The sequence below is a fragment of the Salmo trutta genome, chromosome 10 (genome assembly GCF_901001165.1).
Source record: "Salmo trutta chromosome 10, fSalTru1.1, whole genome shotgun sequence".
NCBI classification, from domain to species: domain Eukaryota; kingdom Metazoa; phylum Chordata; class Actinopteri; order Salmoniformes; family Salmonidae; genus Salmo; species Salmo trutta.
The window spans coordinates 13,414,082-13,543,037 of NC_042966.1; the positions used below are offsets into that span (position 1 = coordinate 13,414,082).

The window sequence follows — 128,956 nt, forward strand, 5'->3', positions numbered from 1 at the left end:
GCTGAATTCTGGCAAAGAGTATGTTATTTTATTAACAGATTCTCCAATCTCCCTATTTTTGTTTGCTTGGAAATGTTGAAGAAACTGTATAACCTAGCATTTATAGTGGCTAATAAATGCATTGCCATTAATTTGAAGGATGGTTATCCTCCCACAATGTATGGAAGAAATGTCAAGTTATGTACAGTGTCATTAAATTTGTTTTAATATTAAGGGTATACCAGGCAACTTTCATAAGGTCTGGATGCCTTATATGGAATAATGTACAACAAAAGGAGTCTGTATTGAAAACATGCCCACGTCAGGGGAGATACCTATTTAGACAATCCATAGCTGCTGGGCTGCTCAGTCCTGGCTCTGTGGTCTCCTGTACTGTTGTACAATTAAATCAAATCAAATTGTATTTGTCACATGTGCTGAATACAACAGTGAAATGCTTAGTTACAAGCCGTTAACCAACAATGCAGTTTAAGAAATAGAGTTAAGAAAATATTTACTAAATAAACTAAAGTAAAAAAACGAAATAAAAAATAAAATAACAATACCGAGGCTTTATACAGGGGGTACTGAGACCGAGTCAATGCTTGGGGGTACAGGTTAGTCGATGTAATTTCTATATATAGGTTGTGGTAATGTGACTATGCATAGATAATAAACAGCGAGTAGCAGCAGAGTAAAAACAATGTAAATAGTCCGGGTGGCAATTTCATTAGTTGTTCAGCAGTCTTATTGTCACAGGGGTCGTGCAATGGAGACCAAGACGCAGCGTGGATAGTGCCCATTTTCAAACTCTTTAATGAACACACTTGACAAAATAACAAACGACCAACACAGTCCCGTCAGGTACACTAGACTAGAATGGAAAACAACTACCCACAAACCCCAAAGGAAAACAGGCTGCCTAAGTATGGCTTCCAATCAGAGACAACGAAAGACACCTGCCTCTGATTGGAAACCATACCCGGCCAAAACCTGGAAAACAAAACATAGAAACAGAATACTAGAAAACCCCTACCTATAAACAGAAAACCCCAAACCACCCAACACAACCACCTGTCACGCCCTGACCGCTCTACTATGGCAAATGACCTCTTACAAGGGTCAGGACGTGAAACTTATGGCTTGGGGGTAGAAGCTGTTAAGGAGCCTTTTGGACCTAGAATTGGCACACCTGTACCTCTTGCCGTGCGGTAGCAGAGAGAACAGTCTATGACTTGGGTGACTGGAGTCTTTGACCATTTTTTGGGGCTTCCTGACACTGCCTTGTATATAGGTCCTGGACGACAGGAATCTTTGGGCCGTACACACTACCCTCTGTAGCGCCTTATGGTCAGATGCCGAGCAATTGCCATACCAGGCGGTGATGCAACCGGTCAGGATGCTCTTGATGGTGCAGCTGTAGAACTTTTTGAGGATCTGGGGACCCATGCCAAATCTTTTCAGTCTCCTGAGGGGGAAAAGGTGTTGTCGTGCCCTCTTCACGACTGTCTTAGTATGTTTGGACCATGATAGTTTGTTGGTGATGTGGACACCAAGGAATCTGAAACTCTTGACCCGCTCCACTACATCCCCGTCGATGTGAATGGGGGTGTGTTCGGCCCTCCTTTTCCTGTTGTCCATGATCATCTCTTGTTCACATTGGGGGAGAGATTGTTGTCCTGGCACCACACTGCCTGGTCTCTGACCTCCTCCCTACAGGCTCTCATCGTTGTCGGTGATCAGGCCTACCACTGTTGTGTCGTCAGCAAACTTGATGGTATTTGGTATTTTATTAGAATCCCCATTAGCTGTTGCAAAAGCAACAGCTACTCTTCCTGGGGTCCACACAAAACATGAAACATAACGCAGAATGACATAATACAAAACATTAGACTAGAACAGCTCAAAGACAGAACTACATACATTTTTAAAAAGGCACACGTAGCCTACATATCAATGCATATACACAGGTTTGCTGTTTATTTGAGCAACATGAGATGGAAGGAAGTTCCATGCAATGGTGTTGGAGTCGTGCTTGGCCACGCAGTCGTGGGTGAACAGGGAGTACAGGAGGGGACTAAGGACGCACCCCTGAGGGGCCCCCATGTTGAGGATCAGCGTGGAAGATGTGTTACCTACCCTTACCACCTGGGGGTGACTCGTCAGGAAGTCCAGGATCCAGTTGCAGAGGGAGGTGTTTAGTCCCAGGGTCCTTAGCTTAGTGATGCGCTTTGTGGGTACTATGCTGTTGAACGCTGAGCTGTAGTCAATGAACAGAATTCTCACATAGGTGTTCCTTTTGTCCAAGTGGGAAAGGGCAGTGTGGAGTGCGATTGAGATTGTGTCATCTGTGGATCTGTTGGGGCAGTATGAGAACTGAAGTGGGTCTAGGGTTTCCGGGATGATGGTGTTGATGTGAGCCATGACAAGCCTTTCAAGGCACTTTATGTCTACCGACATGAGTGCTACCGGGTGGTAGTCATTTAGGTAGGTTACCTTTGCTTCCTTGGGCACAGGGGCTATGGTGGTCTACTTGAAACATGTAAGCATTACAGACTCGGTCAGGGAGAGTTTGAAAATGTCAGTGAAGGCACTTGCCAGTTGGTCCACACATGCTCGGAGTGCACGTCCTGGAAATCCGTCTGGCCCCGCAGCTTTGTGAATGTTGACCTCTTTAAAGGTCTTGCTCACATAGGCTACAGAGAGCGTGATCACACAATCGTCCGGAACAGATGGTGCTCTCATGCATGCTTCAGTGTTGCTTACCTTGAAGCAAGCATAAAAGGCATTTAGCCCATCTGAGAAGGCTCGCGTCACTGGGCAGCTCACAGCTGGGTTTCCCTTTGTAGTTCAAAATAGTTTGCAAGCCCTGCCACATCCAACAAGTGTCAGAGCCGGTGTAGTAGGATTCAATCTTAGTCCTGTATTGATGCTTTGCCTGTTTGATGGTTCATCTGAGGGCATAGAAGGATTTCTTATCAGCGTCCAGATTAGTGCTCCGCTCCTTGAAAGCGGCAGCCCTAGCCTTTAGCTCGGTGCGGATGTTGCCTGTAATCCATGGCTTCTGGTTGGGATATGTTCGTACGGTCAATGTTGGGACGACGTCATCGATGCACTTATTGATGAAGCCGGTGAGAATGACACAAACATTAATTTTCACAAAGCCTGCTGCCTCAGTTTTTATGATGGCAATTTGCATATACTCCAGAATGTTATGAAGAGTGATCAGATGAATTGCAATTAATTGCAAAGTCCATCTTTGCCATGCAAATGAACTGAATCCCCAAAAAACATTTCCACTGCATTTCAGTCCTGCCACAAAAGGACCAGCTGACATCATGTCAGTGATTCTCTTGTTAACACAGGTGTGAGTGTTGACGAGGACAAGGCTGGAGATAACTCTGTCATTCTGATTGAGTTCGAATAACAGACTGGAAGCTTCAAAAGGAGGATGGTGCTTGGAATCATTGTTCTTCCTCTGTCAATCATGGTTACCTGCAAGGAAACACGTGCCATCATCATTGCTTTGCACAAAAAGGGCTTCACAGGCAACGATATTGCTGCCAGTAAGATTGCACCTAAATCAACCATTTATCGGATCATCAAGAAATTCAAGGAGAGCGGTTCGATTGTTGTGTAGAAGGCTTCAGGGCGCCCAAGCAAGTCCAGCAAGCACCAGGACCGTCTCCTAAAGTTGATTCAGCTGCGGGATCGGGGCACCACCAGTACAGAGCTTGCTCAGGAATGGCAGCAGGTAGGTGTGAGTGCATCTGCACGCACAGTGAGGCGAAGACTTTTGGAAGATGGCCTGGTGTCAAGAAGGGCAGCAAAGAAACTACTTATCTCCAGGAAAAACATCAGGGACAGACTGATATTCTGCAAAAGGTACAGGGATTGGACTGCTGAGGACTGGGGTAAAGTCATTTTCTCTGATGAATCCCCTTTCTGATTGTTTGGGGCATCCGGAAAAAAGCTTGTCCAGAGAAGACAAGGTGAGTGCTACCATCAGTCCTGCGTCATGCCAACAGTAAAGCATCCTGAAACCATTCATGTGTGGGATTGCTTCTCAGCCAAGGGAGTGGGCTCACTCACAATTTTGCCTAAGAACACAGCCATGAATAAAGAATGGTACCAACACATCCTCCGAGAGCATCTTCTCCTAACCATCCAGGAACAGTTTGGTGACGAACAATGCCTTTTCCAGCATGATGGAGCACCTTGCCATAAGGCAAAAGTGATAACTAAGTGGCTCGGGATACAAAACATCGATATTTTGGGTCCATGGCCAGGAAACTCCCCAGACAAACAAAACCCCACAAATTCTGACAAACTCCAAGCATTGATTATGCAAGAATGGGCTGCCATCAGTCAGGATGTGGCCCAGAAGTTAATTGACAGCATGCTAGGGAGGATTGCAGAGGCCTTGAAAAAGATGGGTCAACACTGCAAATATTGACTCTTTGCATCAACTTCATGTAATCAATAAAAGCCTTTGACACTTATGAAATGCTTGTAATTATACTTCAGTATTCCATAGTAACATCTGACAAAAAATATTTAAAGACACTGAAGCAGCAAACTTTGTGAAAATTAATATTTGTGTCATTCTCAAAACTTTTGGCCACAACTGTATACTCCTCAATGTCACTTGATGAATCCCGGAATATATTCCAGTCTATGCTAGCTAATCAGTCCTGTAGCGTAGCATCCGCGTCATCTGATCACTTCCATATTGAGGGAGTCACTGATATTTCCTGCTTTAGTTTTTGCTTCAAAGTAGGAATCAGGAGGATAGAATTATGGTCAGATTTGCCAAATGGAGGGCGAGGGAAAGCTTTATATATGTGTGGTGTAAAGGTGGTCTAGAGTTTTTTTCCCTTTGGTTGCACATGTGACATGTTGGTAGAAATGAGGTCAAACAGATTTAAGTTTGCTTGCATTAAAGTCCCCGGGCACTAGGAGCGCCGCTTCTGGATGAGCATTTTCTTGTTTGCTTATGGCCTTATACAGCTCATTGAGTGCGATCTTAGTGCCAGCATCGTTTTGTGTTGGTAAATTTACGGCTACAAAAAATAGATGAAAATGTAATACAATTGCAAATCATTAATTACCTACATTTATTTAAATAGTGCATTGTGTATACTGTCTTGAGCAAGTTTTACATTTACACAATACCTGCATGAGGTCTATTTTGATGTGAATTAGCATTTTTGATTCTGAGAGTAAATAGATCCGAATATATTGATAAAAGCCACCTTGCCTGAGTGAGATTTGCATAGTTATCAAAACATCACACTGGGGTAAGCCGACAAGAAACACAGCACTTATTTTAAGTGTTTCTAAAATTCCCCATGGGAAAAATGAATGTTGGAAAAACGATGGGAACCATTTCTTCGTTTGTCCAGAAGGTTTTATGGGTATTACGATACCTCCACTGTGGAGCTCTATAGTGGTAGAGTTATTTTCCTTCACCACACACCAGAATGATGCACAACAGGCAATCTAACCAATATACAGACTCCCAATGCTAGCTTGCCTACTTAAACTGCGTACTACATACTATTTACAACGTACTGTTTAGTAAAAACGACTGCAGTAAGCAACAAATATCAGCATACTAGGCTCATCCTATTGAGAATGCATAATCTAATGCACAATTCCGTTGTTTCCCGCCAATCGTTCATTTTGGTACAGTGTGTCCCTTCAGCTGCTGTCATACACGTGGGTCTGGAAAGATAATTATCTTCCTCAATAGTGCGCTGCAAAATCCTATTAGTTGAAAATCCGAAATTAGTATGAAATCCTGGAATTGAAAGCATACAACATTTTCACATACTATAAAATGTAATTTTATTTCGCGTACCCAAAATGTCGACTATTTAAAACGCAAAGATAAGTATTTGGACAAAGCCACTTTCAAACTAATTGCCTCGTGAAACACTGTAGCCACAGACATTCCAATGTAGTGACAGTGCATTGAATTTGCATATTTTAACGACCCAGCGGCTATTGTCCTACCTCCACCGCAGCAAATGGGCTACGTACTACCAACACAACAGCAGCAGGCCCTAATCAATGCTGCTAAGGGGTGGCATTTTCATCTCACTCGGCAACTTTCACGGGTTCGTGACTCGTCGTGGGGGATAAAAGTCAGAACTTTTTTAATTGAATCGCCTTTGAGGACTGTTAACCGTGAGTTTCTACTACATTTGGCTACATTTTTGTTTAGTTATGCACATTTTCTGGGAGATGTAGCTAAAGTCTTGGCTAAATGTAGAGAAAGCAAGTTGGAGCGCACATGCATACACGTGCCAAGGCATGCTTCAAATGACTAGTGATTCCTTACTGCCTTTAACTTGATCGATTTTCATAATGTTTATGGGTACAGACTTATCAAGATGCTCTGCTCTTGTATGTCATCTTGGTGGTTATTTTAAGTTCATTCATTGAAATTAATTTGATAAATGAACCTCAGTCTGCACAGATGAGTTATGTAGGTCTAATTGTCTTATTTCATTACTAGCTCAGAAATGAATCATTTGCTCAGGACAGGGTGTCACAGCCAGTGCTATCCATGTTTGAATTGACCTAGTCATCCAATCAAAGTTTATTGGTCCATACACAGTTTAGCAGATGTTATAGCAGGTGCATGAAACTGCCTATGTTACTTACTCCTAACAATTCAGTAAAATGTCTGTATACAGTACCAGTCAAAAGTTTGGACACCTACTCATTCAATTTTTTTTTTTACTATTTTCTACATTGTATAATAATAGTGAAGACATCAAAACTATGAAATAACATGGCATCATGTAGTAACCCAAAAAGTGTTAAACAAATCCCCAAAATATTTGAGATTCTACAAAGTAGCCACCCTTTGCCTTGATGACAACTGTGCACACTCCTGGCATTCTCTCAACCAGCTTCACCTGGAATGCTTTCTGAACAGTCTTGAAGGAGTTCCCACATATGCTGATCACTTGTTGGCTGCTTTTCCTTCACTCTGCGGTCCAACTCATCCCCAACAATCTCAAATGGGTTGAGGTCGGGTGATTGTAGAGGCCAGGTCATCTGATGCAGCACTTCATCACTCTCCTTGGTCAAATAGCCCTTATACAGCCTGGAGGTGTGGTTTGGGTCATTGTCCTGTTGAAAAACAAATGATATTCCCACTAAGCGCAAACCAGATGGAATGGCGTATCGCTGCAGAATTCTGTGGTAGCCATGCTGGTTAAGTGTGCCTTGAATTCTAAATAAATCACTGACAGTGTCACCAGCAAAGCACCATCACGCCACCTCCTCCATGCTTCATGGTGGGAACCACACATGCAGAGATCATCTGTTCACTTACTCTGCATCACACGGTGGTTGGAACCAAAAATCTCTAATTTGGACTGATCCATTAGCGATTTTGGCATGTAAATTGTGGTGGCGCAAACCCTCAAATTTGGGGATGCGTGCCAGCAAAGCCACTAAACGATACGTTAATTGCACTATAATGGTGACAAATGGTGCCCACAAACTTTTAGGGCCTATGTAAAGCTGTCCCAACAACAGCATTTTACCAATGCTACACCTGGCTATCAGCTGAGCCTTGTCTGGCAGTTAATTGAGCCTCATTTACTGCCTTTTTTTTTGCTGATATGGCTGACTTGCTTAAGCAAATGTGGTTTCTAATGACAATAAAGATGTACAAACTATGGCATAAGGCGACGACAAGCAGATAAGAGGCAATCTGTCATTTCTATTAAGAGCTAGGACGGACGTAGTCAATATAACTATTTGTTTAGTACTTAATGTACAGCGACAGAATTCAGAACATGGGTCGTTCTTCCAGTATTCTCCCTGTACACCAAGTCAGAACCCTAGGGTAAATGAAGGGACCATATAAGCAGACAATTAAAGCTCTCAATATTCAATGATTACATTTCTCTAAAACAGGTTATGGGCTGCATGTGCACCATCAAGTCAGAACAGTAGGTGAAATTAAGAGGGGGGGAAAAGGGACCAAATTTATTAGGGTGAGGCACATGGGCTACTAACAGCTTACTTCACAACATACACTTAGTATTACTTTCTTAGCTACAGTGTTACATAACTCCCTGGCATATTACATAATTTATGCAGCAGCATACAATACATTTTTGGACTCGCCTTGTCCTGTGCTCACTTGAACAGGAAGGTGGCGCGGCAGTCCTTCGTGGGCAAATTTTGTCATCAAAGTCTAGTATTCTCTGGATTTATGGTGCTTTCAAAACAACTTGGAACTCGGGGGGCGGGGGGGGGGGGGAACAAGTTTGAATCATGACGTCATTGATCGTCAGGTCGTGGCTTTAGAAAGAGGCCGGGTTTACAATTCCGAGTTGGATGACCGTTCATAACCTATTTTCCCAGTCAGAGCTCGTTTATTCCCAACTTCCCAGGTAACTTGACTTCAGTGAGTTCAAGACTTCATAGTTCCGAGTTAAGTTGTTTTGAGCGCAGCACAAATCATGCTTCATTGACAGCATGGCCAACGTTGAATGTTTATCATTTTAAACTTGGAGAAGAGCCCTTAATCCCAGATTTGGGACCAGACAGCCACTCCACTGAATAGCAGGCTAGTGATTGCTTTGCAATGCTTGCAGTTAGCCACCTCCTGTCACTGATTCCTTCCAAACCACTCATTGTTGAAGTTGGGATTTCCAACTTGTTGTGTAATGTTTATGTCCAGTGGCAGATGAGCACTGATACTTTTTATCTATAATTACTCATTATTTCTCTTCTTATGACAAGGTTTAAATGATTTGCCAGTAGATTGTCGATTTGATTCATGATGACTGCTAGCTAAGATTTTTGAAAGTATGATGTTGACATGATCAGTCCAATCAAAGTTACTGTACATATAACGTGATGCCATTTTATCTGTGGCCAATGACCTTGAGCTTTCATGGATGGGCATTTTTTTATGCAATTCTATGGCAGCATCCAAGGGGCTAGAATTTTCTAGCTCTACCATTAGACTTGGCGGTGATGAATTGTCCCCATGGGTGACAGAACACTGAGCCAAACACGGCGCAACTCTTTGTATTTTCTGCTGGCTTGCCCCACCACAACAGAAATCACTGAGCTAGGCTGAAACACCTGCATTTTGGAGCTGCCTTACTCAAGAAAACAAAAAAGACCATGTTTGTATGCGACTTTATTAACTCAAATATATATTTTTTACATTGTTTACAAATTGATATGTGGCGCGTATTAATGCCAAAATAATATGCAAAACAGGCAAGCCCCACCTGCTCTGAATGACAGGTTGCCACTGGACTCGTCAGACCAAAGGACAGATTTCCACCGGTCTAGTGTCCATTGCTCGTGTTTCTTGGCCCAAGCAAGTCTTTATCTTATTGGTGTCCTTTAGTAGTGGTTTGTTTGCAGCAATTCAACCATGAAGGCCTGATTCACGCAGTCTCCTCTGAACAGTTGATGTTGAGATATGCTGTTACTTGAACTCTGAAGCATTTATTTAGGCTGCAATCTGAGGTGCAGTTTACTCTAATGAATTTATCCTCTGCAGCAGAGGTGACTCTGGTTCTTCCTTTCCTGTGGTGGTCCTCATGAGAGCCAGTTTCATCATAGCACTTGATGGTTTTTGTGACTGCACTTGAAGAAACTCAAAGCTCTTGAAATTTTCCGCATTGACTGACCTTCATGTCTTAAAGTAATGGACTGTCATTTTTCTCTGCTTATTTGAGCTGTTCTTTCCATAATATGGACTTAGCCCTATTTGGTAAAAGACCATCTTCTGTATACACCCTTAACTTGTCAAAACACAACTGATTGGCTCAAACGCATTAAGAAGGAAAGAAATTCCACAAATTAAGAAGGAACATCTGTTAATTGAAACGCATTCCAGGTGACAACCTCATGAAGCTGGTTTAGAGAATGCCAAGAGTGTGTAAAGCCGTCATCAAGGCAAAGGGTGGCTACTTTGAAGAGTCTCAAGTATAAAATGCATTTAGATTTCTTTAACACTTTTTTTGGTTACTACATGATTCCATATGTTATTTCATAGTTTTGATGTCTTTACTGTTACTCTACAATGTACAATATAGAAAAAATAAAGAAAAACCCTTGAATGAGTAGGTGTGTCCAAACCTTTGGCTGGTACTGTATATTTTTAAGAAATGTCGGAACAAATCTAACAACCCAAATATCACTAACAGTACAGTATGCAATCTATACATATGTAAACGGTATGTTGCCTGTAAAAAATAAAAATAAATCAGGCAATGTTTTCAGGAATAAAATTCATATAGTCCCATTTTTCATATAGTCCCATTTTTGCCACATGCTTTGGCTTGGATAAACCTTTCATACCTCCCGTGCACATGTCGGCAAGTTAAGGAGTGGGAATAGGCGTGGGCCGATACGGGTGCACATCTGTTTTAATATACACCATCACAAAGAAATCCATTATAAATGTGTTTTAGGCAGGTCCTAAAACATGACTACTAATGTATTTTCTACAGAAAATATGAGCATATTTTGAGTTGAATTATGTTACTGGTTTGTGTAGCCAATGTACTACGTGGCTGTGCCATGCACATGAAATCCATAGTTATTTTGTTCATTTAACAGACAACACACTTACCCTGATCACAGTCAACACACACAGCTTAAAGTTTATAATAGGCTAAGAATATAATGGAATATAGAAGAACATTTTTCCCACACAACTTCAAACGTCACGGGAACGTGTGGAACCGCTGTCATGGGCTCCCGAGTGGCGCAGTGGTCTAAGGCACTGCATCTCAGTGCATCTCATCTCAGTCACTACAGACCCTGGTTCGATTCCAGGCTGTATCACAACTGGCTGTGATTGGGAGGCCCATAGGGTGGCGCACAATTGGCCCAGCGTCGTCCAGGTTAGGGTTTGGCTGGGGTACGCTGTCGTTGTAATGAAGAATTTGTTCTTAACTGATTTACCTAGTTAAATAAAATAGAGGCCAAGCCCATGCTTTTTTTTTTTTTTTTTTAGGGTTCAGGGTTAGCCTAACCCTTTCCTACCCTTACTCCTCTGTTAGGGAGAAGGCGTAGGGTCTTACTTTCAACGTATCTTTATTTTGAAAAAGATATAAAATAGCAATCTGTATTTTCAAAAGCATGTCTCATTTAGCACTAATAAATGTAGAGATCATGACCGAAATTGACTATTTATAGGCTATAGAAAATACAGTATTGAGTAGGTTCGTATCTGCTGTCTGTGCAGTTTCTTCTCGGTGACCTGACCTGATTTCCCCCCCCCCCCCCCCCCCCCCCATTTCTATTGCACCAAGCTGTGATTTGCCGTTCAAGAGCTCTGTTTGTATAGTCATAATTGCAGCTAAGCTGATAACAAAGGAACTTTGATCAGTTGACGTGTGGACTGAAGCGGTTGAGTCCCAAACTCTGCAAGGGATAAGAGGAATTTAAGCTATTAGTGCTTCGCCATTGCAAAATTCTGTATGGGGGCCCAATGCTCATTTCCATTGAGGGTGTTAACGGAGTGGTTCACTATTTTACAACTTGATGTTAGATAGTTCCTCACCCTGAAAGTAGTATATGGGCCAAGTCGAAACTGAACCATGGATTACAGTTTTCTTTAAACAGCCACCACAAACTTCAGCGAACCTTGGCCACTGCAAGCTACCAATTAATGGAAGTGATGGGGGCATGTGAGCATGATTTAGAAATGACAATGTCCAAATCAACTCCATATTTGGTTTGATGTTTTTTGAAGGTGATTTGGCCATAAAAAAAACATGTTGCTTGCTTTCCTTTGCTTTCAAGATTCATGTTTTTCCTCATCTGACATGTTAGTTTAGTGTGATTCATGGATCATAGGGGTTTCCAGTGGATATTTAATTATTTTCTCATTTCTGAATTACCTTATTCCCTGTCATAATTACAGTACCAGTCAAAAGTTTGGACACACCTACTCATTCAAGGGTTTTTATTTTTATTATTTTCTACATTGTAGAATAATAGTGAAGACATCAACATTAAATAACACATATGGAATCATGTAGTAACCAAAAAAGTGTTAAACAAATCAAAATGTATTTTAGATTCTTCAAAGTAGCTACCCTTTGCCTTGATGACAGCTTTGCACACTTGTGGCATTTTCTCAACCAGCTTCATGAGGTAGTCATCTGGAATACATTTCAATTAACAGGTGTGCCTTGTTAAAAGTTAATTTGTGGAATTTCTTTCCTTAACTGATTAGCTCAAACGCATTGTGTTGTGACAAGGTAGGGCTGGTATACAGAAGATACCCTAGAGAGGTTAACCAAATAGGGCTATGTGGGACGAAATCGTCCCAACTACGTAACAGCCAGTGGAATCCTGTGGCGTGTTATTCAAATACCTTAGAAATGCTATTACTTCAATTTTTCAAACATATGACTATTTTACACAATTTTAAAGACAAGACTCTCGTTAATCTAACCACACTGTCCGATTTCAAAAAGGCTTTACAACGAAAGCAAAACATTAGATTATGTCAGCAGAGTACCCAGCCAGAAATAATCAGACACCCATTTTTCAAGCTAGCATATAATGTCACAAAAACCAAAACCACAGCTAAATGCAGCACTAACCTTTGATCTTCATCAGATGACACCCCTAGGACATTATGTTATACAATACATGCATGTTTTGTTCAATCAAGTTCATATTTATATCAAAACCCAGCTTTTTACATTAGCATGTGACGTTCAGAACTAGCATACCCCCCGCAAACTTCCGGTGAATTTACTAAATTACTCACGATAAACGTTCACAAAAAACATAACAATTATTTTAAGAATTATAGATACAGAACTCCTTTATGCAAACGCTATGTCAGATTTTAAAATAGCTTTTCGGCGAAAGCACATTTTGCAATATTCTGAGTAGATAGCCCGGCCATCACAGGCTAGCTAATTTGACACCCACCAAGTTTGGGGCTCACTAAACTCAGAATTACTATTAGAGAAATTGGATTACCTTTGCTGTTCTTTGTCAGAATGCACTCCCAGGACTTCTACTTCAACAACAAATGTTGTTTTGGTTCCAAATAATCCATAGTTATATCCAAATACCTCCGTTTTGTTCGTGTGTTCAGGTCACTATCCGAGTGCATTTCGTGACAATTTCTTTTCAAAATATTCCATTACCGTACTTAGCATGTGAAACGCTGTTTAAAATCAATTTTTATGCTATTTTTCTCGTAAAATAGCGATAATATTCCAACCGGGCAACATTGAATGAAAACAAAGGCTGAAAGAAAAAAATGGAAGACTCGAACGCGCATCTCAGTCTCACTGTCCCCAGGCTGACCACTTACAAACTCTGCTGCTGTACTTTGCCCAGAGACAGCAGACACCCCATTCCACTTTCTGGTGGCTTTAGAGAGCCAATGGTAGCCTTAAAGTGTCACGTTACAGCACAGATGCTGTATTTTTGATAGAGATGCAACAGAAGGACATCAAATTGTCAGACAGGGCACTTCCTGTATGGAATCTTCTCAGGTTTTGGCCTGCCATATGAGTTCTGTTATACTCAGACACCATTCAAACAGTTTTAGAAACTTTGGAGTGTTTTCTATCCAAATCTCATTTCTGGGCAAGAGTAGTAACCCGTTTAAATCGGGTACGTTTTTTATCGGGCCGTGAAAATACTGCCCCCTAGCCCCAACAGGTTTAAAGGGGCAATCTACAGTTGCTACATCCATTTTTAGCCTTATAAATTAATGAAATACAGTGGTTCTTGAAGAATTATAACCTTTACATGCTTCATGAGCTTAGTTTAGCTGTGAAACCCTATCAGAACCCAAAATATATTCTTCTCAATGATCAGTGAATTTAGGCTTAAACTTGTTTTACTCCAATGTTTTGTAACATAATACAAATAAACTCTGCATAGCCTCAAAAGACTTTATTGTATAGGTTTGCCCCTTGTTTAATAAAGAGATTTAAACTAACACAGGCTCTGATCACTTGGTACTTGTTTTCTGTCATGATTACAGCTGATGACTGCTTTTCATTAAAGGGCACAGTCAGGCAGTCAACTGAATTCCATTGTATTGAGAATTGCTGCAACTTCCAAACTAATGAATTAATGGATTCCTCCATTGGCCAAGTTATTTTAATTTCTTGCAGAATTTGACATTTAGCCGTAAAAAGAGACTGCTTGCTCTTCAGACACCTTGCTTTACTGTGTGTCTGTTGTGTGGGAAGTTGGCGGGTTACTAGGCCTTGACTACTAGATAAATTGACCCAGGATCAATGGACCCAATTCTCCTCCAACTTCTGAACTGGTCCTCCCTTGCGCAGGCCTTACTTTCCAATTACCCTCGCCTTTTTTACAGCAGGATTTTCTGCTGCCATCCGCAGTAGTGGACGTGGACATCAGCTGTTTGTTCACCTGCACCTGCCCACAATGGCTGATAACCCACCCACAACTGCCCGACTATACAGCGAGCTCAAAGTATTGGGAGAGTGACCATTTTTTTGCCTCTGTACTCCAGCACTTTGGATTTGAAATGATACAAGGACTGAAGTTAAGGTGCAGCTTTAATTTGAGTGTATTTTCATCCATATCGGGTGAACTGTTTAGAATTATTTTTACCTAGTCCTCCAATATTAGTGACAAATTCACTTGTATTAAAGTTGTCAAGTGTAGTATTTGGTCCCATATTCCAAGCACACACTGATTCCATCAAGCTTGTGACTCTACGAACTTGGATGCATTTTACTGTTTGTTTTGTTTCAGATTATTTTGTGCCTAATAGAAATGGTAAATAATGTATTATGTCATTTTGGCGATTGGCATTTAGACAATTTGGCGCACAAAAAGTTAGGCCCTAAAGTTTAGGCTTACGCACTAATTGCAGATAGCCTAAAAATAATTAAAGGAAAATGTAGCCTGTAGATTGCCAAGAATAATGCATTTCTGCATTTAAAAAAAAAATGTATTGTCTTTATTCAATCTGACCACCACCCACCCGTCTTCATCCATACAATATTTCATGACCCTAAACCAGCCCGCCCGTGGATGTAAATGGGGGGACTGGTTATGAGTCAACCTGTGCTTCAGTAGTGGACATTGCCCCCCCCCCCTGTCCATTGGTGTTAATGTGAAACACACATGACAAAACAAAACCCAAATAGTGTATGCAGACACAACAGAACTAGGTTGTGATAACTGACATTCTAACAGCATGATGACAGCCCGTACAAAGTTCAAGCATCAAAGAAACTTGGCTTATGTTACAGTATGTGATTGTGTCTGTTCTGGTGCTAATCTGTGTTTCCCTTTTGTCTTTGCTTTTCTCAGATCCAGAAAGCAGGAATGGCTGTTGGACTCGGGAGGAGCGATCCAAAGTGTCAGTGACTGCCTTGTGTCACACCCCACTCTGAAGAAGGGATATGTAAACTCTCAACACTGGACAGTTCTCTCAGGAAATTCCTCATTTTGCCAAGGGTCACCTGTTCTCCGGGCTGGTTTGTACAGCTGGAAAAGCTTATATTTTCACTTCTGTCCGGAGGAGTATGACTGGCTGTGTATGTTCCTGATAAAGACCATCCCTATCCTCCACCTTTAAATAGTCTGTGATCTGAAGCTCTGTGCCAGAAAGGGACAGCTGGGACAATGAGCATCACTATGGCATCTGAGGACATAGAAGCTGCTGTGGGTCGTGGGACAGTGCTGGAGTCTGCCTTGTCACCCGAGACCAGAAATAACCATGTCACTTCAGACTGCAGCATGTCGTGGAGTCAAAGCAAAGCACGCCCACATTCTCACCAGCCAGAAGTTAGCAACCCCCTCCCTCTGTATCTGAAGTTATCTTATGACTGCGGGCAGGGGATGTTTTTGGATGCAGGATGCAAATGCTGGGTTTCCTCTAACCCTGAACATGCTAGTGCCGTAGACCAGCTCAGCGCCACGTCTCTGGGGGAGCGGGGGATGGGAGGGTTGGGTTATAGGGCCTGGGAGGCTGGTTGCAGAAGGACCTGGCACCCCATCGTATCAGTTAGAGGGCACGGCGCGGAGACTCTGGCCGTCAGCCTGCGGGTTTGCAGGGGGCTGCTCGGCTACCCCGGGGTCAGACTCGCTGAGGTAAGCACGTTTCTTCTTCACCCCCAGGCTACAGGTTTCATGTAAGAACCCTCTGTTATCAGAGCTTTGTGCAGCTGCAGCGGTTTTCTGCTATGAAAGTGTTGGTTTAGCTCCCACTCACACAAAATCTACTCCCTCAAATAGTGTTACAATCTTGATACATTCTGCAAATATTTTTGTAGTGTAGTATTTTGCTCTATATTAGGCATCAGCAATTCAATCCCTCCCAACTAAAACAAATCATTTGTACACAGAAAAAAACTGTTTTTTTTTGTAGTTTTTTTTCTCTGTTTGATTGAAATAAATTTTGGAGGACCAAAAAAGCGGTATCAGCTTTTTTTGGTCCTCCAATAAATCGGTATCGGCATTTAAAAATCAGAAATGACCATGTCACGGAGCTTCAGATCACACACACACACACACACACACACACACACACACACACACACAGTTGAAGTCGGAAGTTAACATACACTTAGGTTGGAGTCATTAAAACTTGTTTTTCAACCACCCCACAAATTCATTGTTAACAAACTATAGTTTTGGCAAGTCGGTTAGGACATCTACTTTGTGCATGAGACATTTTTTTCCCAACAACTTTACAGGCAGATTATTTCACTTATAATTCACTGTATCACAATTCCAGTGGGTCAGAAGTTCACATACACTTAATTGACTGTGCCTTTAAACAGCTTGGAAAAATCCAGAAAATTATGTCATGGCTTTAGGAGCTTCTGATAGGCTAATTGACATTTCAGTCAATTGGAGGTGTACCTGTGGAGGTATTTCAAGGCCTACCTTCAAACTCAGTGCCTCTCTGCTTGACATTATGGGAGAATCTAAAGAAATCCACCAAGACCTCAGAAAAATAATTATAGACCTCCACATGTCTGGTTCATCCTTGGGAGAAATTTCCAAATGCCTGAAGGTACCACGTTAATCTGCACAAACAATAGTACGCAAGTATGAACACCATGGGACCACGCAGCTGTCATACCGCTCAGGAAGGAGACGTGTTCTCAGGAAGGAACATTATGTGGATATATTGAAGCAACATCACAAGACATCAGTCAGGAAGTTAAAGCTTGGTCGCAAAGGGATCTTCCAAATGGACAATGACCCCAAGCATACTTCCAAAGTTGTGGCAAAATGGCTTAAGGACAACAAAGTCAAGGTATTGGAGTGGCCATCAAATTTATTTATATAGCCCTTCTTACATCAGCTGATATCTCAAAGTGCTGTACAGAAACCCAGCCTAGAACCCCAAACAGCAAGCAATGCAGGTGTAGAAGCACGGTGGCTAGGAAAAACTCCCTAGAAAGGCCAGAACCTAGGAAGAAACCTAGAGAGGAACCAGGCTATGAGGGGTGGCCAGTCCTCTTCTGGCTGTGCCATCACAAAGCCCTGACCTCAATCGTATAGAAAATTTGTTGGCAGAACTGAAAAAGCGTGAGTTGCGTACTATTGTTTGTGCAGGTTAACATGGTACCTTCAGGTATTTGGGAGGAGAGCTACAAACCTAACTCAGTTACACCAGCTTTGTCAGGAAGAATGGGCCAAAATTCACCCAACTTATTGTGGGAAGCTTGTGGAAGGCTACCTGAAACGTTTGACCCAAGTTAAAAAATGTAAAGGCAATTTGAGTGTATGTAAACTTCTGACCCACTGGGAATGTGATGAAAGAAAGAAATAAAAGCTGAAATAAATCTCTCTATTATTCTGACATTTCACATTCTTAAAATAAAGTGGTGATCCTAACTGACCTAAAACAGGGCATTTTTACTAGGATTAAATGTCAGGAATTGTGAAAAACTGAGTTTAAATGTATTTGGCTAAGGTGTATGTAAACTTCCGACTTCAACTGTGTGTATTAGATATTTAAGTAATAATAACATTTACAACAATACTCAGTGAACACTTTTATTTGAACTTAATATAATACATACATTAAATCTATTTAGTCTCAAATAATGAAACATGCTCAATTTGGTTTAAATAATGCAAAAGCACAGTGTTGGAGAAGAAACTAACAGTGCAATATGTGCCATGTAAAAATGCTAACGTTTACGTTCTTTGCTCTGAACATGAACATATGAAAGCTGGTGGTTCAATATTCCCAGTTAAGAAGTTTTAGGTTGTAGTTATTATAGGAATTATGACGTGTCGACTATTTCTCTCTATACCATTTGTATTTCATATACCTTTTGACTATTGGATGTTCTAATAGACACTTTAGTATTGCCAGCCAAATCTCAGTTGATAGGCTTGAAGTCCATAAACAGTGCTGTGCTTCAAGCATTGCTAAGAGCTGCTGGCAAACACAGTAAAGTGCAGTTTGAATGAATGCGTACGAGCCTGCTGCTGCCTACCACTGCTCAGTCAGACTGCTCTATCAAATCATAGACTTAATTATAATATAATAAACACAGAAATACGAGCTGTTGGTCATTAATATGGTTAAATCCAGAAACTATCATTTTGAAAACAAAACGCTTATTCTTTCAGTGACATATGGAAACGTTCTGTATTTTATTGAACGGGCGGCAACCCTAAGTCTAAATATTGCTGTTACATGGCACAACCTTCAATGTTATGTCATAATTATGTGAAATTCTGGCAAATCAGTTCAACGTGCCAGGCAGCCCGAACTGTTGCATATACCCTGACTCTGCGTGCAATGAACTCAAGAGAAGTGACACAATTTCCCTAGTTAATATTGCCTGCTAACATGAATTTCTTTTAACTGCTAGCTAGCAACTTACCTTGGCTCCTTGCTGCACTCGCGTAACAGGTGGTCAGCCTGCCACGCAATTTCCTCATGGAATGCAATGTAATCGGCGTCCAAAAATGCCGATTACTGATTATGAAAACTTGAAATCGGCCCTAATTAATCGGCCATGCCGACATCTAGCAAGAACAGCTCAAATAAACAAAGAGAAACGACAGTCCATCATTACTTTAAGACATGAAGGTCAGTCAATCTGGAAAATGTAAATAATTTTGAAAGTTTCTCGAAGTGCAATCATAAAAACCATCAAGCGCTATGATGAAACTGGCTCTCATGAGGACTGCCACAGAGGATAAGTTCATTAGAGATAACTGCCCCTCAGATTTCAGGCCAAATAAATGCTTCACAGAGTTCAAGTAACAGACATCTCAACAACTGTTCAGAGGAGACTGTGTGAATCAGACCTTCAGGGTCAAACTGCTGCAAAGGAACCACTAATAAAGGACACCAATAAGAAGAGACTTGCTTGGGCCAAGAAACACGAGCAATGGACATTAGACTGGTGGAAATCTGTCCTTTGGTTTGATGAGTTGGCCAAATTAGAGATTTTTGGTTCCAACCAAAAAGTAAGAGTAAGTGAACGGATGAGCTCCGCATGTGTCATTCCCACTGTGAAGCATGGAGGAGGTGTAATGGTGTGTGGGTGCTTTGCTGGTGACGGTCAGTGATTTATTTAGAATTCAAGGCACACTTAACCAGCACGGCTACCACAGCATTCTGCAGCGATACGCCATCCCATCTGGTTTACGCTTAGTGGGACTATCATTTGTTTTTCAACAGGACAATGATCCAACACACCTGCAGACTGTGTCAGGGCTATTTGACCAAGAAGGAGAGTGATGGAGTGCTACCTCCTGATGACCTGGCTCTCCACAATCACCCATCCTCAACCCATTTGGGATGAGTTGGACTGCAGAGTAAAGGAAAAGCAGCCAACAAGTGTGCGGCATAAGTGGGAACTCCTTCAAGACTGTAGAAAAGCATTCCAGGTGAAGCTGGTTGAGAGAATGCCAAGAGTGTGCAAAGCTGTCATCAATGCAAAATGTGGCTACTTTTGAAGAATCTCAAATATAAATATATTTTGATTTGTTCAACACTTTTTTTGGTTACTACATGATTCCATGTGTGTTATTTCATAGTTTTGATGTCTACACTATTATTATGTAGAAAATAGTAAAAATAAAAACCCTTGAATGAGTAGGTGTGGTCAAACTTCTGACTGGTATTGTATGCCAAACAAACCATTGACTTCAAAGTTTAACAAACCATGCAACTCAGTGCACAATGACTAATTTGAACAATTACACAATAAAAACAAAATTACTGGATAAAATGTGCAGATGCAAAGTTAACAGAATAAACTGAAGGAGATTTTATTGTAATTCTGTTACCGAACTCTGTACCTGCGCAGTTCTTCCAGTTAATGCGGTTTTGTAAAATTTTCTGTGGAATTTGTTAAAAGTAGTCCTTGTGCATGGAGTTCTATGGTTTGTTAAACTGTCAAATTAATGGTTTTTTTGTTGTAAAAATGTTTTAACCTCTCTAGGGCCGGCGGGACGAAATCTTCCCAACTACGTAACAGCCAGTGGAATCCTGTGGCGCGTTATTCAAATACCTTAGAAATGCTATTACTTCAATTTTTCAAACATATGACTATTTTACACAATTTTAAAGACAAGACTCTCGTTAATCTAACCACACTGTCCGATTTCAAAAAGGCTTTACAACGAAAGCAAAACATTAGATTATGTCAGCAGAGTACCCAGCCAGAAATAATCAGACACCCATTTTTCAAGCTAGCATATAATGTCACATAAACCCAGAAGACAGCTAAATGCAGCACTAACCTTTGATCTTCATCAGATGACAACCCTAGGACATTATGTCATACAATACATGCATGTTTTGTTCAATCAAGTTCATATTTATATCAAAAAACAGCTTTTTACATTAGCATGTGACGTTAAGAACTAGCATACCCCCCGCAAACTTCCGTCGAATTTACTAAATTACTCACGATAAACGTTCACAAAAAGCATAACAATTATTTTAAGAATTATAGATACAGAACTCCTCTATGCACTTGATATGTCCGATTTTAAAATAGCTTTTTGGTGAAAGCACATTTTGCAATATTCTAAGTAGATAGCCCGGCATCACAGGGCTAGCTATTTAGACACCCAGCAACTTTAGCCTTCACCAAACTCCGATTTACTATTAGAAAAGTTTGATTACCTTTGGTGTTCTTCGTCAGAATGCACTCCCAGTTCTTCTACTTCAATAACAAATGTTGGTTTGGTCCCAAATAATCCATAGTTATGTTCAAACAGCGGCGTTTTGTTCGTGCGTTCAAGACACTATCCGAATGGTAAATAAGGGTCACGCTCACGGCGTATTTCGTGACAAAAAAATTCTAAATATTCCATTACCGTACTTCGAAGCATGTCAACCGCTGTTTTAAAATCAATTTTTATGCCATTTTTCTCGTAAAAAAGCAATAATATTCCGACCGGGAATCTGCAATTAGGTAAACAGACGAAAGAAAATGAAGCACGGGGTCGACTCGGGCAGGCGCCTAAGCCAATTGTCCTCTGATCGGCCACTTGTCAAAGGCGATTATGTGTTTCAGCCTGAGGCTGCCTCGTCATCGTTCAACTTTTTCCCGGGCTCTGAGAGCCTATGGAAGCCGTAGGAAGTGTCACGTTACAGCTAAGATCCCCACTCTTCAATAAACAGAGACAAGAAGAACGACTCCTTGTCAGACAGGCCACTTCCTGCATGAAACCTTCTCAGGTTTTTGCCTGCCATATGAGTTCTGTTATACTCACAGACACCATTCAAACAGTTTTAGAAACTTTAGGGTGTTTTCTATCCAATGCCAATAATTATATGCATATTGTAGTTACTGGGCAGGAGTAGTAACCAGATTAAATCGGGTACGTTTTTTTATCCGGCCGTGTAAATACTGCCCCACTAGCCATAACAGGTTAAGTGAAAAATCGAAGTCTCTGCACAATTCTGTTACTGTGGAATTGCCCAAAGGAAAAGAGGGCGAGAGAGAGACGGCTTTTCTCTGTTTTAGTGCCATATTGCTGGGTTAGTAGGTTAACTTCTATGGGCTAGCACCTGCGGGACACAGCCAGTGAAATATCAGGGCGGCAAATTCAAAAACAACAAAAAGTCATAATTCAACTTTCTCAAACATATGACTATTTTACACCATTTTAAAGATACACGTCTCCTTGATGTAACCACATTGTCTGATTTTCAAAAAGGCTTTACAGCGAAAGCAAAACATTACATTATGTTAGGAGAGTACATAGACAAGAAATAATCACACAGCCATTTTCCAAGCAAGGACATGTGTGAATAAAACTTAAAACACAGCAAAATGAAGCACTAACCTTTGACGGTCTTTATCAGATGACACTCCTAGGACATTATGTTACACAATACATGTATGTTTTGTTCGATAAAGTTCATATTTATATCCAAAAACAGCATTTTACATTGGCGCGTGACGTTCAGAAAATATTTTGCCTCCAATACTGCCGCTGAATCAGCACAACAATTTACAAAAATACTCATCATAAACGTTGATAAAATATTAAACTGTTATTCAAAGAATTATAGATGAACATCTCCTTTATGCAACCGCTGTGACAGATTTCAAAAAAGCTTCACGGGGAAAGCACACTTTGCAATAATCTGAGTACTGCGCTCAGAAAAATACACCAGGCAATACAGATACCCGCCATTTTGGAGTCATCTAAAATCATAAATAGCATTAGAATTATTCACTTACCTTTGATCTTCATCAGAAGGCACTTCCAGGTATCCCAGGTCCACAATAAATGTTGTTCGATAAAGTCCATAATTTATTTCCAAATAACTCCTTGTTGTTTGCGCGTTCAGTAAGCTACTCCAAATGTAGGAAGCGCGCCGAAAATTTCACGACAAATTTATATTTACGTTCGTTGAAACATGTCAAACGTTGTAAAGCATCAATCTTTAGGGCCTTTTTTAACGTAAAACTTCAGTAATATTCCAACCGGATGATTCTAATGTCTTGAAAACGTTATGGAACACAGCTACCTCCTCATGTGAATGCGCGTAATTGTCGCCTGTCATTCTCTCGGTCATCAGACTCCAGGAGGACTTGTTCGCTCTCTGTTGACTGCAAAAGCCTGAAACACATTCTAAAGACTGTTGACATCTAGTGGAAGCTTTAGGAAGTGCAAATTGAACCCTAAGTCACTGTATACTGAATAGGCCCAGTCTTGAAAAACTACAATCCACTGCCTGGTTGGATTTTTTCTCAGGTTTTTGCCTGCCATATTAGTTCTGTTATACTCACAGACACCATTCAAACAGTTTTAGAAACTTCAGTGTTTTCTATCCAAATCTACTAATAATATGCATATTCTAGTTTCTGAGCCAGAGTAGTAACCTGTTTAAATTGGGTACGTTTTTCATCTGGCCATGAAAATACTGCCCCCCCCCCAGCCCAGACAGGTTAACAAAAGATAGTTGAGTTGGGCAGCAAGCTAGTTGGTAGCTCATATCTTTGTAACAAGTTTGAATGTTAATTTGCATGCTGTGGCAATTGACAAGTGATCAACCTCCCATGCCAGCTGTATTAGTTACTTACAAGTTTCCATGATTCTATTCAAACGAGACCTTCTCAACAATTTTATTTGTTTCTCTGTTGTGATCAGAGAGAAACTGAATTATGTGAAATTTAACAGCCCAGCAGCACCTTAACCTGTAGTGCAGTGTTTGTTTGAAGAGACCAGACCACTGCCCTAAGCTGGCCTGAAATTTGTGATTTTTTTAAATAATTAAATATATATATTTTTTGTAATTTTTACCCCTTTTTCTCCCTAATTTCGTGATATCCAATTGGTAGTTAGTCTTGTCCCATCGCTGCAGCTTCCCTATGGACTCGAGAGGTCGAGAGCAATGCGTCCTATGAAACACGACCCTGTCAAGCCGCGTTGCTTCTTGACACAATGCTCACTTAAACCGGAAGCCAGCCGCACCAATGTGTCGGAGGAAACAACGTCCAACTGGCGACCAAGTCAGCTTGCAGGCGCCCGGCCAGCCAAACCCTCTCCTTATCCGTACGACGCTGGGCCAATTCTGCTCCGCCTCATAGGTCTCCTGGTCACAGCCGGCTGTGACGCAGCCTGGGATCAACCTCGGGGCTGTAGTGACGCCTCAAGCACTGCGATACAATGCCTTAGACCACTGCGCCACTCGGGAGGCCGACCATGAATGTGTTTACCTGCAAAACACACTCCCAGCTCACATACACCCAGGATCAAAAATCTTCAGGGCGATTCAGAAACACTCCTCGGCCCCTGGGCTGGTGTGGTTACACATGGTCTGCCGTTGTATGGCCGGTTGTACGTACTGCCATGTTCTGTAAAACGACATTGGCGGCGGCTTATTGAGAAATTAGCATTAATTTCTCTAGCAACAGCTTTGGTGGACATTCCTGCAGTCAACATGCCAATTGCACACTCCCTCAACTTGAGACATCTGTGGCATTGCGTTCTGTGACACAACTGTACAGTGTCCTTTTATTGTCCCCAGAACAAAGTGCACCTGTGTAATGATCATGCTGTTAAATCAGCTTTTTGATATGTCACACCTGTCAGATGGATGGATTATCTTGGCAATGGAGAAATGTTCACTAACCCGGATGTAAACGCAGGTGTGCACAAAATTTGAGAAGCTTTTTGTGCATATGGAACATTTCTGGCACCTTTTTTATTTCAGCTCATGAAACATGGGAACAACACTTTATATGTTGCATTTATATTTTTGTTCAGTATAGATGGCACACAGCTGTTCAATTTATAGTATTTGAATAAAATGATAGGCTTTGCAGTTTTACCTTGTATTGAGTGGGATTTCTGACAGGATCTGACTAATATAGTGATGACGTTATTGAAATCTGAACCTTAACTTGATGCGTTAACTACACGCACAATTCTCATTATTTGGGGTCTTTTTCAGTCTTGGCTCGGCTGAACTCCCCCTCAACTACAGGAACCCAGTCTGCAGTTTGATTCACAAAAACAACAGTCCTGACTGTCCTGACATGGCCGTACCACTTCCTGTCTGTTGGGTGTCATGAGAGCAGAATGACAGGATTCGCTGATAAGGACACTCATTAGCACACCACTGTCACTTGCGAGAGAGAGACTCTTTGGCCTTATAAGAAAAGTATGAAAAAACTGGGATAGGAGTCGGTCGTATCGGCGCTGATCAGTTATGTAGTTGGCAGCTGCTAGCTAGTAGCTTCCTGTTTCCATGAACCTAATCCTTGAATACAAAATCTTAGGAGGCTCTGCTGTTTGACAAACTCTGATTAGGTCAAGTGTAATAGATACCAGGAAATTTAGAAGCGCATACACACAGCGAAGTCCAATAGGACTCCTCTGTAATTAGCTTTCGTTACAGGGAGTCCTCAGGGTCGGGGACCATCACTAGGCCACAGCGGATTTGTACAGGCAGGTGGTAGAGCCGTTCTCCATTCTCTACCTGCTCCATAGCAGTATGTTGTGCTATTCCAGTGGAATGTGACGAGGCGCCGTGTTTTTGTCCCAGTTGGGTGACGCAGTTTAGGCAGAGATTAGGGGAGTGTAACACTTCAGTTTGTCCGGAGGCTCTTCTACACACAAAAAAAGGGTGAGTAGTGAACACGTCACTATTTGAGGAATCTCCCGTTTCTCTAGGATGGCCTGAGGCTTTGTTTTGAGGAAGGACCTTCAGCTAGTCTATCCGTAAGACAAATATGCACTGTATTTATTTCCTTATCTATTGATTGAGTCAATGATGCCCTGTAGTGTGAATGTTTTTAAAACGATTTTGATGTTACTGTGATCATGCAATCCTCATTCTTCCAGTCACTCTGTTCCTAAATATGCAAGATAAATTATCAGAGGCCCCATGATGTATTGTACTTGTGTGAGTACAGTACTAATGTGGGACCCCCCCCCCCCCCCCCATCTCATCTACTGTGGGAAAATGGCAGAGGTCCAGAAAGAACATCCCTCTTGTCATGTCCTGTGGAGAGCTTTGGTGTGTGTGTGTGTGTGTGTGTGCTTCACATTGAGAGTAAACAAACCTTGTTAGAGGCTGGAGGAATATGGTTTGTTAAACTACTGCCTAAGGGTGTGTATCCTCCACCCTGGTCAGTGTTTCTTTAGTCATTACATACCTCATGAACTGGAGCCTCGCATTCGCTCGTCACTCACATGTTACCACAATGACACATTGTGCATTATTTACCATTAGTTTCTACTGGACAGAACATAATCTGAAACACAGCCAAAACAAATGTATCCAACAAGTTTGTGGAGTCACAATCTTGATGTGCTAGGAAAATGGAACCACATTCTAAACTTTTGACTAAATGTAATACACTAAGTGAATTTGTCTAAATACTTATGGCCCCTTCAAATGGGAGTACTAGATACATAAAGTGCTTTAATTTCCAAACGGTTAAACAGATACAGCTGTCTTGAGAACATATTCACACCCCTTGACATTTTCCACATTTTGTTGTGTTAAAATTGATCAAATTGAGATTTTGGCCCTGGCCTACACACAATACCCCATAATGTCAAAACGGAATTATATTTTTCGGAATGTTTTTGAATTAATTCAAAATGAAAAGCTGAAATGTCTTGTCAGTAAGTACTCAAGCCCTTTTGTTATGGCAAGCCTAAATAAGTTCAGGAGTAAAAATATGCTTAACAAGTCACATAAGTTGCAATAATAGTGTTTAACCTGATGTTTGAATGACTACCTCGTCTCTTTACCCCACACATAGTTACTTGTAAGGTCCCTCAGTCGAGCAGTGAATTTCAAACACATTCAACCACAAACACCAGGCAGGGCACCTATTGGTATATGGGTAAAAAAAAAGCAGACATTGAATGTCCCTTTTGAGCATGGTGAAGTTATTAATTACACTTTAGATGGTGTATCAATACACCCATTCACTACAAAGATGGGCTTCCTTCCGAACTCGGTTACTGTAGAGGAAGGAAACCGCCCAGGGATTTCACCATATGGCCAATAAAACAGTTAGAGTTTAGTGGTTGTGATGGGTTAACACCTGAGGATGGATCAACAACAGCTGACTCCAGAATACTAACCTAATTTACAGAGTGAAAAGAAACCTGTACAAAATTACAAATATTCCAAAACATGCATCCTGTTTACAACTAAGCACTGTAGTAATGCAAAAAAGTGGCAAACCTCATTAACTTTGGCAGCGATTACAGCTGTTAAAGGTGATTCTAACATATATTAACTCAAGGGGTTGAATACTTATCTAATCAAGACATGAGTTATTTTTCATGAATTGTTTACAAATATAATTCTTCTTTCACTTTGACAGAGTACTTTGTGTAGATCGTTGTCAAACCAGGACAAATCAATTGTAAACCCACTTTGTAACACAACAAAATGTGGAGAAAGTCAAAGGGTGTGAATATTCTCTGAAAGCACTGTAACAATCACCCTCTAGTACAATATGTTGGGTTTTTACTGGAGAGATTTTACAAGTCATTTGATTTAGTAAATAGAATTTAGTGCCTAATTGATGGTTGTTTACAAGAGCACAGGCTGTGGAAACAGTTCTCAGTAAGCCAGCAGCATGGCTGCTATTGGGTGCCATCTAGTGACCACAGGCAGTATTTTTGGACGACTTCTCAAGTTTTGCTGGCATTTGAAAACTTAGATTGTGAAAGGACTGGCCCCAAGGCAGATTTCTTGGTCATTATGGAATTGGAATATCCAGTTAGGTATCAGCTATTTCCTGTCCTTCCTTTACTTGGATAAACGTGGTTTTGTGTGTATGAACAGTGAACACTGTTAGGGTGAGGCTGTATACTGTAAGTATTGCCTCAGCCTGATACTCCTTATGCTTTATCAGTTCATTTTAGCAGCAGATTTTAGGCTCCTTTATTCAACATTGTGATCTAGTCTAAGTACTGCCACCACGTGGTGAAAGTAAGTTATGTAATCTGAACCAGAACCTCGGCTCCTCATTCGCTCCATGGTAACTAAAGGAATAACTCCCCTCCTAAAATGATTACGTGAGTAATCAATATCGTCACCATGTCAAGGGAATAGTGTTCAACGTATTGAAGCGTATTGTACCTAATATAATTACAGTAGTGCATTTCATTTGACAAAGTTTTGATCAAAGGCATTGATGTGTAAGCAAGTCCTTTTGTTCACTTGGGTGCTTACAAAGCATGGAATGGATGAGTTTTCCCACTTGAATTAAGTGGATGGACTAAGGGTCTGTGTTTAGGTAAATGTCTTCACCTCCTGCCACACAGCCACTGATGATAGAGGTTGTAAGACAAAAACACAAGTGAAAAACATGAAAATATGTTCATTTGGGGGGCAAATGGAGCAAAGACAAAATGCTGCCGTTGTAAAGCAAATTTCCTGCAATTCTAAACATTTCTGAATATATAATTTGAACAGAAGCTGAAACGTGATGGCTTATGGTGGACATTGTGTGACATTCTGTGTTGCAGTGTGAACAAAGCGTTTCAACAGAAAGAAAGCTGACATTTTTAATGGTATTTTCTAAAGGTTTCTCATGCCAAATGTGGGCATAGCTGGCTAATGACCAGGATCAAGTGGTCCGACGTCCCAGGGTGGCCTGTTCATCAGCTTCCCGCAGTCTCGGGACATAAGTGGGCAGCCATATTGCCCCCACACAGTTATTATCAGAGACTTGCTTTAATCTGACTAATTAGACCTACCAAGTAGGTTACTAAATAAACATAGAATGTTCACACTAATCTGTAAACTTTGTGCCAAATGCCTTGAAGCCCCCCCCCCCCCCCCCCCCCCCCCCCCCCAGATAGCATATGAACGCACCATGGTGAAAATGTTTAGAATTACAGGAAATGAGCTGTAAAACTGCAATGTTTTTTTTTTTTTTTACATGTGTATAATAGCCTGAGATTTAGCTATAAAACTGCAAATCTTTCCCTGTGCTCCATGGCAATACGTGTGTAATTGCAGGAAATTTGCTTTACAATGGCAAAATTTTGTCTTTGCCCCATTTGCAAAATGTGTAAAATTGAAGGATGTTAACTGTCACATAAAATGTGCAGTACGCCACTGCAAGTGCTTATCCCTGTGATTTTCAGGAAGGTGTATCTCCAACATCAGTGTTATCTAACAGCTTGTTCTGTTAAAGGAAAGCTGAGATTGTCATTTTTATGTGTGTTCAGATCAGAGGAACTTGTGGATTCCACTTGTATGTCTCTGCGTGCAGTAAGGGAAAAGGGGATACCTAGTCAGTTGTACTAGTTTGTATCACAACTAAAGTAGGCCAAAGATTTCTTAAAATAAGGCACATTAGTCTGCTTTACAATGGGTGTTGAGCCTAACTGGCATACATGCGCAGCAAGTTTGGGGAAGAGAATTTTCACCATTAAAAATGCACCTTTTTTATAATAAAAGCGTTATATGCATTAATTGATTTTTGTGGTCACTTTTGAGTATGGTGTTTTGTAATGGAACAATCTTGCTTATAGCCTACTATCGTGTGCGCATTGCTGCGCTTATGTGAAGAAATAAACGTAGGCTATCAACATTTTAAGCTAAACGTTCTGATCTGTTGCATCAGCCTCATAGCGTATTTTTATGTTAGTGGTTGTAATAATTTGGAATCTATCGCATCACACAACTGTCCCAGACTATGTTTGGAATATTTATTTCTCGCACATAATAGAATAGGTGATTTAAAAAATAAAATAAAAAACATCCCAAATGGGGGATAGTAGATTGACATAGGCTAGTGCTTTTGCTGTTCGTTTAGGCTGACGAATGGTAAATGTGGACAGTTCTTCCAATATGCTCCTCGGAATTGGATAAGGACGCGCACAGTTGTCCCCGACATGTCTGTCTTCACTTGTAGCCTGTGAGAAAGACCCGATCACATGACAGAACCATGTGAGTGAGCGGTGCTTCGGCACACAGCGGGGAGAAGGGAATTATAATGGCCACTGGCCACAAAATGCATGATTTTATTAGGGGGATTATGGCCACACAAAGGGGATGCAGCCGGGGAATTGTAAGTGAGAGACTGAAGTGTGTACAGCCTGTGCAAAAAAACAAAGCAGAGCTCATGCCTTTAATGTTAACTAGCTAACATTGCCCATGAATGGAAGTTAAGCTAGCGAGCAAGCATTTTAGTCAAGTAGTCTAGGACAACAAAAAACAATTGTGTACTGTATGACAGAGTGATACTGTTTCGTCAACATGAGAGGATGGCATTGGCGTTTTCTCTACAAGTAGGGTGAGTCAACATGTTTTTCTACTTGCACAAACGCGCGCACACGCCATATGCTTTGTGGACTTCGCTGGACAGTGGTTGCTATCTGGTTTTGCGATACATCAAAGGTGTGGTTGAATTTATTATGCCACTGTCTTGGCCTTTAGGCCTATATAGCACGGTCGCAAGGCATGTAAATTAACAGGTTATAGACCCAGCAACTCAGCTATCACAACCCAGGTTGTAATATGGCTTAAAACAAAATTAGACGGGGGGGTGGTGATTGGCTTCCCCAGTGATTTTACCCACGCACTGCTACTGACTGTCAGCAACGGATGTGGCTGAAATGGGTGAATTCATTCATTTGAAGGGGTGTCCACATACTTTTGGGTATATATAGTGTATAATGTGGCAGATATATTCGTGACATTTAAAGGGCAATAACAGGTACATTGCTCATTAGAAGATAGCAGACTAGGCCTCCCGAATGGTGCAGTGGTCTAAGACACTGCATCGTAGTGCTTGAGGCGTCACTACTGACCCGGGTTTGTTCCCAGGCTGTGTCACAACCGGCCGTGACCGGGAGTCCCGTAGGGCGACGCACAATTGGTCCAGCATCGTCTGGGTTAGGGGAGGGTTTTGCCGGTGGGGCTGTACTTGGCTCATCGCACTCTAGCGACTCCTTGTGGCGGGCCGGGTGTCTGCAGGCTGACTCGGTTGTCAATTGAACAGTGTTTCCTCCAACACATTGGTGCAGCTGGCTTCCGGGTTAAGCTGGCGGGTGTTAAGGTCATGTTTCGGAGGACGCATGACTCGACCTTCACCTCTCCCGAGCCCATTGGGGAGTTGCAGCAAGGAGACAAGATTGTCATTGGGGAGAAAAAGGGGGTAAAAAAATGTAAATGTGTATAAAAAAAAATTAAAAAAGATTGCAGATTCTAGTCTGCTAAGTACTAAACCTTACTGTATTGAAAGGTTACTTTCTCTTGTACACTATAGACTTAAAAAATCACAAGTAGCCTACTGGATATCTGGAACACTAAGTATGCGAAATGTAGCATGGGGCCAGCTAGATATGACAAGAGAACGGGTTGATGAGATAGTGTGGTGCTGGGAGCCCCAGTGAGACACCCTCTCTCTCTGCCTGGTAATAATGGGTTCCAGGTTGGCTCTGGAGTCTGGAGGGAACCAGACTCTGCTTTCTCTCTAGGCTGTGGGGTTCAACACGCTCTGTTACTCAATGTGACGCTACAGCAGAACATAGTTAGGGTTTCTCATGCAATTTGTTTGGGGTTTAGAACAATAGCTTGTTATTTTAAAGGCCCAGTGCAGTCAAAAACGTGTCTTGCCCAGTGCAGTCTACACTATGTACTGTAGTTGGACTAATTGTTTCTGTGATGATGATAATGCCCTTTTAGTGTAACAGCTGTTTGAAAAGACCACCTGAAATGTCTGCCTGTTGAGGTGGGATGGCGTTTTGGCCAGCCTGGTTAATTAGTTATTAGACCAATAGGAAAGAGTTCCAAACCTCTCTGCCAATAACGGCTAGTTTTCACTCAGACCACTCCAAAAGTCCTATCAAATTTTTGGAGGAGAAATTGCTCTTTGCCAAGAAGCTATTTTTGATTCTGTTACATTTTAATTGAAAACAATCAATTGTTAGACAGAAATGATTTGATATTGAGAAATGGCTGCCGCTCACACTTAAGCTCACGCACTCTCACAACATGCACACACGCCAATTAAGCCTGAACTTGTACAGTTGTGTTGGTAGGGGCAGTGGTGTAAAGTACTTAAATAATTTTTTACTTAAGTACTACTTAAGTCGTTTTTGGGGGTATCTTTACTATTTATATTTTTGACTACTTTTACTTCACTACATTCCTAAAGAAAATAATGTACCTTTTTTACTCCATTTTCCCTGACACCCAGAAGTAGTTGTTACATTTTGAATGCTTAGCAGGACAGAAAATTGTTAAATTCACACACTTATCAAGAGAACATCCCTGGTCATCCCTACTGCCTCTGTTCTGGCGGATTCACTAAACACAAATGCTTTGTTTGTAAATTATGTCTGTTTGTAAGGGTTGGAGTGTGCCCCTGGCTATCCGTAAAAAAAAGAGCTAAATAATGAATGAACATTTGCTTAATATAAGGATCATTTTTTTTAATCATAGTTTTGATACTTAAGTATATTTTAGCAATTACATTTACTTTTGATACTTAAGTATATTTAAAACCAAATACTTTTAGACTTTTACTCAAGTCGTATTTTACTGGGTGACTTTCACTTTTACTTGAGTCATTTTCTATTACGGTATCTTTACTTTTACTCAAGTATGACAATTGGGTACTTTTTCCATCACTGGGTAGCGGAGGGTCTGCCCCTGGATTCGTTAAAAACAGCTACTTGTGAAATTCAACAGAGGATTATGATCTATCCTGGAGGATAAGAGCAGTGCAGGTTTTTTATGTTCATAGTTTCCAAGAGACGAAGCGATACATTCTTCTGGATCTTTCCCTGAGCCTTTTACATAGCCTAGTTACCTAGTTCTGTTTTAATAAGAACATCACTCCTTTATCTGGAAAGGTATTCTGCCTCTTTTTTGTATTTTACTTAGCTATATTTTTATTTGTTTTCAAGCATAGGTTTACAGTAATTTATCATAGTGAGTGGAGACAGCATTAGCGGCACCATCATTATTATTGTCTACCCATTCCCCAAATACCTTGAGTCAGTGTGTGTGATCTCCGACAGTAGCGGGGTCTGGGTCGCTGCATGTCCAGCCACCAGTGTCAGTACTACATGTCTGTGCGATGTGTAGTCAATCAGTATTTATAGTGTCGGTGAAGTAAATATGGTGGCTATCAGCCTCTAAACAGCATGAATTGCTGTTTTCAGTAGGCCCAAGCCAGCTCTGCTTTCTGAGATAAGAGGACGAGGCCTTGCCATAAAATATTTAGTTAATGCTGGAAATAGTCTAGACATCCAGTGAAGGAAATACAAACATTACCTTGTGAAGACACAGGAAGAGCGGTGGGCAGGAGTTTGGGAGAGGCTCTCTGTCGCCCCGCAAGACAATATATAAAATAGGCTTGTCAGTTATTGACTTTGACTAGAGTGGATGACTGCACGCCGTTCTCTCAGATTGTCCTCGTGTTCTAACCGCTGTAGTAGGAGAATGACGTACTCGTCTGTGCTTAGGTCTCTGGATCGGTTGGTTTACACTGTCTGGATGGACGGCTTATTTATCTTTATGCTGAGATACTGTACCTGACTAGCTGTAGTATAGAGCAGGCTGACGCTGTAATATAGACCAGGTTGTCTCTGACCCTCTCGGTTACAGTATATTCTTGAGGGTGGTCTGGTCTGCAAGGGGTGACATGGGGACCCTGTTACTGGAGCAGATGAGGCGCTGTCTCTAACCCTTTAAAGAGTTAGCTGGTATGAGATCTGGCACTAGAGTCCAATAGTGTCTGTTCCAACTCCTGTGGAGTTAGGCAGATACGTCCCAGCTAACTGCATCATGACTGGCTATCTTATGCAGTAGAAACTTTCTTATTGCTTTTTCTTTGGCATTAACTTTTTGGGCTCGTGGGTGGGTGGGTGGGTGTGGACGTTGTTCAGAAAAATAAGTGGCAGTTATTGGGCTTGTGCTGTCTGTGTCCTGCACGGCTCTATCGTAACTGGTTGATATTACTACATGTGCTGTAAAAGAGTTGTCTGACACGAGGCAGAACAACATCAAGTGGACAACCCACTGCCTATAGTTGCAGTTGGTTTTCTTGCATGTATCTGCTTCTGCAGTGCAGGCCACAAAGTCACAGCAGCTTTGCAACTAGCCAATGTGGTGACTGGCTGCTTTAGCCTAATTGTGTGTAGCCTGGTAGATTTCAGGCTGGTGGCTGCTGGGTCATGGCTTCTGGCCCGCTTTTATCATAAAACAGGAAGTTTATGCCCCTTTTCTTTTAACATTGGGGCTTTCTGTTAGCATTTGAACCCATGTCTGACTTTTTGAAGTCTTTGAAATACTTGAGCGTTGGATTTAGCCTGCCTGGAGTGCCAGGTGTGCACTTTTGGGACTATTCTATTGGTTCCATTGCAAGATCAATCAAGTACAGCTAATATATATTTTATGATTTGAAATCATATTTGAACCCAGGTCTGGTTAAAAAGGACGAGACTAACCAGACATACTTTATATGTAGTAAATAGTCACACTGTAGCCCCTGACCATCAGAATTGTCCTTGTATTCTTGAACGGTTCAGACAACTGTATATTTATGTAAAAGCTGTGATATGTAGTTTTCTGTGGCAATTAAATAGAGGCAGAAATGAGAACCAGCTAATTGACTTGCTAAGTATTAAAGAGTAGGGGTCCCCAATTACATTCAGCCGTGGGCCAATAGTATTTGACAAAAACAGAATAATTTCCAACCTTAATTACGTTAGGATATGATCACATATGCCTCTATTTATGTATGGGAATACTTTGGAACATTTTCTAAATTCAAATCACTTTCAGCTGATTTCTTAGTGATTTTAGACTTGTGTCCAACAATTTTGCTCATACAAATTTGGGGGCCAAATAAAATCACCGGCCCACCTATTGGGGAACCCTTTTATAGAGGGTTTTATCCTGGTTGATGTGGCTTTAACAAGGCAAGGATGGTGTTATTGGAGTAATGATATTGAAACATGATCTACCTGATGATTTTAGGATTTCTGTTTTGAATATTTATTCAGCCCTTGGAAGATACAGTGAGGGGGAAAAAAGTATTTGATCCCCTGCTGATTTTGTACGTTTGCCCACTGACAAAGAAATTATCAGTCTAATTTTAATGGTAGGTCTATTTGAACAGTGAGACAGAATAACAACAAAAAAGTCAAGAAAAACGCATTTCAAAAATGTTAGAAATTGATTTGCATTTTAATGAGGGAAATAAGTATTTGACCCCCTCTGCAAAACATGACTTAGTACTTGGTGGCAAAACCCTTGTTGTCAATCACAGAGGTCAGACGTTTCTTGTAGTTGGCCACCAGGTTTGCACACATCTAAGGAGGGATTTTGTCCCACTCCTCTTTGCAGATCTTCTCCAAGTCATTAAGGTTTCGAGGCTGACGTTTGGCAACTCGAACCTTCAGCTCCCTCCACAGATTTTCTATGGGATTAAGTTCTGGAGACTGGCTAGGCCACTCCAGGACCTTAATGTGCTTCTTCTTGAGCCACTCCTTTGTTGCATTGGCTGTGTGTTTTGGGTCATTGTCATGCTGGAATACCCAACCACGACCAATTTTCAATGCCCTGGCTGAGGGAAGGAGGTTCTCACCCAAGATTTGACGGTACATGGCCCCGTCCATCGTCCCTTTGATGCGGTGAAGTTGTCCTGTCTCCTCAGCAGAAAAAACACCCCCAAAGCATAATGTTTCCACCTCCATGTTTGACGGTGGGGCCATCCCCCTGTTCTTGGGGTCATAGGCAGCATTCCTCCTCCTCCAAACACGGCGAGTTGAGTTGATGCCAAAGAGCTCCATTTTGGTCTCATCTGACCACAACACTTTCACCCAGTTGTCCTCTGAATCATTCAGATGTTCATTGGCAAACTTCAGACGGGCATGTATATGTGCTTTCTTGAGCAGGGGGACCTTGCGGGCGCTGCAGGTTTTCAGTCCTTCACGGCGTAGTGTGTTATCGATTTGTTTTCTTGGTGACTATGGTCCCAGCTGCCTTGAGATCATTGGCAAGATCCTCCTGTGTTGTTCTGGGCTGATTCCTCACCGTTCTCATGATCATTGCAACTCCACGAGGTGAGATCTTGCATGGAGCCCCAGGCCGAAGGAGATTGACAGTTCTTTTGTGTTTCTTTCATTTGCAAATAATCGCACCAACTGTTGTCACCTTCTCACCAAGCTGCTTGGCGATGGTCTTGTAGCCCATTCCAGCCTTGTGTAGGTCTACAATCTTGTCCCTGACATCCTTGGAGAACTCTTTGGTCTTGGCCATGGTGGAGAGTTTGGAATCTGATTGATTGCTTCTGTGAACAGGTGTCTTTTTTACAGGTAACAAGCTGCGGTTAGGAGCACTCCCTTTAAGAGTGTGCTCCTAATCTCAGCTCGTTACCTGTATAAAAGACACTTGGGAGCCAGAAATCTTTCTGATTGAGAGGGGGTCAAATACTTATTTCCCTCATTTAAAATGCAAATCATTTTATAACATTTTTGACATACGTTTTTCTGGATATTTTTTTTTGTTATTCTGTCTCACTGTTCAAATAAACCTACCATTAAAATTATAGTCTGATCACTTCTTTGTCAGTGGGCAAACGTACAAAATCAGCAGGGGATCAAATACTTTTTTCCCTCACTGTACATTTACCGTAACTGGATGAGTAATTTCTTAAATGCATTCAAAACGAACATGCAGTTCACAAAATCAAACGGTCTTGCTGTCTAAGGAGTTTTGAAAGTATTCAGTGCTGCTCTGACTTCAAAGGTCTGTGAACTGACCTAACAGAGCACAATGTTCCATTCCCTTATATCATGCTGTCTCCAGAGTTGAAAACCTCCTAAACTACAGTCTGGCAATAGTGCAGCTCCTGCTCAGGCCCTCCATTCAAACCGTTGGATCCAGTCCAACCTCTTTCATATTGTCACCATCTGAGTGTGCTGTAGATCTTGTGAAGAGCAGGGACGAAGTAGCAGGGTCATTCTGCTCAGAGAAAGGGCTGGTAAATGGTTTTCCTGAAACCGCCTGGCAGAATAATGCTCCAGGGTTACTAATGGCAGCTGGTTTCACAGAACCGTTTTCAGAGTGAGATGAAGTGCTCTTGGGAGACACTGAAATGAATTGGGAAGAGGTGGCCGGCCACTAAGGTCAAGCTGTTGCTTTAGACGTTTTCCTCAGATGCAAAATTGCTTTTGGACAACATTATAAAAACATCCTCTGATCTTTACACATTTTACATAACTCTAGGTCAATTTTAAGATTGCCAGGGTTAGATGTGTTAAAGTTAGTGGGTCACTTAAACACCTTGTTTTATACCAAAGTCTCAATAAATACATCTCTTCTCTCCACAGATCCATCATGTGCTGAGTGTTGATGACAACCTGGTCCACCCATGCAGGAAGCTCCTAGCCTTTGCCAGATGTGTGTGTCTTAGGGTGGAATGGCCTCCCTACCTCTGCCCGGGTCAGCCTAGGTACGGGTACCGGGCCAGCTCCCAGAAGACCTCTGTGTATGCCTGTCTGACCGGGGCCCTGCTGGAGGCCACCGCCGCCATCGGGGCCCGCAGTGCTCTGCCCAGAGTCACCGTGGGCTCCACTGGCCACGCCATGCTCAAAGGTAAAAGGGGGTGGGTTATAAAGGGCTCCCGAGTGGCGCAGTGCTCTAAGGCACGGCATCTCAGTGCTAGAGGTGTCACTACAGACCCTGGTTCGATTCCAGGCTGTATCACAACCGGCCGTGATTGGGAGTCCCATAGGGCGGCGCACAATTTGCCCAGCGTCGTTAGGGTTTGGCCGGGGTAGGCTGTCATTGTAAATAAGAATTGGTTTTAAACTGACTTGCCTAGTTAAATCAAATTGTATTTGTCACGTGCGCCGAATACAGCAGGTGTAGGCCTTACTGTAAAATGCTTACTTACAAGCCCCTAACCAACAATGCAGTTCAAGAAATGGAGTTAAGAAAATATTTACTAAATGAACTAAAGTACAGAGTCCATGTGCGGTGGTACAGGTTAGTTGAAGTAGTTTGTACAGGTAGGTTGGGGTGAAGTGACTTTGCGTAGATATTCATGAGCGAGTAGCAGCAGTGTAAAAACGTGGGGGGGGGGGGGGGGGAATGTGTATATAGTCCAGGGTGCCATTTGATTAATTGTTCAGCAGTCTTATCGCTTGGGGGTAGAAGCTGTTAATAAGCCTTTGGACTTAGACGTGGTGCTCTGGTACCACTTGCCGTGCGGTAGCAGAGAAAACAAGTCTATGACTAGGGTGGCTGGGGTCTTTGAACATTTTTGACATGACACCTTCTAGTAGGGCTGGGCAATATGTTTTTCTATCATTTCATATTGTGCTTTATCGTTAATTTCATTGTGTGTCGCAAATCACACTCTTTACAGCAATATTTTTTGTCAATTGGAGGACGTGTGGAAGGAAATTTGCAACACAAACAAGGAAGAGGGTGAACGTGACACAGAGCACGGAGACACGGAGCTCGTACCTAAAAGAGGGGCAACTTCAGTCGCATGGACGTGGTTTGGGTATGAAAAGTCTGACACGGACCAGAAAACCGTCCACTGCAAATATGCCGCAGGCCGGTCCCGACAATAGGCTCAAACACCACTAACCTCTTTTACCACCTACGCAAGAATCATGTGAAACAGTACAGAGGCTACGGATGAGACCCAGAAAAGTACAGTCGAGTGCTCAAAACAAACCCCCGACTCAGACATTGCAAGAGGCTTTTGCCCGCTGCACAACATATGGCAAAGATTGATGAAGTGGGAAGGAGATAACAGCTGCCGTTACAACTTACATCTGCAAAGACATGGCCCCAATTTACACGGTCGAGAAATGGGGGTTTTGTGAGTTGGTGCAAACACTCGACCCAAGGTACCAAATGCAAATTGATATGTGACCCGTATTAATGCCAAAATAACATGCAAAACAGGCAAGCCCCCCCCCCCCCAAAAAAAAAATATATATATATATATATTTTTTTTGTCCTATATTCATTTTGTTTGCAACTATAGTTGAAGTGTTTTCTATTTACAGTTTTAGATTTTATACATTCATATTTTATGTTGTTACATGCTTAATTGAAAAGTTCCACAGGTTCTAAATAAAATAATCAAATATGAGTAAGTACCTTATTTGTTTGAGTGTAATTCATAATGTAATAACAAATGGACCTTTACATGTGATCATTTTATGTAAACTATTTATTCATTTTGGCCATATTGCCCAGCCCTACTGCCTAGTATATAGGTCCTGGATGGAAGGAAGCTTGGCCCCAGTGATGTATTGGGCCGTACGCACTACCCTCTGTAGCGCCATATGGTCTGATGCCGTGCAGTTGCCATGCCAGACGGTGACGCAACCGGTCAGGATGCTCTCGATGGTGCAGCTATAGAGCTTTTTGAGGATCTGGGGACCCATGCCAAATCTTTTAAGTCTCCTGAGGGGGAATAGGCTTTGTCGTGCCCTCTTCATGACGGTCTTGGTGTGTTTGGACCATGATTGTTTGTTGGTGATGTGGACACCAAGGAACTTTGAAGCTCTCGACCCGCTCCACTACATCCCGCCGATGTTAATGGGGGCCTGTTCAGCCCTCCTTTTCCTGTAGTCCATGATCATCTCCTTTGTCCTGCTCACATTGAGGGAGAGGTTGTTGTCCTGGCACCACACTGCCAGTTCTGACGACCTCCCTATAGGCTGTCTCATCGTTGTCGGTGAGCAGGCCTACCACTTGTCATCAGCAAACTTTAATGATACTGTTGGAGTCGTGCTTGGCCATGCAGTCATGGGTGAATGGGGAGTACAGGAGGGGACTAAGCACACACCCCTGAGGGGCACTGGTGTTGAGGATGTCAGCGAATAAAAGTGACTCAAATGACACACAAAATTATTTAGCTTTCATTTCTATTGGGCAATAAATCATTTGAAACAACCAAAGTTAACTGCAAATGCATCCAACAAGCGTGGCGCGTCACAAGTCGAATACTACATTTTAGACGACTTTATTTATACAAATCTTTAGAAGTGTCAATTATGACCACCTCCCTTTTTTGAGAAAAATAAATCAACTTGTTAAACCAAATATATTTTTCTGAGCAATTGTATTAGTATAATTTCCCATTTTTTTGGAGCATACAATATAGCTCGACATTTGAATGTTGCTCATCTTTATCAAGGGTGTCAATTTCGTACCCCACTGTATATCTGAACCATTTTACAACCACCAATAAATCAATGGAACACTTCTCAGTGATTTCCCTCCACTTTGAAATGAGTCATACTGAGCTTTTAGCCTACATGTTTAGATACTTGACGACTCTTTAGAGGGACACAGCCTTCATATGCAAACTGCTCTCACAGAGAGAAGCATGGGTGAGAGGAGAGGGAGGAGTGTAGGGGCTATGTGTTTCTCTGTGTGTCGGGGGGTGGTAGCTGGTGGTGGAGGTAGGGATGGGGGGGTTGTGGGCTGGCTGCAGGCGTTGCTGGCGCATGGAAGTGAGATATATGTAGCGTGTCACCTCGGGGAGCTGGAGAGGAGCTGCTGCCCCTGGGCTGCTTAAATGTGGACAAGTGCACATCGCCGGTGCTGTGTGAACAACCACCGAGCTGACAGTAACGACAGGGCTGCTCCCGCCGGCTGCAGCTCAGCCATTAAGCACTCCCGCAGGTTGGAACTAAATTGTGAAGACAGACGGGATTCAATGCTTTAATCTTATGGAATTGACTTTACTGTGAGTGGGTGGACTATACTGTACGGTCAGTGTGTGGAGGCTCTCTTCACTTAAGTTACCTATCTGCCTGTCCCTGCACCTTAGCAGCCTGCTCAAGTGTGTGTGAGATTTCTTCAGTTTCTATAGCCTACTCCTGTGGTTTGTCACTTGCCTGTGTGACTAGTCTCCACAGGCTGATTTGTCTCCAGTGCTGTCACTGAGGCTAGTTTATCAGGACTGTTTTAAAGAAAGTCTAATGCAATTCTATGTATTTTTCAATAGGACAGAAAGTAATTTTTGCAGTTTTAAAGCTACAGTGCCTTCAGAAAGTATTCATACTCCTTATTCCACATTTTATGTTACAGCCTGAATTCAAATATGATGAAATAGATTTTTTTCGCACTCATATACACACAATACCCCATAATGACAAAGTGAAAACATGTTTTTTTTTTAAAATGTTTGCCAATTTATTGACACCCCTGAGTCAATACATGTTAGGATTATCTTTGGCAGCGGTTATAGCTGAGAGTCTTTCAGAGTAAGTCTCTTAAGCGCATTGCACACCTGGGGCTTAATGTATCAATATTGCGTAGAAACTATTCTAAAACACTACTTACGAACCGAATTTAGAATGTTCGTATGCATAGAAAACGTGTGATTTAGCAAACAATCCTGTACGCACACTGGTAGAAGATAACCATTGATAAATACCAATTATTCTCAGTGCTCATGCACAACCTTGGCTATTTGCATTTTGAAACGCCCCTAATTGACCATATATGGTCAATTATCCCTTTAAAGCCTTTGGGGAATATATAGCCCTGTACCATGAAATACAAGGTTGCAACCCCAAAAAACACTACGCTTTTAGTTTTCTTTTCGGAGACTGAAAAAGAGGCGCTAGTGTCAGAGATTGAGTACAACCAAAGGGTTTGTCTTCTCAGTTGTGGCTTGACCAGTAAAAATAAAACATGGCTACAAAGAAAAGACCATTAAGACGATTAGTTGCTTTAGTAATGGCAAATATACTTCAAATGAGTAGGCAACACTCGCCAAAAAGCCATCCATCCTCAACAGCTCCCTCCTGTAGGCATATAGGCGATCATTGCTGTTCTGCTGATTGAACGAGTTGTGCGTACCACCTTGTCACCACATTCAGCAGCGTCTTTTGCGCGTCACATAACCGATCACCTGCACATTAAGAGTGGAAGCCTTTTCTGTTCACATAGTTTAACTCGTTTTGCGATGGTGCTTTTATAGATGTGGGTGCCGTCTATTGCTCTGTTCGTATTTCGGGAACGCATTGATGGCAAAGAACCCCCTCTTGACTTCAACCTGTTGTGTGATAATGTATGGAAATTGTATGTTAGTTTTGCTGATTGCATCCAAAGAATTGGCTCATCGAGGGCTGTAAGATGCCAATTGGCAAGCTCCCGCTGAAAAGTGCTGTTGCCAAAATCCTGAGGGTGGATAGCACTGGTATGGCACGTGTAAAAGTAGGTCTTAAATCCTTACAAAGATCCTGTAAGATTGGTTTTGGGAAACGATATCTGTACTTTCTGCAAAAAGTCCCACCTGTCTCCTAAAATATGCTCTCTGCCAAATGCAGCATGTGCCAAATCTTCCTGCAGTGCAAAATCAGTCAAAACTCTAACTAGGCCACTCAGGAACATTCTCTTGGTAAGCAACTCCAATGTATATTTGGCCTTGTGGTTTAGGTTATTGTCCTGCTGAAAGGGGAATTTGTCTCCCAGTGTCTGTTGGAAAGCAGAATGATCCAGATTTTCCTCTAGTATTTTGTCTGTGCTTAGCTCTATTCTGTTTCTTTTTATCCTTAAACTCACTAGTCCTTGCTGATGACAAGCATACCCATAACATGATCCAGCCACCACCATACTTGAAAGTATGACGGGATATACTCAGTAACGTGTTGGATTTGCCCCAAACATTACGTTTTGCATTCAGGATATAGTTAATTTCTTTGCCACATTTTTGGCTGTTTTAACTTTATATCCTTGTACAAAACATGCATTCGGTTTGTAATACACTTCATTTTCACTCTGTCATTTAGGTTAGTATTGTGGAGATACATCCTCAGTTTTATCCTCAGTTTTATCCTATCACAGCCATTAAACTCTAACTGTTTAACTATTGGCCTCATGGTGAAATCCCTGAGTTGTTTCCTTCCTCTCCAGCAACTGAGTTAGGAAGGATGCCTGTCTTTTTTGTGACTGGGTGTATTGATACACCATCCAAAGTGTAATTGATTACTTCACCATGCTCAAAGGGATATTCAGTATCTGCTTTTTAAATTATTTTTTTTATCAATCTTCTAATAGCTGACCTTCTTTTGCAAGGCATTGGAAAAACTCCCTTTGTGGTTGAATCTGTTTGAAATTCACTGCTCGACTGAAGGAACCTTACAGATAATTGGATGTGTGGGGTACAGAAATGAAGTAGTCATTCAAAAAATCCATGTTAAACACTATTATTGCACACAGAGAGAATCCATGCAACTTATTATTTGACTTGTTAAGCACGTTTTTACTGTAGAACGTTTTTACTCCTTTAGGCTTTCCATCAGAAAGGAGTTGAATACTTATTGGTTCAAGACATTTCAGCTTTTCATTTTTTATTAATTTGTAAACATTTCGAAAAAGTCCACTGACATTATGGGGTATTGTGTGTAGGCCAATGGAAGAAAAACAAAATATCTAATCCATTTTAAACTCTATAACATAACAATATTAACATAACGCTATAACATAACAATATTTAGAAAAAATTCAAGGGGTGTCAATACTTTCTGAAGGCACTGTAATTACCTGCAATTCTACACATTTTGCCATGTTAATGATATCTGAGTGAGAGTGACTAACAAAATCAAGGGGGGCCCCCTGGAGGTCTGGGCACATGCCCTGTGTGCCTGGTTGGTGTTCGGCCATGGTTACTACAAGTTTAGATAGCTGGCTAGACTGGTAAATTAGCCTAAAGATTCTTTGCTGACATGGGCTAATTGAGTGACTGTCAGTGACTGACATAACAAGAGAAACTTCTGATGCACAACAACATTTTGAAATTGCACCTGTATCCTAATAATCTAACTCTCAAAAGTGGGTTGGGGGTCGCTATGATTTCTTAATCCGGCCCTGATTGTCATCGCAGCAGTGAGTAACATCAGACTTCATGTTCAAGGTTCTGTGCTCTGCTCGGGTCAATATACTGGAACTAGCCAGGTGATTCATCATACCATGGTTCACGCTACAGTCATTTTAAGCACCTCAGTTGGTGGCGCCAACACATGATTTGGTTGCACCCCTAAAAACATTGCGGCACACAATAGAAAAAGATCTTTAAAGTCATTCAGTGCTTTTATTGAGGGTTGATAGACTTCTGAAATGGCTTTCGGTAAATGCATTGTTTAATATAACCTGTCCATGCAGGAATGCATGGTTCAAGATATTTTGATGTGTAATATAATCCATTGATTGACATTCATTTTACGTTGACAAATGGGCAGTTATTGTTATTTTATTGTTAAGATAGGGCTCCAGAATTCAGATTTTTCCTTTGTTCAATAGATATGAATTTGCTTAGACTTTGTGCACTAATATCATAGGCTAAAAAAGAGGACCAAAAAAAGCCGATACGATTTAATCGGCCAATTTCTCTCTTTTTTAAAAAAATATTGTTTTTTTAATAATAATAATAATAATAATAATAATAATAATAATAATAATAATAATAATAATAATAATAATTTATTATTATTATATTTTTTGTAATAATGACAATTACAACAATACTGAATGAACTTTATTTTAACTTAATACATCAATAAAATCAATTTAGTCTCAAATAAATAATGAAACGTGTTCAATTTGGTTTAAATAATGCAAAAACAAAGTGTTGGAGAAGAAAGTAAAAGTGCATTATGTGCCATGTAAGAAAGCTAACGTTTAAGTTCCTTGCTCAGAACATGAGAACATACGAAACCTGGTGGTTCCTTTAAACATGAGTCTTCAATATTCCCAGGTAAGAAGTTTTAAGTTGTAGTTATTATAGGACTATTTCTCTATACCATTTGTATTTCATATACCTTTGACTATTGGATGTCCTTATAGGCACATTAGTATTGCCAGTGTAACAGTGTAGCTTCCGTACCTTTCCTCGCTCCTACCTGGGCTTGAACCAGGAACACATCGACAACAGCCACCCTCGACGCAGCGTTACCCATGCAGAGCAGGAGGAACAACTACTCCAAGTCTCAGAGCGAGTGACGTTTGAAACGCTATTAGCGTGCACCCCGCTAACTAGCTAGCCATTTCACATCGGTTACACCAACCTAATCTCGGGAATTGATAGGCTTGAAGTCATAAACAGCGCAATGCTTGAAGTATTGCGAAGAGCTGCTGGCAAAATGCTCGAAAGTGCTGTTTGAATGAATGCTTACGAGCCTGCTGGTGTCTACCACCGCTCAGTCAGACTGCTCAATCAAATATTATATCATAGACTTAATTATAATAAACACACACATACGAGCCATAGGTCATTAATATGGTCGAATCCGGAAACTATCATCTCGAAAACAAAACATTTATTCTTTCAGTGAAATACGGAACCGTTCTGTATTTTATCTAACGGGTGGCATCCCTAAGTCTAAATATTCCTGTGACATTGCACAACCTTCAATGTTATGTCATAATTATGTCATAATTACGTGAAATTCTGGCAAATTAGTTTGCAACGAGCCAGGCGGCCCAAACTGTTGCATATACCCTGACTCTGTTGCAAGAGGTGACACATTTTCCCTAGTAAAAGAAATTCATGTTAGGCAATATTAACTAAATATGCAGGTTTAAAAATATATACTTGTGTATTGATTTTAAGAAAGACTGATGTTTATGGTTAGGTACACGTTGGAGCAACGACAGTCCTTTTTTTGCGAATGCGCACCGCATCGATTTATATGGAACGCAGGACAGGCTAGATAAACTAGTAATATCATCAACCATGTGTAGTTAACTAGTGATTATGATTGATTGATTGTTTTTTATAAGATAAGTTTAATGCTAGCTAGCAACTTACCTTGGCTTCTTACTGCATTCGCGTAACAGGCAGGCTCCTCGTGGAGTGCAATGTAAAGCAGGTGGTTAGAGCGTTGGACTAGTTAACCGTGAGGTTGCAAGATTGAATCCCCGAGCTGACAAGGTAAATATCTGTCATTCTGCCCTTGAACAAGGCAGTTAACCCACCGTTCCTAGGCCGTCATTGAAAATAAGAATGTGTTCTTAACTGACTTGCCTAGTTAAATAAAGGTGTAAAAAAAAGTCAAATCGGTGTCCAAAAATACCGATTGTTATGAAAACTTAAAATCGGCCCTAATTAATCGGCCATTCCGATTAATCGGTCGACCTCTACTCCGTATCTCAAACCCATATCACATATCTTGGTTATAGAATATTTTCTTCAGAGCTCAATATAAAGCGTTGTGAAATGTTTTTCAAAAAGGACATTTGGAGTGAGGTGAGCATGTGGAATGTGCAGCTCGCATCGATGTGATCAATTAAAATGTTTACACACACAACTAAGTCAAAGGGTCGCAAAATGCGACTAAATAGTCGCAGTCTGGAGCCCTGGGCCCCTGTGTACTAGTGTTCATCAACAGGCTCACAGAAAGACACAAAGGAACGGAGAGCCAGAGTGGGAGTGTGCTCACAGAGGACATTGGCTTCTCGGCAGGATGTAAGCTACAGCCTGGGCCAGGCAGCTAGGCGTTGTGTGCCAAATGGCACCCTTTTCCCTATATCGCGCACTACATTTGGCCTGAGTCCTATTGGGCCTGGCCAAAAGTAGTGAACTACTATATAGGAATAGGGTGCCATTTGGGACGCCACCCTGGTCTATTCTAAATCAGGGTCTTTGCAGACACTCAACCATAAGCCCTGCTTACCAGGCTTTTATGCAAGCCTTATGCAGTGCATTGAGTAGGGCATGCATCATACATAATGATTAGGGAAAGGGACACTTAAGGCTTGGCTGGTGAAACAAATGTGTGTTTGCATATTCCCTTAAGACTTATACTTGAAAAATAAGAAAAAGCGGAAGTAGTACGGTTTGTCCATACAGTCAGACTATTTTGATAAAGTGTATCTAAGCTAACTCAATAAATCTGTCTAATTTTGACATTTTTGTAATTGTACATCTTACTAAGCAGCTTGGTGCATAATCACAACTGGTATCTCGTTGTGTTAAGTGGTGAAATGAGTATAGCTAGTTATAATTGTAATGGTAGCAGATAATTAAAGACGATCAGTCTTTACCTGGCTCTAAGGGAAGGAATATAAAATAAATACCCAAATTGAGCTCAGGTGCATCCGGTTTCCATTGATCGTCCTTTGATGTTTCTACAACTTGATTGGAGTCCACCTCTGGTAAATTCAATTGATTGGACATGATTTGGAAAGGCACACACCTGTCTATATACGGTCCCACAGTTGACAGTGCATGTCATAGCAAAAACCAAGCCATGAGGTCGAAGGAATTGTCAGTAGAGCTCCGAGACAGGTCGAGGCACAGATCTGGGGAACGGTACCAAAAAATGTGAAGCATTGACGGTCCCCAAGAACACAGAATCCGTTATTCTTAAATGGAAGTTTGGAACCACGAAGACACTTCCTAGAGCTGGCCGCCCGGCCAAACGGAGCAATCGGGAGAAGGGCCTTGGTCAGGGAGGTGATCAAGAACCTGATGGTCACTCTGACAGAGCTCCAGAGTAACTCTGTGGAGATGGTTGTCCTTCTGGAAAATTCTCCCATCTCTGCAGCACTCCACCAATCAGGCCTTTATGGTAGAGTGGCCACACGGAAGCCACTCTTCAGTAAAAGGCACATGACAGCCCGCTTGGAGTTTGCCAAAAGACACCTCAGGACTCTCAGACCATGAGAAACAAGATTCTTTGGTCTGGTGAAACCAAGATTGAACTCTTTGGCCTGAATACAAAGCGTCATGTCTGGAGGAAACCTGTCTCCATCCCTACGATGAAGCATGGGGGTGGCAGCATCATGCTGTGGGGATATTTTTCAGAGACTGGTCCTGGGAGACTCGTTAGGATCGAGAGAAAGATGAATGGAGCAAAGTACAGAGATCCTTGACGAAAACCTGCCCCAGAGTGCTCAGGACCTTAGACTGGGCTGAAGGTGTACCTTCCAACAGGACAACGACCCTAAGCACACAGCCAAGACAACGCTGGAGTGGCTTCGGGACAAGTCTCTGAATGTCCTTGAGTGGCCCAGCCAGAGCCCGGACTTGAACCCGATCGAACATCTCTGAAGATGCCTTGAAATAGCTGTGCAACGATGCTCCAAATCCAACCTGACAGAGCTTGAGAGGATCTGCAGAGAAGAATGTGAGAATTCCCCAAATACAGGTGTGCCAAGCTTGTACCATCATACCCAGGACAACTCAAGGCTGTAATCGCTGCCAAAGGTGCTTTAACAAAGTACTGAGTAAAGGGTCTGAATACTTATGTAAATATGATATTTTTTTATACATTTGCAAAAATATCCCCAAAACAATTTTTGCTTTGTCATTATGGGGTATTGTGTATAGATTGAGGAAAACATCTATTTTACAATAAGGCTGTAACTTAACAAAATGTGGAATAAGTCAAGTGGTCTGAACACTTTCCTAATGCGCTGTACATGCACATATTACCTCAATTACCTCGACTAACCTGTATATAGCCTCGTTATTTTTATTTTATTTTTATTTTGTTTTTACTTAAGTTGATTCAGTAAATATTTTTCTTAACCCTTAATTTTCATAACTGCATTGGTTAAGGGCTTCAAAGTAAGCATTTCACAGTAAGGTCTAAACCTGTTGTATTCGGGACATGTGACAAATAACATTTGATTTGAAATCTAATTTACCCTTTGTAGTCAACACTAGAATTGAATGTTTCTGACTCATATCGATGACACAGAACCAACTTTTCTGGTGTTAAAACTGCCTAAGCGGCAATTGACCCTTAAAATGTGTGTACAGTAGACCTAATTGTCTCACTGGAAAATACAACTATATTCCAGAGTTAGGTATTCGGAAGACTGAGGCAGGTTTTCATTAAATTTTTTACCTGTGCTATTCTCCCTCATATTTTTATTCTGACAAATTCCCCAGTCCATGATGAGTTGTATTCTATTTGAAGTTTGACATTTAAGCCAAAAACGTTATTTATTTTCCATATAGTTCAACAGCCTTGTTGCAAACAGAATGGATGATTTGGAATGTTTTTCCTTCTTTTCACTTTGTCATACAAGCCAGTAATGTGGAATGAATACAATGTTAATCCATGCACAGTTTTTATCAGCTCAGCCAATGAATTCAGTGGCTGTTTTAAATAATCTTAAACCCATGTCCCTGAACAGTTTCCATTTTTTTTCTCCCAGCTCAGTTCGGAAGAATGGCCAGATATTTGCTGTGTCTGGGTGATATGATTATTATTTTTTTTTAATTTAAACTTTATTTAACAAGGCTAGTCAATTAAACTCTTATGGATCAGACACTTTTTAAAAAAAAAATTCACCTAAAATGACACCCAACTCTAACTGCCTTTAGCTCAGGACCGGAAGCAAGGATATGCATTTTCTTGATACCATTTGAAAGGAAACACTTTGAAGTTTGTGGAAATGTGAAATTAATGTAATAGAATATAACACATTAGATCTGGTAAAAGATAATACAAAGAGAAAAACATGCATTTTCTTTTCCTCTCCATCTTTGAAATGCAGGAGAAAGGCGACAATGTATTATTCCAGTTTAGGCGCAGTTTAGATTTGGTCACTAGATGGCAGCAGTGTATGTGCAAAGTTTTAGACTGATCCAATGAACCATTGTATTTCTGTTCAAAATGTTGGATCAAGTCTGCACAAATGTGCCTAATTAGTTTATTAATACATTTTCAAGTTCATAACGGTGTGCACTCCTCAACAATAGCATGGTATTCTTTCACTGTAATAGCTACTGTAAATTGGACAGTGCAATTAGCTTAAATTCTTGTTAGACATATCTGATATGGGCAGAAATATTATGTCCTGCGAAATATTCTTGTTACTTACAACCTCATGCTAATCACATTAGCGCACTTTAGCTCAACCGTCCTGCGGGGGGGACAATGATTGCTTACACCGGCCAAACCCGGACGATGCAGGGCCAATTGTTCGCTGCCCTATGGGACTCCCAATCACGGCCGGTTGTGATACAACCTGAATTCGAACCAGGTTGTCTAGTGACGCCTCTAGCACTGAGATGTAGTGCATTAGACCGCTGCGCCACTCAGGAGCCCACCACCCATAGATGAATTACCATACAAGGACCATACTAAAAGGGATATTCAGTGTTTTCAAATTATTTCTTATTCTCCCCTGATCTACGCCTGTCTAAAAATGTATTCTAGACATGCTTTTAAAGCTCATTGGTGTCTGAGGTTGAATCATTGTTTTACATTCATTATCCAATTGAGGGACCTTACAGAGACAGGAAAAGTTGTTCTTAAATCACAAGAACTACTACTTTTGCAAACATGTGTAGATCAATGGAGAAAGAATCACAATTGAATCCCTTTGAAATTTTAAGGCAGCAAAATGTGAACTGGTCAAGGGTAGACTTTCAATAGGTACTATAAATGTGGGATGCTGAGGGCACTGAAGTTTGATGTGTGAACTACGGAGTTTAAGACGCGTTTGTGTTATGAAAGACAGTGGTGTTCAGCTTTCTCACCATGTTTAATATTACCTTGGCATTGACATTGGAGTTAACATTTTTAGTTGACTGTGTACATCTGTCTCACAGAGAGTCAGCTGTGCAGCATGTCAGTGTCGAGTGCCCTTCCGCCCAACGTGATGGACATCAGCAAGGAGCTGGTCGAGCTGCGCCACCTGATCCAGTTCCCCGAGGAGATTGCTCGGATCCTGACGGAGCAGGAGCGGCAGCTGTACCGACGCATCTTACCCCTGGACTACCTCTGCTTCCTCACTAGGGACCTGGGCAGCCCCGACTGTAGCAAGCACCTGCACCCCAGCCTCGAGGCCTCGCTGTCGGACCCGGCCTTGCCCACGCAGACCCAGAGAAACTCTGTGGAGGACCTGGTCACACGATTCAATGAGGTGAACTATTTTAGAGAGGATATGCTAATGTTACTATGCTTTGAGTGGTCAATAACAATCCTTGTCCTAAATATCTAATGGATGGGATTCAAATAATGAAGGTCTTGATGGTTAATGAAGTTGGGTCATGTGTGTTAGTGATGGGCTAGAACAAAAGCCTGCGCGTCTTGTTGCTCTCCGGGACCAAGATTGGTGATCACTCTTGTACTAGATTATCAAAGTTTTCACTTGACAGTAATGTTAGGTAGAATTGACCACCTCGTGGTATTGACCACCTCGTGGTATTGACCACCTCGTGGTATTGTGTATCTTTATCTGACAGTTTTTCCTCATACTTGCGGTGGTTACACTCATAAACGGAGCCCTTTGAGCTACCGTCTACGCTGATTGACTTTGAGAATAAACGATTAAGAAAAACGTATCGGCCACATCCGGAATGAGGTCAGTCCCAAGCACAGAGTACCGAGCGGGGGAGTGCGAATGATGTCATCTTTATGTCGCGTGCCTTAACATCAGCTGGTTTTCATTAAGTGAGCAAAAGCAAAGGGGGAACATATATTTTAAATCATTTTATTTTCCCAAATGTGCATCCTGACCATTTTTGGGCATGTGGCAGAGCTAGAATCAAATGAGTGACTCTTCCCAATAGAGAACACGTCTGACAGCCTCCACAGCATGATGACATGGACTCACTGTGTGCAGGGTTACCTGCTGTGTCCCAGTTCCCCAAACTGGAGCAGATAAAGTGGAAGTTATTGGACCGTTTGAGCCTGTAGTAGCTGTCTGGAGTGTTTGTCTGACAAACACAATATGCTCCTATGGTGAGTTTGTAGTATCTCTCTGTCAACCTTGAATATGTAATAATTCCATCATAATGCAATAGCACACACAACCAATGAAACAAGTTTGTAAGTACATTGTGTATGTTTTTATTCACTCATCAAATGTTATTGACACTCACACCAAAATGAATAGAATATTTGTTCCTGGAATTATAATTCCATTCCATTGTTATTGTGTAGCCTGTTTGACACCAATATGATGCACTATAAATCAGTGCCGCTCGGTTTTCAGTCCAGTCGATTTGGGTTGTCTTTCTGATGCAACCCCTGTGTTGTTATCAAAGGGCCACCACATAACAGCTAGAGCCTATTTTAGATCACCACCGACTGATCTCCCACCATTTAATACTGACTTAGAACAACTCCCATCCTCCCATGGATATCTAGAATATCAGCTGCTCTGCAAAGTATGTGCCTGCCTCTAATCTACTTGGCCTGCCAGTGCTTTCATGTCCACCGCCAACAGTGTTTAAAACGCTGAGAAACATAGCTGTAATGTCTGTTTTGGATTCAAATCCTTATCTCATGTACTGCAAACACTTGGAGAGGGAGAAGAGCAATGTTTTTGCTTCTCTATCACTTTGGTACGGTCGTTCCTGGAAACGAGGGAGGAGGATGTGTGGGTGATGTCTAACTTTTATTTAGTGTCTCTGAAGTTTTCTCTCTGGGGGAAATCAAACTGCACCGTTGGTTCTCCAAACCCACAGTTTGGTACGTATTGCGGTTTTGGGATAACGGTTCGGTTTTGGTCCCGCCGGAAAATGAAATGCCATTGACTGGATTGTTATGTTTGGGCCTGAAGTTTCCACTCTGATGCTGCGTTTGTAACCATGTGGGAGGTGGGAATTTACCAGTTGTGTAGCCGTAAATACCAGCTGGATGCATTCATGTGATTTGGACTCGTGTCAACCATAAACTAAAAGTACAGCTGTCATGCTTGTTAACAAATTATAGAGTTCAAAAACCACAATAATAGATTTATTTTTCTAAACGTTTTGTTGCATTTAACTGTTGCAAATGCTGTTATAGGTGCCATTTCCTTAGTAGGTGACATCAGAGGTCACCATGTGGGAGAAGTGCTTGATCAGGATGATAGATTTTCCCAGTAGTACTTACCTGTGCAAAAAACAAAGCAGAGCTAATGGCTTCCAGGCGCCTTTTTTCAAATCATCATTAGTCGCATCATGCAGCCTTAGAATGTATTAAAAATCAAAACGTATAGCCCAACATTTGTATACCATCGAAAGTTACATAACAGTAAATTAAGCATATAGGAGTACCTGCTCAACACAGAATAGCCGCATGTGCGTGATGCCTCAATCGTTTGGAGAAAATATGAGTTATATTTTATTCAGATACGTTCAATTGTATTCATACTTTAAGATAATATAAAATAATGCCATGGGAATGCTAAGCAAATCTTGTCTGCTAAATGAACTAGTGTAGCTCACAGCCATATAGCATAGCCAGATCAGGACCTAACATAAGGACAACTCGGAGTATGCTATTCTGTTCTTCTGAATTAGACTACTTTTTCTTCATAGCATGCTTCTTTAGACCTGTCTAAAATAAATAATGGGTTCATTGTGAAGGTGTAGGCTATATTACATTGATTAAATATACTTTTTAAAGGGTCTGCATCAGTGGCATCGTGTGGAAGCCAGTAGATGCTAAATGTGTTTATGCTAATTAACGGTAAATTACCGTGAGACCGGAAGTTATTTGCTTTGACAATCACCGGCTGACGAAATTTCATGACCGCAACAGCCCTAGGTTGGATGATTTATTCCATTGCTATACACACATGAATTGGCACAGGTGTAACGGCACCCTATCAGGCTGATCAGACAGTTCTGGGTAGCTGAAGACATGCTGTAAACAGTGAAAGGATATATTTACATGTCTACTATTCACACCATTGCTTCACTCCAATTAGTTAGATATGCAACCACTGACTAACTATAGCAAGGGGAATATCTCTAGTCTAGCAATAGATACTGTTGTTTTGGATGTTTTGGCATCATTGATTTAAAATTACCAATGGCTAGTTGGGTAGCTAGGATATATCAGTCAGCTAACCATTTACAGTAACAGCAGTTCGTCAATACACATTAAATCTTATGCAGAAATTCAGATATCTCATTTTATCTTGGCACTGTGGCATGGTATGGGCAGTGATTTAATTAATATATTAATAGAATGGAGTTAGAAGGGTGACCTCCTACTTTGAAAGGACAGGAAGTTTTGGCTGTGCACTTAAAACCCTTTCACATGTGAGTTCCAAATATCTCTAACGATCACCCCAACGTGAGTTAAAAAAAAAATGTATGCGTTTGTCAGAAGGCACTCAATGTTTCGAAATGTGATTGTTACACAACAGGACAGTTAACCCACACTGCCCTCAAACCAAGGCACACTGCCTTCTAATTATCTATAGGCTATTTTTCAACTTGTCAATTTCTAATTATTTTCAAACAAGTTTGATTTTCTAACAGTTTGAATTGAGGTGTGTTCCACCTCATTAATTCGCATAAGAAGTAGACCATTTCACTGTTGCGGACAATTTATGTTTGAGGCTTTACTGAGCTGGACAAACTTCTCTCTTCAACAAGAGCCCAAGCTCTTCCCCAGTGTTTCCCCAGATCAAGTGTGAAGACATTGCGCATCTCTAGTCAGAACAAGCCTTGTAGAAATGTTTTCCCTCTGGCACATTTTCTGTCTGGTGCCCGCATTGCCTTCATTGTTGTTTTCCTTACAAATAATAACTTTAGACGTGTGCGTTCCTATCAAAGTAAGTGTCTTACTTTCTGTATATCGTGTTGTTTCTACTGTAGCATACTGTATGTATGGAGAAAAATGTATTTATTATTTTATTCATGTTTTCAAGTACTAGTGACTAATCATGCATTCCTATTCTTGCATAGATTTTAATGGAAGGACACAGATGTGTGTAAAATACTTTTTTTGAAAGTTGTGCTGATTATGATGAGCTAATGCTAAGCTATTTGCCAGCTATGTGTGGCGCCATGTTTGTTGACATCATACAATGCATTCTGGTTGTCTTGTAAGCGTCAGTTAGACCAAAGATGTTTTAAAAAAACAAGGTGATGGGATAGTTCACTCGATTAACTTATGGTGCTTTCAAGACAACTGGGAACTCTGAAAAATACGAGGTCAAATCATGACATCAGTGATCTTCCAGTCGGAAAGTCTGAATTTTAGAAAGAGGCCCGAGATTCCGAGTTGGATGACCGTTCAAAAATAAGTTGTCTTGAACGCACTGAAGTCGGAGATTTCCGAGTTCCCTGTTGTTTTGAACGCAGCATCAGATTGTAACTATGGTACCTCAGGGTTGCCAGCTCAGTCCCCCCTTTTATTTTTATTTAGCGTATAAACTTCTGTGTTTGCCCCCCCATTTATTCATAAATCCCCCATCATAGTAATATTTCTTGCATCATATCCCCCCACAATGCCTTCCCCCATTTTTACCCCACATAGAATTGAAAACACCCCTAAAATGGTTTCATCCCTATTTAGCTTTCACGCTGTGGTTAGGCTAGGCTGTAGGCTTGTATTTGGTGTGATGATCTGTGAGGTGGTAACATTATATTTTCCTTGTGATTTGTCAAAACCGGTTAACAACTTGTCAAGTCATGTGCTCCAGTTTTTGTATACACTGTAACAAGTACATTGAAGATTTTAATATGCTGAAAAGTGGCTTAACTAAATAAATATTTTTCAGGCAATGGGTACAGCCATCTTTGACTTTGTATATTTGCGTCTTATAGTGAATGGCATTCTGGGATTAGCGAGTTTTTTCTTGTCAAACATAAACAAACATGGCTGCCATCATAAAGAATTCAGCTGCTGTTAGCTTAGCTGATGCACATCTCTTTTCTAAACATTATTACATTCATCTCTTGTGCTCACCAGAGATGTGGTACATTGTAAACTAGTCTAGATGTTAGGTCGCTAACTTATGTTTTTTTTGTCAGCGCAACATGTTATTTAGACTAGTTTATGGAATGAGTTTGGATGTGTTCCGTGTGATGTTTGGATGATGAAGTTTGCATTTATGTTTTACAATAAAAGGTGGAATAAAGTTGTAAAGACTTATTTCCCATCAGTACAAAAACATTGTTTAGATACTTTTCAGACAACAATGCTGTTTAGATGCGTTTGTTGCATCATACGTTCTGTTGATACTGTTCCAATCACATATTTGCGATGGTACGCTGCAGGGACCTCTCAACAAGGATCACAAATGTGTGATCGTATGCGTCAAAGGGTTAACAAATGCCAGGCATTCCACATTTAACCCCATCCTCATGTGAAAATGTTATTTTTTTTGGTTTGATGTGCAAAAACAAATAAGCCATTTTCAGTTTGTTCCATTTCTATTCAAAAACAAAAACAAGCTGTTTTCACGTTCCCGATTATCAGGAAAACAAATGATCTAAACGTACACTGACCATAAACTTACCTCAGGAATCTTGACATAATGTTGTCCAGGACATAGGCTAATTATCTTGATCGCCGTAACAATAGACACAAATGTTCTGTCAATTCTCCAGATCAACAATAATCCCAGCACTTTGGCTGTTGTTCAATCACATGCAGTATCACACCCGCTCTTTATCATTTGACTTTCATTAGGGCTGTGGTGGTTATGACATTTTGTCTGCCGGTTACTGTCATGCAAAAATCTGCATGTCTCATGGTATTTGACCATTTAATTAACATTAACACGTTTAGCATCTCCAGGCCTCCATGCATACAAGCTGCTGATGTGGCCCTTTGGAACATCTACATTTTTAAGCTATATTAAATCAATATACACCATCACAATAAATCAATTTATTTATTTGAGTCGGGTCTAAAGAAACATTATGATATGAAGAAAATGTATTTCAGATGAACAGAATGAGTTGTAGGCCTATGTTATCTGGCTATACTCCATGCCATAGGCTTGTTCATTTAGCTGACAATATATGCTTTTATTTTATTGTATGATTAATGTAACTGAACTTAGCTGAATGAAATAGAAAGGATATTTTCACCATTCCGGAGCGAGTGCGCGTATGAAGTGGCTATGTTGAGCTTAAAAGTGATCGTTTGAGAAAGGTCCTATTTGTTAGATTTAGAGTTATTTGGGACCTTTTTCAACGCCGATACCGATTATTGGAGGACCAAAAAAGCCGATACCGATTAATCGGCCAATTCTTTTTTTATATATAATGACAATTACAACAATACTGAATGAACACTTATTTTAACGTAATATAATACATCAATAAAATAAATTTAGCCTCAAATAAATAATGAAACATGTTCAATGTGGTTTAAATAATGCAAAAACAAAGTGTTGGAGAAGAAAGTAAAAGTGCATTATGTGCCATGTAAGAAAGCTAACGTTTAAGTTCCTTGCTCAGAACATGAGAACATACGAAAGCTGGTGGTTCCTTTTAACATGAGTCTTCAATATTCCCAGGTAAGAAGTTTTAGGTTGTAGTTATTATAGGACTATTTCTCTCTCTACGATTTGTATTTCATATACCTTTGACTATTGGATGTTCTTATAGGCACTTTAGTATTGCCAGTGTAACAGTATAGCTTCCGTCCCTCTCCTCGCTCCTACCTGGGCTCGAACCAGGAACACATCGACAACAGCCACCCTCGAAGCAGCGTTACCCATGCAGAGCAAGGGAAACAACTACTCCAAGTCTCAGAGCGAGTGACGTTTGGAACGCTATTAGCGTGCACACCGCTAACTAGCTAGCCATTTCACATCGGTTACACCAGCCTAATCTCGGGAGTTGATAGGCTTGAAGTCATAAACGGCGCAATGCATTGCGAAGGGCTTCTGGCCAAACGCACGAAAGTGCTATTTTGAATGAATGCTTATGAGCATGCTGCTGCCTACCATCGCTCAGTCAGACTGCTCTATCAAATCATAGACTTAATTATAACACAATAACACACAGAAACACAAGCCTTAGGTCATTAATATGGTCGAATCCGGAAACTATCACGTTTATTCTTTCAGTGAAATACGGAACCGTTCCGTATTTTATCTAACGGGTGGCATCCATAAGTCTAAATGTTCCTGTTACATTGCACAACCTTCAATGTTATGTCATAATTACGTAAAATTCTGGCAAATTAGTTCGCAACGAGCCAGGCGGCCCAAACTGTTGCATATACCCTGACTCTGCGTGCAATGAACGCAAGAAGTGACACAATTTCACCTGGTTAATATTGCCTGCTAACCTGGATTTCTTTTAGCTAAATATGCAGGTTTAAAAATATATACTTCTGTGTATTGATTTTAAGAAAGGCATTGATGTTTATGGTTAGGTAGTCGTGCAACGATTGTGCTTTTTTCGCAAATGCGCTTTTGTTAAATCATTCCCCGTTTGGCAAAGTCGGCTGTCTTTGTTAGGAAGAAATAGTCTTCACACAGTTCGCAATGAGCCAGGCGGCCCAAACTGCTGCATATACCCTGACTCTGTTGCAGAGGTGACACATTTTCCCTAGTTAAAAGAAATTCATGTTAGCAGGCAATATTAACTAAAGATGCAGGTTTAAAAATATATACTTTAAGAAAGACATTGATGTTTATGGTTAGGTAAAAATTGGAGCAACGACAGACCTTTTTCGCGAATGTGCACCGCATCGATTATATGCAACGCAGAACAGGCTAGATAAACTAGTAATATCATCAACCATGTGTAGTTAACTAGTGATTATGATTGTTTTTTATAAGATAAGTTTAATGCTAGCAAGCAACTTAGCTTGGCTTCTTACTGCATTCGCGTAACAGGCAGGCTCCTCATGGAGTGCAACGTAAAGCAGGTGGTTAGAGCGTTGGACTAGTTAACCGTAAGGTTGCATCCCCGAGCTGACAAGGTAAAAATCTGTCGTTCTGCCCCTGAACAAGGCAGTTAACCCACCGTTCCTAGGCCGTCATTGAAAATAAGAATGTGTTCTTAACTGACTTGCTTAGTTAAAAAATATTTATATTAAATTGTTATTTTTTTTATCGGCAAATCGGTGGCCAAAAATACAGATTTTACCGATTTTGTTATGAAAACTTGAAATCAGCCCTAATTAATCGGCCACTCCGATTAATCGGTCGACCTCTAATTGTAACAGCTCCGAACAGATGCTCACTGGTACCCTAGTTTATAGAAAGACCCATAAATGTGTCAACATATTTGAGGTGTTGGCAGCTGCATAGGCTATTCTTGATGAGCGTGGCGACATACTGTTTGCATTTTATCCAGAACTTTCTGTCCATCGATTGTAATCTACTGGGAAGCCCGAATTTTGATTTTTAACCCCCCCCATTCGCCGTCGTAGGCCTACAGAACTAGTTCCTGGCTGTGCCTCACAAAAGGACATTTTGAAATGCGCCACTTAAGGTTTACATTTTGATGACGAGGCCCGCGTGAGCTCTAGTTTAACGGAATAGCCTGCCATGTTTTATTTACTCTAGGCATAGGACTGCAATGCAGACCTAGTGTTTTTATGTTGGGAATATATTTTTATTGTAAACCGAGGTCCCTGTACAGAATGGTACAAATACATGTACCATTACACCCCTAATCAGGGGCCTGCCCGTGGAACTGTTTATCTAACCATCATTGTTTCAGGGGAGGGAGGGGGTTAGCTACAACATGACAGCTGGCAAATATTTGCTCCAACTTATGTCCAGGCCACGGTTTCTGCCAGCACTTGGATAAAGCCGATATAGCTTTTGCCTTAGGCCTACTATTGTGTTGGATTTATGTGCCAGTGAAACAAACAAGACCTGGTGCAATCAGGAGTTTTATGACTTGCTGGTAGTTGGCTCCACAACATCTTTTTGCATTCGGTTGGAGATGGTGACAGCGAAACCTGGGTTGAATTTAGGCTTATTTCCGTTTCAATGAGTTCACCTTGGTTCATCGTAAATCATGCTGATGCTGTGTAGAACATTAACCTGCACAGTGAGAAACACTAGTCCTCGTCCTTGGTCTTTCACTCTAGGGGTATGTCCAAAATGGCGGCACATTCCCTATATTGTGCACTACTTTAGACTAGAGCCCTATGGACCCTATAAAAGTAGTGTACTATGTAGGGACTTGAAGTGCAGCCTGGCTTTTACAGATCATTGGCAGGTCATGAAGTAGTCTGGAGCACCTCTGTGTTAAAACAGAGGTGAGCTTGTGGGGTCCATGTTCTAACAGAGATTTGCTGCATCTAATAGGTGAGCTTGTGGGTGACCTGGTTGATCCTGACTGCGGGTACCATGGAGAAGAAGAGAGAGGTGTTCTCCTACCTGGTCCATGTAGCCAAGTGCTGCTGGAACATGGGCAACTACAACGCTGTCATGGAGTTCCTGGCTGGACTACGGTATTTATGACTGACTACACTATAGTACAAATACGTTTATTACACCTCTCACTTAGTCTTCCTACAGTATCTGTCAATTGTCATATTCAGAACGCACCTATTGAAAGTCTGTCTGGATAAGTGTCTTCTACAATGTACAAAAACAATGTAGATAAGCTGTGGTTAGATCAATATGGAATTATTCTCTGCTCCAGGTCTCGTAAAGTGCTGAAGATGTGGCAGTTCATGGACCAGTCAGACATTGAGACCATGCGCAGCCTCAAAGATGCCATGGCACAGCACAAGTCTTTGTCCGAGTACAGGAAGGTGGCACTTAACATCCCAGGGTGCAAGGTGGTGCCCTTCTGTGGCGTCTTCCTCAAAGAGCTGAGTGACGCGCTGGATGGGGCCGCCAGCATTATCAGCCTGCGCCACTCACCGCACAACTCGCCAGAGGTAAAGAAGTGGGCCAGGCCCAGGCTTGCATGCCAGGCTTGTAGCATAGTGGGTGAATAAAGCTAGGTGTACAGACAACACCTGCTGTTACCCTAAAGCTCTGAACACAGCTTTGATGGCTCTCCCAAAACCTGTTTTCGCTTTGTCATTGTGTGTGTGTGTGTGTGTTGATAAAAATATAAATGTTCATTATTTTTAGATTAAGGCTGTAACGTAACAAAATGTGGAAAAGGGGAAGTTGTCTGAATACTTTGATGGCGCTTCCGAAACAAGCAGTTTGACTATATAAACAAGCAGTTTGGCTATGTACACTTTACATTTAATTACTGTTATACCTGTGTAGTAAGATTTGTTATTACTACAGTAACAGGTTCACTTTACCCTGTGTTTCTCTTTGTGTAGTTTGTGACGGACTACGACGGGCAGGAGCACTTCCTGCAGAGGGTGGGGCCAGACGGACTGCACAGCCACGAGAAGGAGGCCACGGTCAGTAACATCCTGCAGATCATCCGCTCCTGCAACCGCAGTCTGGAGACGGACAAAGGGGGCCACCACAAAGGCTTCTCCACCTCTCACCGAAACTATTTCATGGACAGGAACCAGTAAGTGACAGCATCAGGAAGGCTCTGATCCCCAAATCCTAACCTTGACTTGTAGGGAGAAAACACAAAATTGACCAAAGATCAGGTCTAATCCTAAAGTGTCAGGAAGAATATTGAGTCAATCCATTCCTCTCGCCATTATACTGTGATAGCTTTCATCTAGTCTTTCCCTCTACTTGAGTACACCACTCTACTGCATATTTAATGTCAGATTATCTGGGGACTGTGAGTTTATGATGTGAATTCTTTGAGTCAATTTAAATAAATTCATTAGGCTCTAATCAATGGATTTCACATGACTGGGAATACAGATATGCATCTGTTGGTCACATATCTTTTTAAAGAAGGTAAGCGTGAGGATCAGAAAACCGGTGTGACCAACATTTGCCTCACGCAGTGCGACACATCATCTTCGCATAGAGTTGATCAGGCTGTTGATTGTGGAATGTTGTCCCACTCCTCTTCAATGGCTGTGCGAAGTTGCTGGATATTGTCGGAAACTGGAAAACACTGTCGTTAAACGTCAATCCAGAGCATTCCAAACGTGCTCAATGGGTGACATGTCTGGTGAATATGCAGGCCATTTGAAGAACTGGGACATTTTCCGCATCCAGGAATTGTGTACAGATCTTTTCGTCATGGGGCCGTGCATTATCGTGCTGAAACATGAGGTGATTGGGGTGGATGACTGGCACAACAATGGGCCTCGGGATTTCTTAAAGGTGTTTCTGTGCATTAAAATTGCGTTCATTGTCTGTAGCTTATGCCTGCCCATACCGTAACTCCACCGCCACCATGGGGCACTCTGTTCACAAAGTTGACATCAGCAAACCACTTGACAACACAATGCCATACACTTGGTCTGCGGTTGTGAGGCCGGTTGGACGTACTGCCAAATTCTGTAAAACGACGTTGGAGGCAGCTTATAGTACAGAAATTAACATTAAATTCTCTGGCAACAGGTCTGGTGGATATACCTGCAGTCAGCATGCCAATTGCACGCTCCCTCAAAACCTGAGACATCTGTGGCATTTTGTTGTGTGACAAAACTGCACATTTTAGTGGCCTTTTATTGTCCCCAGCACAAGGTGCACCTGTGTAATGATCATGCTCTTTAATCAGATTCTTGATATGCCACACCTGTCAGGAGGATGGATTATTTTGACGAAGTCGTAATGCTCACTAACAGGGATTTAAACACCATTTGTGCACAGAATTTGAGAGAAATAAGCTATTTGTACGTTTGGAGAATGTCTTTTTCAGATCATGAAACATGGGACCAACGCTTTACATTTTGCTTTTACAGTGCATTCAGAAAGTATTCAGACCCCTTGAGTTTTGACACGTTTTGTTACGTTACATTTTTTTAAGTCCATTTTAGAATCCATCTACATACAATACCCATAATGACAAAGCGAAAACAGGTTTTAGATTTTTTTGCAAATGTATTAAAAATAAAAAACTGATATACCTTATTTACATAAGTATTCAGACCCTTTGCTATGACTCGAAATTGAGCTCAGGTGCAGCCTGTTTCCATTGATCATCCTTGATGTTTCTACAACTTGATTGGAGTCCACCTCTGGTAAATTCAATTGATTGGACATGATTTGGAAAGGCACACACCTGTCTATAGAAGGTCCCAACAGTTGACAGTGCATGTCAGAGCAAAAACCAAACCATGAGGTCGAAGGAATTGTCCGTAGAGCTCCGAGACAGGATTGTGTCAAGGCACAGATCTGGGGAAGGGTACCAACAAATTTATGAAGCATTGAAGGTCCCCAAGAACACAGTGGCCTCCATCATTCATAAATGGAAGAAGTTTGGAACCACCAAGACTCTTTACTGAGCGGCCAGCTCTTGGAACTGAGCAAGAAGGCCTTGGTCAGGGAGGTCACCAAGAAACCCGATGGTCACTCTGACAGAGATTTGTGGAGATACGAGAAACTTCCAGAAGGACAAACATCTCTGCAGCACTCCACCAATCAGGCCTTTATGGGAGAGTGGCCAGACGGAAGTCACTCCTCAGTAAAAGCCACATGACAGCCCGCTTGGAGTTTTCCAAAAGGCACCTAAAAGGACTCCCACCATGAGAAATAAGATTATCTGGTCTGATGAAACAAGATTGAACTCCAAGCGTCTTGTCTGGAGGAAACCTAGAACAATCCCTACGGTGAAGCATGGTGCTGGCAGCATCATGCTGTGTGGATGTTTTCAGCAGTAGGGACTGGGAGACTAGTCAGGTTCGAGTGAAAGATGAATGGAGAAAAGTACAGAGATCCTTGACAAAAACTGGTCCCGTGTGGCTCAGTTGGTAGAGCATGGTGTTTGCAACGCCAGGGTTGTGGGTTCGATTCCCACGGGGGACCAGTACGGAGAAAAAAATGTATGAAATGTATGCATTCACTACTGTAAGTCGCTCTGGATAAGAGTGTCTGCTAAATGACTAAAATGTAAATGTAAAACCTGCCCCAGAGCGCTCAGGACCTCACTTGGGTGACGGTTCACCTTCCAACAAGACAATGACCCTAAGAACACAGCCAAGACAACGCAGAAGAGGCTTCGGGACAAATCTCTGAATGTCCTTGAGTGGCCCAGCCAGATCCCGGACTTGAACCCGATCAAACGTCTCTGGAGAGACCTGAGAATAGCTGTGCAGCGACGCTCCATGACAGAGCTTGAGAGGATCTGCTGAGAAGAATGGGAGAAACTCCCCAAATACAGGTGTGCCAAGCTTGTGGCATCATACCCAAGAAGACTTGAGGCTTTAATCGCTGCCAAAGGTGCTTCAGTAAAGTACTGAGTAAAGGGTAAATGTGATATTTCCGTGTTTTTTTTCTCGTAAATGTTCAAACATTTCCAAACCTGTTTTTGCTTTGTCATTATGGGGTAGATTGGGGGTAAAACATTTTAATCCATTTTAGAGTAAGGCTGTAAAAGTCAAGGGCTCTGAATAACAAATGCACTGTGTATTTTTGTTCAGTGTAGTTTCCTGACCCTGATGGGAGATCTGTTTGTCCTCTGGGTGGAAAAGGCCTCCGATTTATGACTCCAGTTTCTGTCCGGAGGGGCCTCTGGATCCAGTCAATGGTTTTCTATGGAAGTTCTCGCAACAAGGCTGATTGAAGGAAAGATGAGGGCGGATGAGGGTGAATGTGACACCTCTCATCCTTCTTTTACTCTTCTGTTTTTCTATTTGTAGCTAGACACTTCCTGACTTTTTCTCTCTGTTCTTTCTCCCGCCACCCTAGCTCTTTCAGGAGCAGGTCTGATTCGAACCATGTCTTGTAAGGTATTAGACTGCCGTTTTTAGAGGTTTCCCACTAACTTTGCTTTAATTGTATGAGTAGAATTTGCTATTACAATATGCATGGTGCTTTTTATGCTTGTTCAACTGTGCTAAACATTTTAAATACAGTTGAACTGTTTGAGACTGTTGCGTTCAATGGATTTGCTATCCTCAAAGTGATGTTCTTTAGGTAGATAACATGGCTGGGATGTGTTACACTCATTGAATAGAAGGTGGTGATGAGACAATTTCCTCTTTATATGTCCTAGAGAAGAGACAGATTGAAGTGTTGGTGACCACTATTAACTATTATCTATTGTTTGATGTTCTGCTTCTCTATTTCACGTTTTCCCGATTCTTCATCCTCCCATCAGGTTTGTGGAGGGGGACCTGTCAGACTCTGAGGGCGACCTGTCTGAGCAGGCTAAAGAGGCGGCATTCCAGGGCACCGAGGAGACCCACCGGGCCTTCGCCCATGGCACGGAGCTCATCCCCTGGTACGTGCTCTCCCTCCAGCCTGACGTCCACCAGTTCCTCCTGCAGGGATCCACCGTCATCCACTACGACCAGGAGAGCCACCTCACCGCTCGCTGCTTCCTCCGCCTGGAGCCCGACAACTGCTTTCTGACCTGGGCTAATCCCCAGAGCGGCAGCCCCCCCACAGATCCCCCAGGCCTGGGTCAACCCGTAGTGAGCGGCCTGGCGGAGGGCCTGCTGGACCTCTCTGTGGTCAAGGCTGTGTTCATGGGCCACCAGGGGGTGGACATGTTCGCTGTGTGTCTGCAGAACAAGCTGTGTAACACCATGAGGGGCGAGGAGAATGGGGTCAGTCTGCTCTATGGGCTCCATACTACAGACAACAGACTACTGCACTTTGTGGCCCCCAGGCACACAGCCTGCATACTGTATGAGGGCCTGGTGGAGCTGGTCAACGCCATAAGGAAGCTGAAGAAGTTCCCCGATAAGAGGCTGCACTGGCTCAGGAGGCAGTACGTTCGCCTCTATTGGGTAAAAAATGACTTAATTTAGATTGTAGTGGATAATAAGGAATGGCAGGTATATTGACTCAGTCTAGAATACACAAGTATGTAGAATTAATTTGTTATGTCTAATGTCCTGTGAATCAATACTCAAAAGGGAAACAGTGAGCCTCTAACATGAGCACAGATGCAAGGAAGATCATTTTGACTCACTTAATGCCAATAAGCCATGAGTGAGCAATCTCCTCAGACTGGTGTGTGTTGGTTTGTCGTCTCCCATCTACAATAGGAGGAGGGCAGGTACGAGGGTCCCACCCTAGCTCAGGCCATCAAGCTGTTTGGGGGGCGGTGCTGGGACATGGGCACAGAGGGCACAGAGAAGCCCAGTGCGCAGAAGAACAGCTCCACCACCAAGAAGAAGAAGAATGCTCTCGTCAGGGTTAGGAGAAATATTAAAAAATTTGTCTTAGTTTGAGAAATATAGTCTTCATTTTTTTAAGTTTATGAAGATTTGTGTCAATGACTGTTTCATAAATCACACAGAAATACAGCGGGGACGCTACCGATGACGAGACGAGCCAACGTAAAACCAAGAGCTGCAAGGACACCCTGTGCAGAAACGGGCCGGCGCTATATGACAGCGTGCACCAGGAAGAGTTAGGTAACATGTCTATTAGTATTTTATTAGGATCCCCATTAGCTGTTGCCAAGACAGCATGTTCTGGACTTGGGGCTGTGAAGAGACCCCTGGTGGCATGTCATGTACTGATTGAACAGACAGTTTGGTAGTTTCAATACATCAATATCGCTTACAAAGACCAAGGCCCTATACTACTAATGTAGTTTGAGGAGTTAGCGAGGTAACTTTGGTCAACTCTGAGTTCAACTTGGGATAACTGGTACCACGGAAGTGGCTAAACTTTTAGCCAGGTACATTTCTATGGCAATGGATCCTTCAGATCTAACCTGCTCCATGGCAGGCTACCTCGGGGCTAACTATTGCCTGGAATGTATTTTTAATTTAACCTTTATTTAACTAGGCAAGTCAGTTAAGGATAAATTCTTATTTACAATGACAGCCTACCCTGGCCAAACCCTAATCCGAACGACGCTGGGCCAATTGTGCGCCGCCCTATGAGACTCCCAATCACGGCCTGTTGTGATACAGCCTGGAATCAAACCAGGGTCTGTATTGACTCCTCTAGCACTAAGATGCAGTGCCTTAGACCGCGGCGCCACTTGGGAAGCCCGACGTTGAATTGCATAGAATTCTATGTCGGGCAGAAATGAGTGTTTGAATCAGGAAAGTTTCCCCTCACGACCTCTACAAGCCAGAATGTTGAATAAAATGATTTTTTAACATACTTTACCGGTTGGCCCTTTTGGTAGTAGGAATGTGAGACAATATATCTACATTAACGCTGGAAATGCATTCAGATTTCTATCACCTCAAGCAAATGTTTTTTTTTTATACATATAATTTTAAATCAAATAGCTAAATGATCCTTGGTATGACCATCTTAAAACAATTCCATATATCAGTTTAGTAGAACCCACACCCGTGCTGCTCTGATCTGGGCACCAACTGTAATTTGCTAATGTTGTTCTTTGCAGCACTTGACCATATAACTGGGCAGCAGTCTAGGAGTAATAAAACTAGGGCCTGTAGAACGTGTTTGGTCAATTGCGATGTAAAGAAAGCACAGCAGTGCTTTGTCAAGTACCAACCTTTCCCCATCTTAGCAACCATTGAATCAATATGTTTTGACCATGTCAGCTTACAATCTAGGTTTACATCAAGCAGTTTAGTCTCAACTTGCTCAATTGCCACATTCATCACTAGATTTTGATAAGGTTTATTACACCATATCTCACAATAATTCGACGTGCAACTGTCCTCCCATACACTCCCCTGTGTATTTATTTGGTCAGTGAAACTAAAATGTTTAATTTGGCTTTATACTCCAGCATTCTTTGAGGCGATGGTAAAGAATGTATGTCACCTTTTATTTGAGGGTATTTTCATACATATCTGTTTTACCTAGGGCTGTGACATTCATGGATTTTGGATGATGCTAACTGGCTAGCCAGATGTCCACGGTCTCCATAATAACGGTTTGAATAGTAAAAAAAAATATATCCACTACCAGTCAAAAGTTAAGACACACCTACTCATTCCAGGGTTTTTCTTAATTTTTAATATTTTCTACATTGTAGAATAATAGTGAAGACATCAAAACTATGAAATAACAAATATGGAATCATGTGAACATAAACCAAAAAAGTGTTTTAGAAATCTCAAATTTTAGATTTGAGTTTCTTCAAAGTAGCCACCCTTTGCCTTGAGAGCTTTGCACACTCTTGGCGTTCTCTCAACCAGCTTCATGCGGTAGTCACCTGGAATGCATAGCAATCAACAGGTGTGCCTTGTTAAAAGTTAATTTGTGGAATTTATTTCCTTCATGTGATTAAGCCAATCAGTTGTGTTGTGACAAGGTAGGGGTGGTATACAGAAGATAGCCCTATTTGGTATAAGACGAAGTCCACATTATGACAAGAACAGCTCAAATAAGCAAAGAGAAACGACAGTCCATTACTTTAAGACATGAAGGTCAGTCAATCCGGAAAATCTCGGGAACTTTGAAAGTTTCTTCAAGTCCAGTCGCAAAAACCATCAAGCTCTATGATGAAACTGGTTCTCATGAGGACCGCCACAGGAAAGGAAGACCCAGAGTTACCCCTGCTGCAAAGGATAAGTTCATTAGAGTTAGCAGCCTCAGAAATTGCAGCCCAAATAAATGCTTCAGAGTTCAAGTAACAGACTCATCTCAGCGTCAACTGTTCAGAGGAGACTGTGTGAATCAGGCCTTCATGGTCGAATTGCTGCAAAGAAACCACTACTTAAAGGACACCAATAAGAAGAAGACACTTGCTTGGGCCAAGAAACACGAGCAATGGCCATTAGTCTTTTGGTCTGACGAGTCCAAATGTAAGATTTTTGGTTCCAACCGCTGTCTTTGTGACGCAGAGTAGGTGAATGGATGATCTCCGCATGTGTGGTTCCCACCGTGAAGCATGGAGGTGGTGGTGTCAGGGTATAGGGGTGCCTTGCTTATGACACTGTCGGTTATTTATTTAGAATTCAAGGCACACTTAACCTGTATTCTGCAGCGATATGCCATCCCATCTGGTTTGGGCTTAGTTGGTCTATCATTTGTTTTTCAACAGGACAATGACCCAACAAACCTCCAGGCTGTGTAGGGGCTATTTGACCAAGAAGGAGAGTGATGGAGTGCTGCTTCAGATGACCTGGCCTCCACAATCCCATAACCTCAACCCAATTGAGATGGTTTGGGATGAGTTGGACCGCAGAGACTGTTGGAAAAGCCTTCCTCATTTTAATTTTTAAAATCTTTATTTAATCTTTATTTAACTAGGCAAGTCAGTTAAGAAAAAAATATTATTTACAATGACAGCCTAGGAACAGTGGGTTAACTGCCTTGTTCGGAGGCAGAACAACAGATTTGAACCTTGTCAGCTTGGGGATTCGATCTCGCAACCTTTCGGTTACTGGCCCAACGCTCTAACCACTAGGCTACCTACCACTTGTGAAGCTGGTTGAGAGAATGCCAAGAGTGTGCAAAGCTGTCATTAAGGCGAAGGATGGCTACTTTGAAGAATTTAAAATATAAAATATACTTTGATTTGTTCAACACTTTTTTTGGTTACTACATGATTCCATATGTGTTATTTCATAGTTTTGTTGTCGTCACTATTATTCTACAATGTACAAAATGTTAAAAATAAAGAAAAACCCTTGAATGAATAGGTGTCCAAACTTGACTGGTACTGTATATAATGATGAGTGAGAAAGTTAGATGCCAAAAAACACATGCTAACTTCTCACCATTAGCATTGTTTTGTATGATTTTTGTGCTTCTAACTTGTTTCACTCATCACTTTTCAAGATTCAGTTATGATCATCTGTAATCATGGTAGCATCCTCATGAATGTAGAAGAATTCTATTCTTTACAATAAAAGTGATTTCAAAGCGACACCATACATTATTTACCATTACATTTTATTGAGCACAACATAATCCGAAACACAACCAAAACAAACTGCAAATGCATCCAACACGTTTGTGGAGTCAGATGGTTGATGTAGTCATTGCATGCTAGGAATATGGGACCAAATACTACATGTAATACACTATAAGTGAATTTGTCCAAATACTTATGACACCTTCAATTGGGGGGATTAGATGCATAGTGCTTTAATAATTTCCAAATGGTAAAACAGAAACGGTGCCTTCAAAAAGTATTCACACCCTTTGACATTTTCCACATTTTGTTGTGTTACAGCCTGAATTTAAAATGGAATACATTTAGATTTTTGGTCACTGGCCTACACACAATATCCAATAATGTCATAGTGGAATTATGTTTTAAATTTTTTTACAAATTAAGTTCAGGAGCAAAAATGTGCATAACAAGTTGCATGGACTGTGCAATAAGTGTTTAACATGGTTTTTGAATGACTACCTCATCTCTGTACCCAACACATCCAATTATATGTAAGGTGCCTTCAGTCGAGCAGTGAATTTCAAACACCGATTCAACCACAAAGACCAGGGAGGTTTTCCAGTGCCTCACAAAGAAGGGCACCTATTGGTAGATAGGCACAAATAAAATAAAAAAGCAGATATTGAATATCCCTTTGAGCATGGTGAAGTTATAAATTACACTTTGGGTGTATCAATACACCTAGTCACTACTAACTCAGTTGGCTGAGAGGAAGGAAACCGCACAGGGATTTCACCATGAGGCCAATGGTGACTTTAAAACAGTTAGTTTAACCTCTCTTGGGTATGTGGGACGTGACTGTCCCACCTGCGGGACACACTATTCAACAGCCAGTGAAATAGCAGGGCGCCAAATTCAAAACAACAACAATCTCATAATTCAAATTTCTCACACATACAAGTATTTTACACCATTTTAAAGATAATCTTCTCATTTATCCAACCACATTGTCCGATTTCAAAAAGGCTTTACGGCGAAAGCAAAGCATTAGATTATGTTAGGACATCACTATGACAAGAAAAACCACACAGCTATTTTCCAAGCAAGGAGAGGCATCACAAAAACCAGAAATACAGCTAAAATTAATCACTAAACTTTGATCTTCATCAGATGGCACTCATAGGACTTCATGTTACACAGTACATGTATGTTTTGCTCGATAAAGTTAATATTTTATATCCAAAAACCCCATTTTACATTGGCGTGTAATGTTCAGAAATGTTTTGCCTCACACAGCTCACACTCACATGAGCCCGCGCCTCTGAGCTCATGTCATTTCCTCACTCATCTGACTCCAGGCCCTCTTGTTCGCTTCAAATTCACAGTAGAAGCATGAAACAACGTTCAAAGACTGTTGACATCTAGTGGAAGCCTTAGGAAGTGCAAAATGAACCCAAAGTCACTGTAGTTTGAATAGGGAATCAATTGAAAAAACTACAAGCCTCAGATTTTCAACTTCCTGGTTGGATTTTTCTCAGGGTTTTGCCTGCCATATGAGTTCTGTTATACTCACAGACATCATTCAAACAGTTTTAGAAACTTCAGTGTTTTCTATCCAAATCTACTAATAATATGCATATCCTACCTTCTGAGCCTGAGTAGCAGGCAGTTTAATTTGGGCACGCCTTTCAACCGGACGTCAAAATACTGCCCCCAACCCTAGAGAAGTTAATGGCTGTGATAGGAGAAAACTGAGGATGGATCAACATTGTAGTTACTCCACAATACTAACCTTAAATGACAGAGTGAAAAGGAAGCCTGTACAGAATAAAAATATTCCAAAACATGCATCCTGTATGCAGCAAGGCACTAAAGTAATACTGCCAAAGATGTGGCAAAGACATCAACTTTTGTCCTGAATACAAAGTGTTATGTTTGGAGCAAATCCAATACAACACATTACTGAGTGCCACTATCCATATTTTTGAGCATAGTGGTGGCTGCATCATGTTATGGGTATGCTTGTAATCGTTAAGGACTGGAGTTTTTCAGGCTAAAAGGTACACGGAATGGAGCTAAGCACAGGCAAAATCGTATGTTGTTCAGTCTGCTTTCCACCAGACACTGGGTGATGAATTCACCTTTCAGCAGGACAATAACCAAAAACACAAGGCCAAATCTACACTGGAGTTTCTTACCAAGAAGACAGTAAGTGTTCCTTAATGTCCAAGTTACAGTTTTGACTTCAATCTGCTTGAAAATCTATGGCAAGACCTGAAAAATAGTTTAGCATTGATCAACAACCAGTTTGACAGAGCTTGAAGAATTTTGAAAATAATAATGGGCAAATATTGCACAATCCAGGTGTTGAACGCTCTTAGACTTACCTGGAAAGACTCACAGCTGTAATCGCTGCCAAAAGTGTTTCTACAAAGTATTGACTCAGGGGGGTGCATTTTTATGTAAATTAGATTTTTGTTTATTTTCAATACATTTGCTAAAATTTCTAAAAACAGGCTTTCACTTTGTCATTATGGGGTATTGTGTGTAGATGGGTGAGGGGGAAAATCTATTTAATCCATTTTGAATTCAGGCTGTACCACAACAAAAATGTGGATTTAGTTAAGGGGTATGAATAATTTCTGAAAGCAACGTATGTATGAAAATGCCCTCAAATTAAAGGTGACCTTCTGTCCTGTCGCCTTATATATAATTTGATCTCAAATGCAAAATGCTGGAGTATAGAGACAAATTAAATGTTTTAGCTTCACTGTCCAAATAAATCCTTAGGAGAGTGTACAGTTGTGGCCAAAAGTTTTGGGAATGACACAAATATTAATTTTCACAAAGTCTGCTGCTTCAGTTTGTATGATGGCAATTTGCATATACTCCAGAATGTTATGAAGAGTGATCAGATGAAATGCAATTAATTGCAAAGTCCGTCTTGGCCATGAAAATGAACTGAATCCCCAAAAAACATTTCCACTGCATTTCAGCCCTGCCACAAAAGGACCAGCTGACATGTCAGTGATTCTCTTATTAACACAGGTGTGAGTGTTGACTAGGACAGGGCTGGAGATCACTCTGTCATGCTGATTGAGTTCGAATAACAGACTGGAAGCTTCAAAAGGATGGTGCTTGGAATCATTGTTCTTCCTCTGTCAACCTTTGGTTACCTGCAAGGAAACACGTGCCATCATCATTGCTTTGCACAAAAAGGGCTTCACAGGCAAGGATATTGCTGCCAGTAAGATTGCACCTAAATCAACCATTTTATCGGATCATCAAGAACTTAAAGGAGAGCGGTTCAATTGTTGTGAAGAAGGCTTCAGGGCGCCCAAGAAAGTTCAACAAGCGCCAGGACCGTCTCCTAAAGTTGATTCAGCTGCGGGATCGGGGCGCCACCAGTACAGAGCTTGCTCAGGAATGGCAGCAAGCAGGTGTGAGTGGTGAGTGCATCTGCACGCACAGTGAGGCGAAGACTTTTGCAGGATGGCCTGGTGTCAAGAAGGGCAGCAAAGAAGCCACTTCTCTCCAGGAAAAACATCAGGGACAGACTGATATTCTGCAAAAGGTACAGGGATTGGACTACTGAGGACTGGGGTAAAGTCATTTTCTCTGATGAATCCCCTTTCCGATTGTTTTGGGGCATCCGGAAAAAAGCTTGTCCGGAGAAGACAAGGTGAGCGCTAGCATCAGTCCTGTGTCATGCCAACAGTAAAGCATCCTGAGACCATTCATGTGTGGGGTTGCTTCTCAGCCAAGGGAGTGGGCTCACTCACAATTTTGCCTAAGAACACAGCCATGAAAAAAGAATGGTACCAACACATCCTCCGAGAGCAACTTCTCCTAACCATCCAGGAACAGTTGGGTGACAAACAATGCCTTTTCCAGCATGATGGAGCACTTTGCCATAAGGCAAAATTGATAACTAAGTGGCTCGGGGAACAAAACATTGATATTGTGGGTCCATGGCCAGGAAACTCCCCAGACCTTAATCCCATTGAGAACTTGTGGTCAATCCTCAAGAGGCGGGTGGACAAACAAAACCTCACAAATTCTGACCAACTCCAAGCATTGATTATGCAAGAATGGGCTGCCATCAGTCAGGATGTGGCCCAGAAGTTAATTGACAGCATGCCAGGGCGGATTGCAGAGGTCTTGAAAAAGAAGGGTCAACACTGCAAATATTGACTCTTTGCATCAACTTCATGTAATCAATAAAAGCCTTTGACACTTATGAAATGCTTGTAATTATACTTCAGTATTCCATAGTAACATCTGACAAAAATATCTAAAGACACTGAAGTAGCAAACTTTGTGAAAATTAATATTTGTCATTCTCAATTTTTGGCCACGACTGTACCATCCTTGCTTATGTTTTATAGGGAGGGATACAAAAATGGGAATATTTGAGATTTTAAATAGTGTCAGATTTTGTTTTCTTTGCAATGCTCTAGTTCACTGTGTTTGACCATTTATACTGTGTGTGTGTGTGTGTGTGTGTGTGTGTGTGTGTGTAACTCTGTACTTTATTGATTCCATAGAGGACGGCTTCCCTGGACCCTTCCCCCCACCGAGCTGTAAGAGCCCTGGTTCCCTGACCTCTGGTTCCCTGGCTTCCTCCCCCATCCTCTCAGGCAGCACCAAGGCTCAGCCAGGGTAAGACACAAAACGTGACCCCAGACCTGTTCCTAAGTGTAAACACTGCCTTTCTATCACTCCATGGTTTATAATTCATCTGTAAACCTAGTGTCAAATACTTATATGTAAACCTACTCATACGTGAACCTTGTACCAAGCACTTTATTTAGTCATCTTTATCTACAATATATCATTTTTAAATCTAGTGTTTTTAACTTGGAACAGTCACCAATCCCTCTCCTCTTGTCCCTGTGTAGTGCATGGAGCAGCAAGAGCTGGCACGGCCTAGGGAAGGGCTACTTCAAGGGCTTCCAGGACCTCATGAGCTCTGACAGCACTATGAGCTTCATCGAGTTCGTCGAGCTCTTCAAGTCTTTCAGGTGCTCCATCCAACTTCCGACCTCCTCTCTTTACAGTATACAGTAACTATAGTCTATATAGGAACAGTAACTATACAGGTCTATGGTAGTGATTTTAAATTGAACATGCTTCTGTTAATCATTCCCACTGAGAATTCCTTCTGCATTCCCAAAGGACAAGAGCACAATCATGTGCTGTGTATCGTCCCCACACTAGACAACACATAGGCCTGCTGTACTTTCATAATACATACAGGATATAGAAATTGCATTCCATTCAGAAGAAGCTTTGACAAATCCAACCAATCTTTCAAAGGTTGTTTTGTAAAAGACACACTGGGTTCTTCTGAGGTTTCTCTCAGTTGAAAACAGACTAAGGCTACACACCGAAACATGTAATAATTACAAAACCATACCATTGTCCTCCAAGAGTGGATAATAATTTCCCTCTCTTGTCAGTTGAATGTAAAAGCCCTTGTTCTTGTTTTGATGTGCAGCATTCGGAGCCGTAAAGACCTGAAGGAGCTGTTTGACACCTACGCTGTTCCTTGCAGTAGCCCCGGCCCAGAGTCTGCCCCCCTCTACACCACCCTGAGGATTGACGACAAGGAAACAGGACTGCAGCCTGACATAGGTATGTCTCTCACATTGTCTTACTGTAACCCGATGTGTTTGGTTTGTATTTGGTAATGTTCAGTCATTGTTTAAAAGTTACATTTAAAAAAAGCAAAAATATAAGGTCAGAATGTATATACAACACCAGTGAGAAGTTTGGACACACCTACTCATTCAAGGTTTTTTCTTTATTTTTACTATTTTCTACGTTGTAGAATGATAGTGAAGACATCAAAACTATGAAATAACACATATGGAATCATGTAGTAACCAAAAAGGTGGTATGTATGTATGTATGTATGTATGTATGTATGTATGTATGTATGTATACACACATACATACAAATAGATATAGATATATACGTCCCTTTTTCAGGACCTTGTCTTTCAAAGATAATTTGTAAAAATACAAATAACTTCACAGATCTTCATTGTAAAGGGTTTAAACACTGTTTCCCATGCTTGTTCAATGAACCATAAACTATTAAATGAACATGCACCTGTGGAACGGTCGTTAAGACACTAACAGCTTACAGACGGTAGGTCACAGTTATGAAAACATAGGACACTAAAGAGGCCTTTCTACTGACTCTGAAAAACACCAAAACAAAGATGCCCAGGGTCCCTGCTCATCTGCATGAACGTGTCTTAGGCATGCTGCAAGGAGGCATGAGGACTGCAGATGTGGCCATGTCCGTACTGTGAGACGCCTACGACAGCACTACAGGGAGAAAGGACGAACAGCTGATTGTCCTCGCAGTGGCAGACCACGTGCAACAACACCTGCACAGGATCGGTACATCCGAACATCACACCTGCAGGACAGTTACAGGATGGCAACAACAACTGCCCGAGTTACACAAGAAACGCACAATCCCTCCATCAGTGCTGACTGTCCGCAATAGGCTGAGAGAGGCTGGACTGAGGGCTTGTAGGCCTGTTGTAAGGCAGGTCCTCACCAGACATCACCGGCAACAATGTCGCCAATGGGCACAAACCCACCGTTGCTGGACCAAACAGGACTGGCAAAAAGTGCTCTTAACTGATGAGTCGCAGTTTTGTCTCACCAGGGGTGACGGTCGGATTCGTGTTTATCGTCGAAGGAATGAGCGTTACACCGAGGCCTGTACTCTGGATCGATTTGGAGGTGGACGGTCCGTCATGGTCTGGGCCGGTGTGTCACAGCATCATCGGACTGAGCTTGTTGTCATTCCAGGCAATCTCAACGCTGTGCTTTACAGGGAAGACATCCTCCTCCCTCCTGTGGTACCCTTCCTGCAGGCTCATCCTAACATGACCATCCAGCATGACAATGCGACCAGCCATACTGCTCATTCTCTGTGTGATTTCATGCAAGACAGGAATGTCAGTGTTCTGCCATGGCCAGCGAAGAGCCCGGATTTCAATCCCATTGAGCACGTCTGGGACCTGTTGGATCGGAGGGTGAGGGCTACGGCCATTCCCCCCCAAAATGTCTGGGAACTTGCAGGTGCCTTGGTGGAAGAGTGGGGTAACATCTCACAGCAAGAACTGGCAAATCTGGTGCAGTCCATGAGGAGGAGATTCACTGCAGTACTTAATGCAGCTGGTGGCCACACCAGATACTGTTACTTTTTGATCCCCCGCTTTGTTCAGGGACACATTATTCCATTTCTGTTAGTCACATGTCTGTGGAACTTGTTCAGTTTGTCTGTTATTGAATCTAGTTATGTTCATACAAATATTTACACATGTTAAGTTTGCTGAAAATAAACACAGTTGACAGTGAGAGGACATTTCTTTTTTTGCTGAGTTTATAACCATATACAATTTCAGTAGCACATGTCTTGTGATAAACTGTCCCACCTCCACAATGGATTAGTCTACTCAGACAGGCGGGAATCAGACAGGTGTCTTGAACACCATGATTTTTGGTGCTACTGTTTGATTAAAGAAATCTCGGTCGACCAACAGCCTTTCGACCAGTCGATTAAATGGGGTCAGCCCTATCATAATATTACATGCAGATTTAGATAAGTAAGCAACACTGGGGAGTATTGGATGTTAATGTCTTAGTTGGGGAATGAATTCTAAAGATGCAGTTCTCCTGTCCTCCTCCACAGACTTGCTGACGCGTAATGGATCGGACCTGGGCCTCTTCATCCGAACACGCCAGCAGATGTCGGAAAACCAGAAGCAGATCTCGAACGCCATTGCTGCAGCCAGCATCGTGACCAATGGGACGGGCGTGGAGAACGCCTCTCTAGGGGTGCTTGGGCTGGCCGTCCCACAGCTCAATGACTTCCTGGTCAACTGCCAGCAAAAACACCTGACCTACGACGAGATCCTCAGCATCATCCAGGTAGGTCTCATGACTGGTCCAGCAGGCCGAAATCGGATGTGTCTTACGGTCTGAAAACCACTGACATAATTTGATTTTGGAATGTAATATCCCTTTAACTTGGCAGACGTGCAATGCGATGCGTTGTGACATACTGTACAGAACACAGACGTGATGGAAGTAAGACTTGGAGTATTTTATTCCTGTGATATATTGTTCAATTGTTTTCCTTTGTCTCCCTCAGACATTTGAGCCTTGTGTAAGCATACGTCAGATGGGTTGGATGTCCTTTGAAGGTTTTGCCAGGTACCTTCATTTCCCATGAAAAATTACATACTCAAGACATTTCTCAAAGGAATTTTGAAATGACATTCATCACCAGTTTAATTAGTGACCTTTTTCCTCAAATCCTCCCCAGGTTTTTGATGGACAAGGAGAACTTTGCATCTAAGAACGAGGAGTCTCAGGTGAATGCGGAGGAGCTCCAGTACCCAATGTCTTACTACTACATAGAGTCCTCTCACAACACGTACCTCACTGGACACCAGCTCAAAGGAGAGTCCTCCGTGGAGCTTTACAGCCAGGTGAGATCACCACTATCACCCTTTTAGATAATTGACGCAAGCAAACATATTTTCTCCCGGAAATGTACCTTTTCTAGTTTAGTTTTGTAGGGGATTTCTAAGCATCGGCTTAGTTTGTCATCTTCAGTTTGCCATAAGCAGGCCTAGGAGTTTTTCCAGACTGTGACCTGACCAGGAAAAACTCTGGGCTCCTACTGTACTATAAGATGAATTATGTTTTGGTGTCTGTCTTATTATTATGGGATGTGGTTGTGTTGTCTAGGTGCTGCTGCAGGGCTGCAGGAGTGTGGAGCTGGACTGTTGGGATGGAGACGACGGATCACCCATTATTTACCACGGATACACCCTGACCACCAAGATCCCCTTTAAGGTTAGTCTATAACCCTGCCACAACCCTGCCACAACCCTGTCACACTGCCGCTATTGACTTTATGTCACTGTTTGGCCAAGATACAGTACAATGACGGCATACCTCTTTTATAGCTTGAGTAATACTGCTTAGATGCTGGAATTATTGTATAAATAGGATTATAGTTATGCCTCGTACTGTAACCCATTTTCTTCTAGGATGTGGTGGAGGCGATCAATCGCACTGCTTTTGTCAACTCAGACATGCCGGTCATCCTGTCCATTGAGAATCACTGCTCTCTGCCCCAGCAACGCAAAATGGCTGAAATCTTCAAGGTACCTCCTTCTGGCTCCAATGGACCTGATCAGAACGGATTCTAGCTGACATGTCACGCGTTTTATCCCTAAGAACCTCGTTACTTCATTCCTTCCTCCTTTAGAGACCACTCTGATAGTGCTTTGATGAAACACCTTTGATTTTAGCGTGTCTGTGATGATTCCTTTGGTCAGCCCACTTGATCTGTTTATTTGTGTTTTGAAGGCGGTGTTCGGAGTCAAGCTGGTGAGCAACTTCCTGTTTGAAAGTGATTTGTCGGATGACCAGCTGCTCCCCTCCCCACTGCAACTGAAGGGAAAGATCCTCCTCAAGAACAAGAAGCTGACAGCACACCAGGCTCCTGTTGACATTCTCAAACAGAAGGTGAGACTGTAGGCTCGGCCCTAAAGTATGTGCGCTTTGTCACCTCTGGGTCTGCATGGACAATGGCTCAGGAAAACAAGGAAAATACTCAAGAGGCAGCCTGCTCTTCCCCCGTCAAGTGGCAAAAATGCATCTCTCACACCAGTATCCAGCGGACTGACTATTGAAATAAGTGTTAGTAACCAGGTGTCCATCCAACCTTTTTAATGAGAGTAAAGTAAGTCGGATAAAAAAATGTCACGACAGGGCTGATGGAAACAGCAAATGTGTTAGAAAACTTTCCAAATGCCGACAAAACAAAATACCATCTTTTGAGTCTAAAATTAATTATGTGAGAAATTAATGTGGAAATGCCTTTATGCGCAAATATTGATATTGTAACCATCTTATCGAATGTAAACTTGGAGTCACGCGACGATATTTTGTGTGGTCCTCCCACTACGACTCGGAAAGCATGCAGTTTTTTTGACTACAGATAAGCTATGATGAACTTCACAGGGTGGTGAAAGTTCACGATGATGAGCTTGATGCTCCTTTCTATTAAATACCAAGGGTCCTATTCCGGTGACATGATCGATGCTTGGCTGCCGTTTGACAAATAAAAAATATCTTGCTCCTTTGTCCATAATAATCTAATGTAGGCTATACCCGCACTGTATCTGCGAATGGTTGGCTGGAGCGCACGTTCCAATACTAGAGTGGGTACATAGAAAATGCTATATAACATATTTATTGACAAAACCGTCAGTAGAGGAGGCCTCCCAAGCGGTGTAAGGCACTGCATCGCAGTGCTAGAGGCGTTACTACAGATCCGGGTTCATTCCCGGGCTGTGCCACAACCGGGTGTCCCATAGGACAGTGCACAATTGGGTTAGTGGAGGGTTTAGCCGGGGGGTGCTTTACTTGGTTCATCATGCTCTAGCGACTCCTTGTGGCGGGCCGGGTGTCTGCAGGATGACTCCTGTTGCCAATTGAACAGTGTTTCCTCCAACACATTGGTGCGGCTGGCTTCCGGGTTAAGCTGGCGGGTGTTTAAGGAGCGCGGTTAGGCGGGTCATGTTTCAGAGGATGCATGGCTCCACCTTCGCCTCTCCCAAGCCCGTTGGGGAGTTGCAGCAATGAGATAAAATCGAAAAGGGGGGTAAAAAAACATTTAACTTGTATTTTTAATGTGCACTACGTCATCACGCACAGCCTTTTATCCGCAATAATTACATTGGAAGGAAACATTTTCTCTGGTGGGAAAATGTGCACATTTTTGAATATTTATATGCAAAACGGTCACCAATTGGATGGAAACCTGGTGGGGGTTATGGAATTATGCTATGGGCAGGCATAAGCTAAGGACAACGAACACAATGGCAATTTGAAAGCACATAAATACCGTGAAGAGAACCTGAGGCCCTTTTCTTTTAAGGTATCTATGACCAACAAATGCATATCTGTATTCCCAGTCATGTGAAATCCATAGATTAGGGACTAATGAATTTATTTAAATTGACTGACTTCCTCATATGAACTGTAACTGTAACTAAATCTTTGAAATTGTTGCTTGTTGCGTTTTATATTTAAGTTCATTATACAGTACATTCGGAAAGTATTCAGACTCCTTGACTTTTTCCACATTTTGTTACGTTAGACTTATTCTAAAATGGATTAAATAGTTTTTCTAATCAACAATCTACACACATTACACCACAATGACAAAGCAAAAACAGGTTTTAATAATAATTTTAAAATAAATTGAAATATCACATCTCAGACCCTATCAGTATTCAGACCCTTTACTCAGTACTTTGTTGAAGCACCTTTGGCAGCGATTACAGCCTCAAATATTCTTGAATGATGCTACAAGCTTGGCACACCTGTATTTGGGGAGTTTCTCCCATTCTTCTCTGCAGATCCTGTCAAGCTCTGTCAGGTTGGAGGGGAGCATCGCTGCACAGCTATTCTCAGGTCTCTCCAGAGATGTTCGATCAGGTTCAAGTCCGGGCTCTGGCTGGGCCACTCGAGGACATTAAGAAACCTGACACGCGGCTCCAGAAGAGCGCCGACACCGGCCTCATGGACGACCCGGAGTGCGAGGTGTAGGGCGATCCGGATGGAGACGGTGGAACTCCCGTAGTATTGAAGGGTCCAATACGTCCTCCACCGGAACCCAGCACCTCTCCTCCGGACCGTACCCCTCCCAGTCCACGAGGTACTGAAGGCCCCTCGCCCGACGCCTCGAATCCAGTATGGAGCGAACGGAGTACGCCGGGACCCCCTCGATGTCCAGAGGGGGTGGAGGAACCTCCCGCACCTCAGACTCCTGGAGCGGGTCAGCCACCACCGGCCTGAGAAGAGACACATGGTATGAGGGGTTAATACGGTAATCGGGGGAAGCTGTAAACTGTAACTCACCTCGTTCAGTCTCCTCAGGACTTTAAATGGCCACACAAACTGCGGCCCCAGTTTCCGGCAGGGCAGGCGGAGGGGCAGTTTTTGGGTCGAGAGCCAGACCCGGTCCCCTGGTGCGACGGTCTGCGCTGGCTTTCTGGTGCAGCACTGCCCGCTGGAGGTGAACGTCCCAAGCCACTCCTGCGTTGTCTTGGCTGTGTGCTTAGGGTCGTTGTCCTGTTGGAAGGTGCAACCTTCGCCCAAGTCTGAGGTCCTGAGCACTTTGGAGCAGGTTTTCATCAAGGATCTCTCTGTACTTGTACTGTTCATCTTTCCCTCGATCCTGACTAGTCTCCCAGTCCCTGCCACTGAAAAACATTCCCACAGCATGATGCTGCCACCCATGCTTCACCGAAGGGATTGTGCCAGGTTTCCTCCAGACGTGAGGCTTGGCATTCAGGCCAAAGAGTTCAATCTTGGTTCCATCAGACCAGAGAATCTTGTTTCTCATGGTCTGAGAGTCCTTTAGGTGCCTTTTGGCAAACTCCAAGCGGGCTGTCATGTCCCTTTTACTGAGGAGTGGCTTCCGTGTGGCCACTCTACCATAAAGGCTTATTGGTGGAGTGCTGCAGAGATGTTTGTCTTTCTGGAATGTTTTCCCATCTCCACAGAGGAACTCTGGAGCTCTGTCAGTGACCATCGGGTGCTTGGTCACCTCCCTGACCAAGGCCCTTCTCCCCTGATTGCTCAGTTTGGCCGGCGGCCAGCTCTAGGAAGATTTTTTTTTTTTTTTTTAAACTTCTTCCATTTAACAATGATGGAGGCAACTGTGTACTTGGAGACCTTCAAGTTGTAGAAACATCTCAAGGATGATCAATGGAAACAGGATGCACCTGAGCTCAATTTTGAATCTCATAGCAAAGGATCTGAATACTTATGTAAATAATGATTTCTGTATTTAATTTTTTATACATTTGCAAAAAAAGAATTTGCTTTGTCATTATGGGGTATTGTGTGTAGATTAAGGAAAATGTTTTATTTAAATCAATTTTAGAATAAGGCTGTAACAAAAAATGTAAGGGGTCTGAATACTTACCAAATGCACTGTATATTAAACTTTGATGCCATACATATGGATTTATCATCTCTGTGGTTACTTGTACTTGTTCAAAGTGAACCCTGATGACACTGTATGCAAGCATCTCTTTTGTCCTCTCAGGAATTCTGTCATCTCTATAGTACCCAGCACACCCCCTGAGGTCGTCACACATACAGTGCCTTAAAAAAGTATTCACACCCCTTAACTTTTTCCACATTTTGTTGTTACAGCTTCCAAGCGAATGTCACTGGCCTACACACAATACCCCATTTCAGTGGAATTATGGTTTTTGAAATGTTTACAAATGAATGAAAAATTATAAGCTGAAATGTCTTGTCAATAAGTATTCAACACCTTTGAATAAATTCAGGAGTACAGATTTGCTTAAGTTGCATGGACTCACTCTGTCCAATAATAGTGTTTAACATGATTTTTGAATGACTACCTAATCTCTGTACCCCTCACATACAAATTATCTGTAAGGTCCCTCAGTCATGCAGTGAATTTCATAGGCTAATTGCATAATCTTATCTAGGGTCGCATGTGAGGTGTATATAATATGTATGTATATCAAATATTGCCACAATACAAGACCTTATACAGTGTGAACGCATGCACACAGTATACACACACGGCCCCTCGCAGTCGAGGATGACGTCAGTCAAGCTGTGTCTTCGGAAGTGACTGAGGAGCCTAGTCCTGGAAGCACTCAGAAAGATAATGGCCCCATGTAAGAACAAGCTTTTATGTCTGTTGACATGGTGCAGTGGCTGCAGGACTTTCCACTAATCATGCTCTGTTCTCTGACTCACCAGCTGGCCCACATAAAGGCGCAGACCAGCAACGGGGCCCCGGGAGGAAGCTCTCCTGGTAACCACGATGATGATGAAGAGGAAGAAGACGAGTATGACGATGACTGTGAATCCCTGTCTGATGGTGAGAGAGACTCACTTTTACTGTAGTTAAACACTCTGTAACAATGTGTACAACACATACACTGAGCAGATCAAAGCCTCAGTCTCATGTGGTTTCAATGACGTCCTCACTAACTACTGTCTCACTCACTTCGCCCCTATAGTACATCGCTGTAGCAACGTATGGTTGTTATGAAGGATAATGACGTAGGGGAGTGAGATCTTGTATTTAGACTTCTTTTTAACGCCTTCCTTGATTCTGTCTGTTATTAACATAAGGGAAGCCTCCAGTGGATTTAGTCGCTGTACTTGGAGGTGCGTTCGTTTTCCTGTGCTCTTTCCTCCAATTCCTCTGTCCCTGACTGTTCCTCTGTGCTGCAGCTGACGTCTTTCCAGATTCCACTGCCTCTTATAGCCTTGAAGGTAAACTGAACGACGTTAAGCGGTCTCCCTGCATATACAGTACCAGCTCCACTGCATGGCTCCAACTGTAGCACTCCGTCTGTGCCGTGGGCCTGGGTACTGTACGCTTTGCATGTCTCCCTTGCTCACCTGCTTGCTGGGGTGAAATCGAGGCTTTTACTGTACCGGGGGGGGGGGGGGGGGGGGGTACTGGGGAGGTTAGAGTTCTGGAACTTGACATTGTGAATAAGGGTAATTGTAGTATTAAACTGCAGAGGGAGTAAGGTTAAAGCAGAAGAGCTTGTGGGTTAATGGCTGATGATCTGTTTGGTTCTGTGTTGTCAGTGCACACAGGGCCAGTGTAGTGTAAATACGTCACCCCCCCCCCCCCATCTGCACTGCTGTGTCTTGATATGTACGTCCTAACCTTGCTAGTGACAATGGCTCATCAGAGAGAGAACCAAGACATCTGGTTTCTCAGGCCCCTGCGCGACCCTGTCGTAACATGGAGCAGTGGGGGGTGAAAATCCCTAGCGGATAGGCTCTCACCAGCCACCACATGTAACCAGAGCAGTGTGAGACAGACAGACAACACTGAAACTGCACTGAACCAGTGTGATTCCCGCAGTAAAATAACTGTCATGATGAGTTTTGGTGGAAATCATCTTTTGAGTGATCCATTGCGGACATCAAATCTGTGTTTACAGTCGTGTGTTGTGTCCTGCTGTGTGTGGGCGAGAGAAGAGCTGAAGGCTCAAACTACCAGCTCTTTGTTTATGGACATTGCGTTGCATTTTGGGATTTGTGGAGGGCCACTGTTTTTGTCTGAATAGCATTTCCCCAATTCTCAGCATCACAAGCATGTGGAATGGAATTTTTATCTCAGTTTACCGGTAATGGTTTCACGAGGAAGATTACATGTGAAGCCAGTGAATAACATAACATTGGAAGCAGTCATTTGAGTAATTCAAGCTGTTCTGTCCGACTCCCTCACTCAAAGACAATGGTTTTGTTTCTCAGATAACATCCTGAATGATAAACCAGAAAGGAAGTCATCAGGTGACAAGGAAGACCATCCCATCACTGATGAGATGGCAAAGAGGATGAAGAAAGCAGACAATGCTGTAACCAAGTACAAAGGGAAGGTGGGTTTCACCTCTGACCTCTAGTCTCTGAGCCAGGAGAGACCATAGAGGTAAAACTGATCTTAAATATTAACTACCAGACCTACAGTATATAAACACTTGACAAATGCACCCTAAATGTATTTTTTTCCCCTAGAAGTAATCCCAGATCTGAATCACTGACTCTGCTCCTACCCCAGGTATTGGACATAGAGCTGGAAGAAGACTTATATCCCCCCCAGAACAAGAAGGAGAGTCGACAGATCGCTCAGGAGCTCTCTGACCTCATCATCTACTGCCAGGCCGTCAAGTTCCCCGGTAGTCCTCCTTTCATTCAGTTCAATTAACTTTCCTATATGGCTCATTCCAGCGAAGAGATGGTTTATGTTCAGAATGTAGTGCCGTGTTTTTATTCCGCCTGGTGATTTCCCAACCGTGAGAGATAACGATGAATGTTCACAAAGGAATAAAACAGGGCTCTGAATTGATTGTAAATTAGAATCAGGTGCACATCTTCTAGGGGTATAATTCTCTGGAGCACAGCCAGAACAAACTAGCAACATTAAACCAGCGTGAGAAAGGGAAAGAAGGGGAGGAAGCGTGATGGTGCCCTTAAGCCACGGCCTTGTCTTACACACTCATCTGTCGCTTTCTTTCTGTGTGTGGGGGGAAACAGGCCTCTCCACCCTCTCTCATTCGGCCTCTGGCAGAAGAAAAGACAGAAAGAACAGGAAGTCCGTCTTTGGCATGGATCCGGGTCGTAGTGGAAGCAGCCCCAAGGAGGCAGTACCAGGGAAGGGTACGTATGGCCGAGCTTTTCCCTTTGACCCAGACCCCTAGACCTGGAGCTGGGGGTGGGATGTGTAGGGACAGGTAAGGACACCCACATACAGACTCAGTCAGATTACCCCCCTGTGGGAACCAGCCTGTTGAAGGGATTGTTGGTTTTCCTTTATGGACATTTTAGCATTTGTGGCACAAATCTTATTCAAGACATGGGACCAATAAAAGCATATTGTTTCGCTCATCATGTTCAAATCATCTATAAGTGACTGTTTCACAGTCAATTTTAGATACTTTCGTGTGATTTGGACATGCTAATATTGGTCGCATGACATGAATGGGATTTGTGCCACAAATGCTCAAATGTAAGCATGTGGGAACAGTGCCAGGGAAACTAAACCAAAGCATGGATTGCTGTCAGACCTTGTCCATAGACTGCTGTCATGACGTTGCCCTCTTTGGGTTTTCTATGTACCATCCCCCTACCTCTCCCTACTCAGGCCCTGTTTGAGCGGTCGTAAATTCCTAAGAAAATGTCCCGCCTCATGGCCACAGTATAAAGAGACAGAGTGTTTTCATAGAGAGACAAAGGAATTCTTCCACCTCACAGGACTGGGGAACCAAATGACATTTATGTTCTGGAGAAGGTATAAAAGATCGGTGAAGAATCCAGCTACGAACTGGTCTGTTTGGTACAATTTTGTGAAACTCATGAGAGACAATATGGCCACATTACTATGGCTCTGTTTATATAATAGCCTCAGTTGTGAGACTTACATCTAATGGTTGTATAAAATTAATGAATAAGGATAAAGCTATTTGGAATATGTTGGGATGCTGGTAAGATGTTAATGTGAGAGAATTGTATTTTCTGTTTAAAGTTTTACCAAGTCATCGGCACGCCCCCATGAACAGACGAGACCTGGCGTCATGAGACGGCCTTTTTCTGTCGTTCTGAATAAAACCCCCACCCAGGGTTTCTTTCACCAGACCAGCTTACCTTGAGAAGAGAGGGCCAAGGTTTGACCATGCATTCCTCGTTCTGAACTTTAACCATACCATGTGGTTAAACTCTTAGACTATTGAAACCGACAGAATAATAACAAGTCTTTGATATTAATTACTAGTCTGCAGCTAGGAATTCGGTATTATTGAATGCGAAGACCGACGAAGCAGCCGTCCTATAACGACATTAATGAATGTCACTTTGAAATATCCATTCTAACCGAGAGAGAGAGAGAGCGAGAGAACGCGAGGACAAAACTCTCCAACAGAACAGAACTTTTCAACAAAGATCCCGACGACACACTGAGCGTAAATATATATATATTGATTGCAATTGTTCCCGAATGAGTGAGCGTTCATGTGCAAAGGATTAGCATTTCAATTGTTATAATTAATTTCAACTCTGTAGTGCCTTCTCAGCTGACCCCACCCCCCTTTTGTCTAACAAGCCGCCATGCCGGTTTAGCCCACTAGGGCACATTCTCCTATCATTTCCTTGTAACCATATCTGTTTGATTATGCATTTCTGTGAATTATTTAGTTTAGTAAATAAATGATTTTAAGACAATTGATGTATGGATGACTCATAGTGAAGACTGGGTTCGTGCAGATAACCAACAATTTACGACGTTTGGAATGAGACTGGCGAGGTAAATAACACATTATTAATCACAAGACTCAGATCAGATAGTATGATATCTGAAAGTTATATTAAAAAAATTATAACTTTGTAATCTGAATATTTTCCTTGGTGCCCCGACCTCCTAGTTAATTACAGTTACAAGATTAATCCGTTTAATTGCGTAATAATAATTAGTTATCTGATAAGCATGTCTTCTGTTTTAATGACGCCAAAGACACGACACTGCTTACAAGGTAAGGAAACCAATGTTTCATGTTGTAAGTTGGGTGGTCTAACCCTTTAACTTTTCCATAAAATGGCCCTCTTAATGTGCGCACAAGCTGCATTACAGAGTATAGTGAAAGATGCTGAGAGAAGCTCTCGTGGAGCTTTTAAAAGGGTTAAAATGGGGTTGTTAGATGGAATATCTTGGAGGCACATGTTTTTTTCTGTCTCGGCACTGAGGCTTGGCAGAGAGAGTTTGAATAGCTGTGTAGCTAATGCCTCTTTCATGATCAATCATAACACTTCGAAAGGTTCAGGTAACTTCCAAAATAAAGGAAACCCCAACATAGTGTCTTACTATGGCGTTGGCCCACAACCAGCCACCAGAACAGCTTCAGTGCACCTTGGCATAGATTCTAGAAGTGTCTAACTATTGGAGGGATGCGACACCGTTCTTCTATGAGAAATTCCATCATTTGGTGTTTTGTTGATGGTGGTGGAAAAACGCTGTCTCAGGTGCCGCTCCAGAATCTCCTATATGTGTTCAATTGGGTTGAGATCTGGTGACTGAGACGGCCATGGCGTATGGTTTAAATCATTCTCATGCTTCTCAAACTATTCGGTGACCACTTGTGCCCTGTGGATGGTAGGGCATTGTTATTTAGAGGTGTGAACATTTAAACGTTTATTTGCCACGGATATCAAATCAAATCAAATGTATTTATATAGCCCTTCTTACATCAGCTGAAATCTCAAAGTGCTGTACAGAAACCCAGCCTAAAACCCCAAACAGCAAGCAATGCAGGTGTAGAAGCACGGTGGCTAGGAAAAACTCCCTAGAAAGGCCAAAACCTAGGAAGAAACCTAGAGAGGAACCAGGCTATGAGGGGTGGCCAGTCCTCTTCTGGCTGTGCCGGGTGGAGATTATAACAGAACATGGCCAAGATGTTCAAATGTTCATAAATGACCAGCATTGTCAAATAATAATAATCATAGTAGTTGTCGAGGGTGCAACAAGTCAGCAACACGAGTAAGTGTCAGTTGGCTTTTTCATAGCCGATCTTTGAGAGTATCTCTACCACTCCTGCTGTCTCTAGAGAGTTGAAAACAGCAGATCTGGGACAGGTAGCACGTCCGGTGAACAGGTCAGGGTTCCATAGCTGCAGGCAGAACAGTTGGGACTGGAGCAGCAGCACGGCCAGGTGAACTGGGGACAGCAAGGAGTCATCAAGCCAGGTAGTCCTGAGGCATGGTCCTAGGGCTCAGGTCCTCCGAGAGAGAGAGAGAAAGAAAGAAAGAGAAAGAGAGAATTAGAGAGAGCATATTTAAATTCACACAGGACACCGGAAAAGACAAGAGAAATACTCCAGATGATATAAGGCACTTCGCACGTCATCATCGTTAACAGTTGGAAAAATGACAGTGAGTGAGACTGGGAAGTGACAGCAGAAAGTCCTGTATGGCAGTACTTTGAGAAGTGAAATGAGAAGGTGGTGAAAGAAATGCAAACTTTGCTAGGTGGAATTGAGCTACAGTGGCAGTACAGGTGTAATGCAGTTGAAATGCAGCCATTGCCAATGGTAGAGGATGTTGGCTTCAATGCCCTGATGGCATATATAGAACCAGACTACAAGATGCCTTGACGGCCCGGATGTGAAAATGGTACAGTCGTGGCCAAAAGTTGAGAATGTGGAAATTATTATTTGTGTCAAAGTTTGCTGCTTCAGTGTCTTTAGATATTTTTGTCAATGTTACTATGGAATACTGAAGTATAATTACAAGCATTTCATAAGTGTCAAAGGCTTTTATTGACAATTACATGAAGTTGATGCAGAGAGTCAATATTTGCAGTGTTGACCCTTCTTTTTCAAGACCTCTGCAACCTCTAAGACCTCTGATACTTCCGGCGCCGACAGAGATGGCCGCCTCGCTTCGCGTTCCTAGGAAACTATGCAGTATTTGGTTTTTTTTATTTGTTATTTCTTACATTCTTACCCCAGGTAATTGTAGGTTTTATTACATACAGTCGGGAGGAACTATTGGATATAAAAGCAGCGTCAACTCACCAACATTACGATCAGGAATACGACTTTCCCCAGCCGGCGACCCAAAACAACGACACCGTAGATGGGGCAGACGGAGCGGTCTTCTGGTCAGGCTCCGTAGACGGGCACATCGCGCACCGCTGCCGAGCATACTACTCGCCAATGACCAGCCTCTTGACAACAAGGTAGACGAAATCCGTGCAAGGGTAGCCTTCCAGAGAGACATCAGACTGTAACGTTCTTTGTTTCACGGAAACATGGCTCACTCGAGACACGCTATCGGAGTCGGTACAGCCAGCTGGTTTCTTCACGCATCGCGCCGACAGAAACAACCATCTTTCTGGTAAGAAGGGTGGGGGTGTATGCCTTATGATTAACGAGACGTGTTGTGATCATAACAACATACAGGAACTCAAGTCCTTTTGTTCACCTGACTTAGAATTCCTCACAATCAAATGCCGACTGCATTATCTACCTAGAGAATTCTCTTCGATTATAATCACAGCCGCATATATCCCCCCCCAAGCAGACACATCGATGGCCCTGAACGAACTTCATTAGACTCTATGTAAACTGGAAACCACATACCCTGAGGCTGTATTTGTTGTAGCTGGGGATTTTAACAAGGCTAATCTGAAATTCTGAAATTCTATCAGCATATCGATTGCGCTACCAGGGCTGGCAAAACCCTAGATCATTGCTATTCTAACTTCCGTGACGCATATAAGGCCCTCCCCCGCCCTCCTTTTGGAAAAGCTGACCACGACTCCATTTTGTTGCTTCCAGCCTATAGACAGAAACTAAAACAGGAAGCTCCCACGCTCAGGTCTGTTCAACGCTGGTCCGACCAATCGGATTCCACACTTCAAGATTGCTTCAATCACGTGGACTGGGATATGTTCCACATTGCGGCGAACAACAACATTGACGAATATGCTGAGTCGGTGAGCGGGTTTATTAGCAAGTGCATCGGCGATGTCGTACCCACAGCGTCTATTAAAACATTCCCAAACCTGAAACCGTGGATTGATGGCAGTCTTGCTCTCAGACAGACTAAACAACCTCTTTGCTCGCTTTGAGGACAATACAGTGCCACTGACACGGCCCGCTACCAAAACCTGCGGGCTCTCCTTCACTGCAGCCGACGTGAGCAAAACATTTAAATGTGTCAACCCTCGCAAGGCTGCAGGCCCAGACGGCATCCCCAGCCGCGTCCTCCGAGCATGCGCAGACCAGCTGGCTGGTGTGTTTACGGACATATTCAATCAATCCTTATCCCAGTCTGCTGTCCCCACATGCTTCAAGAGGGCCACCATTGTTCCTGTTCACAAGAAAGCTAAGGTAACTAAGCTAAATGACTACCGCCCCGTAGCACTCACTTCCGTCATCATGAAGTGCTTTGAGAGACTAGTCAAGGACCATATCATCTCCACCCTACCTGACACCCTAGACCCACTCCAATTTGCTTTCCGCCCCAATAGGTCCACAGACGCAATCGCAATCACACTGCACACTGCCATAACCCATCTGGACAAGAGGAATACCTATGTGAGAATACTGTTCATCGACTACAGCTCAGCATTTAACACCATAGTACCCTCCAAACTCGTCATCAAGCTCGAGACCCTGGGACTCGACCCCACCCTGTGCAACTGGGTCCTGGACTTCCTGAAAGGCCGCCCCCAGGTGGTGAGGGTAGGTAACATCTCCACCCCGCTGATCCTCAACACTGGGGCCCCACAAGGGTGTGTTCTCAGCCCTCTCCTGTACTCCCTGTTCACCCACGACTGCGTGGCCATGCACGCCTCCAACTCAATCAAGTTTGCAGACGACACTACAGTGGTAGGCTTGATTACCAACAACGACGAGACGGCCTACAGGGAGGTGGTGAGGGCCCTCGGAGTGTGGTGTCAGGAAAATAACCTCACACTCAACGTCAACAAAATAAAGGAGATGATCGTGGACTTCAGGAAACATTTAAGTTCCTCAGCGTACACATCACGGACAAACTGAAATGGTCCAACAACACAGACAGCGTGGTGAAGAAGGCGCAGCAGCGCCTCCAACCTCAGGAGGCTTGTCACCAAAAATACTCAAACTTTTACAGATGCACAATCGAGAGCATCCTGTCGGGCTGTATCACCGGCCTGGTACGGCAACTGCTCCGCCCATAACCGTAAGGCTTTCTAGAGGGTAGTGAGGTCTGCACAACGCATCACCGGGGGCAAACTACCTGCCCTCCAGGACACCTGCAGCACCTGATGTCACAGGAAGGCCAAAAAGATAATCACGGACAACAACCACCCGAGCCACTGCCTGTTTACCCCGCTATCATCCAGAAGGCGAGGTCAGTACAGGTGCATCAAAGCAGGGACCGAGAGACTGAAAAACAGCTTCTACAGTGCCTTGCGAAAGTATTCGGCCCCCTTGAACTTTTCGACCTTTTGCCACATTTCAGGCTTCAAACATAAAGATATAAAACTGTAATTTTTTGTGAAGAATCAACAACAAGTGGGACACAATTATGAAGTGGAACGAAATTTATTGGATATTTCAAACTTTTTTAACAAATAAAAAAATGAAAAATTGGCCGTGCAAAATTATTCAGCCCCTTTACTTTCAGTGCAGCAAACTCTCTCCAGAAGTTCAGTGAGGATCTCTGAATGATCCAATGTTGACCTAAATGACTAATGATGATAAATAGAATCCACCTGTGTGTAATCAAGTCTCAGTATAAATGCACCTGCTCTGTGATAGTCTGAGGTCCGTTTAAAGCGCAGAGAGCATCATGAAGAACAAGGAACACACCAGGCAGGTCCGAGATACTGTTGTGGAGAAGTTTAAAGCCGGATTTGGATACAAAAAGATTTCCCAAGCTTTAAACATCCCAAGGAGCACTGTGCAAGCGATAATATTGAAATGGAAGGAGTATCAGACCACTGCAAATCTACGAAGACCCGGCCGTCCCTCTAAACTTTCAGCTCATACAAGGAGAAGACTGATCAGAGATGCAGCCAAGAGGCCCATGATCACTCTGGATGAACTGCAGAGATCTACAGCTGAGGTGGGAGACTCTGTCCATAGGACAACAATCAGTCGTATACTGCACAAATCTGGCCTTTTATGGAAGAGTGGCAAGAAGAAAGCCATTTCTTAAAGATATCCATAAAAAGTGTCGTTTAAAGTTTGCCACTAACCACCTGGGAGACACACCAAACATGTGGAAGAAGGTGCTCTGGTCAGATGAAACCAAAATCAAACTTTTTGGCAACAATGCAAAACGTTATGTTTGGCGTAAAAGCAACACAGCTCATCACCCTGAACACACCATCCCCACTGTCAAACATGGTGGTGGCAGCATCATGGTTTGGGCCTGCTTTTCTTCAGCAGGGGCAGGGAAGATGGTTAAAATTGATGGGAAGATGGATGGAGCCAAATACAGGACCATTCTGGAAGAAAACCTGATGGAGTCTGCAAAAGACCTGAGACTGGGACGGAGATTTGTCTTCCAACAAGACAATGATCCAAAACATAAAGCAAAATCTACAATGGAATGATTCACAAATAAACATATCCAGGTGTTAGAATGGCCAAGTCAAAGTCCAGACCTGAATCCAATCGAGAATCTGTGGAAAGAACTGAAAACTGCTGTTCACAAATGCTCTCCATTCAACCTCACTGAGCTCGAGCTGTTTTGCAAGGAGGAATGGGCAAAAATGTCAGTCTCTCGATGTGCAAAACTGATAGAGACATACCCCAAGCGACTTACAGCTGTAATCGCAGCAAAAGGTGGCGCTACGAAGTATTAACTTAAGGGGGCTGAATAATTTTGCACGCCCAATTTTCAGTTTTTTTATTTGTTAAGAAAGTTTGAAATATCCAATAAATTTCGTTCCACTTCATGATTGTGTCCCACTTGTTGTTGATTCTTCACAAAAAATTACAGTTTTATATCTTTATGTTTGAAGCCTGAAATGTGGCAAAAGGTCAAAGTTCAAGGGGGCCGAATACTTTCGCAAGGCACTGTATCTCAAGGCCATCAGACTGTTAAACAGCCATCACTAACATTGAGTGGCTGCTGCCAACATACTGACTCAACTCCAGCCACTTTAGTAATAAAAAATGGATGTAATAAATGTATCACTAGCCACTTTAAACAATGACACATTTATATGTTTACATATCCTACATTACTCATCTCATATGTATATACTGTACTCTATACCATCCACTGCATCTTGCCTATGCCGTTCTATACCATCACTCATTCATATATATTTTTTTATGTACATATTCTTATTCATTCCTTTTACACTTGTGTGTGTATAAGGTAATTGTTGTGAAATTGTTAGGTTAGATTACTCGTTGGATATTACTGCATTGTCGGAACTAGAAGCACAAGCATTTCGCTACACTTGCATTAACATCTGCTAACCATGTGTATGTGACAAATAACATTTGATTTGATCCACCCTGGCATGCTGTCAATTAATTTCTGGGCCACATCCTGACAACTGGCAGCCCATTCTTGCATAAGCAATGCTTGGAGTTGGTCAGAATTTGTGGGGTTTTGTTTGTCCACCTGCCTCTTGAGGATTGACCACAAGTTCTCAATGGGATTAAGGTCTGGGGAGTTTCCTGGCCATGGACCCACAATATCAATGTTTTGTTCCCCGAGCCACTTAGTTATCACTTTTGCCTTCTGGATGGTTGGGAGAATTTGTTCTCGGAGGATGTGTTGGTACCATTCTTTATTCATGGCTGTGTTCTTAGGCAAAATTGTGAGTGAGCCCATTCCCTTGGCTGAGAAGCAACCCCACACATGAATGGTCTCAGGATGCTTTACTGTTGGCATGACACAGGACTGATGGTAGCGCGCACCTTGTCTTCTCCGGACAAGCTTTTTCCGGATGCCCAAACAACCGGAAAGAAGATTCATCAGCAAAAATGACTTTACCCCAGTACTCAGCAGTCCAATCCCTGTACCTTTTGCAGAATATCAGTCTGTCCCTGATGTTTTTCCTGGAGAGAAGTGGCTTCTTTGCTGCCCTTCTTGACACCAGGCCAACCTCCAAAAGTATTTGCCTCACTGTGCGTGCAGATGCACTCACACCTGCCTGCTGCCATTCCTGAGCAAGCTCTGTACTGGTGGTGCCCCGATCCCGCAGCTGAATCAACTTTAGGAGACAATCCTGGCGCTTGCTGGACTTTCTTGGGCGCCCTGAAGCCTTCTTCACAACAATTGAGCCGCTCTCCTTGAAGTTCTTGATGATCCGACAAATGGTTGATTTAGATGCAATCTTACTGGCAGCAATATCCTTGCCTATGAAGCCCTTTTTGTGCAAAGCAATGATGACGGCACATGTTTCCTTGCAGGTAACCACGGCTGACAGAGGAAGAACAATGATTCCAAGCACCACCCTCCTTTTGAAGCTTCCAGTCTGTTATTTGAATTCAATCAGCATGACAGAGTGATCTCCAGCCTTGTCCTCGTCAACACTCACACCTGTGTTAACGAGAGAATCACTGACATGTCAGCTGGTCCTTTTTTGGTAGGGCTGAAATGCAGTGGAAATGTTTTTGGGGAATTCAGTTTATTTGCTTTGCAAAGAGGGACTTTGTTATTAATAGCAATTAATCTGATCACTCTTCATAACATTCTGGAGAATATGCAAATTGCCATCATACAAACTGAGGCAGCAGACTTTGTTAAAATTAATATTTGTGCCATTCTCAAAACCTTTGGCCACAACTGTACAATGATTGCTCTGCAAGTACAGTGTGAGCTCTCATCCACCTTACTACGTGGAGTTAACAGATTGTTGGACGTCTATGAACACGCTGTCAAACATCACTGCAACAAGCCATCACATTGATGAGAAGTGGAACATAAAGTCCCATGTACTGACAACTGAGAACATGGAGGGGAGGGACACAGCAGAGAACCTATAACGGCATTACGTAGCATCGTTGCTGAGTGGGTGGGGGACAACAGTAAGGTGAGCGTCGTCTGGTAGGTAGCCAGGGTAGATTGAACTGCATTGCAGGACTATATCTGAATCGTGAATTCACGTCATTTTATGATATTTTTTTTTCTTATGGTTTAAATCACGTGTCAAACTCATTCCATGGAGGGCTGAGTGTCTTCGGGTTTTCACTCCTCCCTTGTACTTGATTGATGAAATAAGATCACTAATTAGTAAGGAACTCTCCTCACCTGGTTGTCTATCTTCATTAAAAAAAATGGCAGTTTAAACTTTCAGAAATGTTTTACATTTGCCACATCCCAATTGTCCTATAGGGGCAAAGGTAGCCAAATAACAGCCTGACCAGCATTTTTATACATGACCCTAAGCATGATGGATGTTAATTTCTTCTTAATTAACTCAGGAACCACACCTGTGTGGAAGTACCTGCTTTCAATATACTTTGTATCTCTGATTTTTTTCAAGTGTTTTCATTATTTTGGCAGTTACCTGTACTATTTGGGTTATTTAAATGTTAGTGTTACATTGTCTTACTATCCTGGGAAAAAGGCATTTTTTAAAAATGTATTCAAATCGTTATTTGAGTTGTCCTTGTTTCTTCTTCCTTTTCACTTCTATCGCTCTGGAGAAACGTATCCGCCAAATGACTAGATTGTAAATGTGTAACTGTTGCCCCCTCTAGGTAGCGTGGAGGGCACCCGTCTGAGCTGGGAAGAGCAGACATCGCCCGTGCTCAGCCCCAATCCCTCAGTCAGTGCCGTCATCCACACTCCCAAGTGCTACCACATCTCCTCTGTCAACGAGAACACTGCCAAGCGCCTGTGCCGCCGCAACTCAGAGAAGCTGATCCTGCACACCACCTCCCAGCTGTTAAGGACCTACCCGGCCGCAACGCGCATCGACTCAGCCAACCCCAACCCTCTGCCCTTCTGGCTACACGGCATACAAGTGGTGGCTCTCAATTATCAGACTGATGGTAAGGACATGGAGAGGAGTCTTACTGATGAGGTTGGTCCAGTTTAGTCACTGGATGTTACTATGCTCAATGGAGATTCTTCATTGCAAGTTATTTTTAGTCCAGGACCAGGCTGGGACTTTATCTGGGTATGGGGAAATAACCCCTATATGCTGAACAAAAATATAAATGCAACATGCAACAATTTCAAAGATCATACTGAGTTACAGTTCATAGGATGAAATCAGTCAAATTAAATCAATAAATTAGGCCCTAATCTATGGATTTCACATGACCGGGTATACAGATATGCATCTGTTGGTCACAGATACCTTAAAAAAATGGACCTCACAGGATTTCTTCAAGGTATTTCTGTGCATTAAAATTACCATTGATAAAATGCACTTGTGTTCATTGTCTGTAGCTTATGCCTGCACATACCATAACCCCAACGCCACCATGAGGCACTCTGTTCAGCAAACCGCTTGCCCACATGACTCCATACACGTGGTCTGGTGGTTGTGAGGCCTGTTGGATGTACTGCCAAATTCTCTAAAACAACGTTGGAGGCTGCTTTCAATTCTCTGGCAACAGCTCTGGTGGACATTCCTGCAGTCAGCATGCCAATCGCACGCTCCCTCACTTGAGACGTGTGGCATTGTGTTGTGTGACAACACTGCACATTTTAAGGTGGCCTTTTATTGTCCCCAGCACAAGGTGCACCTGTGTAATGATTATGCTGTTTAAACAGCTTCTTGATATGCCACACCTGTCAGGTGGATGGATTATCTTGGCAAAGGAAAAATGCTCACTAACAGGGATGTAAACAAATTTGTGTACAAAATCTGAGCAAAATAAGCTTTGTGCGTATGGAATTTTTCTGGGATCTTTTATTTCAGCTAATGGGACCGATACTTTATATGTTGCATTTTATATTTTTGTTCAGTGTAGTCCATAACTAGGTCATTTTGTACCCTGGTCAGGTGACATGGTCAGGAAAAACTCAGGGGGCCCTACTTAAAACTTATGAACTTTTCAAGAAACTCTAGTTGCCTATTCATTAGAAATGGCTTGGACAGGGTACAATATGACCGTGTGGAGATGTATTGGGGAAACACTGGGTTATGTTATCTTGCATGTCATTGCTCATTTCTCTGTAAGGGAGAGCTCTGACCTGGGCAGCACTGAGTCAACTCAGTACGCTGGACATGGTCGTGATACTGATAGGCTGTCATTGTAACTAAGACTTGCCTAGTTAAATAAGTAAATAAAACATGTATTTTATTGGGTTGTCTGTTTTACACGTTTATAAAGCTTAGTTGCAGATTTGCAAGCTATGTTTCTCCACTCACCTGTGCCAATTTTCAAACTAAAATTACGATAAGTGATACTTGTGAAACAATGGATGGTCTGTTTTCTAACTCTTTCTCCTCTCTCATTCTCTCACCTCCCCCCTTTTCTTTCACTTTCTTCGTCGCCACCTCTGCCCTCTCCAGACCTGCCCATGCAGTTGAACACAGCTCTGTTTGAGGCGAATGGGCATTGTGGATATGTCCTGAAACCTCCAGTGCTGTGGGATCGCTGCTGTCCCCTCTACCAGCAACTCTGCTCCCTGGAGAGAGACGTGGAGAGCATAAGCCCAACACTCTACTCTCTGACTGTGAGCACACACAAACACACACACACTCCCCTCCATATGTATTTAGACTGCTAAAACCATTTTTGGCTCTCTACTTCATAGGCTCGATACTACTTTTGGATTTGAGGTCAAATGTTTCATATGAGGTGACAGTACAGAATGGCACCTTTTTTATGTGATGGTATTTTCATACGAATCTGTTATACTGTTTACAAATGAAAGCACTATGTATCTAGTCCCCCCATTTTGAAGAAGTCGTATGTGGACAAATTCGCTTATCGTCAAAAGTTTAACATTTTGTCCCATATTCCTTCCACGCAATGAATACATCGAGCTTGTGACTACAAACTTATTGGATGCATTTACAGTGTGTTTTGGATTTTATTTTGTCCAATAGGAACTGAATGGACATGAACATATGGAGGGGAGTGTACATGGAGGCGCACAATCAAACATACAAACACACACTTTCTATAGAAAAATTAAAAAATGTTACCCTTATTTTCCAAAGTATGTTGACTGAGAACACATTCTCATTTACAGCAAAGTCCTGGGGAATAGTTACATGGGAAATGAATGAGCCAATTGGAAGCTGTGGATGATTTAGGTGGACATGATGGTATGAGGAGCCAGATAGGGAATTTAGCCAAGACACTTGGGTTAACACCTCTATGATAAGTGCCATGGGCTCTTTAGTGACCACAGAGAATCAGTACACCTGTTTAACGTCCCATCCGAAAGACGGCACCCGACACAGGGCAGTGTCAATCACTGCCCTGGGGCATTGGGATATTTTTGTGGATTTTAGACCAGAGGAAAGAGTGCCTCCTAAGAGTACACACACACACACAAAAATCTCCCCCTCTAGGGATACACAGACACTCAACCCAACAAAAACGTATTTTAAAATGTAGCCAAACACACTTCAATATGACCCATATACTGGTCTCTCTCACTAACTACCCTGCTGGGTATACACACACACTTACCCAAAGCACTCCCATCGGGCTCTTCAACATGGTTTTGATGGGTTTATTGGAGCAATTTGCACCATATATATATATATATACAGTATGATTTCTCTAGTTGAGACGACACCACCCAATAAATCTTCTGCAATAGTGAATGGGAAAAGAGGTCGTAAAACGAGTTGTGTAAACAGATGTTTAATTTCTTATAAAATCTGGCAGGAATATGACATACAGTAAGTATGATAAAGTATTAAGTAAAACAAAGAGTAATGTAATTACACGTGTAATGCCAAGTATCTGATTTTAGTGGATTAAGATTATTAAATTCACTTTTGATATACAGTATATAATGAATTAAAGGTGTCCTTTCCCCCTCTGTCAGATTGTGTCTGGGCAGAACGTGTGCCCTGCCAACAGCGCGGGCAGCCCCTGTGTGGAGGTGGATGTGATGGGCATGCCCGTGGACAGCTTCCAATTCCACACCAAGCCCATCCACCGCAACACGCTCAACCCCATGTGGTCAGAGCACTTCCGATTCCCCGTGCACTTTGAGGATGCCTGCTTCCTGCGCATCGCTGTGGTTGAGAACAACAGCTACCAGACCACTGCTCAAAGGATACTGCCCCTACGGGCCCTCAAACCAGGTGAGGGAGAGGATGAGGGGGTGGAGTGGAAAAGAGGAGGAAGAAAGTGATGACTTCAAACTTCTATTTCCACTTTAAATATTCCTGATGAATTTTTTTCTCAAGTTCAAACATCAATAGCACGTAACCTATTAACTTCACTAGGGTAGGGGGCAGCATTTGGAATTTTGGATGAAAAGCTTGCCCAAATTAAACTGCCTGCTACTCAGGCCCAGAAGCTAGGATATGCATATAAGTGGTAGATTTTGATAGAAAACGCTCTATTTTCCAAAACTGTTAAAATAATGTCTGTGAGTATAACAAAACTGATATGGCAGGCGATAACCTGAGGAAAATCCATCCAGGAAGTACTATTATTTTGAAAGGCTGTTTTTCCATTGAAAGCCTATCCACCATACAAAGACTTAGGACCCAGTTCACGATTGCTATGGCTTCTTCTACATGTGGCCAGTCTTTAGGCATTGTTTCAGGCTTTTACTCTGAAAAATTAGGGAGATACAGCACTTTCAATGAGTGGACAGTGGAAATTTCCAGACATGAGTCCACCGCGTGATCGGGAGCGTGCCTTTCTTGTTTCTCCTTTTCTATTGACGAAGCTTTTGTCCTGTTGAAATATTATTGATTATTTATGACAAAAACAACCTGAGGATTGATTTTTAAACATTGTTTGACATGTTTCTATGAACTTTTATTGTACTTTTTTGACTTTTCATCTGGATGTTGAGAGCGCGCTTTGTGCCTTTGGATTACTGAACTAAACGCACCAACAAAATGGAGGTTTTTGGACATAAAGAGGGACATTATCGAACAAAACAAAGATTTATTGTGTAACATGCAGTCCTGGGAGTGCCACCAGATGAAGATCATCAAAGGTAAGTGATTCATTTTAATGCTATTTTTGACTTTTGTGACACCTCTCCTTTGTTGGAAAATGGCTGTATGGTTTTCTGTGGCTAGGCGCTGACCTAACATAATCGCATGGTGTGCTTTTGCAGTAAAGCCTTTTTGAAATCGGACGCTGTGGTTGGATTAATAATAATTTTATCTTTAAAATGGTGTATAATACTTGTATGATTGAGGAATTTTAATTATAGGATTTCTGTTGTTTTGAATTTGGCGCCCTGCAATTTCACTAGCTGTTGTGGAGGTGGGATGCTACCATCCCACAGATACCAGAGGTTAATAGATCATTTAACCATGATATTTAGCAACATGCTATGTACAGAGTTTGCTAGCAGCTACAGCATGGCATGTGCCCAGGTTAATACACTTCTACTCCCTGTTCTTAATGTCTGTGGTTGGTTGTCTGTTGTTCCAGGCTATAGACACATCCAGCTGAGGACGCAGCACAACGAGCCCCTGGAGGTGTCCAGTCTGTTCATCTATAGCCGCAGAGTAGAGGAGAGCCCCACCGGCACAGCCCTGCCTGCTGCCGTGGTAACACACACACATACACACACCCCTGAGGAGCATCTAGGGATTGCTTATATTATTGTAGCTCTTCGAACAGCATCTGATGAGCTAATTAGCTAGTAACCTTAAAGTACATGTAAGGACAATGTAGATGGATATTTACAACACTGTATTTCCCTGGCAGCTGTTTAGTTCTGAGGAGCGGAGGGCAGCCCAGCAGCACAAAGTGACTGTCCATGGTGTGCCAGGTCGAGAGCCTTTCACTGTAGTGTCTGTGAAAGAGCAGACCACCGCCGGACAGCTACTGGACACGGTCAGTCCCGGTACACCCACCCATAGAAAAATGTACACACACAAACACACCAGACCTGCCACGCTCTCAGTTCATAGTGGCCTATCTATTTCTCCTCTTCCTACTTTAGTTGCTGATGTCCACAGATGGTGCCAGTGAGTACTTCCTGTGTGAGGAGAAGGTGTCACTGGGGAAGGAGCGCAGTGACCGTAAGAGGTGTCATCAGCAGCGCCCCGTAGCCCCTGAGGAGGAGATCATCAGGGTTATCAACAGCTGGCAGCCCGAAGAGGGATATGTGGGCAGAATCTGCCTTAAAACCAAGGAAGAGGTACTACTTTATTCAACAGAAATTTCCCATGACTGCTGTAGAGTCAAACTATTTTAATGAGAAACCGGTCAAAGCAAATACCGTATTTTTTTAATCAATTTCTTCATTCTAAGTTGCCCCATCCTGTGGTCATATTATGAAATACACACTACTTTCCTTTCATATACAGTAGACGGGTTAGCTGACAACGTCATGAAATTGATGCGTGCGCATCGACGGGGTTGTGATTCTGGACAGTCGGATAGCTGGCAACAATGACAAGAAGCTGCCACGTGGGGAATCATAGGTGGCTCGTTTCAGCTCGTTGCATCTTATTGATACCATGTCTTGTTTTTTTTGTTTTTTTTTACTCTTGTCACGTCTACTGTATGCTAATATGCCAAAAAATGTGCTAGCTGGCTAAGAAACAACTGTAACAATTTGAGACAAGTGCTCATTGTGCAATTTATATATTTTTTTTTATAAAGATATGGAGAGGAAGTATAGCTTCAATATTGTCAACCATCCTTTGATTCTAAGCCAACCCCCTCTGTTTTGTCCACAGTTGCACACGCATTGTTGCTTATAGGGAAAATAAGTGGTGGGCCGAACCGGAAAAACGTAATGTTGATCAATCCGTGTCGAGGATGGAGCTGATTTTATTTTGTATAGGACAGTGAAATATTGTTGTGACTAAAATGTATTTGAGTTTTTCTTTTATACTAATGTAAAGCTGTGTAACTGTGATGGACCACACACCTTAAACAGTTGTTTGCGGACCGCCATTATACCGAAGAAGAAATCGTAATCTGCTGTCGGTGTGTGACGATGATAAAATCTAGCTAGCTAACAAAGACTAAAATAAGATAAATATATTGTTTCGAGTGCACTTGACATATGCAGCATTCAATACGAACTTTGTTAATCATATGAGGTAACTCCCTTAACCATTTAGCCAATTTCCTGAATGCCAGCCAAGCTAATGCTACTGGAAATGTCAATTTTCCTGCTTAGGTACAGTGAGGTCCAAAATGATTGGTACCCCTGATAAAGATGAGCAAAAAAGACAAATATTACAAATACTGAGCTATATTTTATGCTAAAGAAAATAGGGGTCAAGCCCTGTTTTCAATACCTCATACCTCTATTTTCAATGTCATCCAACAAATGTAAACACCTGGAGTTTGCTAAATGGCACTGTCACTTGGATCGGAACCGGTGTATGGTCAGATGACATGACAATAGAGCTCTTCGGCGACGCACACCACTTGTGGGTTTTGCGTCGAAAGAAAGATTAATATGCAGAAAAGAACCCCATACTGTAAAATATGGTGACGAATCTTTGATTTTATCGTGCTATTTTACTTCCAGTGGTCCTGGGGCCCTTAAGGATAACGGCTTCATGTACTTTACCCAGTACCAGGACACTTTAGCTAAAAACCTGGTTGCCTCTGCCAGGAGGCTGAAACTTGGCCACAAGTGGATCTTCCAGCAGGACAATAACCTCAAGCACACATCAACCTCTACAAAGAAATGGTTAATTGATCACAAAATCAACATTTTGCAATGGCCGTTTGTCTTACTTGAACCCCATTGAAAACCTGTAGTTTGAATTGGAGAGGGCAGTCCATAAGCGCAGGATATCAAAGATCTGGAAAGATTCTGTGTTTAGACAGCCCAATTTTTATATTTTTTCAACTATATAGTGGCCTGGCCTGAAATCAGACTGGATTACATTTTGAAGCTTGAAAATCTCTAAACTAAGTAATGATTAGATAAAAAAATAAATGTTGCTAGGCAAGACGGTTTAGAGATTGAGCAATAGTTATTCATGTTGGAAGGGTCACCACCTTTGTCGAGATGGAGCACATGGGCAGCCTTCCCCAAACCCTAGGGATAGCCCCCGAGATAATCTTCAAGTAAAAAATGTCAGGGGAGCAGATATCTGCAGCAAAGGATCAAGCAGATCCACCCCAATGGATTTTTTTATAACAATCTTAAACAAGGAATGTAGCCCATAACAAGGAGAAAGTTGTTAAAATGAAAACAAAGATTCACTACAAGTTGACGGATCTTCCATCATGCCAACTAGAGTCTGGGAGAGGGAAGGGCAGTCGATTGACTGACCAGGGTCAATTAAACCACCATTTCTTTCAAATAAAAAGCGTACCAAGAAACTGCTGATTTTTAAAAGCATTACTTCTCATTTTTCTCAGTAAAGATGCTAGAGTCGACACAACTAGCATAGGCAGGGAGGGAGAGACATTTTCCACACTTCGGTGCATTAACTCTTTTCCAAAATTTAGATGGATCACCAGCAGAGTCTGAGATAAAACTTAGAAAGTAGCAGGATTTAGCTTTGTTAATTGAGGAGGTTCATCTATTTCTCAATTGCCTGAAAAGCTGCCAATCAGCTACAGAGTAAATGTTTCTAGCCTTGACTCAGGCCTGATTTCTCATTCTAACAAGGTCTGAAAGTTCTATAGCGACCAAAGGATTTGGTCTGTTTTTTACTCTAAGGCGTTTAACGGGTGCGTGTTTGTCCGACAGAGCGAGAGAGAGAAATAGATAGCATAGCTAATTCAGGGTCAGGCATGCAGCTGACTCAAAGTAATAGGCCAACACTTTATTTTTTATGTATCTTTACAGTGGCTTGCGAATGTATTCACCCCCTTGGCATTTTTTCCTATTTTGTTGCCTTACAACCTGGAATTAAAATAGATTTTTTGGGGGGGCTTTGTATCATTTGATTTACACGACATGCCTCCCACTTTGATCCGTGGGCTTCCCATTTGGACCAGCTCATCCGTGGGCTTTCCGTAACAGAGCGAACAGTGGAATTCAAGTGTATGGGCACAAGATTATTACTGACAATACCCCTGGGAATATGACTATCTGTAGCAGTATGACGGTAATGATGTGGGAATGGGTAGAATTACCTGAGCAGGGGTTGGGCTGTTGAGTCAATGTTTTATAAGAGCTGCCTCAGACAAGATACTTTTGCCCCTCTCCTATTTGGATGCAAGCCATCCTTCTTGTTAAACTGGGGCCTCTTCCAGAAGTGTTCAAAATTGTCAATGTACTCAAAATCTACCGAGGAACAGTAGGATTTAAGCCAGTAGTGTAGCCAGAGTAGATGACTAAAGTGTTCCATTCCGCAACCTGTTGTTGGTTGAGGCCTGGAAATTAGAACCTGCTTGTCTTTCTGGCTGCCTACGAGCACTGAAGTCAGCTTTTAATTGCTCCGACTTATGAAGATTGATGTAGTTTGTACCAACATGAATGACTGTGTGAGCATTCGGGTGCTCCATGACAGCAAGGACCTGGTGACCTATGTCCTGAACATGGGCTGCAGGGAAGCAGAGGGTCCTTGCTTCCGTGACCACCCTAACTATGGAGCTTCCTATAACTACCACTAGAGGACGAGAGTGTCCCTGCGAGCCTGTGGAACCTGCTCTGAGGGCTTCTCCAGTGGATAGGCGGCTCAGTAACCCAGGACCAGATCCAGAGGAGCTTGCAGCTCGGTCTTGAGGTGGAATGGGGAGAGCGGCGGAGGGCCCTGTTGGAGACGGAGCTCAGAGCCTTCAAACTGTTAGATAGCCACAGGTCTGGACGAGAGGGCAAATGGAAGATACGTTGAGATTTTCCTCCTCTTCTACCTCTAACACGACTCCACCTTGTCTCCGATGGTGTAGAGCAAGACGCAGTAGTTCTCTGGTTCTCGTCGGTGGGATGTTTAATACCGGAAAGTGGTCCATGTTAGTATCCACATTAGCTACTGCAGAGGAGCTTGGTCTTGTAGAGCACCCTGGATTATCCCCTCGATTGTTTCGAATTGCCGCATCAAAAACAGCATGCAGCCTTGAAGTCTCCTTGGCCAGAGCAAGATGTTTATTTAGGACCCCGTTCAATGATCCGGTCTTTTGAGGCAACGAGCTGTTTACACTTATCACAAGTGTATGTCAGTAAATTCTTCCTCTCTCACATTTCATGACTTGTGGCCATCTCCAGATCAGTCTCCAAATCAGAGCAGTCCGAAAGGCTCATACTCGGGTCAGAAACAGCCTTCCCGGCTACAAGAGCCATCAGCAAAGCGAGACGAGCATTGCCGGTGATAGCAATGTAGCCTAGCTAGTCGTGGCTAGACCTAGCAGTTCAGTCAGGACAGTAAAATCCTGCCAAAAAACTGTGGGTTAAGAACAGCACTGGTCCTGAAATAAGTTTTTAAAAGTATAAAACACCGAAGCGCTGTGTCACCACTCAAACGTTATGCTTCCTACTTGAAAAAATTATATTTAACCTTTATTTAACTAGGCAAGTCAGTTAAGAACAAATTCTTATTTACAGTGAGGGCCTAGGAACAGTGGGTTACCTGCCTTGTTCAGTGTCAGAATGACAGATTTTTACCTTGTCAGCTCGGGGATTCGATCTAGCAACCTTTTGATTACTGGCCCAATGCTCTAACCACTAGGCTACCTGCCGCCCCTACTTCCTGATTATGTGACATGAATTAACCACTCCTGTATGGGGACACGCTCCAGCAGAGACGTTAGGAAAAAGGTTAGGGTTAAGCTAGAGTTGTCTCGTTGGTGACGAGTTGTTGACAACTAGATGGCGCTGTACTCATCTAGCCACAACCGGACAAACCATCAGTGCCATAACACAAGAACTACTGCTGCTCATTATCCCTCGCATCCCATTCCTTCTCGACAGATTCTATGGTGCAAGTTAGGTTTACATAGATCTGTCCACGAGAGATTAATTGAGATGTTTTCTCACGGAGAATGATAGTCTGCAGGATTATAGAAAGCAGTTTGGTAATGAATGTTTGAATTTCATATACTTAACATTCAGCGAATGTGAATAAATTGACGTGGTTAAAATTATTAACTTTCCTCGTAACCTTTTAAAAAGTTGAAGGTGGCAAGGTGATACATGTTTTACATAATGTCATGCATATGCAGTGGGGTCCGAAATTATTGACACCCACTGGCCTACCGGACATAATCGCAGCCCAAGAGCTTTTTAAATTAATTTCCATATGTATACTGAACAGAAATATAAATGCGACAAGCAACAATTTCAAAGATTTTACTGCGTTAGTTCATATAAGGAAATCAGTCAATTTAATTAAATAAATTGGGCCATAATCTATGGATTTCACATGACTGGGAATACAGATGTGTATCTGTTGGTCACAGATACCTTAAAAAAAAAGGTGTGGATCAGAAAACCAGTCAGTCTCTGGTGTGACCACCATTTGCCTCATTCAGCGTGACACATCTCCTTTGCGTAGAGTTGATCAGGCTGTTGATTCTGGCCTGTGGAATGTTGTCCTACTCTTCAATGTGTGCAAAGTTGCTGTATATTGGCGGGAACTGGAACATTCTGTCGTACATGTCGATCCAGAGCATCCCAAACATACTCAATGGGTGACATGTCTGAGTATGCAGGCCATGGAAGAACTGGAACATTTTCAGCTTCCAGGAGTTGTGTACAGATCCTTGGGACATGGGGCTGTGCATTATCATGCTGAAACATGAGGTGATGGGGGCGGATTAATGGCACGACAATGGGCCTCAGGATCTCGTCATAGTATCTCTGTGCATAAAAATTGCCATGGATAAAATGTAATTGTGTTCGTTGGCCGTAGCTTATGCCTGCCCATACCATAAACCAACCACCACCATGGGACACTCTGTTCACAATGTTGACATCGGCAAAATGCTCACCTACACGACGCCATACACGTGGTCTGCGGTTGTGAGGCCGGTTGGACGTACTGCCAAATTCTCTAAAACAATGTTGGAGGTGGTTTATGGTAGAGAAATGAACATTTAATTTTCTGGCAACAGCTCTGGTGGATATTTATGCAGTCAGCACGCCAATTGCACGTTCCAAAACTTTAGACTGTGGAATTGTGCACATTTTAGTGCAATTTTATTCTCCCCAGTGCAAGTTGCACCAATGTAATGATCATGCTGTTTAGTCAACTTCTGGATTTGCCACTCCTGTCAGGTGGATGGATTATCTTGGCAACGGAAAAATGCTCACTAACAGGGATGTACACAAATTTGGGCACAAAATTTGAGAGAAATTTCTGGGATGTTTTATTTCAGCTCATGAAACATGGGACTAACACTTTACATGTTGTGTTTATATTTTTGTTCAGTAATATACGAACTTAACACACCCACATGTTCAAGTGATTTTTGTTGCTCATTAGAATTCTCTTTTTTATCAGAAATAACTCTGACTGTGTGTGTGCGCTCTCAGATGGCCCGCGAGGACAAGAGGAAAGGCATCTCGTTTACCAGCGAGCTGAAGACAGTGACGAATTTCAGCCAGAGCGTCATTGCCCCAGCCACACAAGAGAGCAGCCGCAGTACAGATGAAAGCAGCAGGGCAGCATACGGTGTGCCTCTGACTGAGACCCATGAGTGAGACGCTCGGTCTGCAGTGTGTGGATGGAGTCCCCAGAAGGTACGGAAGTCCCTACAGTTTCCTATTGCCTTTACAACTAGGGCTTTCCCTATTGGCTCTAGTAGCCCCCATCTTTTTATTCTCCTTTTGGCCATGCCTATAAATATGTCTTCCACAGTCAGTTTTCCTTTCTCAATTTCTTAACTTTTGACATCTTCATTTATTTATATAATGCCATTTATATTTTACGCAATTATTTATCACCTCATTAATTAGACATTGTCCCTGAGTGACTCATTTATCCTAAGTCGATGTTATCTGCAGTGTTTCTAACAAAATGTTCTTCATATCAATATTGTATGTGTAGTTTTCTATTGTTATTATTGATACTGTAACAACTAGCATAACAACACAATGACATCTACAGATTGATATGCATTAGTATGTTTGAGTGGACAATGACGTGGCCAGTTGTGTATTGCATCATGCATATGAAGTACTGTATACTCCAGATATGTCTGTTGTGCTGTTGTCCATAACTTCCCCCCTCCCTTTTTCAGGGTCTCTCTCTGCAGGACTCGAAGGCCTGGGTGGTAGAGGGCTGGGCGGAGGCAGAGAGGCTCCTCCTGGGGGGCGGTGACCATGTCCTTGGGAGCAGGGCCCACACCGGCTATCTGACCCCCCACCTGGTTCCTCCCTCTGCTGAGGAACTGGAAGATCCACAAATGATGCCAGGCCCCCCTCCATCACCTTAGAGAGCACCAGTATTCCTGAACACACCATGATGAGTTGAGTTAGTCCCTCCCATGAGTAAAGAGCTTCCCCCAGAAAGTCCCACCCTGGCTGGCTGGTTGAGTTGGATGGCGGCTCCAGGATGACGGTTCGGAGTGAAGGAAGGTTGTGTAATCTGCTGTGTCGTTAGCTGCCCCCCCCCCCCTCTGTGTTCATTAGGGTACACCGTAGCAAAACATTTTGCAACGGAAAAAGACACGTGTTTCTTATTGGACAAGTTTAGGTAGTCCCTCCTTGTTTCAGTCCATTTTATTATTGTTTGGTGCCTAATGAATACATCCCTGAAGTGGTGGCCGTGTTGAGACAGTTGCTGAATGCAGCAGCCAGCCTAACCCTGTTCAGCCTGTTTTTTTTTTAAGAATGAATAAAGGCTTGATTCTTGGCCATGCTGTATCTTCTACCCAAAGCTGAGTCATAGGCCTACTGTAGGCTGGTGTTGAATGTCTGCATGAACTCCAGACAGTGTATTTAGTTGAGGTGCGGGAACCAGCAGTAACTGCGGCTCCCAGCCTTTCTCCTGCTAAGAATGAGGGCATTGTGAATGTGGCCAACAAGCTGGCTTGTTGTTTGATTCCCTTTGGCTGCATTTACACAGGCAGCCCAATTCTGATCGTTTGCCTAGTTATTGGCAAAATAGCTGATCTGATTGGTCAAAAGGACAATTAGTGAAAAAAAATGATGCAGGCCTTATGTCCCAGTTTTCACAATACTGTAATTTATAACTATATAGTTGTGTATTTGATGATATTCAGTGTTTTGCACCTAGTAGTTTTGCTGTTATGTTGAGTATTTTTTATCGACATTTTTCCGACGGTTTATCTTGTTTGATATGAAAGAGTGCGCTTCAAAAGTATTGTGACTGTGTTTTTGTTTTGGCTCCTTACTCCCGCACTTTGGATTTTAAATTATACAATGATTGAGGTTATTGAAGTGCGGACTGTCAGCTTTAATTTGAGGGTAAAAAATATTTTGTCATTTTGGAGAATCTAAGAATCGAATATGTATCGAAACACTTCTAAATAAATGTGGATGCTACCGTTATTACGGATGGTCCTGAATGTGTCGTGAATAATGAGTGAGAAAGTTAGACGCACAAATATCATACCCCCAAAACAATGCTAACCTCCCCTGTTATTCTAATGGTGTGAGGTTAGCATGTCTTGGGGGTATGATATTTGTGCGTCTGTCTCAATCATCATTTATTCCTTTTCCGTAATCATGGTAGCATCCACATTAATGTAGAAGTGTTAAGAAACTTATTCTATTCTTATTTACAATAAAAGTGACACCAAAATGACAATGCATGATTTACCATTCATTTCTATTGGTCACAAAATAATCTGAAACACAACCACGACAAACTGCATATCCATCCAAGTTTGTAGAGTCACAAGCTTGAAGTAATCATTGCGTGCTAGGAATATGGGACCAAATACTAAACTTTGGACTACTTTAATACACATAAGTGAATTTGTCCCAATATTTTTGGTCCCCTAAAATGGGACGTTATGTACACAAAGTGCTGTAGTTTCTAAACGGTTAACCCAATATGGATGAAAATACCCGAAAACTAGAGCTAACAGTCTGCACTCTAACCTCATAGTCATTTTAAATCCAAAATGCTGGAGTACAGAGCCAAAACAAAAACACAGCTCGCTGTATGATGTATCGTGTTTGATATGATATTTGAAAACAAACTGAGATTTTGGTTTCAAATTCAACTTTTCATTGCAGCAGGTCCAAGCATATCAGCGCTTGAGAACCCCATGACCTCTTGATGTCAAAAACAGAGGTTTTTGAATCCCCAGGTATAATTTACTTTTGTAAAACACCAAATCAAGAGTACGTTTTTAAAGGGGCAATCAGCACTTGCTACATCCATTTTTGGACTAATAAATGGATAAGTACCCATTGATTCTTGAAGAATATAACTTTGAATTGAATGCCTCATGAGCTTAGTTCAACTGTCGTACTCGATCAGAACCCAAAATATAAGCTTGTTTTACTCCAATGTTTGTAAACAAACAAAATGTAAACAAACTATATAGCCTCAAAACATGGTTAAAAGTTGAATTTTGATATCATGGTTGGTCAAACCTTGCATCCATAGCTCTGTCTATGAATTTGAGTGATTACATTTCTCCAGCCCCATCCCTCAAATTTTAACCGAACCAGTGGGGAGTCCGCTTTGCAATTGTTTTTACTGCTGATTGCCGCTTTAAAGTCATTTTGTTGATGTCTATTGGAGCACACACAACTATCATAATGTCAATACAGGGTTTAGCGATTTCTGATATTGTTCCCAAGTTGTTTATTGATGAAATTGATTCTAGTATTATACTGAGTAGTCTACTAGGTGTTTTAACCTATGCCCATTTCAGTCTGTTGCCAGAAACGTGATTCAATGGGGGCCATGTTGTTTCCCTCCTTACTTTAGAATGTGGATCACTAAGTGTGAGATTTGTATGTCATTGTCTGTAGTTTTTTTTTTCAACTTAGTATACGTTTGTTTTAAAACTATGAAGGTGTGGCATTTCTAATGAATGATTTATATTGTACTTGGTGTCTGATCATTGGTACTGCAAAAGTGTCAACTTCCTTATAGACCTAGATACACATTTCAGCCTCTCCCCCTGGGTCCATACAATCTCACAGCAAATAAAATGATTGGATTTTATGTATGAGATGTATAAATACTACAGTAGTTATAATACATATTCCTTTATACTCGTACCCCGTATACAGGTTGAAAATGGCAGATTTAGGCACTGATAAGTGTATAAATTGGAACGCAGTGGCTGTACAGTAACATGCTACACATTACGTCAGAGCTCTGTGCTTCACAGCGTTGGATGGGTTTTGACTGACAGCCGTTCTGAACTTGAGCACCGCACGCGACAAGAAGCTGCTCCCATTCCTCCCCTAAATGTTTTGTTTGTCTGACTGAGGGAAATGCTGTATATTAAGAGGACTCTATGTATTTTGAAAGATGAGACGTTGAGGATTATAATAAATACCACTTTGATGTCATACAAGTAAACATCTGTGAGTCCAAATGTGCACTTCACATTTCCATATCATAAAACTCATGTCATAAACAGTGTTAACGTTTGATCACTGCTGTACAGTTACAATATGACAGGGTGTCATACCCTGCGTAGTTCTGAACAGAATCTGTTTGTCTATTGTGTTGAAAATTCGCTGTGGAACACACCTGAATGCACGCGTGACTCCTTTCTGTGCGCACCTAAATGACGATCTGTTTCTCTGAATTACCCTGTGTTAGACTAACACTTTTTAAAATGGTATTTTATAACTTAGTATTTAGGCAATAGAACAAGGTTATAAATGATGCCAACCTGACCCAGATTGAGATATATAATGGGCCGTTTTTTGTATTGCGTAAACAACAGTAATTGTGTGATGGCGGGGAGGGGGATGCAGGGTTGTGTTCCAAACAAAACAAATGTGCTTGCTCTAGTTTCTCAACCCCACAGCTTGGAGGGTTCAAAAAAGCACTTTGGTCTTCTAATTTTCCCGTCATCTCAATCTGTTGCCTTTCAATTGCTACCATGCTTATGCATGTGCTTTTCATATTTCTTTTGTAAGAAACATTTCAATTTAACCCAATCAATGTAGGCCAATTCCCACGAGTGTAAAGGGTTAAATGTCCAATATCAACAAATTTACAACCAATTAATGGGATTGAGGGCGTGGCTAAAATTGGTACAGAATTGGCACCGGAGTGTGAAATGTGATGGTTTTCAGCTATTTTCCTGCAATTCTATACAAATCGCAGGAAATTAATGAGTACCACAATGCCTACTTCCACATCGATGGTGCTAGAGTGGATCGGGTCGAGAGCTTCAAGTTCCTCAGTGTTCATATCACTAAGGAATTAACATGGTCCACACAGTTGTGAAGAGGGCAGACAGTGCCTCTTCCCCCTCAGGAGGCTGAAAAGATTTGGTATGATGCACAAAAAGTTATAATGCTGCACCATTGAGAGCATCTTGGCTGGCTGCATCACCTCTTGGTACGGCAACTGCAAGGCACCTGACTGCCAGGCACTACAGAGAGTGATGAGTACGGCCCAGTACATCACTGGGTCCGAGCTCCCTGCCATCCAGGACCTCTATACCAGGCGGTGTCAGAGGAAGATCCAAATAATTGTCAGACTCCAGCCACCCAAGTCATAGACCTGTTATTTAGCTAAAACTTTACTTGACACTCAGCGTCATAACATTATGACACAGTCATAACCATGCCATAACTGCTGACGTAACTTGTCATAATATGGTCTTAACCCTGCCATGACCCATATATTTACACTTTTTCGACATATTGGATTATTTTATGGCTGTTTGTGTTATTTACCACCTGTGGTAAATAAAATTGATTGGACATGATTTGAAAGGCACACCTGTCTATATAAGGTCCCACAGTTGACAGTGCATGTCAGAGAAAAAACCAAGCTATGAAATCGAAGGAATTGTTCGTAAAGCTCCGAGACCAGATTGTGTCGAGACACAGATCTGGGGAAGGGTACAAAAAAATGACTGCAGCATTGAAGGTTCCCAAGAAGACAGTGGCCTCCATCATTCTTAAATGGAAGAAGTTTGGAACCACCAAGACTCTTTCTAGAGCTGGCTGCCCGGCCAAACTGAGCAATCAGGGGAGAAGGGCCTTGGTCAGAGAGGTGACCGAGAACCTGATGGTCATTCTGACAGAGCTCCAGAGTTCCTCGGTGGAGATGGGAGATCCTTCCAGAATTAAAACCATCTCTGCAGGACTCCATCAATCAGGCCTTTATGGTAGACTGGCCAGATGGAAGCCATGCATCAGTAAAAAGCACATGACAGCCTGCTTGGAGTTTGCCAAAGGGCACATAAAGTACTCTGAAACAAGATTCTCTGGTCTGATGAAACCAAGATTGAACTCTTTGGCCTGCATGCCAAGAGTCACGTCTGGAGGAAACCTGGCACCATTCCTACGGTGAAGCATGGTGGTGGCAGAATCATGCTGTGGGGGTGTTTTTCAGTGGCAGGGACTGGGAGACTAGTCAGGATCGAGGGAAAGCTGAACGAAGCAAAGTACAGCGAGATCCTTGTTGTAAACCTGCTCAAGACCTCAGACTGGGGCGAAGGTTCACCTTCCAACAAGACAACGGCCCTAAGCACACAGCCAAGACAACGTAGGAGTGGCTTTGGGACAAGTCTCTGAATGTCCTTGAGTGGCCCAGCCAGAGCCTGGACTTGAACCCAATCGAACGTCTCTGGAGAGATCTGAAAATAGCTGTGCAGCGACTCTCCCCATCCAACCTGACAGAGCTTGAGATGATACGCAGAGAAGAATGGGAGAAACTCCCGAAATACAGGTGTGCCAAGCTTGTAGCGTCATACCCAAGAAGACTTGACTGCCAAAGGTGCTTCAACAAAATACTGATATTTCAGTTTATTTTAATAAAATCGCCAACATTTCTAAACCCGTTTTTGCTTTGTCATTATGGGTTATTGTGTGTAGATTTGAGGGATTCTTTTTTTATTTTTTTCCTGTAAGGGTGTAACGTAGCAAAATGTGTAAAAAGTCAAGGGGTCTGAATACTTTCCCAATGCACTGTCACAACAAGTCTAAATATATACCATGACAGCGTTATGACCATATTAGGACGGGTTATGACCGGTTGTCACTCATTAGGACGTGGTTATGACCATGTCATAACATGTTATGATACTGGGTGAAGTGTTACCCACTGACATCCCAACACATACAACATACTCGCACACATCATGCATACTGTCGCCACACACACATTCTCACACACACAGACACGCACTTTCACATATCGCATACGCTGCTGCTTCTGTCTTACCTATCCTGTTTCCTGGTCACTTTAAAAGGCTCTGCATGGTCAATCTGGCTTCTGTATTGGCCGTACCGTATTCACGGTGATACGGCCTCTGCAGAAGTCAGGGCATTCATACTTCTTGCGCTTCGCCGTAGCAGAGCTGTTGAGCAGGAAGTTTCAGGAAGTTTGTGTTTATGCGGGACCTCCCTACCCAACCTACTGTCAACCAATCATGTCAATGCAAATCTATACGGAGCCCTCCACCATTGTTACAAAAATTGGGAGGCGCAGAGCATCGCCGTACAGAGCTCGATTTGGCCCGCACAAGCCTCCAGATGCTCCGCAATTGTCACACCCTCCGTATGGAGCCTCTGGACCACATTTCCGGATCAAGCATAAATTGTCCCTATATGTACATAGCTACATCAATTACCTCGTCCCCTGCACATCGACTCGGTACTGGTACTCCCCGTGTATAGCCATGTTATTTTTACCTGTTATTGTTAGTGTTTTTATTCCTCATCACTATATGGATATATTTTTTTTATCTTTAACTCTGCATTGTTGGAAAAGTACTCATAAGTAAGTGTTTCACTGTCAGCTGTTAACGAAGCATGTAACAAATACAACTTTATACTGTTTTGGCCCATGCTCTACCAAGGTTTTCCAGCACACAGCTTTGACCTACTACAGTATTGGATTATTCACACACCACACTAAGACATTATCCTATTCCACTAACATTTCGAGCTTTTATTTATTATATGAAAGCAAGCTTTTATACTTACAGTTGAAGTCGGAAGTTTACATACACCTTAGCCAAATACATTTAAACTCAGTTTTTCACAATTCCTGACATTTAATCCTAGTAACAATTCCCTGTTTTAGGTCAATTAGGATCACCACTTCATTTTAAGAATGTGAAATGTCAGAATAATAGTATAGAGAAGGATTTTTTCATTTATTTCCTTCATCACATTCCCAGTGGGTCAGAAGTTCACATACACTCAATTAGTATTTGGTAGTGTTAGGCTCTTATCTTTCAGAGTAAATAACTCACTGACACTAGAGAAGCTTAACCAAGTTTAATTCTTCCCAAATGGTCGACAGCTGTATTCAGACAGCCAAACATTTCTCACTATCACAGGAATATATATCCCACTTAAGACACTCCTCCTTCTCTCCAATTCTTATATCTTATGGTTCCACAGGAAAAGGGTAGTAACCCTTATTAAACCCTTCGGGGGATCTGACCTCACCTCCTGACCTCAACCCCTCCTTTGCCTAGTCCACAGATGTCCATCTGCTTCCCCTATAGCAATCCTTTGATCTCCTCCTGTCCACCCAGCACATTCCACAGCCACTCTGTCTTTCTACAGATCTCACTCCTTTATATACTCTGTGTCTGATCTATGTCTTTAATATCTCAATGTTCAAATTTTCGATTCCTACAGTAGCATGGCCTTTAAATTGTTTAACTTGGGTCAAACATTTCAGGTAGCTTCCCACAATAAGTTGGGTGAATTTTTGCCCATTCCTCCTGATAGAGCTGGTGTAACTGAGTCAGGTTTGTAGGCCTCCTTGCTCGCACACACTTTTTCAGTTCTGCCCACAAATTTTCTATGGGATTGAGGTCAGTGCTTTGTGATGGCCACTCCAATACCTTGACTTTGTTGTCCTTAAGCCATTTTGCCACAACTTTGGAAGTATGCTTGGGGTCATTGTTCATTTGGAAGACCCCTTTGTGACCAAGCTTTAACTTCCTGACTGATGTCTTGAGATGTTGCTTCAATATGAGATGTTTCCTTTCTCATGATGTCATCTATTTTGTGAAGTGCACCAGTCCCTCCTGCAGCAAAGCACCCCCACAACATGATGCTGCCACCCCCGTGCTTCACAGTTGGGATGGTGTTCTTCGGCTTGCAAGCCTCCCCCTTTTTCCTCCAAACATAACGATGATCATTATGTCCAAACAGTTCTATTTTTGTTTCATCAGACTAGAGGACAGTTCTCCAAAAAGTACAATCTTTGTCCCCATGTGCAGTTGCAAACCGTAGTCTGGCTTTTTTATGGCGGTTTTGGAGCAGTGGCTTCTTGCTGAGCAGCCTTTCAGGATACGTCAATATAGGACTCGTTTTACTGTGGATGTAGATACTTCTGTACCTGTTTCCTCCAGCATCTTCACAAGGTCCTTTGCTGTTGTTCTGGGATTGATTTGCACTTTTCGCACAAAAGTACGTTCATCTCTCGGAGACAGAACGCGTCTCCTTCCTGAGCGGTATGACGGCTGCGTGGTCCCATAGTGTTTATACTTGCGTACTATTGTTTGTGCAGATGAACGTAGTACCTTCAGGTGTTTGGAAATTGCTCCCAAGGATGAACCAGACTTCTGAGTTCTTGGCTGATTTCATTTGATTGTCCCATGATGTCAAGCAAAGAGGCACTGAGTTTGAAGGTAGGCTTTGAAATAAATCCACAGGCACACCTCCAATTGACTCAGGCTAATTGACATCATTAATCAGAAGCTTCTACAGCCATGACATCATTTTCTGGAATTTTCAAAGCTGTTTAAAGGCACAGTCAACTTAGTGTATGTGAACTTCTGACTATAGTTTAACAAGAAATGTGTGGAGTGGTTGAAAAATGAGTTTTAATGAGTCCAACCTAAGTGTATGTAAACTTCCGACTTCAACTGTACAAGACCATGAGGCTTGATTGAGTGAGTTGTTCTGTATTGTAGTAATGTGGTGCCTGCCAAAATTTCCTTCATCTCTTATTTTAGCAATACATGTAACTGAGAAAAAAATGTAAATTTTTGGTCAGTAAGTGCCAAACATAACTACAGGCGGTGCGTGTGTTGGACACATTCACTGGACGTCTGTATGCATTCCTGATATTATGTAACCATTTAGCTTACCTGTGTAATAGTGACTTAAGTGCAGAACCACTTGTTTTGCAAACATGGTCCTATTTTATCAATGGACAGTTCATTACCTCTGTCAAATGAAGATGTTGCTTAAAGTTGTTTATTCCTTTTTGGGTAACGTTATGACATTCGTAATCACTCAATCATGTCATAACACTGTCATGAGCCACATATTTGCACCTGTTGTGACATATTGCGTTATTGTATGACTGGTTATGACACCTATAAGTGTCAAAACACAATAATAAAATACACATTTTCCCTGTTAATTTTTCATTTGAAAGTTTGTTTCTTAAATCCTTTGTTGTAATGAATTCTCTACAATGTTTTTACTTTTTATTTTAAGTAACTTAGGAAATTACACTTTGACACTTTCAGGAAGCATTATGACCATCCTGTGTCACTTTACTTGGACTAACAAAATACACTTAATGACACTGTCAAGAAGCATTATCACCATCATAATCATATAAGCCAGATAGGCCTATCACGTACACGCCCTTATATCAGTCAACAAAAAGGTGTCTAGTCTTGCTCCTGAAATCTGCTTTGTTTTAGGTGCATGTCTGACATTGTGTGCACTATTACAATGAAAATAAATATATTTAACAGCCTACGTGTCAACAGTATGTTTATGGTGTAATGGAATGTTTTGCCTTGTGTGGTAGGTTTTGTGAGTTGACACTTGTGTAGGTGTCATAACCAGCCATAAAATAATGGAATATATATCACAACAGGTGTTATGATGACCATGTTATGTCATGACCTTGTCATAACGTGTTACGACACTGTGTCAGGCAAAAAAAAAACGTAGCTAGAAATACATGCAGCAATTAACATCCCATCATGCGTATATAAATGCCCAGTTGCCCATTATTTTGGCTACCATGGCTAGAAGGGATCTCTGTGTGCGTTTCACAAGATCTTAGCCCAATTGAACACTTATGGGAGATTCTGAAGTGGCGCCTGAGACAGCGGTTTCCACCACCGTCAACAGAACACCAAATTATTGAACGTCTCATGGAAGAATGGTGTCACATCCCTCCGATAGAGTTGCAGACACTTGTAGAATCTATGCCAAGGCGCATTGAAATTGTTCTGGTGGTGGCCCAACACCCTATTAAGACACTTTATTTGTGTTTCCTTTATTTTGGCAGGTGTGTGAGTGAGAGACACATCTTCATAGAGTTGACCAGGCTGTGGAATGTTGTCACACTCTTCAATGGCTGTGCGAAGTTGCTGGATATTGGCGGGAACTGGAACATGCTGTCGATCCAGAGCATCCCAAACATGATCAATGGGTGACATGTCTGGTGAGTATCCAGGCCATGGAAGAACCGGGACATTTTCAGCTTCCAGGAATTGTGTACAGATCCTTGCGACACGGGGCTGAGCATTATCATGCTGAAATATGAGGTGATGGCGGCGGATGAATGGCACAACAATGGGCCTCAGGATCTCGTCACAGTATCTCTGTGCATTCAAATTGCCATCAATAAAATGCAATTGTGTTCGCTGGCCGTAGCCTATGCCTGCCCAAACCATAAGCCTACCGCCACCATGGGGCACTCTGTTCACAATGTTGACATATTCAAACCGCTCACCCACACGTCACCATACACGCTATCTGCCCGGTACAGTTAAAACCGGGATTAATCCGTGACGAGCAGACTTCTCCAGCGTGCCAGTAGCCATCGAAGATGACATTTTTCCACTGAAGTTGGTTACAACACATAACCGCAGTCAGGTCAAGACCCTGGTGAGGACAACGAGCACGCAGTTGAGCTTCCTGAGACGGTGTCTGACAGTTTTAGAAATTCTTCACTTGTGCAAACCCACAATTTCATCAGCTGTCCGGGTGGCTGGTCTCAGATGATCCCGCAGGTGAAGAAGCCGGATGTGTAGGTCCTGGGCTGGCGTGGTCTGATGTTGGGAGGCCGGTTGGACGTACTGCCAATTTCTCTACGACGACATTGGAAGTGGCTTATGGTAGAGAAGTGAACATTCAGTTCTCTGGTAACAGCTCTGGTAGACATTCCTGCAGTCTGCATGCCAATTGCACGCTCCCTCAACTTGAGATATCTGTGGCATTGTGTTGTGACACAACTGCACATTTTAGTGGCCTTTTATTGTCCCCAGTACAAGGTGCACCTGCGTAATGATCATGCTGTACAATCAGCTTCTTGATATGCCACACCTGTCAGGTGGATGGATTATCTTGACAAAAGAGAAATTGCTCACAAACAAGGATGTAAACAAATTTGTGCATTTCAGAGAAAATAGCTTTTTGTGCGTATGGAACATTTCTGGAATCTTTTATTTCAGCTCATGAAACATGGGACCAACACTTTACATGTTGCGTTTTATATTTTTGTCTCACACACACCCTTCAGAAAGTATTCATATCCCTAGACTTATTCCAAATGTTGTTACAGCCTGAATTCAAAATGGATTTAATAGATTTTAATACCCCATAATGACAAGTGAATTTAATTTTTTTAAATGAAATACAGATATCTAACTTAAGTATTCACACCCCTGATTCAACACGATAGAATTATCTTTGGCAGCGATTAAAGCTGTAAGTCTCAGAGCTTTTCACACCTGGCTGGATTGTACAATATTATTTAAAAAAATTCTTCCAAGGCCTGTCAAGTTTATCATTGCTAGACAGCCATTTTCAAGACAATTTAAGTCAAAACTGTAACTAGGCCACTCAGGAATATTAAAAGTCGTCTTGGTAAGCACCTCCAGTGTATATTTGATCTTGAGTTTTAGGTTATTGTCCTGCTGAAAAGTGTCGGTTGGAAAGCAGACACCCAGTTAAGATTTTATTTTTATCCTAAAAAAAACTCCCATGTCGATGACGAGCATACTATAACATGTTGCAGCCACCACGTTTGAAAATATGAGTGGTACTCAGTGAAGTGTTGTTGGATTTGCCCTTAACATAACGCTTCGTATTCAGTACAAAAAGTGCAATTCTTTGCAGTTGTACTTTACTTTCTTATTGCAAACAGGATGCATGTTTTGGAAAATGTTTTATTCTGTATAGATTTCCTTTTCACTCGTTTGGGTTTGAATAACTACAATGTCGATACATCCAGTTTCCTCCTTTCACAGCAATTAAACTGTTTAAAAGTCACCATTGGCCTCATGGTGAAATCCCTGAGCGGTTTCCTTCCTCTCCGGCAACTGAGTTAGGAATGACGCCTATATCTTTGTCTATTGATATAACTTCATGCTCAAAGGGATACTCAATGTCAGCTTTTTAAAATGTATTCTTACCCATCTACCAATAGGTACCCTTCTTTGCAAGGCATTGGAGAACCTCCTTGGTCTGAAATTCACTGCTTAACTGAGGGACCTTACAAATAATTGTGAGAGGATGTCACAAAAACATAATCATGATATAGAGTGAGTCCATGCAACTTAAGCACATTTATACTTCTGAACTTAATTAGGCTTGCCATAAAAAGGGGTTGAATACTTCATTTCAGCTTTTATACATTTCTAAAAACATAATTTCGCTTTGACATTATGGGGTATTGTGTGTAGGCCAATCTCAATGTAATCCATTTTAAATTCAGGTTGTAACAATATGGAAAAAGTAAAGGGGTGCTACTACTTTCTGAAGGCACTGTAGGTCAGGGATATGAGTAATCAATGAGGCAGGTGGTTTAACTCAACACTTAACTGTATCCATTCTTGTCAAAAATGTCTGAACAACAGCAACGAGAACGATCAAAAAGCAATGTCACCAGCATACGGTTATTTTTACAGTCCATTTAGAACTAAAATACAGGGCACAAAGGAAAGGGGGTGTTTCCGGTGGGGTCTGAAGTATTACGTGCTGTTGGTCTGTGGTAGAACTGCAGAGAAATCCAGCGATATAGGATCCTCTTCCTCCGCTGAGAGAACACGATCAATCTGCTGCTTTAATTTATCATCCAGCAGGGCAGGGCCTATCGTGAAATAATCCTGCAACAAAATGCAAAGTGTTTGGAGACCAGATTAGCACAAAGACAATTCAGTCAAGTGGGCCTAATAACATTCTGGAATATATATATGGACAGAGAGGGAAGTGTACTACTGTACCTTCTTCTTTGTGGAAGGCCCTGCCACTGGAGGATTGAAGGTCATGTCTTTAGCTCTGTAGTCCTCAAACAGCTCCACTGGGTGCCTGAGAGGGGTTAAAGGTCATTTACTCCCAACAGAAGCTAGCGCTTTTTACATACTGCACCTGCACACATCTTTGGTCAATATCCCACGCACCGTAGAGAATTCCTTCAGGGATCATACACATTTTGACAGATGGAATTTCATTACTTTTAACCAAATTTTCATGACAATTGGCGGCGTCTATGTACGTATAAAATAAAAAGTAGGTGCGACACTGGGAGGCTGCGCTCTGATCCCATGTACCATCTCCTTCCGTTGTGCAAGGCACTTACACACCCCCCCAAGTACAATACCTGTTAGGGAACTGTAGAAGTATATTAATTCAACCATTTAAAAAACAAAAACAAGCACACTTAAAAGCCAAACATGCACAAGTAAAATGGAGGATAACACAGTCTGGGACTTATTCCCATTGTGGTCCTCTACTGGGGATGCAGATTTGATCAAGCCCTGCTCAGAGACAGTTCATTAAGGTCCAGTTGAGCAGATCATTTATTAAAATGTGGTTTTGTTGGAGGGGGACTGGAATAAAAGCCTGCACACCCATTAGCTCTACTGGAGGATGGTTGACCACCCTTGACGTAGAAAATTACAACCAAATACATGTTATGCCTTTTGAAATAATTTGCTCATTCAATATATCAAAGATCAAATGGCTATGGTAGGCTACACATTTTTTATTTAGCTGAAGCAAGCCCACTAATTTTCTTCAGGAAATACCTTTTCTAGTGTAATCATATTTAGCTATCTTCAAAGTAAACACTTCTAAGGGTGACTAGCATCTTGAGTTGCCATGTCCCATACATTGAAAGGCCAAAACAAGTTTTGAAGCCACATAATCCAAAAGGCTACATCTATTTTTCCCTAAAATTACTGTTCGCAATTCACAAATTACTATTTTAATTTACCGCGATTGAACCAAATCCCAACTAATACAATGGCGAAGTGAATCATTCGGTGTGTGGCCTTACGTGCGAGTGTCGGTGGAAAGTTTTTGGGGACATGACAAAAACAAATAATAATAAAGAGTTAACTAGATGGTACTAGATATGTTTGGAATTCGCTGACTCGTTATTAGTCTGTTCTCCATCATATTTTATAGGCCTACCTAGGGTGACCACATTTAAAAATGCCCAAATGCGGGACAGTGTAGCGTACATAAATAAATAACTCAAATCCCCCTCCCACTCATGGTGTAGAGAATTTCTTAGGCGCCAGAGCGCAAATAAAAATGTAAAATACATTTCTCAAACTTTGTACCGACAGATGTAGTCTATTGAATATCATTATAGAATAGGCCAGTGCATCAAATTCATCCTCCAATTGCAACGTCTGCCTATGCCCACACAGTCTCAAGAAAAGGTTTTATTTTTTTATACCCTCAAAAACCAAGTTAGGGACGCCTAACTTCAAAATAGGCCTTCATTGAATGATATTTCACTTTTACTGGTGAAACGGCCAAACTGCATCTGCATGCCAATCATTTGATGTCAATCAGTTTCATGGGAATATACATTTAGATCTTCTTGAATTACTGTTTCGTGAGCAAATTAGAGCGGATGGTGTTAAACGATATAGCCTTCCTGGATTTTGTTTCAATCAAAACACTTTCTGCCGAGCGGCACTGGCTGTTGAGTTTTGGCAGCATTAAATTTATTTTGTTACTTTTCAGCTGACCGTCCTAAAATCTCATTAAATTAGGTGTTTTTTGGGGGTGTAACTAACGTTACACTATGCTACTATATTTGGTTCTGTTGTGTAGAATACTTAATAATGATTGTGATATTCCAAGACATCAACTTTTAACTTGACTAAATCAGCACCACTGTGTGAAGTGGCAGAGCCACGCTCTTCGTCAGAAGCATGCTTTTTGTAAGTTTCAGTTAGGCCCAACTCCTCTCAAAGTTGAGCTGGAATTTAGCCCGAAAGGATTTGATAAATGTTATTGGTTGACATGACATTGGCCTGTCTTGTCTCGCGCTGCGCAGAATATCAGATCTCAACAACACTTGGAGAAGTGTTTATCACCACCAGTACCACACCCTTTAGATAGCTATTCATTAGCGCAACATGACTGCAAGAGACAGGTTGGAATGTCTACCTGCAAAAGGGACAAAATCAACCTTTTTTTCTAAATTAGTGGTGCTTGAATTTGTTGATAAAATGCGAGTGAGATGAGGGCAGTGGTAAGGTAGACCCCTAAAATGGCGGGTAATCAAAGAAAGAAGGCCAGTACATTGCAATACATTTTAGTGAACTATTAACAGAATACATTTACAAAAGAATACATATCGGAGCAGTCAGCATTTTACATCAAGACGCTAAACTGCAACGCGTTTCGACTACAAGTCTTCTGCAGGCAGCGTTGTGGACGGAAGAGGACGTGTCTCTAGAAATAGAAGTGGGGACAAGTAAATGTCACATGACAGGTAAATAACTACAAAGTTATGTGGATTGGCTAGTTCAGCCACATCGTTGCAGATGTGTATAAAATTGAGCACACCGCCATGCAATCTCCATAGACAAACATTGGCAGTAGAATGGCCTTAAGAGCTCAGTGACTTTCAACGTGGCACCGTCATAGGATACCACCTTTCCAACAAGTCTGTTTGTCAAATTTCTGCCCTGCTAGAGCTTCCCCGGTCAGCTGTAAGTGCTGTTATTGTGAAGTGGAAACGTCTAGGAGCAACAACGTTTCAGCTGCGAAGTGGTAGGCCACACAAGCTCACAGAACGGGACCGCCAAGTGCTGAAGCGTGTAAAAAAATTGTCTGGCCTCGGTTGCAACACTCAGTACTGAGTTCCAAACTGCCTCTGGAAGCAACGTCAGCACAAGAACCGTTCGTTGAGAGTTTCAGGAAATGGGTTTCCATGGCCGAGAAGCCGCGCACAAGTCTAAGATCACCATACACAATGCCAAGCGTTGGCTGGAGTGATGTAAAGCTCGCCACCGTTGGACTCCTGAGCAGTGTAAACATTCTCTGGATTGATGAATCACGCGTCACCATCTGGCAGTCAAACGTTCGAATCTGGGTTTGGCAGATGCCAGGAGAATGCTACCTGCCCAAATGCATAGTGCCAATTGTAAAGTTTGGTGGAGGAGGAATAATGGTCCTGGGGCTGGTTTTCATGGTTCGGGCTAGGCCCCTTAGTTCCAGTGAAGGGAAATGTTAACGTGGGGAGTATTTCTATCTGTAATTAAGCACTTTTGCGGGTCAGCTCCCAAGTGGGTCTAATTTATTTATTTAAATTGACTGATTTCCTTATATGAACTAACTTGTTGCATGTTGCGTTTATTTTTTGGCTCAGTATACAAAACAAATCTACATTATCACGTCAGTGTATAGAGGCAACAAACGTGGGACATAATTGTTTGGTTGCAGGACGCAGGACAAAGGGACAAAATGCGGGACCCTCTCGCACAATTTGGGACATGTCACCCTAGGCCTTCTGCTGTAATGTCCGACTGTCGCTCTCTTTCTTTAACCTGTTATGGATAGGGGGCAGTATTTTCATGGCCGGATAAAAAAACGTACCCGATTTAATCTGATTATTACTCCTGCCCAGAAACTAGAATATGCATATAATTATTAGCTTTGGATAGAAAACACTCCAAAGTTTCTAAAACTGTTTGAATGGTGTCTGTGAGTATAACAGAACTCATTTGGCAGGCCAAAACATGAGAAGATTCTGTTCAGGAAGTACCCTGTCTGACCATTTCTTGCCCTTCTTGATTATCTCTATCCATTACAAAGGATCTCTGCTGTTACGTGACACTTCCTACGGCTCCCATGGGCTCTCAGAGCCCGGGAAAAAGCTGAATGACGTAATTCAAAGCCCTGGCTGAAACACACGATCGCTTTTGCTAAGTGGTCTATCAGCGGACAAAGGGATTCATGCTCGTGCACGATACGACACCATGTTTTTATTCTATCGTCTCTGAACGGATTCAACGACTCCCGGTCGGAATATTCTCACTTTTTTACGAGAAAATTAGCATAAAAATGATTTTAAACAGCGGTTGACATGCTTCGAAGTAAGGTAATGAAATATTTAGAAATCTTTTGTCACGAAATGCGCCATGCGCGTGACCCTTATTTACCATTCGGATAATGTCTTGAACGCACGAACAAAACGCCGCTGTTGGAACATAACTATGGATTATTTTGGACCAAACCAACATTTGTTATTGAAGTAGAAGCCCTGGGAGTGCATTCTGACGAAGAACATCAAAGGTAATCAAACTTTTCTAATAGTAAATCGGAGTTTGGTGAAGGCTAAACTTGCTGGGTGTCTAAATAGCTAGCCCTGTGATGCCGGGCTATCTACTGAGAATATTGTAAAATGTGCTTTCACCGAAAAGCTATTTTAAAATCGGACATATCGAGTGCATAGAGGAGTTCTGTATCTATAATTCTTAAAATAATTGTTTTTTGTGAACGTTTATCGTGAGTAATTTAGTAAATTCACCGGAGGTTTGCGGGGGGTATGCTAGTTCTGAACGTCACATGCTAATGTAAAAAAGCTGGTTTTTGATATAAATATGAACTTGATTGAACAAAACATGCATGCATTGTATAACATAATGTCCTAGGGTTGTCATCTGATGAAGATCATCAAAGGTTAGTGCTGCATTTAGCTGTGGTTTTGTTTTTTGTGACATTATATGCTAGCTTGAAAAATGGGTGTCTGATTATTTCTGGCTGGGTACTCTGCTGACATAATCTAATGTTTTGCTTTCGCTGTAAAGCCTTTTTGAAATCGGACAGTGTGGTTAGATTAACGAGAGTCTTGTCTTTAAAATGCTGTAAAATAGTCATATGTTTGAAAAATGGAAGTTTTCGGATTTTAGAGGAGTTTGTTTTTCGCGCCACGCCCATCATTGGATATTGGAGCAGGTGTTCCGCTAGCGGAACATCTAGATCAGTGGTTCTTAACCTGGGTTCGATCGAACCCCAGGGGTTCGGTGAGTCAGTCTCAGGGGTTCGGCGGAGGTCAAGACACACACCCGACTCATATGATTCGTGATAACACGCCCCGCTTGGCCATCATTGGCTGCAGGTGATCACGCAACATCGCTTGGCCTATCTGTGCTGCAGGGAATTTGGCGCGCTCAGTAGTCGAATTGTGACTGTCGTGATGGTACGTCGTGTGATTTCTTTCTTAATATTTTAATCCCTTCATACTAACTATGTCGAGCAAAAAAAGAAAGTGGTCGGACGAATATGTACAATATGGATTCACATGTATAACGGAACGTGATGAGAGTCAGCGTCCTAACTGCATGATTTGCAATGCCAAGTTGAGCAATTCTAGTCTAGCACCGGCAAAACTAAGAGAACACTTCCTTAAGCTGCATGGAGATGGACAATACAAGAACACAATGCTCGCTGAATTCAAGGTGAAGAGAGCCAGATTCGATGAAAAGGCTACTCTGCCTGTTCTCGGCTTTGTACCCATCAACAAACCGACCCTCACAGCATCGTACGAAGTTGCTTACCTGATCGCAAAGCAGGGCAAACCACACACCATTGGTGAAACACTCATAAAACCAGTGTTGAAGATGGCGAATATCATGCTGGGAAAAGCGGCTGAAGTTAAGTTATCCCAAATTCCTCTTTCAAATGACACCATTAGCGACAGAATAGAGGACATGAGCAAAGACATCTTGGCTCAAGTAGTTGCAGATCTGATTTCAAGCCCGGCAAAATTCAGCCTTCAACTCGACGAGACCACAGACGTTTCCAATCTAAGCCAGCTTGCTGTATTTGTGCGCTATGTGAAAGACGACGTGATAAAGGAAGATTTTTTATTTTGTAAGCCTCTTACGACAACAACTAAGGCAGCCGATGTGAAGAAACTTGTGGATGACTTCTTCAAAGACAACAATCTTTCGTGGGATATGGTTTCTGCAGTTTGTTCGGACGGAGCTCCAGTCATGCTGGGAAGAAAGTCTGGTTTTGGTGCGCTAGTGAAAGCCGATGCACCACACATCATTGTTATGCATTGTATTCTGCACAGGCATGCGTTGGCAACAAAAACCTTGCCTCCAAAACTGGCAGAAGTATTAAAAATTGTAGTGGAATGCGTGAACTATGTGCGAAATAGTGCTCTGAGGCACCGCATCTTCAGTGAGCTGTGTAAAGAAATGGGCTCTGAATTCGAGGTACTTCTGTACCATTCTAAAGTTCGGTGGTTATCCCGGGGACAGGTGCTGAATCGTGTTTTTGCCGTGCGTGTGGAATTAGCCCTGTTTTTGCAAGAGCACCAACATCGTCATGCAGATTGCTTAAAAAATTCTGAGTTCATTCTCATTTTAGCGTACATGGCTGATATCTTCGCAGCTCTCAATCATCTCAATCAACAGATGCAGGGCGGTGGAGTCAACATCATCGAAGCGGAAGAAAACCTGAAGGCTTTCCAAAAAAAGCTACCGTTATGGAAACGACGAACAGAGAACGATAACTTCGCAAACTTTCCCCTGCTGGACGACTGTGTAAGTAAGATCGAAGATGTATCTGGAATCGGAGACATTTCTGTACCCGCGGAACTGAAGCAAGCAATTGCCACGCACTTAGATGAGCTTGCAAAGTCTCTCGACGGATACTTCCCTACAAGAGAGTCATATCCAGCATGGGTGAGACAGCCGTTCACGTTTAGTGTTGAGACAACAGATGTCAGTGATGAATACCTCGATGAAATCATTGAAATACAGCAAAGCCAGGTTCAACAGCAACTCTTCAGAACAACAACGCTCTCAACGTTTTGGTGTCAACAAATGGTAACGTACCCTGTTATTGCTAAGAAAGCTCTGGAGATTTTCATACCGTTTGTTACAACATATCTTTGCGAGCAATCCTTTTCGAGGATGCTGGACATAAAAACGAAGAAAAGGAACAGACTTTGTTGCGAAAATGACATGAGAGTGGCACTTGCCAAGGTGAAGCCGCGCATTTCTGAACTGGTCTCTGAAAGGCAACAGCAGAAGTCACACTGATTTGCAGTAAATATTCAT

General features: G+C 42.2%; 2 protein-coding genes across 4 annotated transcripts in view; one reads left to right on the forward strand and one right to left on the reverse strand.

The window, feature by feature from the left end:
- The first annotated feature begins 5,610 nt into the window (after positions 1–5,610).
- Positions 5,611–110,271, forward strand: LOC115201144 (1-phosphatidylinositol 4,5-bisphosphate phosphodiesterase epsilon-1). 3 transcript variants are annotated; one of them, XM_029764476.1, is made up of 32 exons: positions 5,611–6,171; positions 15,316–16,098; positions 37,291–37,555; positions 50,511–50,824; positions 59,918–60,063; positions 60,258–60,498; positions 60,901–61,100; positions 64,764–65,397; positions 65,659–65,808; positions 65,913–66,030; positions 73,943–74,057; positions 74,297–74,419; positions 74,896–75,032; positions 77,116–77,354; positions 77,578–77,639; positions 77,752–77,917; positions 78,180–78,287; positions 78,485–78,601; positions 78,807–78,965; positions 83,259–83,379; positions 83,739–83,780; positions 84,780–84,904; positions 85,084–85,201; positions 85,560–85,682; positions 96,233–96,526; positions 98,002–98,165; positions 99,498–99,759; positions 101,078–101,196; positions 101,357–101,485; positions 101,595–101,792; positions 108,048–108,254; positions 108,755–110,271. In XM_029764476.1, the coding sequence occupies exons 2-31, from the start codon at positions 15,631–15,633 to the stop codon at positions 108,213–108,215; spliced, it is 5,625 nt and encodes a 1,874-aa protein (XP_029620336.1). In that variant the 5' UTR covers positions 5,611–6,171; positions 15,316–15,630; the 3' UTR covers positions 108,216–108,254; positions 108,755–110,271. The 3 variants fall into 3 exon arrangements, with proteins under 3 accessions (XP_029620336.1, XP_029620338.1, XP_029620339.1); XM_029764478.1 differs by lacking the exon at positions 83,739–83,780; XM_029764479.1 differs by lacking the exons at positions 5,611–6,171; positions 15,316–16,098; positions 37,291–37,555 and adding an exon at positions 40,093–40,679.
- Positions 110,272–120,783: 10,512 nt separating this feature from the next.
- Positions 120,784–128,956, reverse strand: part of noc3l (NOC3-like DNA replication regulator) — a 17,889-nt gene continuing 9,716 nt past the window's right edge. The window contains exons 19-20 of the mRNA XM_029764480.1: positions 121,859–121,943; positions 120,784–121,741 (exon numbers count right to left, since the gene is read on the reverse strand). Of these exons, the coding sequence (XP_029620340.1) occupies positions 121,607–121,741; positions 121,859–121,943 (220 nt within the window). The 3' untranslated portion in view covers positions 120,784–121,606. The remainder of the gene's footprint in view (positions 121,742–121,858; positions 121,944–128,956) is intronic.

Coding starts and splice junctions, on each gene's coding strand:
- LOC115201144 (XM_029764476.1), top strand. CDS start 15,631: ATGAGCATCACTATGGCATCTGAGGACATAGAAGCTGCTGTGGGTCGT. Junction 84,905..85,083: donor TAACCAAGTACAAAGGGAAG/GTGGGTTTCACC, acceptor CTCCTACCCCAG/GTATTGGACATAGAGCTGGA. Junction 101,486..101,594: donor CCGGACAGCTACTGGACACG/GTCAGTCCCGGT, acceptor TTCCTACTTTAG/TTGCTGATGTCCACAGATGG.